Raw genomic sequence first — 135569 nt, 5'->3', positions numbered from 1 at the left:
TGCGCCATTTCCACTCTCCAGGTACTGCTCTCTCTCTCTCTCTCTCTCCAGTTTTGCAACTTTGTGTGTATTTCTGGGTTTATGACGTTTACGATTTGGCTTCTGTGTTTCTGCATTTCTCTAAAACTCAAAAAATGGGGTTTTCTGGATTTCTTGTATGAATATCTTTGATCGTGGATATATGGTGATTAAGTTGCACTTGATGTATGCATTTGATTTTGGTTTATTACGCAGAACCCAGAATTTTCTTTTTTGTTTTTGGTTTAATTTAATTGAAAATGATGGAAATTTAGGAATTAAATGCTCGGATCCTTAATCTTTGCCAAATTGAGACTCAGAAACTAGAATTCCATATTTTTGGAAAATGAATAATTGACCCATTGCAGCAGAGAGTGTTAAGACCCACAATTTTCCTTCATTTTCTTGGTAACCAAACAGGGGTCTTACTAACACACTAGTGTTGTTGTTTGTGATGTTTTAGATCTCGAACTAGTAAATAAGAACAATCCCTTTGTTATTGTCTTTGAATTTTGATTCGGATCTGTGAATTGAGTGCCTTGGTGGCAGCTTATGTCGATTGGAATAATCTTTTCCTTGTTCAGCAATTAATCGACTAGTTAAACTCGGTATTTGTATGATCGGCCATTTCCCTGCTTGGATTTTAGAGAAATTGTCTTATAATCCATGGTTTATTCCATGTCATGAAAATTTCTCTATCGGCCAACGATTTTCATTGCTTATTTGTAAACTCATTGTCTGAATAATCATCTGCATGTTGTTTGGATTCTGAACAGTGAGGTACCATCTTATCAGCTAAGATGAGTTCGAGTGATGGGAAGATTCATCCAGTGAGTTCTAATGGCAACATTAAGGAAAAACCCTTTAAGATCTTTGTGGGTTATGATCCGCGTGAAGATCTTGCATATGAGGTCTGTTGCCACTCAATTTTGAAGCGGTCTTCAATCCCTGTTGAGATCACACCAATCAAACAATCAGATCTGCGAAAGGATGGCCTGTACTGGCGTGAACGAGGGCAGTTTGAAAGCACTGAGTTTTCATTTTCTCGGTTCTTGACTCCACGTTTGGCGAATTATGAAGGTTGGGCAATGTTTGTGGATTGTGATTTTCTTTACCTTGCTGACATTAAGGAGCTGCGGGACTTGATTGACGATAAGTACGCTATAATGTGTGTTCAACATGATTATACTCCAAAAGAGACAACAAAAATGGATGGAGCCGTTCAAACTGTGTATCCGAGGAAGAACTGGTCTTCCATGGTATTGTACAACTGTGGGCATCCCAAGAACAAGGTCTTGACACCCGAGGTTGTGAACAAGGAAACGGGTGCTTTTCTTCACAGGTTTCAGTGGCTCGAGGATAATGAAATAGGGTCGATCCCCTTTGTATGGAATTTTCTTGAGGGACATAACAAGGTTGTTGAAAATGATCCCCAAACACAACCCAAGGCTGTACACTACACTCGTGGAGGACCGTGGTTTGAAGCTTGGAAGCATTGCGAGTTTGCAGACCTGTGGTTGAACGAGAAGGAGGAGTACGTGAAGGAATCAAGCGAAGAAAACAGAGAAATAGAAAGAATCGGTAGCTGGCAATTGGCGTAACTTTATTTGAAGTTTGCGATTCGTTATTGAAGTTCATTTTGATCCTGCTGCTCGTCCATTCTTTATGTGAAATGTGTTGAATGAATCCCAGAAGAAGTTAGGAAGATTTAGAAATTCCATCTACAAATTGACCTTAGTTTGTTCAAAAGGATTTACATTCTTTGTAATTCTATTTTTTACCCCGTCGATTGGAAATGTGTTGTATAATTTGGAATTTTCGTTGTATTATTTTTAACTATTTTCTTCCAAAAGCCTTGTATTTAAGTTTGTTTGTCCAGGAAATAAAGGTATTTATGAAATTTGATCAGAAAGGTATTTTATGAAATTAAAATTTGCATACTTTATTGGCCTCTAACCGCGACTGGGTCACTCATCAGCCTCTGGGTTCCGAACCAGTCGGTGAAAATTTTCAGTATGTTGAAAACTACTGCTCGGCATGTCAAATATTATCATACAATTGGACGAAATAATTTTTTTTAAATTTTTAATTAATTATATTATTACATTTGATGTATCAGACCAGACATGCTTAAAAATCTTTGAACCAGTCAAGCTTGGCACTGGCTCATTGAAAATTCTCTCAACCGGTGGGGCTTTAACCTTTTGACATGTGAAACGTTCTCACTCTTCATCTCACTGTTAAAACGAGAATTATTTCATTGTGTCAGTAACACGAGCACGTAAACTTACGTTATATGTCATTGGGGAAAAGGAAACTTTTTAAAAAATCCGTACAAATAACGCGGGCACATTAAAATCTCTCTAGGGAAGAACCCGATGGAGCCTCCATATAAAATGATCCGCCTCATTCCTCAGGATTAAAATTGTCACCGAAAATTATAAATTGAAAATTCCGCAAAGCCTTGTAGAAAACCTAGCACTAGCAAGCAATGGAGTTTTGGGGTATTCCTCTGTCTCTCTCTGTAATTTTGAAAACTTCTCTCGCTCCCTGATCGTTTGATTTGTTAGGGTTTTGTTTTCTCATTACGAATTTTGCGTTTTTATTTGTAACGTTTTTGCTGTATGGTTGCCGAGAAAACTCTGGAAAATGACGGTACTAGTCTGGTTAAAATTTTATGCTGTGGGTCGGAAGTTTGTAGCGCTTGAGTCTAGGTTTTTTTTAGCCCTTTTTTTGTTTTTAAAATTATTTTTGCTGTTAGTATTTTTCTGGCTCCATGTTCTTCGTTTAGAACTTAATCCACTCTGTTTGTTTGCTGAGAAAATAAATGGAAAGTATATTTAAGTTTGATTGTTGATTTTTTAGGGTTTTGTTTACTTATGTATGGGTTTTGCGCTTTTAATTCATACATTCTTTTGCTGTTTTTTTTTTTTGATGAAGCATTCTTTTGCTGTTTGGTTGCTGAGAAAACTAGGGAAAATGGCAGGACCAGTGTGGTTAATTTTCGTAGCGCTTGACTTAGGTTTTTTAGCTTCTGTTTCTTTCTAAAATGTTTTGACAAGTATTTTTGTGGCTTCTTGTTGCTTATTTAGAACTTAATTCACTCTGTTTGTTTGCCGAGAAAATAAATGGAAAATATATTTAGTCTGAGTTTGTAAATGTTTTTTTCAGTTGCTGACATGTTTAACTCGGATTTTTGGCATGCGTTGCGTTTCTGCTCTAGCATAAGTTTTAATTTTCTTTTGTTGAGATGGTTAACGTTTAAGATTCCATGTTATTTTTCTTCATGTGGCTTCCTACTTCTTAGTTACAGTAATGCACGTGTTAATTCTTTGTACATGTTGAAGGTGCTATGGTGCTATGGTAACAAAATTATAATCATTGTATTTCGTTTTGAACCGATGCAATGTGCTTCTGGTGAATACAATTGTATGTGATATATGTTAAGGATGATTTGTTATCTGTTTCAAGTTATTGAATAGAATGTGATATCTATTCCATAATTGTTTTTGCATCGGGTTGATGTGATTCAGGAATCTCGTTTGCGTTTTTTCCCTCCCATGTTTAATTTTTATTGCAAAATAGGCATCTCTTACGTTTTTTCCCTCAATGTCCTTTTTTTCTCTTTACTTTCAAATTTGCAGTTATTAATTACTACTTAATGCGACTCAATGTCCAGGTGCTGAGGTAAAAAGTGGTCAGTCACTTGTTGTTGATCCTGGTGAAAAGCTCCTGCATCTTTCGCAGGTACTCAGCTAGCTGTAAAATTTTGTGACCGTTATTTTTTCTTTTTCTGTTTCTTTTGCCTTTAATAGGTAGCGCAAGTTTGTGTAAAAATTATTTTTATAATGCAGGCTTGTCTGGATGACCTTAAGAAAGCGAAGGGAAGCGATCCTATTTCACTCTTTGCAAAAGTTGGCGATCTGAAACTTGTTCTTGGGTTTCTTTCTGCTGAGAAATCCCCTCAATTAATGTTTGATATTGTGTTTGATGAGAAATTTGAGCTATCCCATAACTGGAAAAATGGGAGCGTCCACTTCACTGGATATAAGTCTTTGTGATATCCTTTTTTTTAATGATGTTTCATGTTAACTGGTGTGTCTTACATGTTACTTGTTCTCAGATTACTTTCTTGATCATTGAATTTTTTGTTAAATCCTTGACTGCTATGTTTTGTCTTCACTATTGTGGAGTCTGGTGAGTCACCATTCTGATATTTGGTTTTATCATAGTTCTAACTTCCAAACGCATTTGATTCTTAAGCTGTTGATCTGTTTTTTCTTCTAGATTCTGAAGAGGAGGATGCACCACCTATTAGGGCACCCACTCTGGTTGATAAGGGTAAAAGATAATGCTGCTTCATTTTTTATTACTGGGATTTGAGGCTTTTCTTCTTCTTTTTAATAACTTTATTTTGTGATTTGGAACGAGTTGGCTTGCAGGAAAAGCAAAGGTTAATGGTACTGAGGTAGCTAAGAAACCTATTAAATCTAAGCAGAAGGAAGCTAGTAGCGATGATGATGATGAATCTGATGATGAAGAGTTTGTTGGTCATCAGGTATTCACATCTTTCAATTCTGTTTGAATATCCTTTTCGATAACTGAAATATTTTACCAGATGTGAATGTCTAACGGTAATTTACCTACTGTGGTTAACTGAGAAAAGTACATCTGAAACAAACATGTTCATTGCCCAAGTTATATATAATATTGGACTTGTGTTCTGGGACGTATTATACATGTGATTTCTATGTAATTGTTTAGAAAGGTTCCCATAATCTCTGTTCTTTAGGTATATTTAGTCGCGGTATTAATCCATAACAAATATGAACACAAAAAGCTTTATTTAGGTAGAAATATAGATTCTGGGTATCGGAAACAATTATTGGGCTCTAGAGCATTCGTACTTGTGTACAGAAATTTCCCAGATGTGACTACTAGAAGTTTGGCATTTATGTCTACAACACTCTGGAGTAATCGACTTCTTGCATTTGAAACTGATTACTGAATTTTTAGAACTTTTTCTGGCTTATTACAAATTATTGTTTTAACTTTGTTGATGTGATTTTGCATGGTATTATCCAGAGACAATGTATACTGAATATATCTTCTTGCTGAGTTGTTTTATAGGCCTTGGCTGAGGGAGATAGCAGTAAAGATTTTGACAAAAGTGATGATGATTCTGACAGTGACGATGACAGTGATGACAGTGAAGAGGATGAAGAGACTCCGAAGAAGGTAATAAAGCTCCTATTATGAAGGCCTTTACTTTTTGATGTCTGACAGTGCTTATATCCCTTCTGTGTTGTTTTTGTTATCAAATTATCACTGCTAAGTAAATATATTCGTCTGTTTTGTTGTCAAGGCTGATGTTGGCAAGAAGCGACCTGCTGAGTCTTCTAAAACACCTGCTAATGACAAGAAGCCAAAGTTTGTTACTCCTGAAAAGATTGGTAAAGTTCTCTGTCTTCCGATGCTATTTTTCATTCTGTTACCATTTTAAACATTTTGGTGTATGCTGTGGATGACGCATATTACAAAGTTTTAATAAATTTAAACATGTACTTTGCCAAATTTTAACTTATAAACATTTTGTGTTGGGTGCTGTCTGTAGTATCATTTCAATTGGATATGTTATATGTTCCCTGTCACACAACGGCGATTTGAAATGGAGATGATCGTCTGACCATTATATAAGCGGAGATGTTTAATTGCCTGCTACTTGTCGGTGCAGGTAGCAAGAAAGGCAGCGTCCACACAGCAACTCCACACCCTTCAAAGCAGACTGGGAAAAAACCAGCTACGTCCGACCAGTCAAAGCAGCAGGCTCCTAAATCAGGCGGTGCATTCCATTGCCAACCCTGCAACAGGTAATTCTATTTCATTTTTTGAATAAGTTTCAGTTCTTGCTCGTGTCTGTTTATTCGTAAACGGAATTGTAATTTCTTGCCTGTTCTTCACGCAGGTCGTTTAACTCGGATGGTGCATTGCAAAGCCATACAAAGGCAAAGCACAGTGCTGCAAAGTGAAAGGCAGATTATTATCCGCCCTCTACATGGTGATTTTTTGGGATTTTGATCAGAAGAAAGAAGTTCGGTTTAGCAAGATAAACGGAGATTATTGGTTACTAACTGGTTCCGTTTTAACCAGCATGGATGAGAATTTAAGACGTTTTGATGCTTTATTTTACGTAGCTGTTGGTTGCTTTCGTTTCTTACCAAGATCTGGTCGTCTCGTGTGTAGAATTGCGGAAAACGAAATTGCAGTTCATTGAGAAAAGTACTTAAAAAAGACCCCACCTAGGCTCTAGTGCTCCCCGCTCCATTTCTTCATATTGTTGAGGTAAGAGTATTTTGCTCGTCGAATGTGACAAGAACGTCCAACTTCTTGCGTCATGTTGCATATTTTCTGAATCATGTCGAAAAATTTTGCCAATGGTTCTTCTGAATCCGCAGACAGAACACTCTAACCAGCGCGGCCCGTTTGTGGCTCCTGCGGATTCAGAAGTACACTCCAACCAGCGCAGCCGGCAACCAAGGAACGAGAACGGTATTTTCTCGTATATCATGTGTTCAAATGTCATGGTGTCTAGGTGTTCTTAACTTTCCATTAACTGAAATCCGTTTTCGGAAATTCTAAACACGAGAATAACCAATTCTTGGTAAGAAACGAAAGCAACGAACACCTATGTAAAATAACGCAACGGTTACTCATAACATCTCAAATTCGAAAACCATATAATTCAGAACAATTTTATAAGAAAATGCCTCCCATATCAACTGCAGTCAATTCTCATCCAAGCTGGTTAAAACAGAACCAGTTATTAATTACTTTTGAGACTTGATGAGACGGCGATTTTTCGATAAAAACAATAAACTGCTATTTGATTTCTTCCGAAGCAAGAATTACAATTGCACTAAAGGCCTACAGACACGCAGGGAAAAAAACTACTAGGGAGCCATATGCTACAGAAACTGGAATAAAGGAAGTAGCAGGAATAATAATATAATCACCGTCAGTCACCCGAATTAGGAAAAGCAGCAACAAAAGATCACGCTAACACTTCTAACAGCATAGGTTTGAAGAACTTAATCAAGACATCTCAGAAAATATCTTGTAATTCCAGTAAAAACATTCATGTCTCTTCACGTACACTAGGATCTTTCCTATAATAAAAACTCACCATTGTAGGCGGCAGACTCCTGCACCAAGATCGCGAAATTACCTTACCGCCTCCAAAATCCATCACATTAGAGATAATGGACATAGTTCCTGGACAACAGCCATCTTGTATACAAGTAGCACAGTAAGCTGCTTGAAATAACTGAGGCTTGATCTTGGAAGCAGGAAGATTAATTTTGTATCTAACGTGCTACTGCTGCTGCTGATGAGGATCGTCGTAGTACTGATCATTGTTCTCTGCAGAACCATTCCATTGATCATCCTGATTGTTGCTGTTATTATTGTCATCATACTTATTTCCAGAGTCCACCTGTTCCCGCTCCTTGTTCCATTGTTCGATCTTAGCCCTTCTTTCGGCACTACTTTCCCTGGCTGGAGGACTCCTCCTCCTTCCCCCAGCACCCACAGGGCTTCTACTTCTTCCTCTACGCCCAGGACTGCGGCTTCTAGGCCTCCTGCTCTTATCATTGAAACGATGATCTCTGTCATCTTCTCCTCTTCTACCGAAACCACGACCTCCATGTGGGCGCTCCTGATAACCACCACGATGATGCCTTTGAGGACTGCGGCTTCTGCTTCGACTGCGACTATGCCTTCGCTTGTTTCTCCCAAATAACCGCCTCCTCAACTCCCTAACAATTGACACAAGTATGTGCATAAACAAACAAGTCATTATGAAAATCATGCTGTTTGCAAAACAAGAGAAAAGTACCATCTCACCTGCTAATTTTCTTCAAGTGCATGAAGTTGCAGTAGCCACCTCGATTGCATACATTTTCTTCATACTGCCTACAAGTAGCTTCACGAAAATCCGTCACGGGGGAAAAGTCGACGATGATGGGACGCCCTAGAATGTTTAACATTCATCATATTACCAAAACGTTAGTAACTGCATGATAGCAGTAGTTCCACTAATACTAATAGTACTATCATTGTAATGAAAGAAAAACAATGAAAAAGATCAGAGAACAATAAGAGTGCCACCACCACCGGCCGACAAGAAAATTTAAAACTCTCCAGATTCATACATATACAATTCAAAATAACTCAAATTGAATGGAATCCTACCAATATATTCAATGCTGAAGGATAAAGCTTCATTACCTTAACTTGCAAATGGTTGTAATGATTAACAGTTTTAGAAGTTACTGAGGAATTAAATACGTTTGCTTTCATTTAATGGTCCAACAACTACACGACAACCATGCAGTCATTTCTACAACCATTATGTAACAACGACATTTTTATCCTTTATTTCTTCTTTAAAGTAATTTTGTGATCTACTAATAGGTAAACATTATGGTCAATGGAACGAAACTCCCCCTTTCGGCCTAGATATAAATATGAATAAAGTATGTTTGGACGAGTAGAACTAGACACATGTAAACATATAAGAACTAATCCGTCTCTATAATAGATAAGCATCAATTCAAGGTTTGTCCAATTAAAGGAAAAACAAGAGTACATCCAATATACACATATCCTTGAACAACTATGAGTTACCTGAACAAATGTAGTTCATCAAATCATAATCTAAGATGATTAAAAGACGGACCAAAGTACAATGCTTGTAGCTCAGAAAACCTAATTCGGCCGTTCCAACCCACTTGGGCTAAATTGGACATGGTCTGAAACTTTGAATCTCAATACCTAAAGACCTGAAACCAGATTTATTATTTAATCTTATCCATGGAATTGTCATACTTTATGATAATGCCAAGCCAGGAAATAATTATGCAACACCATCACATATTAAAATTTGAGCAACTCACTCAAATGATTGAAAATCTGTTACATACGTATGGTCTTCTAACAATATACAAAGAAGTTTCTTATGTGCGATTGTGTGAATGCACAATTTGCTTTCATCCTAAATCCAACAGTCTCAAGGCCAGCCCTGATAGACAGCATGCTTAAAAATTCAATCAATCGAAAATTCAAAATAAACCCAGTCCTCATTAATAGCTCGGCTCTAAGTTGGAAGTTCAGCAATAATGAGCAATAAACACTGAACTGTCATGTAGCACAATACATCCAACAGATCACAAATCAATCAAAAGGACTTTGGCAAAACATATTACAGCGGCAGAAAAAACCACCATGTTCGTAACATACCAAGATAAGAAAAAGAAGGGGAACTAACCCGCATAGAACCTCCCAGTGAGATTCTGAAGCGCAGCTTGAGCATGTTCTTCCTCCCTGAACTGAACGTACACATTACCAACCTATACACGCAAAACACAATCAATTAGTCAAACAAAAAAAAAAAACTAAAAAATTACACACAAAAAAAAAACCCTAGAAATTGAAAATTATACCATGTGGTCAGCCAAATTGTCACAGATATTCAAGCTCTCGATCTGTCCGTACTTGCTCAGCTCCTCGAACAGATCCTCATAAAAATCCTGCACTCAAAAACAAAATCCCAATTCAAGATAAAAATCCTGCACCCAAAAACAAAATCCCAATTCGAGAGAGAGAGAGAGAGAGGGAGAGAGAGAAACTGACGGACCTCGAAGTTGTCCTGGATCTTGCGGGGGTCGAGGGCTTGGCCCTGGGGGTCGACGCCCGGGTTGGTGAGCATATCGGGGCGCTGGTACATGTTGGAGAGAAGAAGGGTGGGGCTGATGCTGGGCTTGGTGTGGAGGCGGGAGCAGCGGTCTCCGTGCCGGCAAGCTCCGATCTTGAAGTAGAAGGGGCAGTTGACGCGGTCCTTCTCTGTGCCGAAGATGGATGCCAAGTGCTCCGCCATGGCTGTGAAACCTCCGAATTGTGAAGATGTCGAATTCTGCTTTGTTTTAGGGTTTTAAGTTTCACGAAACGCGCAGCGGCAGCAGTGCTATTATTGTATCTTGCATAATTGTATTCAATGTGAAGTTACATAAATTGAAGCCTTTAGCCAATTATAAACGTGAAGCAGGTTTGCCCGAGAGGTTAAGGGGGCAGACTTAAGATCTGCTGTACATAAGTACGCGTGGGTTCGAACCCCACAGCCTGCATTCTTTTTATTTTATTTTTTTTCTTTATAACTTTAAAAACCTTCTAATAAAAATTAATTTTTTTTTTTAAATGTCATATGAACTTGTACTCATTTTTCAATTTGTCATATCAACTACAATTTTAAACAATTTATAATACCAACTTTCTGAAATCATCAATTTGTCTTCTCACCTGAACTCCGTTGAGTTTTCCATCCAAAATAAGTCATGTGTGAGGCACATAGCTTGTGTTCAGGGTTATTTCTGTCATTTTAACACCCCACGTTCTTCTATTAAGTTGCATTAGATCAAAACAATTCTAGGGTGTTCATTTTAGTATGTCATGAAATCAATTTTATATGGACCTTGTAATATGAGAAACGAGTTGAGGTTTGGTGTTAGAAATGGAGTTGTAGATGCATATACGTTGCTCAAACAAAATGATCCACATGAATACCCTTGGAAGTCGAAACACAAAATTTAAGAGTTTTGCTAAAGAAAAGTAAAGAACTTGTGAAATCTTAAATGACAGAAATAATCTTGAACATAAGTCATGTGCCTCGAACATGATTTATTTTGAATGAAAAACTTAAATAAGTTAGGATGCGATGACAAATTAATGATTTCGAAAAGTTAGTATGACAAATTACTTAAAATTCTAGTTTATATAACAAATTGAAAAAAGCGTACAAGTTTATATGACGTTTCAAATCGAACTTCCAAAACATTCAAGCGTTTCGTATCAATCTCCGTCCAGATCAAACTTAAAACCATTGAAGCATATTGAACATGATGCACACACCAAACTCGAAAAACAGGAAACGATGATTTAATGCGAACGCTAAAAGAGAAGACGATCAAGTTGTACTTAAAACACAGAAATTTACTTGTAGCAAACATTAAGAAAGCAACTCAAAACAGATTACATAGTCGAACACGCTTACTCGAAAATTTCCAGTAGAGCACTGTTTTCAAGCTCTCAGAACAAAACTTACTCTGAAAGTTATTGGAAAAGGGTTTCAAGTTTTCCACATAACTAAGCCATTCTACATAAAAACTTATTCCCTAACATTGTCAAACTCCGATCTCTCATATCCCGCAAAAGCCTTGGAAGCACCTCATAATCTAATAGGGCTCAACGGGCACGCGGAACTTGGCTCCGGCATACACTGCCTCAGCACCGAGCTCCTCCTCAATTCGCAAGAGCTACATTTACAAAACATGAGATGTTCAGAAACTAAGTTGAAGAATTCAACGAACAAAGAACTAAGAACTAAGAAATTTTACGAAATCATACGAGCACAAAAGAAAAATGGTGCTAGTACAGACCTGGTTGTACTTGGCAAGACGCTCTGACCTGCAGGGAGCTCCTGTCTTGATTTGTCCCTGAAAAAAATATAAAAACTTGTGAGAAATCGAATGGAGGTTTGGAGAAAACTGAGGGATAACACAGATTTCAGATCAAATAATTACCGTAGCCAAACCAACAGCAAGATCAGCAATGAAGGTGTCCTCGGTTTCTCCACTGCGGTGGCTGGTCATCACACCCCATCCAGCTTTCTTGGACATTCTTACAGCCTCGATACTCTCGGTTACTGATCCAATTTGATTCACCTGTATTCCAAACAAGATTAAAAAGGGTTATTATTTTCATGATGGTAAAAAACACAAGCTCCAGTATTTTCGACTAAGGAGTGAGATTCCTGTTGTACCTTGAGAAGAAGAGCATTGCAAGATTTCTCCTTGATTGCCTTCTCAACTCTCTGAAAATACGAGTAGGAAGAGTAGAGATGTCAATAAAATGAGGCCATCAGAAAGAAACTTTAAACTGAATCCCCATTCTCTAGGGAGAAAGCAACAGAAGGGACAAACATCGCTTCCAAGAGATCAACCGACCTTGGGGTTGGTGACCAACAGATCATCTCCCACAATTTGTATTTTTTCTCCAACTTCAGCTGTCATCTTGGCATAGTGTTCCCAGTCATCTTGGTCAAATGGATCTTCAATTGAAACAATTGGGTACTCACTTGCAAATGACTTGTAGAGGTCCTTGAGAGCATTTCCTGAGATCTTTTGGGAACCATCATTTTTCTGTACAGACAAAAAAGAAAGTAGAAGATTAAGTTATAATTAATTCTTAATAAACTTTTTTAGAGGTCGGATAAACAAAAAGCGGCAACCCAGATTGAGAGGAGGGAATTGTAAAAAGGCGAACCTCTTCCTTGAAGTTCAGGTCATAGGTTTTATCTGATCCATAAAACTCAGATGCAGCAACATCCATTCCAATGACAACCTGAAGAGAAAACAAAAAGAAATTCCGTTAATAACTATTGCAGGGTCATAAATTTTCTTTGTTATGGAACATTAGGATTAGAAACAAACTTACTTTGCCGGTGTATCCAGCCTTCTCGATGGCTGTCTTGAGCAATTCAAGACCTTCCTTGTTCTCCTGAATTCATGTAAAAATGATGATAATTTCAGTACACAAATGTGAAAGAAATAAAAAGTAACGAGAAAACACTTCAATTGAATGATTAGGTTACATAAAACTATGGTTAACCTGGATGTTAGGAGCAAAGCCACCTTCGTCACCAACATTGGTTGCATCCTGACCGTACTTCTTTTTAATCACAGACTAGAGAACAAAAGACAGTGGTCAGTGAGAAAGTAAGATGCATAACTGAATCATACAAGCATGCTCAACAATACCAAGGACATGGATCCTGAAAATATCAGGGGAAAGTACTGGCATGATTTAGCAGATAATTCCAAAAAGAGGATTACTAAAATCATCCTCATCGCAAGGACCCTATGATGATTTTATGAATATAGAATAAGAAACAATACGTTCCCAAAAATTTCTAAACCCCTTCCCTCAAGGAAAGTTAACCCACCTTAAGGTTGTGATATACTTCCACGCCCATTTTCATGGCTTCCTTGAATGAGGAAGCTCCAATAGGAAGAATCATGAACTCCTGCATTGCAAGCTTGTTTCCTGCATGTGATCCACCGTTGATGACATTGAAAGCAGGAACGGGCAACACTAGGTTCTTGTTGCCAGCAAGATTGGCGATATGCTGCAATGAAAAGACAGCAACATTAAAATCAGATTCGTGTAACATGAAAAAGAAACAGATAAAAAAGGAAAAAGCAATTCATCCGGTCCTTTAAAACCTACATCACAACAGTGAACACTAAAATGAAAAGAAGCACAATAGATATTATTTGATCTTAAACCCTAAACCCTATACCTTGTAGAGAGGAACTTTCTTGACGCTAGCACCAGCCTTGGCGACTGCAAGAGACACGGCCAAGATGGCATTTGCACCAAGCTGAAAAACAAATTATATCCCAGTTAATTTGATTGACAACGCCTACAACCAACGATTTACACATATAGACCAAATGTAACAAGCAGAAATATATTATACCTTTTGCTTGCACCAACCCCACTCGTTGACAGTTCCATCGAGTTGTTGAACCATGAAGTTGTCAATAGCAGTCTGTTCGCTTGGGTCCTGCGCAATGCAACAAGAAACATTAGTTTACAATTATATCCGCCTGAAACAGCAATCTTAAGGTTCCAAATATTAAATTGACAAAAACAGAACACATAATCTAATAGAATGCAAGCAGATTCAACCAACCTTGCCGATCAAAGCAGGGCCAATGATTGTGTTGACATTGTTGACAGCCTACACACAACAAAAAAAGGTAATAAACCAATCACAAAAAGATCAACACTATGTTCAATCTGGGTGGTACACAAAATCAACTAACAACGAAGCGATTCCTCACCTTCGATACACCCTTTCCGAGGTAGTCTTTGCCTCCATCGCGCAACTCAAGGGCCTCGTAAACTCCTGCAAGTTATTGACAAACGATAAATTACACTTGTTTGATAAGACTATCAAGATGTATACTAGACAATAAACACGAGCCATCGGACAAGTTCCAAACATCGAAATCTTTCGAATAACACGAAAAAAGTGAGAAATCGATCAGAGAAATATACCAGTGGATGCACCACTTGGAACAGCGGCTCTAGCCAAAGTTCCATCTGACAGAATGATATCGACCTGCAACAAACACACATCCATTTTTTTTTTTTAATTTTCAATCAAATATTTATTGATCTATTTGAATATTAATTTCAACAAAATTACAGATCGCAAAATTAAATTCGAAAAAATAAAAACAAATGTTCGTATATAATCAAGCAACCATCAATCTAATCAGCTAACGCTCTTGCCTGTCGTAATCACAACCGAAACGCTTCGTTTTAACCGAATCGAATTCAAATCGATGAAAAACAAAAAGTAGAAAAGAGGATTGCGATCAGTGATTGAACAAGTAGATCGGCGACCTAGAAAGTATCGAAGAGAGAGCGAGAGAGAGAGAGGAACCTCGACGGTGGGATTGCCACGGCTGTCGAAGATCTGCCTAGCCTTGATGCTCTGGATCGTCGCCATGGATGGATGCACAGGGAGAGAGGGAGAGAGAGAGAGAGAGAGACGTGAGAGTGTGTGTGGAGAAAGTGAGATGGGAGAGAGTTTGGTGAGAGCTTTACTTGGGAGAGTAGAGGAACTTTAGTTAATTACAGCCGTCCGATTTAGGTTTAGCTGACTCATTAAGCAACTATTTATAATTGAGAAGTGTTATTAGCACTTTAAAAATCTCATTATACATTCATGTATTTTTTTCTTTTTAAATATAGAAAGTTTGAAATGTAGAATGAGATTTTTGGAGTGCCAATAACAATTCCCTTATAATTTTGTTTAGAAAAAAAAATAATTTGTAGCAAAAGGAGAATATTTTTATTTACCTCCTGGCTTGAGAGTAATATTTTATTTATGATTGTTAGATGAGTTTATTTTTTATTATATTTTAAAAAAAATGTGTTGTGGATAAAAATAAAATAAAAATTTAAATTCATTCAATATATAAAGTGATTAGTATTTTGAGGTTGGTGGGCAAAAATACACTAGTACCAAGAGTCCAGACCCCTCAAACAAAATAAATTATAAATCAGTTGAAAAAGAATGGTGGTCGGCACACTTATTTTTACATCTTACATACTTTCTCAATTTCCAGCTTTCTTCGAACAAATTGATAATGATCAACAGATAAAATTAATAAATATGTGTGAAAAGTAAAAGGAAGGGTGACACTCTAAAAATAAATTTATTTTTTGATAGAACTAAAATTAAATATATTGTCCAAAACGAATATAATAATAAAACAGAAAAATAAAAATGGGTAGGTCAGATCTGACTTTCTAGTTTCACGTGATATGGTACGTATGATTTTTATTTCTGGAATTGGTGGTATAATTTCAAACATTTTATTTTTAAAAAAAAAAAAAAATTATGGTCACGAAGTTTTGCAAACATTTTCTTTTTCAAACATTTTCTTCTTGTAAATAAGGGGTTTAATTGTTGTGCAAGGAATTTGATTGCTGAGCAAGAACGAAGATTGCTCATTATTCTCCTCAAATATTTGTTCATGATTGATGGTAAACATCCTGTTTTATCCTTTTATTTGTTGTGCAATGCAAGGCTTTTAATTGTTGGGCAAGAATATAAAATCTCGTTGCTATTATTACTCTACCCATCTTGTATATCACGTGTTATAAATACAAAAAATAATTCAGATTCTTAATGATTGATACAGTCATTTACAATTAATAGTGTTGGAATGAGAGCGTCGCTCAATTAGTTAAAAACATTTATTTTGCTTGTTCAGTAATTTTCCACTTGGAGACTCATTCATTTTGTTCCTATAGATGTTGTCTCAAGTTTCAACTTAAACCTTTTTTCTTATGTTCTTACATGAATCATTCATGACTTATATTTATATTTTTTTCATTCAATTATGTGTTGATTTACAGGGAGCGAATTCAAATATGAGAATAAGGAAACATTCACATTGTCCTGGTGAAATGGATTGAATCTACTCCAAATTTCTATATCCCGAGCCCACGAACAGATAGATCTAGACCATACAATTTCAATCTTACATCCCTATTAGTCAATTTCACTAATTTATCTCACAAAACCCATCTCTTTCCCTCTGTATTGAACGACCCAAATCTCCTTGTCCGTAGATTTATAGTGAAATAGTGTAACCCACACATATGCTCGTGTTGTATCAAATTGATTTTTCAAAACATATGTTTTTTTAATAATATTTTTTTGGTCAAGCATATATTTGTGTAATTAAGAAATGAAAATGACAACATGATTTCAGGTGGTTAATAATTTATTGGATTTCGATGAGGATGCTCAGCTGCCAAGGCATATTCTCTCTTGCGGCATGTTACGGGTTGACTCGCAACACAAAACTGCAACATCTCTCTTATCAGCTTTTGGATTCCACGTACACACACACACACATATATATATGTGTGTGTATGTATACGTATACATACATGTGTAGTGATCGTAGATTACATGACCAGGTAAATGTGTGGTTATACATTACATTGTTCGATTTTAATTTAATGGTATGTAGTTGTTTATAGCTTTTATTGTTGTGCTTTCTCTTGTATTGTTAAATTAACTTAAAACGGTACGTGACCAAAATTTTCTTAGATCATAAAGTCTTGAAGAACGGAACTCGCATAAATGAACATAAATAAAAATAATTATGCGATTGCAAAATATATATGGTTATATAGAATTATGGATAAATGGGTTAATTCCATCCAATAGAGTCCATTTCTAAGTTATTGGCCTTATTTATTTCAATTAATTATCGTTACTTTAAAAATACAAAACTGTACACTTCATCTTTGATTTGACCCATAAGTCCAATCCGGTTGGCATTCCACGGGAGCATTTTTGTTCACCATTCTTAAATAATAGTAATGCTAATCACTATATTTGCATTAATGGATGTGTAAAAATTTTAAAATTTGTATTTATTCACTACACATGTCTCTAAATCAAATCCATTTAACTGTAATAAATAGAATAATGAACAAAAATATTCTCAAATGTCACACAAAAAGGACATGATTTTTTCTTCTCTCTCTAAAAATATTTTAGTCTTTTTACTCTTTTTGCAGATATTTTGTGATTCGAAAATTGGTGGCTAAATGGTCAATGCGCATGGGATTGCATGCTTGTATTTATTTAAGACTTTTTGGCGTAAACTATGAACTAAGACAATGGGAAAAAAAAAGGTTTTTATGTTTTTTGGCCAGGTTAAAACCTTGCACATGCTGTGTCAAATACTCACTTAGGCAAATTGTCGACCAGTTTACATGCATTAGGTTACTATCTAGTCGATTAAGGGATTATCATAGGCACTATCCATCCACTTTTTTCGACCTTCATGGATCAACTGACCACTCTTGAACTTTGGAGAATTTTTATGTTTGAAGCTTTTTTATTCATAAGCGCTTATGTTAAAGGTGCTTTCACTAGCAGCACATTAAAATTTCTATTAAAAACCCAAGCGAAACACTTGAAAGTACTTATTGAAGAAGCATCTGAGATTCAATTCTCTAGAAAGCAGTTATATGATCAAAAAACACTTTTCACCTTTTTAAGTCAAACGCAGTTACAAACGCTTTTGATTATCATACGTCGCCTTTAGTCATTCCACAAGCAATCTCAAACAAATCCTCAATATCAAACTCAAAAGTAACATATATTGAATGACAAATCCTAAATCAAAAGCTAGTTGAAGCTTCAAATTGTAGTTGAGTGTTACAGGCTGGCACCCTATCCATTCACTCCAGCCTAGCAACTTGCCTGGCACCCAGCCCAAGCTGGTCTCTGGGCCAGCCCAAAATTGACTGACCAAGGAGCCGGCCTATTTGCTTGGCGCGTGTAGCTTATTTGCAAGTGGGTGCAAGTAGAGGACAAGGGTGCAGGCGGCGGGGCCCGCTATCAGCCCACTTGTGCTTCACCCGGAAGGAGGCGACGTGGCCCTCTCAATGCCGTTGGATTTCCAACGGCTAGTTTTTGTAGACCGTTGGATTTCCAACTGTAAAAAAAATTTAAATTTGACTTTTAAAATGGACCGTCCGATCACATATCAACGGTCCATGTTTTTTTTCATCAAAAATAAAAATAAAAAAAGGCACAACGGTTAGAATTATGGCCACTGGCCACGTGGCAGCGCCTTGGCTCTTGGATTTGAATATTTTTCAAATCCAACGGTACATATTAATTAACTATATTAAAATTTATTAAAAATTATGAAAAAATACAGAAAAATTATTTAAAAAATACATAAAATTTTTAAAAATTTTGTTTTTTTTTTTCTATAAATACCTAACCCTCATCTTCCACCTTACATCACATTTCAATATTTTCTACACTTTCTACCAAAGCTTTCATATACTTTTTGTGTGAAAAAAATACCAAAAAGCTCATCCTTAATTTTTTTTTTTTGTCCAAATAAACCATACATCCCTAATCCATCTTCATCGTTTTCAAATCTTGAGTTTTTTTTACAATGTCTTCTTCAAGGAGAGTGCATAAACAATTTGTGGAGCAATAGAAAAGATTGTTGGCACAACAAGAAGAATAAAGTGTGTTTGATGAGTTTATGTAATTTTATTTTAGTGTGTTTTTTTTTTTCAGTTTATTTGATGAGTTTATGTAATTTTATTTTAGTGTGTTTTTGTTTAAGTTTATTTGATGAGTATGTAATTTTATTTTAGTGTGTTTTTTTTAAGTTTATTTGAAAATTTATCCGAAATTGGTTAAATATCTTATCTGAAAATAAAACTATTTTTTTATTTATTCTTTTAAAAAAAATATAAAATATTTTAAATGGGCTGGGTGCCAACGCATTTTGTAAGGGTGGAGATCGTTTGTGCCATCGCATTTTTAGACTGGGTGCCAACCCATTTTTTTAGGGATGGAGATGCTTTGGCCTATTACTGTTCACTGAGGTCTATTATTATTCACTTGAGTGAATAAATGCGCTGGGTGCTGGCGCAAAGTCTTTAGGGGTAGAACTGCTCTTAAGTTCGGTAGATTCGCAACTCTTGCAAGCATATCAACAACAGGAAATTTTCATTGTGACGGAACATGGGTGGTACACTACGTGTTTTTATGTAAATAGTAGAAATTTTTATTTTTTAAGTTATTAACTTTTTTACACACATATCTCACTATTTGTATAATGACACGTGATGTAACATCCCGTGTACCGATCACACTGAAAAATCTCTCATTAGGTGTCAAGAACAACACGTGATCTCACATGACACATGCCGACATAAACCTACTAGGCTACCACGTGTGGCTCGATACTATATGACAAATTCTTCATTTGACTACCATAATTTGAAAGTTTTTATTGATAAAAGGTGAATAAATGACTCGTTTGTATGTATTTTTAAAATAACTAAAAGTATTTTTGGTAAAAATATTTTGTGAAATCAATCCTTAGTAAAAATACAAGTGAATTCTCAAAAGTAGTTGAAGTACTTTTTGGAAGAAGCACATAATTGGTGTTTATTGTAGAAAACATTTTCTTCAAAAACGCTTTCAGTCATTTTAAAAATATATTCAAACGAGGCTTTTTATTTTTCAAAGGTAGAGAAAACATCTATTCTGTCACATCCCGGCCTGGGGGGACCACTTCCCGGGCCCACTCCACCACCGTAGCACGATATTGTCCGCTTTGGGCCCCGACCACGCCCTCACGGTTTTGTTTCTGGGAACTCACACGAGAACTTCCCGATGGGTCACCCATCCTGGGAGTGACCTCGTGCGCTACCCGCTTAACTTCGGAGTTCCTATGGAACCCGAAGCCAGTGAGCTCCCAAAAGGCCTCGTGCTAGGTAGAGATGGGAATATACATTTAAGGATCACTCCCCTGGGCGATGTGAGATGTCACATATTCTACGCTGTTTTACTCTGATTTTTTAAAACATTGTTTTCACAATTTGAATTCGTGACCTTTATAACATCAAGAAGTAATATTTTCATTACACTAAGACCCTCATTTTGCCCTCATTTTGTGAAGTTAAACACAGAAATATGGTTAAAGCCTATCAACTTACTATTTTCTATTTTAGCGCTATAAATCACCATTCGTTAGACTACATCAAGATTAAACAGTTGAGTTCTAATTTATGGCTTTAGTGTAATAATTTTTGAAGTGCTTGTGCTTCTTATAGGAAACACTTTAAGTATTTTTCAAAATTCAATTGCATTTTACTAAGGATTGGTTTCAAAAGCACTCTCATCAAAAGTATTTTCAGTCATTTTAAAAGTACATTCAAAACTAACCATAAAGACAAGTTATAGAACTCAACTACTTTATGACATGTTTATTAATATGTAATAGGGCGATATCCTTTAAACTGAAATGAATTTTACTGAGGAGGAATAGAATTCAAATTTTTATATAATTTTTTTACTAAATTATATAATTTTTTTAATACAACGATATTCTACTTTAGCTGTTCTAATTATCAAGTTTCTTTGTGGAGAGAAGGACATATCCGAGTGAACGTAATCAAGAACATGTCATATATAGGTTGATAATTTTTATGGTGGCAAAGTTGGAGGTATATGGAAACTCATATGCTCACACAACAGAAGGTCCAATAAATCCTCTATCTATCCGACCCTCTTCACAACCACCTCTCATTGTTCCCTCCGCTAAAAACCCTTAAACCCAACAAACCCAGCGTACCCAGCAAACCCTGCATGCCAAAGCATACCGGTCTCTCTCTCCTCTCTCACTCTCACTCTCACTCTCTCTCTCTCTAAAACTCAAACCACCAAAAATGGCAGCCTCCCTCACAGTCTCAAGGCTCCTGACCGCCCCCAAGTCCCTCTCTTTCTCCACCACCACCGCCGCCGTACCACCCAAAACGTCTCTCTTCTCACCCAAATCCTTCTCCTCGAAAAGCTCCTACACCCCTCTCCCCCTCAAACACTCCCCACACCCAAAACCCCTCCTCCGCTTCTCCACCACCGCTGCCAAACCTATATCCGCCACCATCGCAGTCGGCGACAAGCTCCCCGAAGCCACCCTCGCGTACCTCGACGCCGCCGGCGACGTCCAAACCGTGACTGTCTCCGAGCTCACCAAATCCAAGAAGGCCGTCCTCTTTGCCGTCCCCGGCGCCTTCACCCCGACCTGCTCCCAGAAGCACGTCCCGGGATTCGTGGAGAAGTCGGGGGAGCTCAAGGCGAAGGGCGTCGAGACCATCGCCTGCATTGCGGTCAACGACGTCTTCGTGATCAAGGCGTGGAAGGAGAATCTCAACATCGGCGACGAGGTGCTGCTGCTGTCCGATGGGAACGGCGATTTCACGAGGGCGATTGGGGCGGAGCTCGATTTGAGCGATAAGCCGGTGGGGCTGGGCGTCAGGTCCAGAAGGTACTCGCTTTTGGCGGAGGATGGCGTTGTTAAGGTCTTGAATTTGGAGGAAGGCGGTGCCTTTACTTCCAGTGGAGCTGAGGACATTCTCAAAGTGCTCTGAATTTGCCTCTCGCGGCGGTGCTGACGGTGGTGGTTTGCTTCGTAAGGTTATGGTTTTTTGTTTTTAATTTATGAGTAGAATACTTTGTTGCGAGCTTGTAGCTCATATGGTTAAGAGTAGCTTTGCAACCGAGGTACTGAGTTCGATTTTCCACCCCTCTAATCTAATAAAATCAGTTGGGTTTTTTTTCTTTCTGATTTGATGGTTGTAGAAAGTTCTGGTTTTCGAATTTTCGTGATGAATTGTTTGTGTTTTGGCATGGTAATATTTAGTATCATGGCCTGTTTGGAATTGCATTTCCAGAAAGCACTTATGCTAGAAGCGCGTCCATGAGTCAAAATCACCTTTTAAGTTTTTCTACAAAACGCAAGCAGAAGCGCTTTGGCTATCATATAGCGGTTTTTGCCCTTGCAGAAGCAGTCACAAACATGGCAGAAATGAAAGCAAACCATCAAAATTTCATGTCCTTGCAGCCAGGAACTTCTAATGATCCAGAGAGAACACTTCCAATGCAATGGCCCTTGAAAAACCGTCTTCAGCCCGATGTATTGCTTTCCCTCCCGGAGAGCATAAAACTTGAAGAGAAATGAAGGTTCGTTGCCGGGCTACTGGTTTAGCAACATTTCTATATGGCTATCGATCTTGGCCAGTTCTCGCGCTGTGAACTTCACGAACACTAAACATCCGATCCCTACGTCTTGGCAACGGAAAACACATCCCCACTAGAGTTGCGAACATCCATTCCGTTGACCGTCATTTCTGAGCAGATGATCCCGAGCTCTGGTAAGACGTAACCTCACTTCCTCTTGAAGGCCATATGCAAGTTCATTGCACGCGGAGACGGTTAGGAGAAAACCATGCTCAAATTAGATGCATCAACGTTCGACAACATATATTCCATTTTCCAGTAAAAAGAAGAGCTTTGAAACAGCTTTGAAGATTTGCAACTTTTCAGAACCCCAATCCAAAAGCATATTCACATTGAAGACGAATAGGATAAACAAGATATACATCACTAAAATTCACCATAAACTTATACGGACACCATACATTTTAGGGTTTTTATGGAGAAGATATGGGATGCTTGAAGCTTATTCACATAGATAACACTCTCCCAAGTCCACGAAACAACGAAAAGTTCCTTGCTCGCTTCCACCGGCCAATGTTTGCCGGATTACTTCTGAACTTATCTGACCAACTCCTTTTTGGAGTTTACTGTGCTCTTCTTCAAGGATATGCCAGGCTGCCAGCAGAGAAATATGCCATGGGATACTTACTTGGCTACTAGTTTTGCAATATACTTGTATCTTGGCCAATTCTTGCACGGAGAACTTCAAGGACGGCAAACATCTGTTCCCTGGACATTGGCAACAGAAAACACATCCTCATTAGAGCTGCAGTTATTCATTCCTTTGGCGCTCATTTCTGAACAGACAATCTCGGCCTCTCGCAACCTCCCCTCCTTTTGAAGGCCAGATGTAAGTTCATGGCACGTCGAGGCATTTAGAAGAAAACCATTCTCAAACAGTTCTCTGTACCAACAATAGGCACCACTGAAGTCCTTCAGTCCACAGTGTCCCTTAACAAGTAAGCTATACGTATCAGCTTTAGGAGTCAATCCTTGAGCCTTCATATCATTTACTAGGTCCTTTACCTCTGAAATTTGTCCTTGCTTGAAGTGCCCCAGAATCAAGCTATTATATGTCATCCTGTCAACATAAACATTCTGGTTTACCATCTCAGAGTGCAAAGCAAGTCCCTTTTGAGTGTCTCCGTGCTCTGCGTAACCATGAATGAGTGCATTATATACAACCCGGTCAGGAACCAAGCCCATCTGTAGCATTTCACTATATAGCTTCTCTGCTAATGCCATATCTTCCCTGATACACCCACTAATTAGAGGATGATATGTATGCAAAGTAGGTTTCATGCCCAGACTCTTGATAGTTTCAAACAATTCCAGACATTTCTGGGTGTTTCCAGCATCAGAATAACCTGAAATTAGGGAGTTGTATGAGATCACATTCGGGCTATAACCGCTACTTGTAATTTGAGATACATAGTCTTCAGCTTCCATCAACCGTCCTTTCTTGCAGAGTCCATGAATGAGTGCATTGTAGGTTACAAGTGTTGGACTTATCCCAGTTTTCGCCATCTCATCAAGGAATCTGTAAGCATCTTTCAGATTCCCCACCGTACAGCAACCACCAATGAGCATATTATATATTTGTGCATTTGGCAAAACCCCTCTGCTTAGCATGTCCCTCAGTACTATTTCAGCTTCAAGAAGCCTCCCGTCCTTGCATAAACCATTTACAAGAGAACCATAGCTCACAATATTTGGCTTAATCCCCTTATTTTCCATCTCTTCAACAATCTGGAAACACTTATCAAATGCACACATCTGCCCGTAGCCATTAATAAGGATGTTATACGTCTCCAAATTTGGACAAACTCCCTTCTTTGCCATGTTCTTCACCCATTCCTCAGCCATATCCATATCCTTTGTCTCACGGATCTTGTCAATCAAAGAATTGAAGGTGATGCAGTTCGGCTTCAACCCGCGTACTTCCATTTGTTCAATGGCCAAAATGGCTTTGTCTATCTCACCCCTTTGACAATAACCACTGACAATAGTATTATATACTACTACATCTGGAATAAAACCAGTTTCCATTAGTTTCTTCAAAACCTTCTCTGCCTTCTCAATGTTTCCTTCCTTGCACAAGCCATTCAACAAAATGCTACAAGTATAACCATTAATCCTCACACCTTTCCTCATTGCTTCTTCAAATAAAGCCAGTGACCCCTCACCATCCCCACACCTGAAATGCCCATCAAAGAGTATGCTATAAGTAAAACCATCAGGTACAAAGCTGTGAGCATCCATCTCTTCCAAAATCCTTTTTGCGTCCTCCATTCTCTTCGCCCGACAAAGTCCACTGAGCATTGTATTATATGTGACCATATTAGCTTCCACATTCTCATCCTTCATCCTCTCTCTCAATTCAAAGGCCTTCTCCAACTCACCCTGCCTTAGAATACCCATCAATCATCGTATTGTATGTAACCAAATTCGGGGTCACCTTTCCCTCAATCATTTCATCAAACACCTTCTGTGCGTCCATTGCTTTCTTCTCTTTACACAACCCACCGAGTAAAACATTATACACAAACACACCTGGATTCATCTGCTTCATCTTCATTGAATTCACTAGTTGACCAGCCCTTTCCAGGTCCCCTAACTTTACAGAAGCTTGTATTGCCTTCCCATAAGTGAACTTATCAGGTCGAATGCCCTGACCCAACTCGAAAATCTCCGAAAACAATTCAAGGGTCTTACCAAACTGTTTTGAAGTCACCAAAGATTCAAGCATCACATTGACAGAAGCTAAGCAAGGGCGTTTACCACTTTTCCTCATCAAACTGTACAATTCTACAGCTTCATTTGGCATCTTAGACTCTGAACAAGCTGCTAAAAGCATGTCGCAGAATGTGGGTTTCATGGAGGGTGCAGAGAGAGAAAACAGGGTGTAGAGTTCAGTGGGGGAAGAGAAGGGTGAACCGGGGAGAATGAGAGACTTGATGAGCCTCCGTGCTGTTTCAGAGCGACCCTGCTGGAGAAGGACTCGGAGTTTTCGGACTTGCTCATGGCGTTGTTGGTCATGGATGTTGGTGGGGTTGTGGTTCTCTGTTGGGCCTTCAATCTGTGGTTGATGAGCTTGGTTGCCAGCAGAGTCTGTGCAGAGATTGAAAGATAGAGGGACTGAGATTGGATTTTGAGGTTTGTTGATGGCATTCAATACGGATTTGGGAAGGAGATAGACACGTCTTGCCATTTTCAACTTTTCAGAGCCTGTAACCAGTCAAGGACCCAGGTATTAAAACTGCAAAGGGCTGAACTTCAAATCCAAATTCATTAGCAGAAGGAGTTTGTCAAACTTTCAACAGAGTCTCCTTTGTTTCTACGACATTCCCCCAAGTTCACACCTGTTGATGACAAAAAAAAATTGTAGATGTATTACAAAGGCTGTGAGAATGATTTGCAAATCCGTACGTAGAAGTCAATATATGTTGCATTTCTAATCGCTCCTGTCTAACATTTTATTACAAACTTGGCATCCATCCCTTGGGACTTGGAAATCCCTCACCCAAACATAGCCTACAACTATTGCAATGAGGGGATAGAATCCAAATATACAAATTGGAACGTCACGAATGAGAGCTACACAACACCTAAATTCGACTCATCCAACACGCATTCTCAAGAAAAACAACATACTTGAAATTTTTTTAACTCGAATTCAATAATCGTTCCTTCAAACCTCATAAAATTCGGTCAACCTGTTATTTATTTGTTACTTTCAATATAATTCATCATTTAATTTTGTCAATTTTCCGACTTTGAGGCAGCTAGAGAGAGGAAGACTACTGAATTCAGTGATTCAGGTTCAAAATTCCAGTCCCTAATTTCCCCAATTCCACAAATCGCTAAACCCTGAAATTCAAGAACAAAAGGAAAAAGAAACACACTTACATGAGGAAGGAGTTAGCAGCAGTCCAGAGTAGCCACCGCCTGGAGGTGGAGGAGAGGTGTAGTCACGGCAGAGCGCAGAGGAAGAGGAGTCAGGGATTTTGATTGACCCTTCAAAAACCTAAATCCCTATTTTTTTGTTGCTCTTAATTTGATCGTAAAACCCTTCTAAAACCCTCTTTGTAATTAAAACCCAAAAGAAAAATGGAGATTTCTTTTTGGATTTTGAACTTTGAAGGCTCTTTAATGGGCTTTTTCATTGGGCCAATAATTTCTTTTTTTGTCCCTGTTTCTTTGGATTCATAAATTAAGAGGGTGTATTTAATTAAGATTTTGATATCAATCTTGTGAGATTTCCGCTAAATTTAAGCACGTGATAAGCACGTTCTTTCTCCAGTTTGTTTCCTAAAAGGGGGATTACCTGCTTTTCAAGTGCTTAATTTTGATGGAAATTCTCAAAGTTAGCATAGGAACTAATGCTCTATATTTTTTTTTCAAATGCAAATTGATTTTAAATTCAAAGACTAAAACTTAAATTCGGTTACTGTTCAGGGACCAATACTCCAATTTCTCTTAAAGAAATCCATTACCCATAATACAAAATGTGTCAATGGTAATTGGCAAGGCATATAGAATAACAAGATCTTCCTCCAAAGACCAATACAAATGTTTCTAACACCCTTGGTTAGGACGGTGCTATCTACACACCCCGTTTTATCTTTCACACATACCTCTTAATTTTTCAGACCATCGAATCAAATAAATTAAAAATAATCAATAAATAGAAATTTACAAGAGATATATGGATAGCACCAGCCCCTTCACCAACCAACACCAACCAACCAAACATTTTAGTAGGTTGTGGGTACCATAAAACCATTTTCCAGCATTAATTCAAGGACTTATATGCTTGCATCTGACAGCAGTTATGGCTGGACCAACAAAAAATTGGTAAAAGTGAAGCCTCTGAAGCTTGCATAATTGAGAAAAATACTTGTCTCTGTCATTAGTCGCCTTGGTGGATCTTCATAATTACAACCAAAAATGTTCTTTAGCTAATTGGTCCGAATATTATGCAGGCTAGGCATCCAACATAATAAATTTGTATCATGCTCCCAAGTATCTTATATTGATTTATTTCGTTATAACTTAGTCGTTGTATCAAGAATTTAACGGTTAAAAACTACATAGTATAGAATACTTCGGAACATACTTAAAAATCTCATAGGCGAGAAGACCATACATTTTGTAATTCAATGTCTGGTCCACTTTTGTGGGGCTACAGAAATGTGTCATTTTCTACTATTTTTGTATTTTCTCTGAAAGATAATAAGATTGCTATGATCATATCCAGAAATGGAAGAATGGGTGTTGAACTGTTTGGAATTATCAATCTTCTTTGTTTTCTGCAATGGATAGAGGATAGTGAATCATTTTTTTTTATATCTGAATACAATGAAAAAATTTCAAACCGAGTATATGATCACATCATTCATAAGACATCTCTCGTAACAGAAAAAACTTTGTATTTTAATCTCGTTTGTCTTCACGTTAGGGCAGATGCCCTAGTCATGCAGCCATACCGAGCAACAAATTTTCTTGTATATATTTTGAGAGAGAGAGAGAGAGAGAACAATTGTGACATATTCCATTCCCATGGAGTTTATTCATTTGAGCAAAATCAAACCAAAAAATGAAAACAAAAAGGATCAAAGAAAAATCTCACAATTACAACCTAAAAGCCATTTCCCCTTTTGTGTTGCATTCCCATAACAACAATCTGTAAAACGTAATTTCCTTACTTTTCTTGACAATTCACAAGAGAACTAATTTTTCGAGTAGTCTCGATATCTTATGCTGTACGTAAAAAATTTGGCCGTCATTTTTCCTTTTGTTGTTGGTCTCCCTCTTTACAATCGCGCTGGTGTTCTTCGCAGAAGAGAATGATTTCGTAGCGTTTCTGCAGATTAAGAGTTGGGAACGAATGTCCCAACATACCCGAAACCAATGATGAAGAAGGCAGTTGCTTGGATGTAAAGGAACATGAAGAAGTAGTTCTTCCCAAAGACAAAATCGTAGCAGCCACAGAAGAAGAGGTACAATCCAACAGCTAGCTCTAACACATGAAGTCTGTTAACATGTAAAAAGCACGCACAAATGGCAAATTGCGGTCAGGCAGTATCGAACATCAAATCCTCATTTTACGGAAGTAGCATATGCGAGAATGTGTACCTTTCTCCGATCCTGAATCGAGATTTTCTGGGTAATTTCGTGGCTGCCTTCAAAGTCCTGAGAGCATCTCCAAGTTTCTCAGTGACGATCCACTCATTCACTCGACTAGCCTCTAGCAGACCAATGATTGTAGCCTTCGTACGGTGTAGTGACATGACGTTCTCAAATAGGATCCAGAACACCAGCAAATGGATTGACCTGCAAATTGTAGAATATGAATATCAGATGCGAACCGAATACAAGACAAATACAAATTGAAATGGAAAAAAAAAAAAGAAAAAAGCGAAGTTCAAAGGAAATCAGACCTTGGCGTGCCAACTGCATTGAGAATGGTAATCATGGAAGGAATATAAATCCCTCCCCACTTTGGCACCTCAACCTCAGGAACCATGACAGTTGAGGGCAAGACAATGCAGTAAAATACAAAGGCATTGATATGCGCTATGATCTTCCTGACAAAGAAGAAGCTGTAAATCACATGCACCTTCTTCCAGAACGTTACTTTCTGCAGTCAACATATCAAGGTAGAGGGTTAGCTATTCACTCGTTTCCACTTCACCTCCCACCATTGGTTAAATTTGATACGATTTATGAAAAACGCTTACCTTGTTTCTTACAATTTCCATGACCATTTTCCTGAAAAGATTAGCTGGACCGCAAGACCATCTGTGCTGTTGGTATCGGTAGGCCTTGAAAGTGCTTGGCAATTCATTCTTCACCTATAGAGCAAACGAAACGAGGATATGATGTTTCACTCAAAATCCGTCATGAATCCAAAGTTTACGGTACATTTGGAGTTGAAATCTACCAATTTTAGAAACAAAGTGGAGGCATAATCAAAAGTTGATGAAATGTAACTTAAAAATGCATTCAAAACGATTGGTTTTATACGTCCAAAGGTCAGATGAGACTTGCATCTCACGTACTACAAATGCTAAGAGATCTGTCCCTCTCTACAAGTTGGGTTTCATGTCGGAACATCGTTGAGTCAAAAGAATTAACTTTTTTTTGGCTTCCCTAAACCCTAAACCCTACTAGTGAGCAAAACACAACATTTGGATCGATCGGTTAAACACTCAAAAATACGTTAATGCAGAAAAAGATACAAGCACAGGACAGTAATGGTACCTGTATAGTACCAAGATATACGAATTTCCAGCCTTTGAGACTCGCTCGAACGGCCAGATCCATATCTTCCACTGTCGTCCGGTCCTTCCATCCTCCGGCTTCATTGATTGCAGTAATTCTCCATACACCAGCAGTCCCTAAATCATTATAACAACAAAACTGAGCATATTCATACTAATAATACTACCTCAACCCATTTAGCTTATGGTAATGCAATTTTCTTCCACTTCAAAACAAAATGACTGTTAAAGTACATATATTAAGAAGAGTAATACTATTTAGACGCACTCTTTAATACAAATGAGTTTTGCATACAACGATAGGGTCCACCACTGTTAGGGAGTGTGCTGGTTTTTTTCATTCTGTAACTAAATGACTACCGAAGAGCAATTCTACTTAGTTGACAAACTGACACACTTGCTGACATACACCCTTTCTAATACAAATGAATCCCACGTACAATTATCCTATAGTGGAGCCACTTTTATTAGACAATATGTCAATTTTATGCGCCTAAATATAATTATTGTATTTGGAAACAGAATTAGCCGTCAATTCAAACACTTGACCGCTCAAAATTTGCAGAAATTACCATTGAATCCAAAGAAGGCGTGAGTGGAGGAGCCCACTTCTTGTTCGACAGTGAAATGATAATCCAGAGACATTTCTTGCATTCTTGTCATCAAGCACTCATTTGAATTCACTGCCAAAATAAATATGTAAAAAAAGAAGTCTGAAAACAGCTGCTGCAAATTCTGCTGGAGTTTTCAAAAAGTAATGAGCTAGCAGAAAGTTAGGTCAAATATGTATAAAAGTTAGAGGGTAGAGTGTGACTAGGGTATATAAGGAATTGAGGTCCACCATTAAAGATGGCCACATGCTGCTGCCTGGTTAACAAGGAAGAAGAATCCCATGCTACAATGCTTGCCTTTGCAAATTTTTATGTTCAAACATAAAATGATTTTTCAATGTACCCGACGTACAAGAAGCAATATAAGTGAAGAGAAATATTTTTTTAAGTATTATTCCATTTGTAGAATGATATATGCTTTTCTGATTAGATTTGAGAGACAAAGGTAAAGGTGTTCATACAATATGCTTTTCAGAAAATCCCAATACTTTTTTGGAAAGGGAAGAGATCCCTTCCGGATATTTTCTATCAAAGACTACCAATTAATTAATTCAGACTTTTAAAATTTGATTTGACGATTACAAACAGAGAGTCTTTTAAAAAATTATAATAATTTTAATCGTTGAATCAAATTTTAAATATCCAGATTAATTGATTAGTAGATTTTGATGGAAAATATCTGAAAGGAATCTCTTTCTTTTTGGAAAAACCCCTAAACACTATTCAGAAGCACTGTTTATTATTCTGCCAAACAGACCTCGAATTCCAAGTACATTCCCAAAAAGACCTAGAATTTAATCTCCATAGACTATAGGTTACCCTTCATCATAGTCCATCCAATGCTTCAGCTACAAAGCTGATATGTTTTGGATTATCACTAACAAACCTCTGTAAAAGTTGCTTTGCTTTAAATGATTTCAAACTTAATTACTGTCAACCTATCAATATCTAATTAACTGGCGCCAAAACGTGTCAAATAATTTAATATAAATCAAAAGTTTAGTGAATCACACGATGATTGTTAGGAGAAAGCTGAAATACCATTTTAAGTATTTTCAGTTTCTAAAAAAATTGAACTGTCTAGCTGATCTTAGCCTCCAAAAAAAATAGGCTGTCGTGGTATCTTTCAAAAAAAAAGGTTGGGGGATTATGCATCCAGCTAAGAGCTTGTGCCATTTCTCCATTTGTGACCACAGATGCGCACAACCCACCAACAACCAATATATTAATTGTTAATAGCAACACAAATGTATTAGACGGATTAAAACAGACAAAGTGCTGAAAATAACATCTAGGTTTTCTGGTCCTCAAAATTGCATGCATTGATGGAAATAGCACCAATGCCATTGATTTTGATTTTCCACACCGATTTTTTCATGTGGGTTGGTTTGGACAGTGGGTCCCAAGTAACATAAATGCTCTGTTACGAGTGATATTTTTTCACATGTTATAATATATGTGAACAATAAGATCAAACTGTTCTGTTTTTATAATTTATCAGCTATATATAAATTATACGTGTTATAGTTTTAGTAAAATGATCATGTCACGTAATTGTGTTTCGAAAACATCAAAGATAGGCTCTAAAGCAAAGAGAAGAGACAGAAGGTTCGGACACGTGGCAAACAAAACCAGCGACAAGACAAACACAGCAATTGGAAAAAGGACAACCCAAGGAGGGGCCCACCTACTTCCGAGAAATCTTCTCAAACAAGCATAGAGGCACCGACAGTTTTAAGGTCAAGACAGTCCCTGATTTTAGGAATTCGGATCCTCAATTCTCAGAATTTATGAATCGTTTTCGTTTACCGTAATTTTCATTAAATATTATTTGTATTTTAAATAATAAAATTTAAAATTATTTCTGATCGTACAATGGATAATAAATGAATAAAATATGTAAATCTCTAAAATCCTTTCAAAGAAGATAAAAAAATAATCCTTATTTTGATTTTAATACCCAACTAAAATAAACCAAAATCAAATTAAACACTACATTAAAAAACTTACTTCTGAAATAATTAAAAACTTGTTTGGTTATAAAAGCGATTTTGATTAATTTCGGCAAAAGAACCTTAAATTGCTGAGGTCGTAAAAATGCTTTTCAAATAAGCACTTTCAATCAGATGTTTTTCTAGAACGCACTTGAAATTTATAATTTCAACGTGCTTTTACACAAACACTTATATTAAAAGTGTTTGCTTTTACACAAACATTTATATTAAAAGGAAAACTAATGAAAAAAGTTTGAAAACTTTGAGTTTTAATGATAAGGACAAATTAAAGAGTAAAATGAATAGTATCAGGATTGACTTTTTAGTGTAAAAATATGATTTTTCGTTAAAATAAACCGTACCAGAATCTTTTTATTAAAGTTTTCATTATTAAAAGTGTGTATGAACGTAAGTGTTTTATCCAAAAGCAATTCCAAAACGGCCAAACGAATCAAAGAATTGAGATTAATGGGGGATTAAAGAACTAACCGAACTTCCAGCGAGTCTGGACGAGGGCGAGCTCAGGGTTGTGGAGGAGGAAGGGGATCGTCCGCCAGAGAAAGTCGGGCTCCGGCTGGAAATCGGCGTCAAAAATGGCGACGAAATCGCAGCTTTTGACGTAACTGCGCTTCATGCCTTCTTTGAGCGCCCCAGCTTTGTAGCCATTTCTATTGTCTCTTATTTCGTACTTTATGTTTATCCCCTTGCTTGCCCATCTTTGGCACTCCAGCTCCACCATCTCCTGCATTTTAATATAACAATTAGTACAACCCAAATTTCCAAAATTTAACTTGGTAATTAAAATTTGAGCATTTGGGTTGTTTTTACAGGGAAGTTGACTAAAATGATTTTACAAATTTCGATTGCTGAACTGATCAAAATCAAATGCAGATGACATATCAATCGAATGTTTACGATATATCCATCAATTCTAAAAAAATAATTATATCAACTCTTAAGATTTGTAGGCTGATCATTTCCGTCAATTTGTATTGCGAGAAATATTCTAAACTACTCAAATACTTTAATTTATGAAAAAGTGACTCAAATTTGGATTCAAAGGACCAACACACTCACTTAGCCAACTAAATTTTCTTTGAGAATTATTCCAAAACATAGGAAAATATAAATTTGGTATAAATTTATGAAATGTTTGAGTTTTTGTAAGCGTAGTTTGAGTCGGTTGGTTAGGTGGCCGAATAAACCCGAGCTCGAATTCCCTTTCCAAATAGTTAGGTTGTTTAGACGTATAAAAGAAAAGATTTTTGCTAGTGACCTTGATGGTTGTGTCAGTTGAATCATCAAGTACTTGGACGATGATCCTATCCGACGGCCATGAAAGGCCACAGGCAGCTCCGATTGAAATCTGATAAACCTGCAACAACAATGAAATCACCAAAACACAAACTTAATCAATGTAATTAACTCAAAAACTAAAACCGCATATAAAACCGTTATCGTTTCGCCTCAAAAAATAATTAAGGAAAAGACTAGGGATAAGGACCTCTCTCTCATTGTACATTGGGATTTGGACCAGAACCATTGGATAGGCCGAGTTCCCGAGCTCCACGTCATCTTTCATGGGCTCCCATTTGTACCGCTTCTCCGGCTTCCGCCCGAAGAACTTGATCAGAACGATGACGACCGCCATGTACAGCCGCTCGACGAAGAGCATCACCGACATGATCAGACACAGAACGACGGCGAGTCGCAGCATAGGAACGATCAATGGGGCCTTGATCTGGTCCCAAATCAACCCCATTTGCATGGAAATGTCGTCTCTGGCGCCGAAAAATGAATCCGGGAGCATCGACGCCGTCGGCAGTCGCTCCATTTGGGAGTTTTTCTTTGATTTTTCGTCGCAGAAAACAGAGGAGGAGCAAATGGGAGAGAAAAAAAGTGCAAAGACAAAAACTTTTTGGATTTTGAGACAAACCCAGAAGATAAAAGTGGATTTTTAGGAAAAAAATCACGAGAACTTACTTGTTTGATCGGAAAAACGATGGAAATGGAAGAAGAGCTGAAGTTTCAGTGGTTCAACCTCCACCACATTTGATATTTCAAGCTCAAATGCACGGAAAACACACAGAAACAATCGACCACCTGAATATTTGTTTGTGTTGGAAAAAAAAAAAAGGCTCCTCTTCTTTTCTTTTCCCCCTTTTTTCTAAAAATACAGAGGCTTTTCTGCTTCAGAAAACAAGGAAAAAACAGAGGAAGAACAGCGCATATATGCGCGCGCGCGTGTGTATACACACACAATGTGGCAACAGAAAAATCAGAAACAGAAAGGCAAGGTAGTTGCAAAATGTAATGGAAATAAAAAGCTCTCTAATTTCCTTGGGGTTTTAGGGTGTTTTGGCAGTTTTGAGCTCTCTCTCTCTCTCTCTCTCTCTCTCTCTCTCTCTCTCTCTACCTCTTTTATAAGCCTCCAGTTCAGTCCTCTCAAATATGGTTTTTGTTTTTAAACATTAAAGAAAAGCCTTTGTTACGGTTCATTTTAATGAAAAATCATATTTTTACAATAAAAAGTCAATTCTAGTACTATTTACTTTATCTTTTATTTTATCCTTATCATTAAAATTTAAAATTTTCAATCTATTTTTATTAGTCTTTTTCTTTTTTTTTTAGCATTTTTCGAAGTAGAAAAGAGAAAAATGCAAATGTGCCGGTGGCGCGTACTACCGGCGGCTGACGTCATATGACAGCAGTAGCCGTTTACCAAATTTGTCACCTAACACTCATGATCGTCAGTCTTTTTGGAGAAATTCCAATAAAAATGACTAAAAAAGTTAATTTTGAGTAATCATTTTTTAAGGTGGGATATTTCCAACTATATTTCCATAATTACAATCTAATATTGATGGGGAATGGGGATTTTGTTTTTAGATAAAGAGAAAATATAGCCAAACACACAATACAGTGGGGTTTTTCTACCATTTTTTAGGCGAGTTAATAGAAAATTTTCAAATTACTTGGTATTTGAGCAAGTACTTTATAGTGGAGGGACACAGAAAAATATATAATTTTCTCCACTTGTATTTTAACATGTATAGTACCGCCTAATGTCCGATACTTGAAAAAATCTCTCTAGTCAAAGCCGCAATGCTGTTACATAATACACAGAGCAATTTCAGGGGTCGGTAGATCTTGTTTCGTTGCTCGGGTGCTCTATTTTTAGGAAAGAGCTAAATGACTGGCAACGAGATCTCCGAATTGCACTGCATCATGTAGTTTCTAAGTTGCGTGCAAGTATATAGGGTGGCAGTTCTCATAGCCAATTATACATTTAGACTGATTATTTCTGGCTTTTATTTTTTGAGAAATGAATAAGTAAATCATAAACATAAGTAAAACAACGTAAAAAAATAAAACGAAAATGTGAAAATTACTGTCTAGTATGTGTTGTTACTATAAGGGGCCACACACTTTGGAACGTGGTCTCATGATTATTCAAAGTCAGAAAAATATACATGAGAAGATCTTCCGAAAATCTTCCAAATATTTTGTACAAGTCCCTTTGTACCTTTTAAGTGTTTGAAGTAATACCTGTGTGAAATCCTGTTTTCGGATTTTACTGTTATAATCTACGTATTTGTATTATTGAGATTTTATATTATTTTTCAAAAATTTATATTACTTTATTTGAAATTAGATTTCAATTAAATTAGTTACGAAGAGTGAAGTTTGGAAAATTATTATTTACTTGTTGACCTTTTGAGGTCACAAGTAATGTTTTCGAATAGGTCTCGAAGCCACGAGTGCATAGGCAAAAACCGTTTGCGAGTCCAGCTTATAACGGTATTTTTACGGAAGTTTGAATTTGTGAAACTATAGATTGTGGAAATTATTTTAATTTCCACTTAGGGATAAAAAAGGCCCAAACACTTTTTGGGATTAAAGGAACGGCCATTTTAAGTGGAAAAGGGGGATCAATTAGAAAGAGGAAAAGAAAGGAAGGACCAATGGGGGAAAAAGGATTTTTTTTTCCCTCTATTCCTGTGAACCCATTTACACGCGCCAACCCGGAGTGGTTTCCGGCCACTTCCACCATTTTTTCAGGTAAAATTCAACTATCCATCACCTGCAACCTTTTCCACCATCTCCCATCTTCCATTTCCACCCCAAGTTGAGGGTTTTTAGGTCCAAAACCGTGAAAAAACCGTGCGGGTGACCCATAGAGCTTTGACGGCGATTCCGCCGTTCCGGTGAGTTTCACCACCCACCACCACCCTTAGTCAACTTTCCTTGGACCCAAGAACAAGATCCAACAAGTTGTAGGGGCGTTGGGACACCAAGGAAGTCGAATTAAAGAACACCCACCTTAGGGTTCCGGCGGTTCGTGGCCAGTTTGGTATGGCCGCAGGTATAAAGTTTACTCTACTTGTTGAGATCTTCATTCTTGTGAAATTTGAGAATTTTTAGAAAAAATCGAATTTTTCGATATGTAACATTTGATTTATGAAATGTTGTCGGTTGAGTATATTTTCGATAAGATCTGCCACTTGAATATTCTAACAATTGACGATCTTACCTTTGAATTGACACCAAATTTTAGTATGCTATTGTCGATATGATTTACAGACCTTAGGGTATTACTAGTGAAAATCTAGTGGGCTTATATTGGTTTGTTAGCGACTTGAATATATAAGATATGTTTATTATCTTAATTTTTTTTATTGGTACCAATTGTGAATAAGAATTGGTCTTATGAATATGATTTCTATTGAAATGTGATTTTATATATTTAGCCATAGACCTATGTTTATTAAACATGATTTGGCTTATGTACTGATGAGGATTGTGATATGTGATTTGACTTGCATATTTGAATGGTGGTTGATGTGCTTAGATGGTATGATATGATAAGATGTGGGTGACTTTAATATATGTGATATTGGTAATTACCCATGTTTGCATAATTATGATCCGGTGTGGATATGAATTGGTTTTATGAATATGTTTCTATTGAATTGTTATTTCCAATACTGAGACATTGATTTAAGTTTATGACATGAGATTTAACGTGTATATATTGAAATATGGTTTGATTGGTTTGCTTGCATGTTGTAATGAAATGTGAGGACTAGTGGTAGACCGTTAACCCGTGGTGATGGGGATTTGTTGCTTCAATATGGTTTTATCTCCCGTTTTGTTGATTCGTTCTAAATTTAGTATTTGTGCCTTATTTTCTTTGGTTGAACTTTTGTAAATTAAGTAACTTGTGCTTGTCTTATTTCTTTGAGTCGTTGTATATATGGTTGTTGGCCATCCGCGATTCCGTTGAGTGATGGTCCGGAATTGTATCCACTCGGATTCCATTGAGAGATGGTCCGGAATCCTTCCTACTCCGCGATTCCGTTGAGTGATGGTCCGGAATCGTATCCACTCGGATTCCGTGGAGAGATGGTCTGGAATCCCTCCTACTCCCCGATTCCGTTGAGTGATGGTCCGGGATCGTATCCACCTTGGGTTTCATTGAGTTTGGATTGAGATTGAAGATGTAGGCTTCGGCCGAACTGCATCCCTCTAGCCCTAGTTTTTAATGTACATATGAACGATCGATTTTGAGAATCTTGTGCTTTGAATTAGAAAAGTCGTTGGATGTCTAGGTGACTCATTTGAAGTTGTCAGTGACTTGATTATGATTTCATAAAGCATGATTCTATATTTGATGTTTATAGATTGTGATCGATGACACTAATTTTACATGTGAGAAATTGATTGATAGTTTTGGATTCCGTTGAGTGGTCCGGAATCCCTACTCTTACTCATTTCCATAAGTTAGACTTGTACCCTGGATTCGAGTGAATGAGAATTACCCACAATAAATCTTCTGAATATAAACTAGAATTATCAAGTTATTACTTGAAATCCAGGGAGGGAATTATACAGAAGTCCTTTATTAATTATGAGCATTGAGATGTGATCTGATTGACTGATTAACATAATTAAATGTTAATATCGTGCCTCCTTGATATCTTGGAATGGGTTACTTGAGATGATTGTGGAAGGATATTGAATATGATTGTTGTTAAAATGTTTAGATTTGTGATCAATGCGACTAGAGGATACTATTGTGCTTTATTGATTCGTTGATATATTACATGATATGAATAACGATTTTATGTTGAAACATAATGATTTATATGATGGATGAAATAGAAACCTTGACTGTCTTGCGGGTTGTTATGTAGTTTGAATCGAATAATTCATACTTGTCAAGTCCAAATGTTTGATTAAGGAATGTTATGCATTTTGGCTTAAACAGACTGTGTTATATGTCGAGTTATAGCAATGGTGAACTACGAATGGCTTGATCCCTAATGAGGGTACGTAGGCAGTCTAACGAGGAGGTTAGATGCAACCATAAAGTATACAAAAAATTACTATGAGATTTGACTCTCGAGTTGTGATTTGCCATATCCCGAAGATCGGTATGTTGGATATACGAGTATTTGGTGACGTCGCGTGTCGATCCGGGACGTATGTCGGGATTGGGGCGTGACAACCTACTAGGCATATCTCAACATATTGCGTTGACAACACTCGACGAATTCTCTCGATATCACTTATCAGATTGCTTTGACATATGTTGATATTTGTTTATATGTGCATTATATGGTTTGCTGACGACAACAAGCCCAATAGGTGTTCAATGAAATGTTTTAGTGAATAAACTGAATTTTTTTGTGTGCTTCGCTCAGCTTCTATCTAAAAACTTGACCTTTAACACCAAAACGCCCAATATTTGAATCCTAAATCTGCTACCGATTACTACAACTACTCAAAAGACGATAGGTGTAATTCTCTTTATGTTATTTGTTTTTTTCTTTTTTTTCTTTGTCCTTCTGAAAGGATCCAAATCTTGAGCCTAGAGATCAATTGATCCGGCCGGTTGAAATTTGATCCAACGGCTACAATTATTATAATTTTTAGTGAGACGACATGTTTGTAGCCGTTTGATCAAATTTTAACGGATCGGATCAATTGATCCCTAGGCTCAGGATCCATAGATCCGGAGAGGATCTGGATCCCTTTTGAAATAGTATTGACTATTGAGGCATTTACAAAAAGGCAAATAAAAAGTAAAAAGAAGCAAAAAAGGGAAGAAATGTAGTCGGTCCAAAAATAATGTAAAAGCATCGGTGTTGGTGTTGGCGTTGTCCGTGTGATGGAAGGAACAGCTCAGAAGGTTGAAGGTTCTCGTGTGGCAAAACCTTTTGGGGAACAAAAACAAATTAAAAAGAATAAAAAAAAAAGATGATTATGTTTGAGAGTATGGTCTTTGTTTTGTTTACTGATCTCAAAACCCTACTTCTAAGCTTAAATATTTTGTATTAAACATAACAATTATTGGATGTATGGTTATTATTGTTGAAATATTTCACATTGATTGTATTTATTAGAAAAAAATTTAAATATCTCCACCCACTTCAATTTATACTGAGGTCTTTTGTGATAAAACTTCATACATGATAGGTTGTACATAAGGTAATTAACAAGTTGAGGGTACTATCAGATGGTTGGAAATGGAACTTTAGCCTGTCGCTCTGATAATTTGACAATCATGTATAATTTGATATAATTAATTAGACCAACAATTTATCAATCTGGGCATTTTGATAATGAGCTAATTATGAATTCGTCTAAGCAAAAGAATTAGGGGTGGGCGCGGGTTGGTTTGTATCGGTTTTGGGCCAAAATCGAAATCAAACCGACCTATTCGGTTAGGCCAAAATTGCAAACCGAAACCAATAAAGTTGGGTCTAAAACCGATAAAGCCGGTAAACCGACAGTGGAGGGTTGGGTTGGATCGGTTTTCGGTTTGTGTGAAGACGAAAAATACATAACAAATTATTTTTCCAAAAGCTACATAACGTAGCACCAATATGAGTGATTGCTAAAAACACAAATGATGAAGCTCAAGGAGAGCACCAAAGAGCAACTACTACCTTCTCCAAATGGTGGCCCTGTTTCATTCCTCTCAGCTTTTATAGGCACATAAAGGTTACCTTTTCTTTTTGCTGTTTGCCTTTTGAAAGAAAGGAAAATGGACTCTTAAACTAATTATGTTTTATTTTTATGTGGTGGATACAGAGTAACTCATAAATAACTATTTATTTATATTACTACACACGTATTAATTATGGTTATAAAAATAAAATAAGTATATGCGGGTCAGTTCGGTTAACCACATTCGAATAATTTGGAAAATCACTTGTCAAACTGATTAAGATCAATGCGATTCGATTTAATGATCGAAAATTAAAAAAAAAAAAAAAAAACCAAACTAAATCAACCCATCGGTGTAGTTCAGGCGGTTCAATCGATTTTTTTTATAAATGCCCAACCCTAAAAAGGTTGATACACATAAATTGAGAAGTTGTTTAAATTTTTTTACAACCAAAAAATTTAGAGGTAAAGGTATTCACCACTTAATTCAACCATACACTAATGTGAGACTACTCTTTGCGGTCTTCGTAGATTTATATCGAACCAACGTACACCAATAGAGTGTACATAATTTAGGTAGAGATATTGGCCTTAAAAACGACAGAGAACGTAACAAACTTGGAGGAATATGAAATTCAAAAACCAAATTGAATAATAAATGACAACTCGCCGTTCACAAACACTAAACCTAACGACTACCACTTACCCTTATTTGTGTATGACTGAAAATTTGCGTCCAATTTACAATTAATTAATAGTTATCTCTCTGAAAATAAACTCTTAATTAATAGTCACCTATCTATCTTTTTCATCACCTAAAACTAGTATGTCGTTCAAAGCATATCCAATTTACAATTATTTGCATTAGCATTTTAAATTTTTAATGTCACCAATGAACAAATTTTTTCAATTTTGGAATGATCCCCTTTCACATTTCAGTCTGCAGTGAGTTCATCCGTATTAGAAAAATAATCAATAATGTAATTAACTCTGTGTGTCTAGATTTATTATGTCAATTATATCAATGAAAACTATTGATATTTTTCTTAATTTAGAGGAGATGATACAAAAAACTAGTTAAGATTTCTTTTAATAATTGTTTTTAAATCAAAGGGTAACGTCTGACCAACTATTTAGACTAAATTTTGTAAACCATATGGCATGAATGTTGATTATTGGAGTATTACTTAAGTGTTGATTAACATGTTTATTTATTATTGAAGACGCATCACATGATTAACCTGTTTCTTTCTTTTTTTATTTATTTACTTTTATTTTGGAACTCACACGAGAACTTCCCGATGGGTCACCCATCCTGGGAATGCTCTCGCGCGCTACTCGCTTAACTTCGGAGTTCCCATGGAACCCGAAGCCAGTGAGCTCCCAAAAGGCCTCGTGCTAGGTAGAGATGGGATATACATTTAAGGATCACCCCTGGGCGATGTGGGATGTCACAATCCACCCCCCTTAGGGGCCCGACGTCCTCGTCGACACACACGCGGCCAGGGTTAGGCTCTGATACCAATGTCACATCCCGGCCCGGGCCCCCATCACAACCCGGGCCCGCTCCACTACCGTAGCACGATATTGTCCGCTTTGGGCCCCGACCATTCCCTCACGGTTTTGTTTTTGGGAACTCACACGAGAACTTCCCGATGGGTCACCCATCCTGGGAATGCTCTCGCGCGCTACTCGCTTAACTTCGGAGTTCCCATGGAACCCGAAGCCAGTGAGCTCCCAAAAGGCCTCGTGCTAGGTAGAGATGGGATATACATTTAAGGATCACCCCTGGGCGATGTGGGATGTCACATAAATAAATAAATAAAAAGTTAGTATACTTAACATTACTCTAAAGGAAAACCAATCAAGTGAAGTATTTGATTTTGCTATGTTTTGTACATATTTTTTTTTAAGATAGTGCTATTTACACACTTATTTTTACTTCCCACACATGCTTGTTAATTTTTTGTTATTAATCTTCTTCCAATTCATGACTGTTGGAAATTAAGAGAGGTGTGTAGGAGGTAGAAGTGGGTGTTGGATAGCACTACCCTTTTTTTTTTGTTTTTTTATTGTGGTTAGTGCACTTAACTTTTTTTCTTTTCAAATAGATATATAGCTCGTTTGGACTTTTAAAATGGTTAAATACGTTTTTGGTAAAAATGTTTTTTAAACTAATATTTAGTGAAAATACAAGTAAATCCTAAAAAAGTACTTGAAGTGCTTCCCAGAATAAACACATAACTAAAATAAGCACATAATAAACGTTTCTTGCATGAAGCACATCAAGTGCTTATGAAGCCCAAAAACATTTTGTTAAAAAGTGGTTTCACATTTTAGTCACGTATTATTTATTCTTTAATTATTTTATATATATATATTTTTTTTTGGGGTCTGAGAACTTTTTGGTGGGCTTGAAGCCCATATGGAATATTATAGAAATGATATCCCATCTACCATGTTTTAACAAACTTGTTATTTAATTCTCTTTGATGTTGTTCACTCCATGTTATCTATTGTGGAATATGTCTTTGTTTAACTAGACACCTTACCATATTCCACTCATCTCACACCCATTTTGAATTTGACTTGTGTTCATAAGTCCCTTTCACCGTATTGTATAAATAGAAAAAAATGAGAATAAACGAAAGGCGGAAAAAAAAAAAAAAAATCAGCGTTCGGACTTTTAAAAATTGTATTTTGGCCTAAAATGAAATTATAAATAATTTGCCTTGGAGTTAGGCTAAATGTTGAGAAAGGATTAGGTTAGGTGAATGATTCGATTCTTATTTTTTCCTCTTAATCACAACAAACTTTGTGAAAAACTTGAAGCTAGTGCACAAAATGTAGCAATCTCAACAAGTTAAGTTTTATCTTTTTCATGGCTAATTACTTGTTTTGTATGAAACTAAGAAAATTGTTGAACTTTGAAATTAAGTAACCTAAATGCGTACATTTACAAGCAAAATTCTACAGTATGGAAAGGGAGAAGGTTTGAACCTGGTAACTAGTGGGTTGAAGTCTTGAAGAGGAAAACTCTAACCAACAGAGTAATCCACCACTTGCAGCAAATTTCATATTTTTTTTCTTGTACAAAACTTGTTATTTAAGTTGCATTTTGACTTTCCGTTTCATTAAAGAAATAATTTCAACAAACATTATTTTTACACTTCGTAATTTTTGTCTTCTAATTTCGAAAATGTAAAGATTTGTACAAGTTATCCCTTTCGTCACCATTATGTGGAAAATCGTTAGATATGAATATGTTAGACACCTGTAACTTATATATTCTATCCAAATATCATAAATAAATAACGATGTGAAGGGTAGAAATTGAGTACGCAATTCATTTCTCTTATAGATTCTAAATAGTGAGCTTCAATCTAGATGATTAACCATAAGAAATTGGCCGAAGAAGATGGTGGCTTAATATATTAAATTTGTGATAACTTTTTGAGTTGATTAAATTTGAGATCTTCACTTGGGATCCCTTTAACAACTTTTTTTTACATTTTTATGGCTAATCATTTCAAAGATCATTTCCAAGCCAGCTGAGACTCCATTGACGAATGGAATGCATGCTAATCATTTCTGCCATATTAGGAGATAAAGGGAAATAGATCCCATTGCTTAATACAAATCATTCTACACGCACATTCTTGAAAAAACTTCCCCGTATCATATCTAGTAACTGATCCAGGAAATATCATTGCGGGCGTCAATATGAATAGTGTGCGCTACGCGGATTTTTTTTGAATGTAATAGCATGTTAATTGGCATGTCATCGAGTTTTGGTAGATCTGATGTTATTTGCTAAATTATATTGCACGCCTATCGATAGATGCCAACAACTTTTGAGCGAGTATGTCGACAGATGGCAACATAAGTCGAGTGAGCCTATCGAAAAATGCCCATAATAATGCGTACAAGGTATAAGGCTAACAACTACCCTGTCCAATGCCCGCATAAGCAATTTGTTGAACACTTGGAGGACAACTTTCAAGAGCATCCTATATTTTCAAAGACCATCACCCAGCTCTCGTGTGGAGGATTTATAAGCTTGTGGGGTCAGCTAATCCACCTAGTTCCAAATTGTATCTGCCCTTAATTATATCTAAATTGCCAGTTTCATAGCATAACATATCATACCTTTTTTTTTTTTTCTTTTAATGAAGAAAGATTAGGCGATATTAGTTATTAAACAATATTCGCGTGCGAAACACCTAATCTCCCCCACGATTAGTTCCAAGTGAGGACCATTACACCTACATACCCCCATTCTCCACCAATTTTATCATATTGTTTAAAAAACAACAATACTTTATCGTATGATTAAAAATTGACTTGGCGACTCGAGATACATAATCTCAAGTAATACGCCATTAGACGAATACAAACACATAATTAACAAACTTAACGTAATTGTTAGTTTGTCAATTATCTTTTGCTTCAGATATGCAGAGAGCCAGAGACATGATTCGTTTCAGCAACCAGCCATCAAATCATTCTCTCTTTAACTTAAGACTCCTTGTGCCGTCATCCATTTTGTTCTTCTCTGGAATAAAACCTTGCATATGGCTTTCTTTATCTTCAAATAATAAATTCAAATGATTGGACAATTCTGGTGAGAGATCCACAACATGTCTAACACGTGTCACTCGAGCGGTCAAAATATCCTTATACTACTTGAAAATTCAAGAGCACAACAATATCACGTGCATTGCTGAATTTAACAGCTAGGTATTTATTGTAGAATTCCAAAAAATTTAACAAGTGAAACCGCACCACATAAAAGACAATGCATGCTATACATCGATGTTTCGTAAAAATCTTGTACTTGTTTAATTGAAAGACAAAAATTCAAGATTAGAAAAACACTTTCAAATAAACGTGCAAAAAATTTTGGATTTTCAACGAAATTTGGTGTTTTGAACAAGGTGGTCAATGACTAATGTTAGCTTCATATAGGGAGTCCAGATATCACGAAAACAAGATGAGTCAGAGCACTTAATCCATAAGATTTTTTTTTGGGGGTGAAATAATCCATAAGTTCAGAATATGGAAGGGGATATAAAAAAGACGATAGTGTGGCATCAATTAGCCTACTTTTTGCATGTGGTTCAATATTTTAGTGAATGAATTTCGAGTTAGAAACTCTTTCTCTCTCTTTAATTATTATCATAATTTTGAACTTTCTATCCTCTTTAACGATAAAAAAAAAAAAAAAAAAAAAAAAAAGAGTGTGGCATCACTCTTGAACTTCCATGTTGAACAAGTTAATGCTTCACCACGAAACTGTTGCATGGGAGTGATGTGATGAGCTGGGTCACCATTTGGGCTTTATCAATTAAATACTAGGAGATCGCTTCATTTGATTAAGGCCTTGGCTATTGAATATGATCTTTGTTATAGAGTATGATTCTCTATTCTTCAAAATTTTCTTTTCTTTGGTCTTCACCTATTTGAACTGTCACAATTAAATCACGTAAACATCTTGTATTGAATTTTTTATAGAGAGAAAAAAAAAAGTGAGGAGAGAGGAGAGAAGGGGACGAGAGGGCAATAGGAGGGGAGGAGATTGGTAACCCGACAATAAATGACATGAAAATAACAAATTTCAAGTCAACTAATAAGGAGTCGGGTCCTTATCATTAAGAACTCGTTAACGTGTTGGGTTGCTATCGTGTCACCCATTAAGAGCCGAATAAGATATCCTTTGTCATATTTAAACACCAAACATGATAATTTCTCACACGACCTGTTAATCCGATACAAAATAACACGACCCGTTAAATAAGGTCCTTATTGAATCACATGTTAAAAACATGTTATACCTGTTACGATAACAATTATTACACAAACAAAACAAACACAACTCGTTTACCAAACCTAAAAGAAGGGCAGCTAGACAAGCATAAAATCAACAAAGGGCTTGAGCATGAATTCTAAGGTCCACATGGTATGTATAAAGACCCGTTGCTTTGCCCTTCCTTGAGAGAAACATATGGGTGCTTTAGGCCGAATTTCGTTGTTTACAAGCCCAAAGCAGCATATTTTAAGTTTTAAGTTTTCCACTTAAACTATATTTAATAATATTTACGTGAAAAATTTTAAATTCTAGGTTTTGTAAAACACAAATTTCTTTTTAGTGTAAATGATATTGTTTGTTAAAAAAATAAAAAAATTGGAGGTGGATGTGCAACACAAACCCGAAGGCGCAGAACATGCTTTATATAAGCCACATAATTTGATCTCCCACAAGATTAGGTACCAAAATTTAGAAAGTGAAATGTTATCATAAAATTCAATACAAAATTAAAGCATATTTATTGAAAGAAAGCATACATAATTTTTCATGCAAAACCAAATAATTACACACAAGACATGTCACAACATTTTAATTTTAGTAAGCTCTTCTAGTACACCGTTACGTTACAAAGATCAGCAACTTAAGTCTTGAGGTGACGAGGACCAACCACCTCAACTCTAGCAACCCCCTCCCTGTCCTCCGCCGCCTTCGCCACCTCCACCTCCCCCACAACCAACCCCGCCGCATCAGCGTCCTCCCCCTTCACAATATTCTTCTCCGTCTCCTCATCCACGTAGTTCGGATCCCTCTCGTCGATCGCCAGCGGGACCGGGTCCATCTCAGCTTCCACCTCGTCGCCAGGTCCCTCCCACGTGTACTTGCCGCCGTGGCCCGACTTAGGCGGCGGCCTCCCGATCCCAGTCCCGTCTCTCGGGTGGCGTTCGAGTCGCTGCACGCCTTTGTCTATGAGCTTCTTCTCGACGTACTTGATGCTGTCGATGTTGTGGGTGGGGAGCTCCATCTTCTCCACCCTCTTACGGCCCTCCTCGTCGTGGGTCACCGCCCGGATCGTCACCTTGTCTTTCTTGTCGTCGATTGGCTTCATTTTGTTATGCTCTTCAAGTTTTGATGTTATGGCTCAGTAAACAAAAACCCAGGTCTCCGTCTTCACTCTTGGGTGTGTATATAAGAGAGAGAGAGAGAGAGAGAGAGAGAGAGAGTACTAGAAGGTGCTGGAAAGGTGGGCTGTTACTACAACCTTCTGCCCTGTGGAGGTATGGGAGACTCCCACGTTTTGTTGTAGGAATTATTATGCTTTTTGTGGTAACTTTGAGAAGCTTCTGCACAAAATTTGAAGAAGAATTTTGGACCATGGTGCATGAATTCTGTCTTTACAAGCCCAATTGTTAGAAATCTTTGTTGTTATAATGGGCTAGAAAGAAAACTGCAATTCGCGCCTCTTTACTCTTGGGTCGGTTAAAAGAAGTGGATATCCTATTGGAGTTGTTGGTTGACATTGCTTCAATATGTATCACGCGACGAGAAAGAAAAAAACATATGACTCCATATGACAATTATGCAAGGACCCCGAACTTGAATCACACATTATCCTCAAGATGTGGAAAATAAATGAAATCAAAGAAACAACCTTAAAAAGAAAATTAAATATTAAAATGAAACCTAACCAAACCTAACAATAATTAAAAGAAAATAAAGAAGAACAACAAAAACGAAATGAAAAGTGACAAAATAATTAAAGAAAGAAAAGAAAAGAATTTTGGACCACGGTGCATGAATTCTGTCCTTACAAGCCCAATTGTTAGATATCTTTGTTGTTGTAATGGGCTAGAAAGAAAACTGCAATTTGGGACTCATTAATCTTGGGTCGGTTAAAAGAAGTGGATACCTATTATAGTTGTTGATTGACATTGCTTCAATACGTGTCACATGACGAGAAAGAAAAAAACATGTGACTCCATATGACGTTTGTGTGAGTAGTAACGCAAGGACAACTGGTCCAGATTGTTGAATGTTGGAGGATTTTAACTAGTTATGGGATAATGTTCTAGTTTAAAAGCTGGAGGATTTGGATTGAGATGATCAGTCACTACAATTAGGTATTAAATTCGTCGTCTAAATGAGTAAGACTTGAGAGCCTTTCTTTATAAATGAATAGTAATATCATTAGATCACGATTAATTTTTTAGTCAAATATGCCACGTCACAAAAAATGAGTGGCATTTTTCAAGTCATTCTTCGTCTTTCTACTCTACTAAGGTATCCAAAGCCATTTGCCAGATCATTTTTCTCTTGACTCTTTGGTTTTTGCCACCATTTACTCGATAGACATATACAGAAGATGGAAAGCCAACAGTCTCTTCTTCCTCTATAAATTGACTGACAAACATTTTGCTTTGGTTTTTGCCACCATTTACTCGATAAACATATACAGAAGATGGAAAGCCAACAGTTTCTTCTTCCTCTATAAATTGACCGACAAACATTTAAAGAAGATGAAGGGCCAGCAGTCTCTTCTTCCTATATAAACCGACGACCCCATATGTTACTCGGCAAAATTGCTACTTGGTACATCATTGCTTTGAACAATGGCTGATGAAAAGATCTGTAAAAACAAGCATCAATATGACAGCGATGACGACAACGATGATGGCAACGAAGACACCGGAAGCGATTGCGGCCTTTCTCTGGAGAAGCTAAACATAGGATCAAGGAAGAAGCTTGTAATCTTTAGCCTCAATGGGTTGATAGTCCACAGAGTTTACATCCACAACAAGACAGAAATTCCGAGCAATCGTACTCCTGATGGCACATATGGAAGCTATCTAGGTACGTACCACAATCTTTGAATTAGAGTGTTGTTCATAGCATTTAAAGGTAATTTAAATTATATTTTGTAAACCTAAGGTGGTTGATGATGGTTCGATTATTATTTAAGTGTTATTAGACAGAGGAGAGTGGAATTTCATGTAGGAGGACATCTGAAGATCTACTAACATGCATATTTTTTATTGCTGATACATCACATGATTTGTAAATGTAGTTAAAAAGTTTGTCTACCTAATATTACACCTTTAAAAAGATTTATCAACGACACATGGATAACTATAAGTTTCTCTTGTCTGCTAGAGCTTGTTGTATGATGTCTACCAAGTTCAAATTGTCATTTTCTTAGTGTGAATTATAATAGTAATATCGCTTGTACAAAAAAACATCAGATAAAAAACAATACTTTGAATACTCCATGTTACATTCGCAATTTACAATGTACATTCGTTTTAGGTTTGACCACCCTCTTCTTTGACGTTGCAGTTTTTAAGAGACCATTTTGTGAGGAATTCATGCAATTTTGTTTTGAAAGATTTGAAGTTGGAATATGGAGTTCTGCCCAAGAGTAAGTGCACACACAATGTTTTAGATTCTAATTAACTTTGATGGCATGTTTACTATCAATTATGACTTTTGGAACTTATAGTAGGGTAACTTAGACTGGCGAACTGAATCAATTTTTGTCTAGTTGATCCAATTTTTGGCACCGAAAGTATTTAATTCCTGATTTTTAGATGAAATCTACATATTATTTTTTTAGTTCTTTTTTGTTTTTGACTGTAAACATGAAGAAGTTAGGAATTAGCACAATATTATTTAGTCTTGGTTCTCGTTTTTGGTAAGTAAACATGCTATTAATGTTCTTGTCTATCAATTATCATGTCTAGTTATACTTCTGTTTCTTCATGATTCATTTGTTATATACTAACTATTCACTTTGTTTATTGTGCTATGAATGACTGATTAACAGAAAAAATGTGGATGGTGTTTTGGATTGGGTAATGGGAAAGCTGAGAAGACGACTGTCATTTGTTTGGGTAAGAACTGTAAAATATATAAAGCTATACACACATATACGTATATTATTGGGATATATATATATATATATAGTTAAATGTTTGGTGACAAGATTTACTGATATGTATTTCTTCAATAGGATCAACATGAATGTACTGACTCCGGGTTGAAGTCGCTAGAGAATAAAAACAAGCCTCTATTTTTAAAAGAACTGGACAAAGTGTGGAGCTATTTTTGCGGGAAATATTCAGAATCTGATACACTTTTCATTGATGATAAACCATACAAGGCTCTATTGAATCCTGTATGGTCATCACAACTCTGCCTTTCTCCCTTTTTTGGGACTCCCGTTTTCTCCCTCTGCACTCCATTTTTTCCTATGTTTTGGATTGAATTTTGATGGAGAATCAAATGACAGAAATGGAAGGAGTGGAGAAGGGGAAAATGAGAGTGTGACAATGGCTATCCTTATCATTCTAAAGTTGCTTTCTTTATTTCATATCACAGCCTAACACAGGTATCTTCTTGGAGTCATATGATGCTGAGAATGACAACGACAAAGAATTAGGTATGGCGAGAATTTGATACATTTATTATTTTGGAAGTGATTTTTGCATTCTTATTTTCTTCTTCTGCACTGTATATTTTTAGCATATAACTGGCTTATTCGGATATCATCTTCCTTGATCATTAACATTTGAAATTCTACACCTGCTTAACCTAAAAGCCGATTTTTCTTTTTCTTGGACTGTTGGAAATAGATCCAAAGGGAGAACTTGGGAAGTATTTGGATGGCCTTGCAGATGCAAAAGATGTGCAAATTTATGTGAAGGGAAACCCTTTTGGAATGCCTGCAATTTCACCTACTCATCCGGATTGGAAATTCTACTCGAATGTTCTTCGTAGACTCGGAAAGATGTACAAGCGTTGAGAGACTCGGCTTTCATGCTTTAACATGAACTGTTATCAACTTTAAATTTCAACATATGCTTTTTGTTTGCAGCACCTGAACTGAACATGTTGTCTTCCGGTTCTTTCTGTGTTTGTCTAGCTGTTACTCTTGTTGCAATACTTTCTGTTGGATCGTGACGGAATCTTTCTTTGATAATTTTGTTCAAGTTGTTTCTAAGTCATAAATGTATTTCGTACAAAATCGCCAATTTATATTAACAACTCCGATCGAAGGGATATATCTCTTTTTAAATTTCAGAATAAATAAATTAAGAAATTACAACGAATGGCGACTTGTAGAGAAAATGTAGCCATTGCCAAGCAGTATGGGCGTGGCACAAGCAGATGACGGACCTAGTTTCTGGGTTTTTGAATGGAAACGACGCACTAGTTACAATGTTAGCTTCTCTAAAGATGTGTCGAAAGAGTATATTAAAGAATTGGCAAGAAAGACATTTTTTGTAGTTGTGGGAGTGCTTTTCTATCCCTCCTAGAGTAGGGAATTGGCTGAGCCGAGTCTAGAATTTCAAAATTAGGTTATTTTATGACAAAGATAGTTGAGATTTTATTATAACACGAAATATGTGTGGCTATTGAAAGAGTTGAGATTCTATAATTATATCATCCGCAATAAATAAAATAATTTAAATCTTTATACAAACACGTACTTTATGAGATATTTCTTCACCACCACTTAGATTTTTAAATTCTAGGCCCTAGCTTTCGTGCTTATTATTTTAGTTTTTTTTTTTTTGGAAACTATTATTTTATTTTTATTTGAAGAAAAAAATTGATCAATATTAAAAAATAAAAATAAAAAATCTCCAACCCAATAAAAAGTAAATGTGAAAAAATTGGCAGTAAAAACAAAAGATAAAATAAAAATACATGTACTTGCTGATATGATTTTTACCACCTCCACAAAAGGGTTAAAAACACCTAAAATACTTGCAAGAAAAACAAGGTTATTGTAGTATAATTGGCTCAAGTAAGGTCGTTTTTCACAAGGATTAATTTCAAGAGATCAAAGTGAAATCAATTCTCAAGTAATTAATTAAAACAAAGTTTTTGGAAGAGGTGATTTAATGACCTAAATTAAGAAAAACGAATTTAATTAAAAATATTACTTAAAAACGACAACTTTAAAGAAGATAAAGGAAACAATTTTTAGAATTCAAAATGAGAAAGTACTAGCGTTCCGTACCAGGGGAGTGATCCTTAAATGAATATTCCCATCCCTACTTAACACGAGGCCTTTTGGGAGCTCACTGGCTTCGGGTTCCGTAGGAACTCCGAAGTTAAGCGAGAAGAGGGCTAGAGCAATCCCATGATGGGTGACCCACTGGGAAGTTGCTCGTGAGTTCCCAAAAAACAAAACCGTGAGGGAATGGTAAGCCCAAAGCGGACAATATCGTGCTACGGTGGTGGAGCGGGCCCGGGAAGTGGTCCGCCCCAGGTTGGGATGTGACAATTTGGTATCAGAGCCTAACCCTGGTCGTGGTGTGCCGACGAGGACGTCGGGCCCCTAAGGGGGGTGGATTGTGACATCCCACATCGCCCAGGGGAGTGATCCTTAAATGAATATTCCCATCCCTACTTAACACGAGGCCTTTTGGGAGCTCACTGGCTTCGGGTTCCGTAGGAACTCCGAAGTTAAGCGAGAAGAGGGCTAGAGCAATCCCATGATGGGTGACCCACTGGGATAACAATCCTATGTAGCTCTTCTAAATTACTTACGAACCATACATGCATATTTTGAAGGTTAGGTTTTCCTAGAGTATATCCTACTTGGAACCTCCAACATAGAATGTATATATAACATGCAACCCGTCCATGGTGTTTAGATCGAATGTGGACATGCAAGACTCATTAAGTTTTTTGAAAACCCTTTGAAAACCATATAACCCTTAAAATGTGTCGTCCATCCTAAGAGGTTACACATATTAACCACAAAAAATGTTAGTCGATTTTAGGAACAACCCTCCGCCAAAATTGCATCAAATTACTTTTCTAAATATTTTAATGGTCGCAAATCACTAAGACAAATAGATAGTTTAAAGCATAGTGATTAACAATCCAAAACTTGCATGCATAAATTCATAAGCAAATTAAAAAGAAACTACATATTTTTGCTCAGGATCATGACCTCACCCTAACAAAAGAAAATTAATTACGCATATTCATACTAAAAATCATAGTCTTTATTGAAATAGAAAAATAAAATAAAAATCATAGTCTTTGCCCCAAATGTTCTCTCTAAAAATTGGATGCGTTCTCTCCTCTCTAGAAACCCTAGGTTTGCCAAAAGGCTTATGTATCCTACCCTCATTAAAACCCTCCTAATAAAATGGTCTTAGAATAATACTAGAGAACTAAATAAATTAAAATAAAATAGGAAATATAATTCTAAATTGACTTGGTAAATTCATTCAGAAATCTGCACAATCACATTTTGGATCCATATCAGCTTCAAAACTGGCTCAAAATAGCTGGATTTAAAGCTTTGACTAATCTGAACACTTATCTAGAAAGTCACAAACTCATCTGAGGTCATCTTGGGCTCAAAAAATGCAGTTTAAACCCAGAAACGTCACTTTTCAGCAACGCATATTGCTCATTCATTTAATCTCTGAAAAATAACCGCTTGGTAGAAATTGCTGAGATTTTGACACGAACAAGCTAAGGAACACATCAACGTCCTCCAATTTGAATCACTCCAAAATTTATTCGTTTGGTCACGTTTTGCTCCAAATGAAGTCTAAGGTCCTATGTTGAAAATATAAAGTAAAAGAGGTATTCATCAATTTCCCCCCTGAACTTATGACCATTGGCCAATTTTCCCCCTCAACTTTAATTTTGGCCAATTTCCCCCCTCAACTCTCATAATTAGTCAATTTCCCCCTTCAACTTTAATTTGGCCAATTTCCCTCCTCAACTCTCAAAATTAGTCAATTTGCACCATACTGTTAATTTTTTTTGTTTTTAATTTTCCATCTATTCTTTTCTTAATTTTCAATCTTTCTAATAACTTCCACCAAAGTACTAAAATTAACATAAACTCACATGCATAATATAGGGTAAAATGTACAAAAACATAATACAATTAGTATGTGATATGGGTTGATTATAAGAAAAAGTTATGAATCGGGTTTAAAGCATGTAGAAGAAGAAATAATAACAAAAAGAAATAACAATCCTAAACTCATGGATCATACCTATTTCAATAAAATGGGTTATTCTTAATAAGGAGTCAAAAATTATGAATAGACTAGCCATTTTTTCACTAAAGCTCGATTCTCTGCAATTTACTTGAACTTAGCTATCACTTTTATAAAGAAAATTGTATTCACATACAAAAATTTACACATCAATCATTTTCGTTATCAATTTTGTATAGTAAAAAATCAAATAAAATTACTTCATACTGATTTATCATGACTAATAATACTATCTATGATAAATTGTAAAATTCTAAATTTTAATCTATTTGTAATAGGATAAAGATATAGGAACATGATTAACATACATCTTATTTAGTTTCTTACACACACTTGTTTAATTATGATCAAATTAAAAATTAACAGTATGGTGTAAATTGACTAATTATAAGAGTTGAGGGGGGGGAATTGGCTAAATTAAAGTTGAGGGGGGAAATTGACTAAGTATGAGAGTTGAGAGGGGAAATTGGCCAAAATTAAAGTTGAGGGGGAAATTGGCTAATGGTCACAAGTTCAGGAGGGAAATTGATGAATACCTCAAAGTAAAATATCAAAATTCTACTATAATAATTATCAAATTATACTAAGAATAAGATGAAATATATAATATAATATTGACTCATTGCTTGCCGCCGTGGCCCGACTCAGGTGGCGGCCTCCTGATCCCGGTCCCGTCTCTCGGGTGGCGTTCGAGTCGCTGCACGCCTTTGTCTATGAGCTTCTTCTCGACGTACTTGATGCTGTCGATGTTGTGGGTGGGGAGCTCCATCTTCTCCACCCTCTTACGGCCCTCCTCGTCGTGGGTCACCATCCTGATCGTCAACTTGTATTTCTTGTCGTCGACTTCATTTTGTTATGCACTCCAAGTTTTGATGTTAAGTGAACAAAAACCCAGGTCTCTGTCTTCACTAGAAGGTGCTGGAAAGGTTGGGTGTTACCACAAACTTCTGCCCTGTGGAGGTATGGGAGACTCCTACGTTTTGTTGTAGGAATTATTATCCTTTTTGTGGTAACTTTGCGAAGTTTCTGCACAAAATTTGAAGAAGAATTTTGGACCATGGTGCAGGAATTCTGTCTTTACAAGCCCAATTGGCAGAATTGTTTGTTGTTATAATGGGCTAGAAAGAAAACTACAATTTGGGCCTCATTAATCTTGAGTCGGTTAAAAGAAGTGAATATCCTAGTGTAGTTGTTGGTTGACATTGTTTCAATACGTGCCATATGCTGAGAAGAAAAAAAAAACATACGACTGCATATGACGATTGTGTGAGTGGTGACGCAGGGACAACTGGTCCAGACTGTTGAATGTTGGACTGACATGATCAGGGAAATCTGAAAATCAGTCACTACATTTAGGTATTGAAGTTGTTGTGCTTTTTAGGATGTGCTTTTAAAATGACAGAATGTTTTTTTAGTAAAAATATTTTTAGAATCAATTCTTAGTAAAAATGCAAGTAAATACTATAAAAACATTTAAAGTGTTTCCTGGAATAAGCACATAACGGATGCTTTTTACATAAAGCACTTTTAAGTGCTTCTGAACCAAAAAACACTTTCTCTAAAAATACTTTTAACCATTTTAAAAGCATATCCAAACGAATCCTAAACGAGTAGAAGATGAAAAGTAATCACTTATTAACTTTTTAGTCTAAAATGCCACGTCCCAAAAAATGAGTGGCATTTTTCAAGTCATTCTCGTCTTTTTCCTCGACTAGGGTATCCAAAGCCATTTGCAAGACCATTTTTCACTTTACTCTTTGGTTTTTGCCACCATTTGTTCGATAAACGTATACAGAAGATGAAAAGCCAGCAGTCTCTTCTTCCTCTATAAACCGACGACACCATATGTTAATCGGCAAAATTGCTACTTGTTACATCATTGCTTTGAACAATGGCTGATGAAAAGATCTGTAAAAACAAGCAACAATATGACAGCGAAGACGGCGACGATGATGTCAACAAAGACACCGGAAGCGATTGCGGCCTTTCTCTGGAGAAGCTAAACCTAGGATCAAGGAAGAAGCTTGTAATCTTTAGCCTCAATGGCTTGATAGTCCACAGAGTTTCCCTCCACTACGGGACAAAAATTCCAAGCAATCGTATTCCCGATGGCACATATGGAAGCTATCTAGGTACGTACACCAATCTTTGAATTAGAGAGTTGTTCATAGCATTTAAAGGTGATTTAAATTATATTTTGTAAACCTAAAGTGGTTGATGGCGGTCGGATTATTAGGATTATTACTTAAGTGTTGTAAGACAGAGGAGTGTGGAACTTCGTGTAGGGAAACCTGAAGATCTACTAACATGCATATTGTTTATGGCTGACAAGTCACATGATTTGCAAATATAATTTAAAAGTTTGTCTACGTAGTATTACATTTTCAAAAAAGTTTACCAACGACTCATGGATAACGATTAGTTTCTCATTTCTACTAGAGCTTGTAGCATGATGTCTACCTAGTGTGAATTATAATAGTAATATGGCTTGTATTAAAAAACAATAAATAAAAAAAATACTTAGAATTAATACTACATGTTACATTCGCTTTAGGTTTGACCACCCTCTTCTTTGACGTTGCAGTTTTTAGGAGACCATTTTGTGAGGAATTCATGCAATTTTGTTTTGAAAGATTTGAAGTTGGAATATGGAGTTCTGCCCAAGAGTAAGAGCACACACAATGTTTTTTATTTTCTAATTAACTTTTATGGCATGTTTACTGTCAATTATGAATTTGGGAACTTATAGCATGGTTACTCAAACTGACGAATTGAATCAACTTTCGTCTAGTTGATCCAATTTTTGGTTCCGAGAGTATCTAATTCCTGATTTTAAGATGAAAACCACATTTTTTTTTTTTCCTTTTTCATTTTTGACTGTAAACGTGAAGAAGTTAGGAATTAGAACGATATCATTTAGTCTTGTTCTCGTTTTTGGTAAGTAAACATGCTATTAATGCTCTTGTCTACCGATTATCATGTTGAGTTATACTTCTGTTTCTTCATGATTTTCATTTGTTATATACTTGCTAGTCACTCTGATTATTGTGCTATGAATGACTGATTAACAGAAAAAATGTGGATGGTGTGTTGGATTGTATAATGGGAAAGCTGAGAAGACGACTGGCATTTGTTTGGGTAAGAACTGTAAGATACATAAAGCTATACATTCATATACGTATATTATTAAGATATATATATATGTATGTATATATATGTATTTGGTAAATGTTTGGGGACAAGATTTACTGATATGTATTTCTTCAATAGGATCAACATGAATGTACCGACTCTGGGTTGAAGTCGCTGGAGAATAAAAACAAGCCTCTATTTTTCAAAGAACTGGACAAAGTGTGGAGCTATTTTAGTGGGAAATATTCAGAATCTGATACTCTTTCCATTGATGACAAACCTTACAAGGCTCTATTGAATCCTGTATGGTCATCACAACTCTGCCTTCCTCCTTTTTTTTTCAGATTCCCGTTTTCTCCCTTGGCACTCCATTTTTTCCAAGGGTTCGGATTGAATTTTGAAGGAGAATAAGACTGAAATGGAAGGAGTGCAGAAGGGGAAAACGAGAGTGCGACAATGGCTGTCCTTGATCATTCTAAAGTTGCTTTCTTTATTTCATATCACAGCCTAACACAGGTATCTTCTTGGAGTCATATGATGCTGAGAATGACAACGACAAAGAATTAGGTATGGCGAGAATTTGATACATTTATTATTTTGGAAGTGATTACCGCATGCTCATTTTCACCTCCTACACTGTATATTTTTAGCACACAATGAACTTGCATGTTCGGATATCGTCTCCCTTGAGAATTAACATTTGAAATTCTACCACTTGCCTAACCCAAAAGCCGATTTTTCTTTTTTCTTGAACTGTTGGAAATAGATCCAAAGGGAGAACTTGGGAAGTATTTGGATGGCCTTGCAGATGCAAAAGACGTGCAAATTTATGTGAAGGGAAACCCCTTTGGAATGCCTGCAATTTCACCTACTCATCCGGATTGGAAATTCTACTCGAATGTTCTTCGTAGACTCGGAAAGCGGTACAAGCGTTGAGAGACTCGGCTTTCATGTTTTAACATGAACTGTTATCAACTTTAAATTTCAACATATGCTTTTTGTTTGCAGCACCTGAACTGAACATGTTGTCTTCTGCTTCTTTCTGTGTGTTTGTCTAGCTGTTACTCTTGTTGCAATACATTCTGTTGGATCGTGACGGAATCCTTCTTCGATAATTTTGTTCAAGTTATTTTTAATTCATCAATGTATGTCGTACAAAATCGCCAATTTATTTTAACTACGATACGAAGGGATGTACCTCTTCTAAATTTCAGAAGAAATAAATTGAGAAATTACAACGGAAGGCAACCTGAAGAGAAGAATGTAGCCCACTGCCAAGCAGAATGGGCGTGGCACAAGCAGATGATGGACCTAGGTTCTAGGTTTATGAATGGAAAAGACGCATCAGTTACGAAGTTAGATTCTCTATAGATGTGTCGAAAGAATATATTGAAGAACTGGCAAGAAAAATCTTTTTAGTAGTTGTGGGAGTGCTTTTTCATCCCCGCTAGCGTAGGCAATTGGGCGAGCCGAGTCAATTCTAGAATTTCAAAAGTAGGTCATTTTATGGCGAAGATGGTTAATATTTTATTATAACTTCTTATGAGCATATGAAAAATTTAGTAAACTTTATATTTTAGAACACCTCTCACAAACTATATGACGTGAAATATGTGTGGTCGTTGAAAGAGTTAAGATTTTATTATAATATCATTTACAATAAATATTATAGTTCAAATACTTATAAACACGTACTTTTCGTGCGAGATATTTCTTCACCGCCACTTATACTTTTAAACTCTAGGCCCTAGCCAGCTGTGTTCGTACTTATTATTTTAGTTTTAGTTGAAGAAAAAAGATTGACAAATATAAAATAAAAAAAAATAAAAAAATCTCCAACCCAATAAAAAGCAAATGTGAAAAAATTGGCAGTAAAAACAAAAGATAAAATAAAAATACGTGTACATGGTGCGGGCGGGGGCGGTCGAATAATCCGAGGGTCGGCCGGCAAAAGAAGACACACTTCCCAAAAAAAAAAAAAAAAAAACGATCCCAAAAATAAAATGCCTTGATATTCGGATACCCGATTAAACAAAAAAACAAAACCAAAAAATAAAGAAAAGAAAAAGAGAAAATTACCAGCAGCGAGCGTTTGATCGGCGCAGGAGGAGGAGGCGCAGACATGGTCGGTCAATGAGCTGCTGCGTTGGACTGGATTGAGTTGGATTGGACTGTTAGCCCTAACCGCAATGGAAGGTCAGCCTTTCATCTCCTCCACTCTCTTTCTCTCTCTCTACTCGGAAATTTTGGTTGTTTCCTTTAGTCTTTGTCATCTCTAGGGTTTCTGTGTTAGGCAATTTCTTATTGTTTCAGTGTTTTTTGTGCTCAATTTTGAATTTTGAGTAAATTCAAGAGCTCGATTTTGTATTTTTAAAGTGAATTCAAGAGCTTCTTCCTCAACAGGAAGTAACATTAATGTGGCCAGCTGAGTGTTTGGTGGATGAATTATGGGTTTCATTGCACAATGACCCCAATTGTGTGACTGTAAAATTTAAGAGATGAATTGAATGTCCAAAGGCAATGGTGATGGGTTCACAATGTCATTGTTGCAAATAAATAAAAAAAATGATCCAAATGATACGTGGATCCAATGTACATGGCACCTTGTTGCAGAAGAGACAATAGCTATGATGTATGATAGAGAGACAATTATTTATCGGGGAGATTTGGAACCATGTAGGTCTGTTGTTGGAGGAGGAGGAGGAGGACATGGTAAGTGAGGAAAGGTATTTCTTTTGGTAGAACTTGGGGATAGAATAGTGGATGAAGATTAAATGTAAAACTAGTTGGAAATTGAAATACAGCATACTCGAGAAAGTCAGCGAGGATAAAAATTAGGAGAGTGGTGTGAGAGTAGGAGTAGGGCCCAAGGAATCACAACCATGAGATAATGCTTTACGTATGTCATATAAGGATGACCAAGAGCGAAAAAAAAGAAACAAATATTAAGAGCTAACGCGGGTTTTAGTAGGGTACGAAAAGTCTTATGAGTCTTTGATTTTTTGGATTTATGATCAATTTTATTTCTATTGTTCTCCGCTCTTCATAATAAAACTTGTGGTTCTTATAAAAGTGAATAGAAAAAGGTACAGATGGACTGATGGTCAAATTTTGGTAACTGCACAGCATTTCTATAACTTTTGAAGTCAATCAGTAACAATTGTTTCTGTCATTGGTATATATCAACTGTGTGGATGCACTTGTTAAGAAATAGTACACAAACACACACGTAGATTCATGTGCATTTTCTTGTTTCGAACCCCATTTAGCTGATCTACATTATTATACTTTCTTTGGCAGCTGTGTCGCCAGACCAGGAATCAGTTGGGTCTGGGACAAAGAGGTCTAGTGCATCATCTGGCAGTAGGTCTCGTAACTGCAAGGAGTTTCTTCATAGATTTGTAGACAGTGGCATGCTTACTGCACAATTAGAAGACTGGTTTGAATCTATATCCAACACATCGGAACCAATGAAACCGGCCTTTGATGTGCCTTTTGAGTTGATAGAACTTCAAAAGTTTGACTATGCATTGGAAGGGATTTCATTTCAGCAGGTGATTAGAATGCCCAATTCCGTTTATGCTTCAACATCGGATGCTGTTGAAGAAACTGCTTACCTTGCCATTGAAGATTTTTTACATGCCGGTGCGAAGGGATTGTGGGAAGCATTCTGGAGTCAAGATGAGCCTATGCCTTTCTCTGTTGCTTGTCTATACAATGAAAACTTGAAATTCTACCAGGCTGAGAAGGCAATTGCAGATGGTAAACTTGGAGGTCTTTGTGCTACTGGTTTATTGCTTACAAACTCTAGACATCCCCGTGGGAAGTGGGATCATATTCTTGAACTGTCTCTTTTAAGGCCTGATATCAGAAACTTTTCCATGGATAGTGACAGGCAGCTTTCTCTATCTGTTTTAGGCGAGGCCCTTTTCTATGCTCTACGTGTATTATTATCAAGAAGCTTGAGCAGAATGAACTACTCTCAGAGTTCAAACTCTGTGTTTATTCTTCTTGTTGATTCTCAGTATGGTGGGGTAGTAAAGGTTGAAGGAGATGTAAATAAGATGGTGTTTGATGTCAATAATGTTTATGAATGTGCTGCTGAATGGATTACAAACCATTCTAGGATTGCAGTCTCGCCCATTGATAGGATCTGGAACAAACTTGGAAATGCCAACTGGGGAGACATTGGTGCTTTACAGGTACTCTTTGCTACCTTCCATTGTATCGTGCAATTTGCTGGATTTCCCAAGCACTCGATAGAGGACTTGGCTGCTGACCATGGTCCTCGCCTCCAAGCAAGAAGGACTGAGAGGCAGTTGGGGAATTCCCGGGCGAATGGAAATGGTCTGTATCGGTTCCAGCAGCGCAGTGTATCCCCAGAAATCGTTGAAGTTGAGGATGATTCTGCTAAAATTGAGACCGAACAGTTAATGAAGCTAGAAGCAGGATCTGTATTATGGTTGGAGGATTCTAACTGGCAAAAAGGTTACCAGATCAATCAAGTCTTGAATAACAGTGAACATCCATATTACATTGCTTCTCCGGTTGAAGAACCTCAGAAAAGTTTGTTTCTATATGTTGGTTCTCATCCTTCCCAGCTGGAGCCCGCGTGGGAGGATATGAATCTGTGGTATCAAGTTCAGAGGCAGACGAAAATATTGACTATTATGAAACAGAGAGGTCTATCTAGCAAGTATCTACCTCAGTTAAGTGCTTCTGGCAGGATTATTCACCCTGGTCATTGTCAGAAACCCAGCTCGGGTGGAAACTGTGATCACCCCTGGTGTGGCACCCCGATTCTTGTGACCAGCCCAGTTGGTGAAACAGTGGCTCATATGACAAGTGAGGCCAGATTTGGTATGGAGGACGCGATCAGGTGTTGCCATGATTGCTTATCTGCACTTTCAACTGCTGCTTCCGCAGGAATTCGCCACGGAGACATCAGGCCTGAGAATGTGATTTGTGTCAGGTCTGCCGAGAAGCAACCATATTTTGTTCTTATTGGTTGGGGACGTGCTATTCTTGAAGATAGGGACCGCCCTGCAATGAACCTTCATTTCTCTTCTACTTATGCTCTCCAGGAGGGAAAGCTATGCTCAGCTTCAGATGCAGAGAGCCTTGTTTACATGCTTTATATTTCGTGTGGTGGGGTTCTACCTGATCTGGATTCCGTTGAGGGGGCACTGCAGTGGAGAGAGACTTCTTGGTCCAGGAGATTAATTCAACAGAAGTTAGGTGAGGCCTCAACAGTGTTGAAAGCATTTGCCGATTATGTTGATAGTCTATGTGGGACACCATATCCCATGGACTATGATATATGGCTAAGAAGGTTGAGGAGAAACATTAATGAGGATGATTCTGGGAAGGAAATTGATACATCGGGGTAAGACCTTTTTTCAAGGGCCACTGTATTATAATTGATCCCTTGTGGATCATCTGGATCATAAACGGTTCCTGGCTGCAATAACATGAAATTTTGTAATAAGTTTTTGATACCTGATGTCGGTTGTCCAATGTGATGGTCATCTGAAGTCTTTTGCTTGGAAGTTGGAACAGAATATTTGTGTAAAAGGACGGAGACATACGTTGGAACAGAATGTGATGTTTGTGCTGTTCCTTGCTCTGGAAACTATTTTGGGACTGCTTCACAGAATCTGCGCAGGTGAGCATCATTTTCGCGAAATTTCTGAGCTTTTAGGGTTAGAGTGTGTTCGTGGCGGACCTGAGGATTTAAAATTATATGGATATGTTTGCATACAGCTCCCTAGTAACAGTAGGGGATCGAAAAAAATCATTGATTTCTGGACTCGGGAAGAGTTTTGGTTAAAAGAATATTTGCTGTATCTATTTATTACCATTCCTTTGTAAAGATAGATTCAAAGTTGGCCGGAATATTTTCAAATGCTACGGCGCGAGTGGACTGAAGTATTCCATTGTGTCCAGGGAATCACCCTTTTGTGTAAATGTATGAGCCTTTTTAAGTGTGTATTGAAAAGTCATTTTAATGCAATTATCTGGCATCTTGGTCTTCCTCTAATTTCCACTAGTGGCTTTGGTCTTTCTTCTTCTCACATCAACTAAACCGCTACCAAAACGACCAAAATTATTGATTGAGTGGTACTTTTGTTCTCAATGTTGGAAGAAGTTCCAAATTGACTCGTTCCGGTTGATTAAAAATGGCTGGGTGGGGATTCTCCCAAAATATGCTTGACAGAGATCTCAAAGGAGTTAGCCAAATGGTGGATGTCTCAAATAACTGCGCGGGTTTAGGCGCCTTGCAAATTATGGTTGCCTGACAGTGTTTCCTCTCAACTTGGGTGGTTTAAAACATGCCGGAAGTAACGAAGGGTATTCGTTCGACAACATGTTGCTGAACTTTACATCAAGCGTTAAATCCTGGTGTGTGGGGATCAAGTTGGCTAGGACAGTGTGTCTTCCTTCTCGGCGCTTAAGTTGGAATCACACTTCCCGCAATTTATAAGAGTTGGCAATTCGTGCTTCACTAAGTATTGAAAATTTGTTTACCACTTAGTATTACGTTCTAGTGGTATTCCTCTTCACTTGTAAGTGAGAGATCTTTGGTGAGAACGATTCTCACCAAAGATAAATTTGAACCAAATTATTGTTAGCCTATTGTGAGGCTAAGCTCCTCCCTTCTCTTTAGTGTAGATAATATCGCTTGTTCATTAAAAATAAAAATAAAAAGTACCAAAATTTGTAGTTTTTTTTTTCTTTATTGGCTTATTAATTGAATTGCCCCTTACACTACCATTTAGTTTCAATTTATTCTATGATACTGGTTTTGTCTCACTTTGCCACTTGAAGCTACCATTTTCAACTCATTAAATTTCTTTCTCTTCTTTCGTGAACCCTAATTTGTTTCACCAATAAGATTAGTTGATTGAACTAAAAGGCAGGACAGAGGCAAGATAAAGAGGTGTGTAAAAAGTGAAATTGTCCAAAATACCCTTGAATTTAAGCTTTCTTAAACGGATGAGGTGAAGTGAGACCAAAAAAGTTGAAAACGGTAGTTTCAGGAGGTAAATTGAAACTAAACGGCAGTTTCATGGAACAATTCAATTAATAATTAGTTTTATTTTAAAGAAAAAAAGAAGTTATGTTCTTTGTTGTCAATTCACACTTTGGTAAAACTGGAAAGTCTGAAGGTAAGTAGCAACAAAAATACTACTGTATCTTAACAACCCAAAATTGCAGAGACCGATATCGTATGCGAATGTAAGGGTGCAAAATCGAAGCACAAAAATGGCATGTTGGCTGCTGAATACTTCATGACTGGATTACATTAGTTCGGATGAAATCCCAAAAAGGCAGCGACGAAGATTCATTTACATACATGGCTCCCTGGAAATTTCTGAATCCTGATTCAGAGAAAGTGAAGTAAATTAGATTATAGCATTAGCATATGAACAGCAACGAGATGAATACTATTCATATCATAGGGAATTCGTGAAAAACGGAGTGCCGGCTGTCGTTTCTATCCAAGATCCTTTCCAGCATGCATGTGGATGATTCAAAGTTTCTAACTTGTATGGCAAGCAACATAAGAATTTAGGACAGACGGTTTTGTTTCCGTGAACTGCAGAGGTTTCGCTGTCTAAGCGTACTGCAAACCTAGATCCTCTCATGAATGTCAGGTTCAAATCTCTGTCTGCTCCTACAAGAACTATGTAACACAACATAATGATTTGTAGAATATCTAATTCGACCGCTAATGACCAACGTTTCGAGAAGAAAATAAAATCTTCGTTTACGGTTTCTAGCATTCTCTATACGAACCCAACAAAGTTTAAGCGAAATGATGCAACTCGAAACTGATAACACCATATGCCACAACAGAACATCTTAAATCCAACAAGCCACCCCAACACGAGGAGGAGGGGGGGGGGGAAGAGAGAGAGAGAGAGAGAGAGAGAGAGAGAGAGAGAGTAGATGATACCTTGAATTTTTATGGTATTCCTTCATTCACTAAGCTACATTGGAGTGTCTATCCATAGCCTCTACGTCTTGGCGTCTCCAGTATCGGAAGAACTGAAGTAGTATCTAAATGACATTAAGGTTCAAGAGTTTCATATTGTTCAAGATATTGCACTTGTTCTGCAAGAAAAAAAGTTCGACGTTCGAAGGAAACTATAAGAACAAATCTTTGCAGTAAGTGAATGCACTTGTACTATTTAACAAAGTATACTATACATGTTCGAAGAAACATATGAAACAGCGACGATAAAATAAGGATACAAAAATATCCAGAAGCATGCATCCTCCAGCATCCACCAGCCATGCGAGGTTCGGTCTGATATTCGACCACTCCATGCTGTTCACCAAAATGCTGCACAACAAGGAACCACAATCGTTCGTGAAACGGACTAAAACTAACACTTGAAATATTCCACATTGGTAAGAAAATATATCAGTAACTTTCGAGCTTACGCTAAAGTAAATGGCTGTAAACCAAAAGGATAAACAGTAGAAAAAGAACCATGAAGGATTAAGCAATATTCACCTTGCGATGTAAGTGGTATTGCCAACAATAGCAATGATGAACATGAAAGGATTAAGTCCCTGCAAATTATAAAGGAAAATTATATCCCTCAACGGTACTCATAACCCCTATACTCGAGCTTATGCCTAACACAAACACAGATTAATTATTTTTCCACCCATTACTGACTCCGAAAAAAGAAGGTGAAAATGCTTACGTCAACATTGCCCTTCCGGATCTGCAAAAAAATGATCTAGAACCAGAAGTTAACATTGTTCAAACAACTGAGACAGAAGACAAATGACATACGTAAAGACACGTAAGAAATTAACGACTGTTAAGGGTACTACTCACATTTAAGTAAATTTGAGGAAGCCGTCCGCCAATGTAAATAGCTGTCATTCCCCAGCCAAGGAAACTTCCTATCTCACTGCTATCTTTAGTACCCGTTTCTCGCAGCAGCCCACTACTCACCTGAAATTCAAATAGCAGTTCACCAGAAAAGAATAGAGCTTAATTTTTCAGTCTTCCACGTTGGAAAGGTTTCTACATAAAAACTATCATAAAACTGAAAAAATATGTATAATGAGCAAGACAGTGACCCAAGCTTAAACCTTTTGTCCAAACTCGAAAGTTGAGAAAAATAATGATGACGATGATGATGAGAAAAGATAAAGAGGCAACCGAGAGCGAAAACTGCTTAACAATAAACTGTCTAATGGGAAACACTAGTGCTCTGTGCAACAAGAACAATGCTGCTTGACCTGTTCTCTATAGAATCTTAAGAGTAATAAAATTGAAGTAAATTAATACTTTGGAATGTCAACTACCTGCAACAGCCATCTTCCTACTTGCATCACTACTCCTCGATTTGGATTCTCAACACTTAAATCAACTGATTGGTGATTAAAAGTGCCAAATAAGGTCATCAGCGAGACCTAAAGTCAAAGAGACAAAAGTTTACATCGTAAGATCAATATTAGAACGATAGAATATAAATTTTACGATCAGCAGTATAGAGCTCACCACACATAGCGTAGTCTTGACATTATTAGATGGTGCAGATTGTGTAGATGCAAGGGCTCTTCATTGGGATTTCGATTATGATTCAATGTACGAGTTGTTCTTTGTGCCGCATGAAATTCTTCTGTAGAGGCGTGACTCCTTGATAAAGATCTTGCCGATCTGATGAACTCATAAGAAAAAAGATATCCAATTACATGATCATGATTGTCAACAATGAAAAGTTGATAGATCACTACACTGCAAATTTAAAATTTCATGTCAGAATGCATCTGATTATTGTTTCAGACGTTCTTTAAAAATGTTGCCAACTATTTCAGCTAGCAACATTTTGTTTCAAATTTTTAAGCTTGTATATGTAGCAAGGGTGAGCAATTGACCAAAAGCTCCATCATGAAAATCAGAGAGGCTTGAGTATCAACAAGTCTCGAGCATCTGTAGACGCACTTGAGAAAATGCACATTTTGCTTTAGTGAGCCAAATCGAATTCTCCATCAGTTAAATTATTAAAAGCAAGACTATAAGAGAATAATTTATGACTCTGATGGGAAAAATCAGTTACATGTAGTATGATTCTCGTCCGGGAGAAATATTGGGACAAAGAATGGGTGAACTTGAAACATTTCCTGCAGAGGGGGTGTCAATCACAATAATCCTGCCACTAGCTTTTCCTGGAACCTCAGCCGGATTAGACTTGGAACCCTAAATTACAGATTAGTGCATCAGAGGTATTCGCTTGCTTTCTGATATAACGATTGTAGGTAAAGGGAAAAAGGAAATTAACAAGCAGAAAGTAGTTTAATAAGCAAATATACCGGTCATAAGTAAATTACTGTGCACCAGTTATATACTACTGTTGTATACTTCAGGGATTAGGATATTCAAGTCTCTCTGAGATGAACTCGAACACCTCTCTAAACCCAAAGTTATAAACTTGAAATGAACATAAAAGAAAACATGCAGGAGTGTCTAAAGATATACAAGAGGAGACGAGGACGCCAGATGCTAACCTTTTTCAAATTGTACTTAAGACGAGGATATATATAACGATAGTATATGGTCTGTGCAGAAAGAACTGATGTGGTTGCTGTATAAAACTGCATACCAAGAAAACAGTGCACATCAACTTATTTGTTAATGACATTAAGTAAATGTTAATAAAAAACCTATGTGGTTAGTTATCAAAGTGCAGCTTGAGTCGACATTCCTACCATTGCTGTATAGTATTGTGTTGGAAGCTGCACAAGCAAGTATACAAAGGCAGTTAGTCACCAAACGAATATAAACTGCACAAATGAGCGCGCATTACACAACGCCGAGATAGACCAACACAAACTTGTCCCTGAGTTAATCGTGACCATAAAGAAAAACCACGACGCTACCACACCAACGGAAAGGAAAACACGACGCTACCACACCAACGGAAAGGAAAACAAAATGTCGTCTTCTTTGAAGCCATGTCACAAGTATTGGTCTTCCCATCAGCAATTAACGAAACTAATAGTGTCTAAAGGAGACATGTCTACCGCATAAGTCCTAACGAGCACTGGAGACATGTCTACTGCATATGTGCTTTCGTTGTAAAGTTGACACAAAATCATCAAGAATAATACATTTCCATACCAACGTTAATTAAAAGCTAAAAACCTTAAACAAAGTTTCGAAAGCTATGAAAACAATGAAACATTAAACACTCACAGTAGCTGGTTCCAACAGGCAGCCAAAAAGGTTAAACAGGTCTCTGCAAAAGAATTTGATATAAAATTAGTTACTGGTCCAAATAAGAAATTGAAATTCCGGTTTGATAATGTAACGAATGATCCAAACACATTCAAAAATTCAAAAAGTATACAAAATCATCAAGAACAAATGGATTGGTGAGAGTGAGATACTCTTGGACTATTACAAAGCAATTAATCTTACATCAATATCAAAAGTGCAAGGACGTACGAAAGCGAAAATCGTAGAAAAACACAATCCCAGTTTGTCATTTGGCCAAAAGATAAACTACAAGAACTTCAAGGTTGCATTTGGATGATATAGTTTGATAAAAACACTTGTAACTCAAGTGGTAAATAATATTTATGCATGCACCGAGGTTTTGTGTTCGAAAGTATTTGAAATGACATTGACGTAACCACTAAATAGACGTGCGTTAAACTAGCTGGTTAGTACACTGTACTCCGCCTCTTAAACCCTACACCCTAAACCCATTAGAATATTACCAGAGAATCCAAGTCATCAAGAAAGCAAGAGAGAGGCCGTGAGTGGATTTGGCTTTGTAGTTAGTGATGATTTGGGGAATCTCAGCGACGCCCCAAGTGAGGACGCTGATTACACCCAGCGCCAACGACATGAAGTCCTTCACGCTGCAGAGTTTGTACCCCAAGTACTTCCTCCCCCATTCCCAGCAATGCTCGCCCACTACTCTTCCCATTCCCAGTCCCAATGGGATCGTTGAACTCCCAAGAAATCCCATTCCCGTTCCTTCTCTCTCCCCTCTTTGCTTCTCTCTCACTTCCCTGCTGTGTTCGAGTTTTTCTATATGTTTTGAGTGGGAGAGAGAGCTTTTTTATATTAGGGGGAGAGAGATTTATTAGAAGGAAATTCTAAGGTTTTAAAAGATTTATAAATTTATGGTGTTTAATGGAGTTTTATAGATTTCATGTGGTGTAAATTTTAAGTGAAATATTTCGAATTTTAGGAGAGACCTCATTTCTTAAAGTCTAAAAAACACTATAAAACCTTTAACAAAAAAACAATAAATAAAAAAAATAATAAAAAACACTATAAAACCACTCCAAATTCATTAAAATCCTTCACCTTATAAAATACTCGAAAATCATATTTTATTGAATATAGAGTTTTATGAAATACTTTAAAATCTTATAAACTCTACACTCGGAAATTTATAAACTCTTTTACAAAAAAGGATAATCACACACAAAAAAGGGTTGTTACTCATAAAGTTTATGCCAATCTTTGTTTGCTTAAGAAAAACATATCTTTGAATATCTTTTTATTTATTGAACAGAATATCTTTTTTATTTAAAGAATGATTGGAACTGAAAGTTACTGGCAATTTTTGCCGGTTTTGCGAAACGTTGAATCGCTCGAAAATAAAGGGAGGATATTCTTTTCACTCTTAAATTGCAAATTTGCAAAAATTGGTTAAATCGTCCTTGTAATTATTAAAAATTATTATTTATTTTCCTTTTTGGCTTTTATTTGCCGCCACTCCAAAATTGTCTTCATAGGCAATACAAACACCAGCTGTGTTACACTACATTCTCGTTTGGAAGTAATTTTAAAATGACTAAAAACGTTTTTGGTAAAAATATTATTGAAACTAATTCTTAGTGAAAATATAAGTAAATCTAAAGGAAAAAAAAAACATTTCAATTAGTGCTTCTTGAAAGAAGCACTTTCAATCATTTCAACAACACGTAGATGTCTCACCTTTAGTCGTTAGATAAGGATAGACAAGGTTCAATTTGAAATCAGTTTTAACATCAAAATATGACCCAACCAATCAACCGTTAAGTGGTGCAGTTCAGTTTGATTCGAGCTGAAATCGAACGAAAGAACATGAAATATTGAAACACAAACACCGAAAAAGCACTGTTGTTCATTCCATAATATTCATCCTGCAATTCATAACGGAAGGTAGCATAGGTTCCGGGTTGAAGCACAAACAGCGAAAAAAGTACATCGTGCTGATAACGTAAAAAATCAACCCTGGTACAGACCAAAGAAGTTAAGGGAAAATAAAAAATAAATCATGTAAGGCTTCAATAACATTACCCACTGAAGGGCACAAAGAAGGTTGTATAACCTAAACCAAATGCTGATCCTACAGGAGTATTAAAATTGTGGTTTACTTTTGGAGACCTGGTTCCATTGTCTGGACTGGTGGGGCTGTAACTACAGCCAGACTCAGGTCAGGAGCGCCGGAATCAGACTTTTCACGGATCTCCCGGTACTCTTGACAAAGTGCACACAGATGGCAGAAAAAATGAGTGACGAAGTCTCCACATGGTGCTTCCTACAAAATTCAAGGACAAGAAATGATAAGCACTAGTGAAGTAAAAAAATTAAGAACAAGCAGTTGTCCCACAAAAAGTTTCGAGTAGTTCATGACCTCCCGCAAACAAATATTTCAAAGTAATCAAATACATTATTTTCCACCAATGAGCACAATATAAAGTCACATTCCCTACCACATGAATGATAATTACATCTTCCCTTAATGATATTATAATCCTGCATCAGCAACCTGAAGCCTTTCATTACTATATATGAAGAACCTTTTTTTTCAAATCTTAAGAGTGGTAAGCCTTATATATGGTGTCAAGCACAGGCATGAATTGCGGTTGGAAGCTCAAACTTTAACATTGTATGAGAGCACTCAATCAACGTGTCAAACCCAACTTCTACACCAATAATCAATCACATTTTTGGTAATCATTTCTATTTCTCAAACAGTCGAAATGCAGATTGAAACTCAGATGAAAAGTAAAACAAAATTCAAGATAGAACTGAGAGAATAAAAGCACAAAATCAAAACTTTTCTACTCTTAAAAAGTTAACAGACTTTGAGGCTGTAAATTGAAAAACGATGTTATACCTGAAGATTATACTTTGTTCTTAGGGCACTGCGGTAGCCACAAGCATAACATGCAACAAAGCATCCCGGTATGCCAAAAAACAGGCCCTCAGTCAATAAGCAGCAGGCAGTATTAACAAGTGCCCACAAAATAAAATGAGTCATGCATGATCCTAATAATGTCCCAGAACCCAGAAATTCTGCATTCTTTCCAAACAGAAAGCAAGGGCAAAATAGACCTACACAACCTGTAAAATAAAAAATCAGCAATCAGATGGTCGTTATTGGTTTGAAAGTCATTATCTGGAGACATGATGGATGAAGCTCCTGCTACTGTTACGAACATATTTGGCAATGGTTGTGTACCTAACAAGCAAATGTTACAACTTATTGTGATAAACCAAAAAAAAAAAAAAAAAAAAAGTCAGATTACCCTCTCCCCATGTACATCCTCTAACGTATTCAAAACATTATCATCTATTTATTCACCACTAACAACACAGAGTATATACCAACAACCAATGCTTTACCTCACATCAAACTGGATATCACGTCGTTAAAATGAGGTTTAAAGTACTCAATATATGGATCTTATTAATAATCTTTATCCAAATTTTGTCCATGAAAAATTCAAGGTGTTAGTTTATCAATGTACACTTCGTAAGTTCTGTTATTCTAACCTACTGTTCTCTTCATGTTCTTGTCAAGTTTGATGAGATAGTATATACTGTTTGATCTATAAAAAAAATCCGCACATGGTTACTCGCCTGAAATCTAGATATTGCAATGGCTTTTAACTAACACAGAATGAATACCAATCACAAATTTAGACGTAAAAGAGGTCCCCCATATATTGAAGAGTACTCAGAGAACATTAATGCATAAAAAATAAGAGGCGAGCACATAGTAACATATAGGGTTAGTTAAATAATTCAAGTCCTCTCCTAGCCTTGCTTAAAGAATCCTCGTAAAATTCATGTATAACGGCAACAGGCTAATTTTTGTTGTCCCTACTCAAGAAGGCACCTTCATAATTTTTCCTTCTGATAAATCAAGGTCACAAGGCAGAAAGTAGCGTACAGCTCTGCATATCGTCACAGCATGCGCAGATTCCAGAAGACCATTGTTTGGGCCCATCAATGCTGTTCTGCTGATTGGGCGGGTCTTCATTTCGCAAAACAATCGCTGAATCAGAATCTGACATTCCCAACGGAATGTAAGCAGGTGGAGCGTAACTGCTTTGGCCTTTCATCTTCTTTCTGGTTACACAAATGATCTGTACCAGTACCCAAAAGCACTAGAAACGGATAAAAAAGAAAATGTAACAGAGTCAATGAATGTGCAATCCTGTAGATCTCAACCAGTCACAAAAACAATTCTAATAAGAATTACCCAACAAACATGAAAGCGAAACAAACACAATGTGAGAGGGAGAGAAATCATCAGTGGGGGCAGCGACGCTTTTGTCAAGATTTCAAAGAGTCAGACGAGCGGCCCACTACTAATCACACAGATACCATTCCCAACTACCAACTTATGGGGTTTCATCACAAAAAAGCCCCGGTATCATTAGGATCGGAAGCATTCGTTACATACTGTAATTTATTTTGTCAATTTTCGATGTGGGATTCTTGTATTCTTCAACACATACAAATGCTAAGATTGTAACTCTTGAGTAACAAATTCAACGAATTCGAACACAAAATAAAGCATCAAATCAAAAGTTGGGATTTTGGACACAAAATTTGAGATTCAGAGCTAGGATTTAGATAAGAAATCAAGCTATGCCATGCCCAACATAATCACAAATGAATTAGGAAAATAAATAATAAAGAAAATTGAAAGCGAAGAACAATGAAAAAATGGGTAGAAATCGGTAAATAAGATTCTTACCGGGCCGGCTGAGTCGGTGGTGGAGGAAGGAATAGTAGCGCCGACGATCCGCCTGTTCTGTTCGGTGGTTGAGAGAGTGGAAATGACGGGAGCTAACCGGGTCCGAGTCGATTGGAGGAGAACCTGGAGTTGATTCCGTTGCTTAAATTACCTTTTTGGGCTTTTGACTAAACTAAACTTTTTTCTTGATTGAAATTTAGATATACGGCCATATTATTTACTGTCACTTGATATTACCATGTGGTTGTGTTTGTTGAAATATTTTTATTATGTAGTTGTATCGTCAATTATAACATCTTTCTAATAGAGATAGAATCCACATGCGTTGACGGATTCTATCTCTATTAGAAAGATGATACATTTAAAAAAAAAAAAAAAGATAGTATTTACACTAAGGGGATGGGGGAGTGAGGTGGTTCAAATTCGTTTTTAATGAGTATCGAACCCAAAGATACAATTAAATGGTAAATATAGCATTACTCTTTTTTTCAATTAAAAATAATGCACGGTTGAAAAGTTTGGAGGGCTAGCTTTGTGGGAGAGTTAAATGTGGGAACCCGGAGGATCTTAGGGATCTATCAATCGTGTTTGTTTATCGTACATCGTACGGTTATAAATTATTTTAAGTATTTTTATTTAAAATTAAACACAAATAGTACTTGATAAAAACTGACCACACGTTGTATAATAAATAGACACAATTCACGAATCCCCAGGATCCTTAGAGCAGTTCCACCCCAGCCTAATAGGCTAGTACACAGCTTGAAAAATGGACTGGCCTCCCCTTTTTTTGCTTCACCTGAGCCTAAGCTAGGCCATAGACCGTGTCACTATCCCGACCCGGGTGGGACGACTTCCCGGGCCCGATCCACCACCGTAGCACGATATTGTCCGCTTTGGGCTTACCATTCCCTCACGGTTTTGTTTTTGGGAACTCACGAGCAACTTCCCAGTAGGTCACCCATCCTGGGATTGCTCTAGCCTCCTACTCGCTTAACTTCGGAGTTCCTACGGAACCCGAAGCCAGTGAGCTCCCAAAAGGCCTCGTGCTAGGTAGGGATGGGAATATACATATAAGGATCACTCCCCTGGGCGATGTGGGATGTCACAATCCACCCCCCTTAGGGGCCCGACGTCCTCGTCGGCACACCACGGCCAGGGTTAGGCTCTGATACCAATGTCACATCCCGACCTGGGTGGGACGACTTCCCGGGCCCGATCCACCACCGTAGCACGATATTGTCCGCTTTGGGCTTACCATTCCCTCACGGTTTTGTTTTTGGGAACTCACGAGCAACTTCCCAGTAGGTCACCCATCCTGGGATTGCTCTAGCCTCCTACTCGCTTAACTTCGGAGTTCCTACGGAACCCGAAGCCAGTGAGCTCCCAAAAGGCCTCGTGCTAGGTAGGGATGGGAATATACATATAAGGATCACTCCCCTGGGCGATGTGGGATGTCACAGACCGACCCAGAATTGACAATCCTGTGAGACGGGCTATCTGACGCTGCTGATGCTAGCGAGGCGTCGAAGGGAGAAGGACGGGAGGACGAAGTGGACGACGTGACCCTGGGCGCACTTGATGCCCTGCCATTGAGAGTAGTTGAAGAGCTCGTTGAGGGTGTAGAGGAGCTTGATGTTAAGGTCGGCTTGGGATTTGAAGGACAGGAGGGTGACGACGTCGGAGGATGAGATGAGGAGGTTTGGAGGCAGTGGTGGGAATGGAAGGGAAGTGGAGGGGTGGACGGCAGTAGTAACGAGGAAGAAGGGTGGAGCTGCAAAAATTAAAAATATTTTAATAATAATATTATTATTTTATTAAAAAGTCAGAAATTAAAAGTCAAATTATTATTTTATAATAAAAATTGATAATATTTTAATAAAATTAACTAGGATATTTTTTTTAGGGGTAGAGATGCATTTGGCCTATTACTGTTCATTATGGTCTATCGCTGTTCACTGAGTGGATTAAATAGGCTGGGTGCTGACACATTTTTTTAGGAGTGGACTTGCTCTTAGTAACAAAGATAACCTTCATGTTCAAGATAGGTTTTGACACATTTTCACATATACCGTCAAGTAAGTCAAACGAAAACAACACACTTTTTAGGAAAACGGAACAATAAACACAAAAAAACATGAATATATAAAAAGAAAAAAAAAAGGTATTTAATCATCATTTCTCATGCATTCTTTTATGATCACTATAGTAATTAAACCCTGTTTTTTTTTTCTTTTCTTTTTTAATTTTTTTAATCAAAATAACCTTTTATTTTTCCTTCTTTACATATAAACGAGATTTCTTAGGTCCAATTCTCGTCAAAACGATTTTCAACTACATTATTGCAAACAAAGACTTAGGATGGTGTATTCAATTGGGAATTTGAGAGATTTTAATGGATTTATAAATTCATAGATTTTTATATAGTTTAACTAATTTGTAGAGATTCCATGTAAAATTTTGATTCAATTCCCTCGAAATCTCATGGGGAGATGTGAGATTTGTGGATGCTTAAAATACACTACAAAATCTCTCAAATTCCATCTAATTCCTCAACTTTTCCAAATTCTAATTAAATACAGCTGAATGTTATAAACTTCTTAAAATTCTAATTGAATACATCCGGATTTCTAAAGATTAAATGGAATAATCTTCAAATCCTGATTGAATACACATTGAATTTCAGAAATTCACTTAAAATCCAGATTGAACACTCTGGATTCATTAAAAGAATCAAAATCCTTCAAAATCACAATTTAATACACCCCGTTAATATATTTTGTTAAAAAAAAAAAAAACAGAAAATTCGGGAGGGTATAATGGGGAAAGGGGAATTTTCTCCTGAAAATGAACCGCGAACCGCGAAGCATGAAGAGAAAGGAAGCGGCCATGGCGATGCCACGACGTTGAATAACCCAACCCTTCATTCACCAAGACGAAACAAATTTATAAACCCTAATTCCTCAATCCCCAATTCCCAACTGAAAAATCGAATCCTAATTACAAAGAAACCGAATTTGATCGATCGAGAAAAATTATCAAAAACGAAATCATGGATCACTACAAGGTATTGGGGCTGGCGAGGAACGCGAGCAAAGCCGAAATCAAGGAAGCGTTCAGGAGGCTGGCGGTGAAGCTGCACCCAGACAAGCACTCCGCATCCCCCAAGGCGGAGAGAGACAGAGCCACCGTCCGATTCAAGCAGGTCTCCGAGGCCTACCAGGTCCTCATCGACGATCGCAAGCGCGCCGACTACAATTTCCAGAGCTCGCACCGCCCCCACAACAATTACAATACCTACACTCGCACTTACAATTACGGTTACGGATATAGTGGTGGTAATAGTTACAGAAGAGGCGGTGGCTCCGGAGCCGCCAGTGGAGCTTCCTCTGCCTTTGAGAATTTTCTCCGATATGTCACAACGCGCGCTTTCCTTCTCAATGTCTCCGTCGCAGGGTAGGGTAATCCTTTTTTCCTATTCACTTGTCTGTAAATTTCCGCGATTGATTTTACAGTTTTACCATTGAATTGCTTATTTAAGTCCATTTGAAGCAAATATAACGGCTGTGAAAACAGAGGGACGGCTGTCCATTACCTGACTGCCTCTTTTTTTTTTATATCCGGTTTGGGATTGGCAGCGTAAGATTATACAGGTGGAGTTTATTTGTAATATTCTATGCTATAAAAATAAAAATAAAAAACTAAAAATAATTTGAAAATTTTGAGTTTTAATCAAAATGACAAAGATGTGTTGTAAGTGAATAGTACCAAGAGTGATTTTTTAGAGTAAAAATATTTTTTTCGTTAAAATAAACAGTACCAGAAGTGTTTCGTTAAAACTCCCTGACAAAAACTCATACATTTGCCCGATGAGGTGAACATGAAATTACATTTAACCGTGCCCAATTCGGCATTTGGTTAATCAGTGTAATATGTTGGGTAAATTTCTCTTTGGAAATGCTTCATTGGAAGATGAATTTTGTGCAGGGCTTTCTTAGGTGGTATAGCAGTTGTTAATTTGGGCTGGGATTCCTTATGGAAGATGCATAATCATGAGGTACGTTGCTCCTTATAATGCTGTTGGTATCCGTCGATTGCATGTTTATAGAAATTGAGCCTAAAATCGTCGAACGAATCATTCCAACATTGTGACACTGACATGCTTTTCATTTGCATTCAGAAATCATTTGAAGAAGCCATGAAATCCGTTCGAAAAGCCAAAGCACGTACAGAGAAGCCGTAGGAGCCGTTTGCTGAAACCACACAATTACATGCAGATAAAAGCAGTGTTCTCATTAGTTTTTGAGGCCAGAGTATGTCTCATTCAAAGTATTTGTATGATCTGTCTATGCTTGATTCGTTATTTTTCTTGTTCTTCTCCGCGATAATGTACTATTCATGTCGATAGAAGATAGATTACAATAATTGGAACGCTTTGGTTATGTATTCGGGTTATGTATCATATATTGGAAATTTTCCTGAGGTATCATTGTATGCATAAACCGAAGTGCTCTTGTAAGTAGTAATACAGTACTAGTACAAATAAAAGCAAAGTTCTTGTTAGTTTCTGAAGATCAAGTATGTCGCTTTTAAGGTAGTTACATAATCGATTGACGCTTAATATATTGTTTCCTTTGATTTTCATTTTTACTCTTCGGTGTTGAATTTCTTTCCGTTCATCTTTAGTTTATACCCATCTTTTATTTGGTTGTACTGGTGTAATTAGCTTGTTATGTTATTACAATCGTATGAGGATTGGTGGACCAGTGATGCCCGCTGGCGGCCTTGCACTCTTGGTTTCTTGGGGTACAAGAGTCACTGATGTCACTGGTATCCAGTAGATCTGATTTGATGCATTCTCAAGGTTAGTGTTTTAAAGTTTATATCGTCCTTTTTCTTTCTTATTATTTTCCCAGCCAACCTGAGAAGGATGAATATGTAAGGATCGAGGCAGCAGGAGCCGAATGGACACTGATTCAGGAGACAAGGTCTTTACTTACCATGTACTGTTATCATTTCTTGTGCTTGTACAGAAGATGGGAATGGGATACATATTTGTGCTCGGCTAGAAGGAAACCCTAGCCCGAGCACGTGCAGTATCTTGACAGATTATGCTCTCCTCTCCTCTCCTCTATTCTGCTTGTCCAATCGTCCTTTTTCTTTCTCCGTAGTCCTAATCCTCCCTTTTCTTTCTTGTTACTTTCCCAGCGAACCCGAGAAGGATGAATAAGCAAGGGTCAAGGCAGCAGGAGCCGAACGGACACTGATTCAGGAGACAAGGTCTGTACTTAAATTTAAAATTTACTGTTACCATTTCTTGTGTTTATACAAAATACGGAAATGAGATACATATTTGTGCTCGGGTAGAAGGAAACCCTAGCCCGAGCGCGTGCAATGTCTTGACAGATTATTCTCTCCTCTCCTCTATTCTGCTTGTCCAACTGCTTGCAGTTGAGCGTCATCTGCAGCGACCTCAGTTTTCTCATCGGTATGTGTAGTTGTTTGCTCTGCTACAAGCTGCCCGACCTTGTCATATTTTTCGATGAATTTATCTTCCCAATCCTGCAATATGCCAAGTTCTTCAGGCCCCAGACCTTCGAGATTGCCGTTTATGTCTTGGGGTTTAAAAGACAGAAGAGCCAGCGCTCTGCTTGCTTCCCTTCCAGCAAACATGGCGTACGGTCCTCCTGGTCCGTAAAAGTTCCTGCATTGTATGTTGTAATTTGCTTCAAATTATGATCTTCTTTTGCACTGAAATTGCCAGTTTGTGTTCGCTTTTATAAAATCTGAACAACCAATTAGAGGATAAATAATAACAATATCTCCATAAAATTTGAATACTCGGATTAAAAATCCGTAAAATTTGTTCGAATTTGACGAAGGAAGTGATTTTTGCACTCTCTTTTATCTTCATGCAGAGGAAATTGGCGAAGTGTGACAATCAGTTTCCTTTGACTAAGTGTGTAGCTTTGGTCATTGACGTTAATAAGAATTTCCGTCAAATTAAACACAAGTTGTCACGTGATTAAACAAACGTACACAGTTAGAAGATTTACTAAAAGACCGCCTAATAACCTTTTAATTTTTAGTTTTTGTTAGCTTTGTTTATTGACTATAATAAGAATTTCCGTCAAAATTGAGTGCTGTGTCACATGCCTAAAAAACACATGTAAGTATAAAATTTGACGCTTGATAACTATTTCGTTTTCAATTTTTATGTTTACTATTAAACGCCGAGTTACTGTCCTCATTTTTTACAAAAATTCTAACGGAATTGGCATGAAAGACCAAATGGTCCCAGTGTGTTTTTTGTAAATTTCAAGTAAGTGCAAAATGAAAGAAGGGAGGAGAAGCAGGGAAGGTACCTGGAGGAAGAGACGTCGTATATCTGAGCCCTGATAGCCATAAGCAGCGGCTTATTGGGGTCAGACCCGTCGTACTCTCTCAGCTGCTCCTCCGTCATGTCTCCCATTTGGACCGACGAGCCTCTCGCCGCCCCCGAGGAATTGAAGTATTTATTCACAAAATTGGATTTGGAATCAGAATCGACGGTGTCGATGGTCGCCGCCACCGGAGGCTTGTTGTAATCTTCGGGACCCACAAACATGCCGGTGACTATTCTGTAAACCACGACCATCATCCCGGCGATTGTGAAGAAGGCCGCCGGTGATAGTCCGGTGTACCGCCCTATCTCCTCCATCACTGCTCCGTATAATCCTTCCATTTCTCTCCCCCTCTCCTCTCTCTCTCTCTGTCTCTCTGTCTCTCTCTCTCTCCCCTTCTTCTACTTGGAATTTGTGTATGGGTTTATTGCTGCTCCAACTTCTTATATTTGGTCAATTTACTACCACAACTTCACCTACCAATTTCAGGCTCACCTACCTACTCGGCTACTCCTGTACTTTTTCTTTAGTTCCACTTTTCTACTGTAGGCTCACAACGAGGTAAAACTGTAGAAGGTTTTTTTTTTGGGTGAAGTGTTCAAATCATTTTTCTTTTTGAAACTTGAAATAAAAGAAGTCGGATTCTACTACTTAGTACTACCGCATAATAGTATTCTTTTTTATTTATAAGTGAAATATTTTATATTCAATTCTCGATAAAAACTGAATTTGAACCACATTATTGCTAATTCATTGTGAAACTTGCACATCTCATATACTTTAATGTAGATAATATCACTTATTTAAAAAAAAAAAAAAGTCGGATTCTCTACTAATCTTGACCACAAGCTACATTATATATTAATTTAACGGAAATTGATTTCAACTTAGAAAATAGTGGGTTGAACAATAAAATTCTAACTAGTAGGGCAATACATTGCTGCTAACTTTATTACCCAACAAACCGAATTAAATTAGAAATTCTTACACTTGGTTGATTACTAAAAGTTTTCTTTTAGTAAATGAATTATGCATTGAAATTAGTTATAACGTATCAAGTTTTAACAAGTATCATTTTAGATGGTTGTATTCTATACTATAAAGCATGAACGGTGATACGATACGATGGTATAACCTTGATATGTATCTATCAAATCAAAATCATATGACCATGATATGTATCCAACTAGTGTTGTATCTAATAAAATATCAAATACTAAATATACGACCAAACTAAAGTATCTATTCTTCATATGCCTAATCAACTAGCATTTTTACGAACCAAGATCTAAAAATATGAGCTTAAGGATCAAACGATCTGGACCGTTAAAATTTGATCTAACGGTTACAAATATGGGGCCTTCTAAAGTTATAATAATAATAGTCGTTGGATCAAATTTTAATGATCCGGATCATTTAATCCTTAGGTTCAAATTTTTTTAATTCAGAAAGGATCTGGGTTCCATTTTTACCAAACCTATTCCATGCTTCATAAATTCTATGGAGTAAACTACGAAATTTCCGTCAAATTGACTTTGAAAAAAAAAAAAAACAAAATTAGTTTTCTAAAAGAAAAGTCTAGGGAATAATTAATAGTATACAAGTACATGGGTGTTTCCACTGTCTACTCTAAATCGAATGCAGAGAAAGAGGGACAAGCTCACAGATTGACTTGGCTCGGAAGAACAACTACTTCCTTGCTGCTGCGTAGGGCTGGGACGACGATCTGAAGTGAAAGGCCTCAAATTTACAGAGCATGGTGTGGTGTGAAAAGGGGCTGTGATATGTGAAAACTGAAATTTTACCTACTTACCATTTTTTCTAGGGTTTATGAAAAATGGGTTTGATGGAAGGGAATCTGATTGCTCTGCAATTGGTTGCGCCTCTGATTGTTTGGTTTTTGCTGGGTGCATGCGATTCACAAAGGGTAAGAAAAGTTTGGTAATTTAAATTTTTTTAAAATATCTTTCTCTTTAATTTCAACTGTATGCTTTACATTGTGGATTCACTTATTGAAAGCTACACTCTCGTTGTTTAGGTGTATAACGAGCCGATTCGCAGGTATTTGGTTGCTTCTGGAACAGAAGAAAGTAAAGGTGTGAGTAACCCTTTTCAGCTCGAGTTCTAAATTTTACTTTAGAAATCCTAATTGTTTATAGAAATTTCACTTTTTCGCTTTGCGGAAATGGGTATTTTGAGTAGATAGTAGACAATAGTTGAACAAAAACCAGTCTTCATTTGTGTATATTGTGGTACCTTTCGAAGGATGGAATATTGTTTATCACCGTTAATGTTAAGAGTTGTCCCATATCGGTGAGGGACAAGGTTTGCTATGTGCTTATATGGTTTTGGGTTACTCTCCATATTGCCAATTGGTTCTATGGTGGAACCCTAATTTCATTATGGTATCAGAGCGGGTCGTCCTCGTGTGAAGTCAAACGGCTACTCGCGCTCCACATCACCCAGTTGTTGTCCATGTGTAGGTTTGAAAATCCGCCACACATGTAGGGGCGTGTTGAGAGCTGTCCCATATCGGTGATGGACAAGGTTTGCTATATGCTTATATGGTCTTGGGCTACTCCCCATATTGCCAATTGGTTCTATGGTTATATGGTCTTGCGGGGGAGTGTTATAATTCCTCTGTCCCACATTGGTCAGAAGGCTTGAGAACAAGCCCTTTAAATAGAATTACCCCACTCTAACTATCACCAAGGCCTTTTGTGATAAAACCCCACACCTGACAAATTGAGCAGGCGGCCAAGTGGGGACAGTATCGATGTTGTCTCTAGAAACTAATAATCTTAATGCTCCTAAAACCGACAGCGTACTGTTATACCATGGAAATTAAAGGTGTTGGATATATTGTTACCGTATAAGCTGCGTTCATGAGCATTCTATTTGACAGCATGCTGGTAGTGAGCATTTTGATCCTGTTTCGTTGTGTCAAATATAGAAAGGTGTTATTGTTAAAATAGATTGCATTATAGTCTATATCCGTTTATAATCAATATATTATGTTCAATTGCTTGTGAACAGAACCATGCCCTGCTGGTTGGATTCTTGGACCTAATAGGAGGAAGTGCTTTGGTTATATGAGAAGCCCCCAACCATGGAATGAGTCAGAAACCCATTGTAAAAGTTATAATGGCAACTTAGCAGCATTCAAAACATCTCAAGAACTTACGTTTGCTCAAACTATATGTGCTGAAACCAGTGGCTGCTGGGTTGGAGGCAGAGGTGTGAACTCTACCATTGGTCTTGGCTGGAATTGGTCTGATAATACTTCGTATTGGAATGGGTCTCTCTTTCATGTGGAACCTCTTCGGTCAATTTGCAGTAACATCTCTTGCCACACCAATAGGTCGGTCGATGTATGCATATTGGTGACTAACAGATCCATGTCTCTCTTGGCTGAAAGATGCAATACGTCTCATGCTTTTATATGCATGGTTGATTTAGGTATATTTTGGAATTTTTTATTACGAACTCCAATCTTGAATTATCTGTCCTGCTAATTTAATTTTGCTCCTGTTTCTTTCAGGGAACAGATGTTACCACATGCATTGCCACAGAGAATATCTTATTATCCTTGGAGTAGTAAGTGGGTTGATTCTCTTCACAACATTAGCTGTAGTGATTTGGCTTCTTGCATACAAGCGTAGCAAGAAGCGCAGACGTTCCCGCAAACTATCTAATCCAGCAGAAACTGCATTAGTCGCTCCATCATGGAAAGTCTTCATGAGAGAGGAACTAAGGTTAATTACAAAGAACTTTAGTGAAGGAAACCGTCTTCTGGGAGATGCCAAGACAGGAGGCACCTACAGTGGAATTCTTCCTGATGGCTCAAGGGTGGCTGTTAAGAGGTTGAAGAGATCTAGTTTTCAAAGGAAAAAAGAGTTCTACTCTGAAATTGGAAGGGTTGCAAGGCTTCACCACCCAAATTTGGTGGCTGTGAAAGGCTGCTGTTATGATCATGGTGATCGCTTCATAGTTTATGAGTTCATAGTTAATGGGCCTTTGGATAAATGGCTGCACCACATACCTAGGGGTGGTCGAAGCTTAGATTGGGCCATGAGAATGAAAATTGCCACAACTCTTGCTCAAGGAATTGCGTAAGTTATACATCAATTTTCCTCTTGGTCTTCGGTCAAACAAAGATCTAAAATCTGAGACTGATTTGTTCACTTAGATCTTTTATCTCTGTTGCATCTATTGCAAGGCATCTTATGATCGTGATAGTTCTCATTTCTCCGAGAGGTCACTATCATTGTTCACGTAAATTAGAAATCATAATATTGTGTAGATTTAAATCAAATGGGAAATTCTCAAATTACCTCCTCAACTTTTGATCGAGTTGCAATTTTTCACCTGGAAAGGAGATCTGTTAAAAATATATAAAAATTTGGCATAGGTTAATTGTTTATTAGGGATTTTTCATGGTTAGATTAGAATATATCTCGACTCTCGCATCTATTTTTTCGGAAACATTTGTTTCTGATATGGCTTTCCCATGGCTGCTTTCATACATTAGTGTTAGCTTGGATGTTTGCCATACATTTCCGATATGGATTTCCCTTGCTTGTTTACTTGGGTGCCTTTAGTGTTGGTGGTTATGCCGTCATTGTCAATCCTCATTTTTGTTTCTTGTTTCGCTGAAAATTGTCAATCCTTATTTCATTAGTACATTTCTACCTTCGAATGCAATGGGAAGGATTTGAATGATGCAGAATGAATTGTGTTTAATTGGTGGTTCACCTGTTCATATGTCAAACAGGTTCTTGCATGACAAGGTAAAACCGCATGTCGTGCATCGTGATATCCGTGCCAGTAATGTACTGCTTGATGAAGATTTTGGAGCACATCTAATGGGGGTTGGTCTGTCAAAGTTTGTGCCGTATGAAGTGATGCACGAAAGGACAGTGATGGCTGGTGGCACGTACGGGTACCTTGCTCCAGAATTTGTCTACAGAAATGAGCTTACAGCAAAGAGTGATGTTTATAGCTTTGGTGTGCTGCTGCTTGAGATTGTGAGCGGACGTAGACCTGCACAGGCCGTTGATTCGGTGGGTTGGCAGAGCATTTTTGAGTGGGCAACACCTCTGGTGCAGGCTCATCGCTACCCGGATCTCCTGGACCCTCATATAACTGTTTCTTCTCCTGAGATTCCGGAGGCTGGTGTCATTCAAAAGGTGGTCGACCTCGTCTATGCCTGTACACAGCATGTCCCATCAATGCGCCCCAGGATGTCTCACATTGTTCATCAACTTCAACAGTTAGCCCAGACTCCTGTTCCAAAGTAGTTTAATTTAGCTTCGGGCTAGTATTTATCCGTAATTCTATGCAATAATGAGAGTTTGTAATTTGTAATTTTTATTCTCCAGTTGGTTAGGAGCCATAACCGGAATATAAGGTTTAGGGTTTAGCACTCTAGAGGCCATAAGTTCTATGTATTCAGTATTTAATCATAATATTTGTCTCTAGCAAGTTTTGTCGATATTTAACCAATGTCGGAAATACCGACAAAATCTGTTGATTTTAGTTGAAATTTAAGAGTCTCTCTGACATAGAGCTTAAGTCCCTTTTCATATCTTTCTCTGATTTTTCTAAAATTTCCTTAGAAATGTTGACCGTTTTGAAGAAATTTCAAACATTGCTTGCAACAAAACAAGAACTAAGCTTATTCTTGTATTGTAGTAGCGGAAACCCCTAACGTCAATCCATGAGGAAATTCTACAAATCAAAATAAATATGTAAATGAATGTTTCCACTCCTATAAACACCGAGGCTTTTTGCATAAAATCTCATGCTTGACTAGGGAAGCAATTCAGTTTGGGACAATGTTGGTGTTGGACTAATTAGCGGTTGGTCACTGGATAATCTATGTGAATGTAACCGTATTTCAAGCTTATGTTGTCACATGCTTAATTACTCACATGACACCGCAAAATAAACCATCATTTTGACATCCCAGTTGCGTGTACGTACTTACGAGCTCACAGTCACTAAATTTTGGATTATCAAAATCTGGCCACTGGTGAAAAAGAGCCGTTAAAAAAAAAGAGAAGAAATTGTAATATTGAGTTTGCTTGAGGAAAAATTCAACTAACGGTCCTAAACCTGCTCTCCGTCCACCATTGTACATCCCAAACGGTCGTCTCCAATTCCTCCACGTACTCACCTTTCTTCTCACCTGACACCTGCTGGTTAATTTATAATAATTCAGGCCAAAATAATTCTTTAGAAATAAAATAAAAAAATAATTTGAAAAAAAAAAAAAAGAAGAAGAAGAAAAGATTAGAAGGGATAATGCAATACGTTTTTGTTCGTTTTTTCCCTTATTTATCGAATCCAAAATCTGTTACTTTCCCATCATTCTATAAATAATAATATTATTATTAAATAAGGAAAAAAAAGAGTGATAGGAATTTTCAGATGGGGGAAATATTAAATGGATATTGATTTCGATATTTGCAACGAGCTCTGAGTTTTGAATGGCAAAACAGGTATTAATTCTTTTATTTCTGTTTCAATCTTTACACAGATTTTCTTGCAATTTTATCGATCAATTTCTCGTCCTCATTGTTTTTCTTCTTTTTTTTTTTCTTAAAATTTTTCTTATTTGTTTTGAATTTTGCAGTTGCTTTTTGGTGATCGATTGCGTTAAGATTTAGTTCCATTGAAATTTTTTGAAAGATGTCGTTCAAAAAAGGGGAAAGCACAACAGATAAAGCATTGTCACATGAAGAGCAGCTGGCCAAGGTATAGATTAGGTTATAAGATTTTGTTTCGTGGGAAGTGATTTTCGCACGTCCCTGTTTGTGTATGTCATATGGATTGAAATCTATGAAGTATGGACACAAACACGGTAATACGACACGATAAGGGGATACGTCAAATTAACAAGGAGAATTGATGTATGACGATAAGAGAATACGGCATGATACAGAGACACGACACAGGGATACAAGGGGATACCACCGTGTCCATGCATTGTAGATTGAAACGAGAATCAATGGAAAATCAAGGGGCAAAAATAAACAGGATGATGTGAAAATCATTTTCTCTTTGTTAGTTGTACGTAGTGGAGATTGAGAACGTCAATGAAGTAGTAAAGTTCTAGTATTTTTGTTTACTTTGAATCTTTTATCATAGGAAATAATTTGGCCCTTCTGTTCTTTAGATTTATGAAGTGAGGAAGATGATGGGTCCTATTGTGGATAGGCTACCAGCCATTTGTTCAGAAGCTTCAATCTCAAGGTACCTAAGAGCGCGGAACTGGAATACGAAGAAGGCGGGAAAGATGCTGAAAGAAACCATAAAATGGAGGTTGGAGTTCAAGCCCGAGAAAATCCGATGGGTAAGCAATGTGCATGCATCTTTCAAAAATCTGAACCGTTTATTTCTGAAAGCTTTGATGCATAAATTGTTCTTGCAAAAAAAAAAAAAAAAATCCAAATTAATAGTCGAATGTAGTGTTTCCATGAATATGAAAATGCCGTGGTGATAATCATACGGATCTTAAAAATATCGGTTCCTTCTCCTAGAGTTGCATGTTGTTTGCAGTTCAAATGTCTAATTAAACCGTCTATTTTTCAAAACTTCATGGAGTAATCCCATTTGAAAGTGATTTATTCTTATCTTATATAGGAAAACATTACTCAAGAAGCGAAGACAGGAAAAATTTACAGAGCCAATTACCATGACAAGTGCGGAAGGACAGTTCTCATCCTGAGGCCTGGTTTTCAGGTAGTTAAATCACACGAAAAGCGTCTACGTTAATGTTAGTAGTTGTTAGCATTTTTCTGTTTGATTTGTGAAATTCTTTCGTCGTGTCAGAACACGAATGCGGTAAACGAGCAGATGATGTATTTGGTATACTGCCTGGAGAATGCCATACTGAATACGAATCCAGATCAGGAACAAATGGTGTGGCTAATCGACTTTCAACGGTGGAACACGTCGAGCATATCGTTGAAGGCGACTAGGGAAACAGCTAAGATCCTGCAAAATCATTACCCTGAGAGATTGGGAATTGGCATCCTCTATAATCCACCAAAAATATTTGAGTCCTTTTGGACGGTATGTTATTACGCATCTATCTGCAATTGTTATTGTTTTCTTGTCTAAACCTAATAATTCTTCAAGTTTTATGATATTACTCTTTGCATTTGATATTAGGGTTAGTGTAGTGAGGTATGTTGGAAACTTGGAACGTAAGCAAGAGCTTCACGATTAACGTTTTGTTCAATATATATGGTATGAAGACAATAGTAGGTCAGGGTTTCCTTATGGATTTTCTGGGACTAGAGCTGATACCGGGGCCCGTTGGATGACGAAGAACATGGACGGGAAGGTAGAAAACTATAGAGAAAAACCGGGGCGCGGATAATCTGGCCACAGAACTAGTTTCTGTAACCAGATTTATCTGCCAGCAGACTCTAAAGACGAAAATAAACAACTCAAACTAGGTTTTTAAAGACGAAAATCTCTTGCCAACTGTTTTATGGCATACTTGGTTTGTTAGAATTGTCTGTCATTAGTCACCAGTTTTGGGATTTAAGCAGATCACATCGACTTTAAGTACTCGTATACTTTCCCTTGTGTTTTCTGCGTAAAAACTGACCACAATGCTCCTCCTAATTTGGTTTGAAATCTTTATTAAAATGATCGCTTGCTTAGTTAAAGATCTATATTGGTTTTTAAGTATTATCGAAACGTCTTTGTAGTAAGTTCGAAAAATCTGGTGAAACTTTCTTTAAATTGCAGTTGGTAAAACCATTTCTTGAGCCGAAAACACACAAGAAGATGAAGTTTGTGTACTCGGACAACCCGCAGAGCCAGAAGATAATGGAAGATCTTTTCAACATGGACAAGTTGGAATCCACATTTGGCGGGAGAAGTTCAGTTGGTTTCGACTATGAAGCTTACGGACAAAGAATGCGAGAAGATGACAAGAAAATGTCTAGTTTTATCGATTCAGGTTGTTCGCCAGCCTATTCGCCAGCTTATTCGCCAGCTTATTCGCCATCAATCATGTCTGAGTTGCAGCAATTGGCTTCTGACCATTGTTCTGAGGTCTCTGATGAAGGCGGATGCTCGTCGTGCGATGAAGCAGCCTCGTCGAACTTGGAGGTCGTCGATGAGAAGGTACAAGGACAACCGCACGACAGCAAAGATGTTGCAAATGACTGCACAAAAGTGGCTGCATGATGAGCAATAGGTTTTAGGGTTTGGTTTTATGATATTTCACCTTATGTAATGAAACATTTAACACAGTTACTTTTACAGCTCCTTTTTTTTTTACCCTCTTTGGCTGAAAAGGTTTTCTTTTGTTTCCTGACATGTTGTTTAAAGATCAATACTTCTACTGAGATTGGAATTTCGAGAATGTGATGCCTTGAATCCCACATCAGCAATGCACTGTGAAAATCTTGATAAGATATTCATACGAATATTGTCTTCAGCGTCGGAGTACCTTTCACGAATTCTCTTATTTTACTAATCCTTGGGGAAGTTTTGCAACCACATATATTTTGTTATCAAACAATCTAAAGAGAATTGCAGCCACTTATGTTTTGTAATTTTTGATTCACACGTCAATACATTATTGAATTAGGATGTTATGGTGGAACTTGTTGCCATGTAAGTCTTCCTCGACATGGAAAATCAAATTGGGTGTGGACTAGAGTACATCATCTTATTCGAGAATTTATATTACGGGATGAAGAATTTAAACTAAAAACAATGACCAACTATAATAATTTGAAATCGAATTTCCCACCCACAAAAATCGAATTCAAAACCTTCTTACTCACGAATCAATGAATAAAGATAAATATTACTAGATTAGCAATAAGCTGGATATCAAATTGATCATATGGATCAAATTCAAACTCGAGAGGTATGAACCTCAAAAAAAGAAGATTGTGCAAATAAACTAGTAAGCTCTCCCTCCAACCACAAACCCTAATTTTCAAACCTTCAACCGCCGGTCCCTTACTTAGGCTTGGGCCGGCGGCAGCCCCTCCCTCCTCCTTCTAGCATCCCCCTCCTCCTAGTTTCTCCACCCTTTGCTTCCTACCCCCTGTCCTCTTGTTGCGACCCACACATTTTTTCCTTTCTTTTCACGCCCCTCCCCCATCCCCTCGTTGCTTTCTCTTTTTTCTCTGTTCCTTGGTCTGCCCAGCACCTTCTCCCCTTACTCTTCTATGCGCAACCTGTTTTCTTGGCTTTGTTGCAAGCCTTCGACCCACTTCCCCGATTTTATTGCCGTACAGGGCTCCTCCCTTGTTTGGGGCTTAGATATGCAGTTTTGGGTTGGTCTTTGGGTTGTTTTTGTAGGTATTTGACTTGTTTTTTTTTTTTTTGTTTTTTGCTCTTCTTGCTTGGTTGGTGGCAGTCATGCCTAAGGTTTCATTTATTCGGATTCGTGTAGCTTTTGGTTCCTGGGTAGGGTTACACATTGAGCATTCCCGGCGGCGGCTTCCTGGGCACCAGCAGTGATGGTGTGCATATTTGCCAGCAGAATTTTCTCTCGGTTGTTTGGACTTTTCGAGGGCTCTACCCTTGGAACTATTGTTTTGTCCTCTTTGGGTTCGTGGTGGTGGTGGGGATGGCGGTGCAGGATGTGGGTGGTCTTGGCTTGGCAACCCCTCTACCATCCATGTCGTTGCTGCTATTTCTTGCCATAACTGTGACCAACACCAGTCAGAGAAATTTCTGGTGGCTCTTGGTGCTACCATGTTTTATGCAGGTTTTTGGATTATGGTGGCGTTCCGACGACTTTGGTGGCTCTGTCTGGATCTCCTTCCGCCCCACCCCTCTGAGTTTGTCCCAACTACAGTTGGCCTCGCACACCTCCTGACATTTCTGCACGTGCCTCTGCCTCCACTACCCATGCCTACTGCCAAATTGCATCTACATCTCCATTGTGGACACGTCACCTTTTCTTTTATTTTTTTTATTTTAGTTTTTTTGATTGTTCTATGTTGCTTCTGCAAGTGATTTGGGTCGCTTCTGTGATTTGGAGCCTCGCTGTCTCGCGATGGCTTTGGTGAGGGTTTTGGTGCTTGATATGTCACGGTTTATTTATGTGACATATTAATCTCGGGATTCTTCTTTCTAAGTGGTGTGATTTATGTGATGATCGTATAGGGATTTAAAATTATTTATAATTTGTGCTTGTTATCTTCATATCAAAAAATTAATCATTGGAGTATATGTACCAATTTAGCATCATTCTAAGTAGTTAGTTATGGACCTATGTAATGAAATTCTATCATTTCTGTTAAAAATAAAAAATAAAAAATAAAAAAATAAAAACCCGAGAGGGGCGAACTGCGAAGTGAGTGCCAAGCGCGACCCGGGTTGCACCTTTGAATCTCTCGACCCACCCCGATCAGACCTCCCTACTCCTGCCTCTCCTTCTCTCTCGCTCTCCTCCGCCAATCTTCGCTGCCTCCCTCCCGATCTACCCTCGGTTTCAAAGGTTTCAAATACCTTCTTTGAATCAAGAGCCTCTTCCTCTTCCTTCTTTTTCGTTTTCCGAAATAGTCCTCTGAAATGGCAGCAATTTACAGCCTCTACATCATTAACAAATCAGGCGGCTTGATCTTCTACAAGGTAACAAAAACCCCAAATCTTGCAATTCACTTTCTGTTTGTTTCTCAAGAAAATTCAAGGATTTCTTTCAAAAGCTTCGATTTTGCTTCTATTTTCCTCCGTTTTCTCGGCAACCAAACAGGAAATTAACCGATTTTGATGGGTCTCTTTGTTTGCTTGGACAATCTTAGGACTATGGGTCGGCGGGACGAATGGACACGAATGATAGCTTGAGGGTTGCAAGCTTGTGGCACTCAATGCACGCCATTTCTCAGCAGCTGTCGCCAGTATCAGGCTGTTTCGGCATCGAGCTCCTCCAAGCTGACACTTTCGATCTTCATTGCTTTCAATCACTCACCGGTACGATTCGAACTTTGATCTTTTCAATTTTCAAAGAATTTGTACTTTAGTTTAATCGGTATCAATAAAAAATTCGACAATGCAGTGGTGTATAGGATGCAATACTTCAGTGGATGACTGGATTTGCGTGCTTTAACCTATATATTCCAATCTAACTGTTGATAAAACTAGTGCATCACATACACCGGTGTATTGTAGGACTCGGGTTTCAGTAACATTCGTAGAATTTGGAAAAAGCGGGTGTAGAACAAGCTGCAAAGATGATGTAGGTGATTTTGTAACTCAAATAGTTGTCGTGTGTTAAATATTGTTAGATATCCATATGAACTATTGCAGCCAGCATTTTAATTGTAAACTGTAAATTTGGTGAAGTTCTGAGGAGGTTTGTCAGATTAACACAACTCTGTAGCTTTTCAATCTGGTGAGATTAATTTGTGTTCCGAAGAGATAAATTGGGGATCGATCTGTTGCTAACCTCGTAAGCCTCATCTACTTGGTTTAAACTTTGAAGCGAGTCTTGTGAATTGCATTAGTTTAGGCTGTAATGTAGTGAATGACAGATAGTTATTACGGAGGGATAAAATGATATCTGAGGTGAGTGCTAAAGATTTTCATTGAGCGAGTTGATGTTTGAGACTAGTATTAAGGGTGGCGTTCTTAACATATAAGCAGTTTCTGTACGATTTAGGCAAGAACTGTCTCACTCTCACCTCACAGTTCTATGTTTTTTTGTATGCCTCAATGCTTGAGACAGGGTGGTGTCTGTAAAGTTTTAGGCAAAAGCTGTCTCGGGGTTACGTATTTTTGAAGATGGATTACACAATGAGAGTTTCGGTCCACGTGATTTGGTGTCATGTTAATGATTTCCATACAATTAGGATCTTGTTTGTTCTGGTTAAACAATGTATGAACAGTTTGTTTCCTCAGTCTAGTCATTAGGCAAAAACTGTCTCACTCTCACCTCACAGTTCTATGTTTTTTTGTATGCCTCAATGTTTGAGACAGGGTGGTGTCTGTAAAGTTTTAGGCAACAGCTGTCTCGGGGTTACGTATTTTTGAAGATGGATTACACAATGAGAATTTTGGTCCACGTGATTTGGTGTCATGTTAATGATTTCCATACAATTAGGATCTTGTTTGTTCTGGTTAAACAATGTATGAACAGTTTGTTTCCTCAATCTAGTCATCATATGTAGCAATCCCCTTGTTCCCCGCATCACATTCTTGCAGTAAATGTAGGAATTTTTAAGTTCTTTACTTTCTTCCAGCGAAGAAAATATGCTAGATTTTAGCAAATGGCTCAAATAGTACAAGGAATACGATATGCTAGATTCAACACTGTACATAGTAGTAGGCGTTTTGACAATTGTTATTACTTGAGTTGCATCACTCGGATGCGTTTTTATAACCTGGATGGCAAGTCAGATCCATTTGCCGGTCTGAGATTTCCCCAGCACGAAGTTAATGTTTGTTTCAGCGTTAATATCTTTTGCTTTTCATTTTCACAGAGTAATTGTGTCTGCTTTTTCTGGTTTGGCCTTTTTTCCTTCCGAATTGAACCATTATTTTAGAGTTCGACGTTGGTTGCACTTCCCCCCTCCCATGACAGTTCAAGAAGCGAACCCTGTACTTGAAATTTTCAATAATGCATGGGATTGCAAAAATAGTGCTTTTTGATAAGATAGTTTCGGTTTTGCAGGGACAAAGTTCTTTGTAGTGTGTGAGCCTGGGACACAGCACATGGAAGGTCTCTTGAAACATATCTATGAATTGTACACCGATTACGTCTTGAAGAACCCCTTTTATGAGATGGAGATGCCAATACGATGCGAGCTCTTCGAAATCAACCTAACGCAGGCAATACAGAAGGATCGTGTTGCCTTGTTGGCCAGATGATCAATTTTCTTCCATTCATACATACGTGATACTTTCTGTTTGATTTGAGCTGAGCTGGAGTTAATCGTTCATTCCCCAATCATTATTAACCTTAAAGAGTATGATGTATACCTAATACGTGTGATAATTTGAGAAGATTTACACTTATAGATCGAATGTCGTGTGGTTTTACACTTTTATTGTCGCCGGAATTAACCATACGAGTAGCCAAATGTCGATCGAAATTACAAAGATTACTCCGATTCCGAATTTAAAATAATAAACGTTGTTTCTAATCCAGTCCCTTTTAAAAAGATGTAACAAACGGGGTCCCATGTCCAAACAAGAACTCTATATGCTCCTCTCATCACTCGTCCATTCCACTTCCTACTCCCATCATTACGAACCCTCCTAGAGCCACCAAATACCCCATCCAATCGAGAAGGTTTCCGTTTGATGGTGGGTCGTGAATGTTATGTGAAAAGAGTAAGAAGCAAATAAGACGAATGAATCTTGCAAAATCAAAAAGATAAGTTAGGGGAAATTTTTGTGTGTCTGGTTTTGTAGGAACATCTGATTTGGTATCTGGACCAAAGAATTTCTCCATCAGGCCGTTCGTAACTTATGTCCGCCCGAGGATGTAATGATCATCCAAACACGCGCTTTACCATCAACATTCTCTTTTTGTTGAAAAGTCTAATGGGCAATGAATGCCCACAGTTCATTAGCAGAATTCTTCAGCATAGGCAGAAGTTTTCAATGCCCATGCAAAGTGAAAGTTGAATATGAAAATACATAGAAATTGTATTGTCAAAGGAAGTGTCGTAAGTTTCAAAATGCATTAACTGCATTAGTTTGGAGTTGCTCTATAAATAGAGCACTCCGTATGTTTTCAAGTTACAGAAAATATAAGAAGAAGAGAACGAGAGAAAAATATCAGTAACATCATCTATTTCTGCTTGTGCTATAGTTTTAGTGTGGCATTTTACATCTACCTTGCACCTATCATTAAAAAGGTTATCTCTCAAACTTTGACCTTTTTATAACACTTTTTTAATAATTTGTTTTTTTATTCGAATTTTTAATAAAATAATTTGTTAAACAGAGACTATGAGCTCCCACGACATGTGAATATGATAAAGAGATCAACGGTAGGGATACGGGTATCACAAATGTCAAATGAGCGGTCAAGATGTAATAAATTTTGGGATGTGATATATACGCATTTTTTTTACTTTTCATACATATTTTATAATTTTTTATTGTTAAATTAGATGAATAAAAATTAACAAAAAATATGTGAAAAGTAAAAATGAATATGTGGATAACACACCCTTAAAATTTTAATATAAAATTTTCAACATGCTTATGCCGCTGTAAAATAGAAACTCCAAGAAATGAGAATATCATAATACGAATTACTTACTATTATAATTTGGTAGCATATATTCTTTATTTACAAATGAGCGGATTTTTTACGTTCGAATTCATAAATAATAAGTTTGACACAAAATTAAGTCTTCTAATTTAATTTGAAATATAGAGGGAATTAAATTATGGTGTTGTTTGGACCCAAAATAGTATTTTGGGCCGAGTTTAGAGTCGTTCTCGGCCTAGTAACATTCATCCAGAATCTTATCATGGGTCGTCTAGTCAAGGTCAGCCAAGTTCTTGTTGTGAGGAGGATTGGTTCAGATAAAGGTGAGGTACTTGAACCCTAGTGCAACAAGGAGTCTTAAAGTTGAAGATGCTTAGAACTAGGGAATGAATCTAGTTCGTTATGGAGCCTAGTTCAAAGTCCTATAGGGTTAGGATTGGGTGAAACCTGATTAGTTTGGGTTGAGGAGTTCTAATCCGAGTATATTTCTAGTTCGGCCATGAAGGGGGTTCGCTGCTATAAATAAAGAGGGAGTGCATCATTCAAATCATCTTCAAATCAACACATAAATTGCCCTACGCAAAACTTCTCAACAACCCTAAGATTTTTTCCTCTCCCCTTTCTTCTCACCAACACATATTCAGTTTGGATAGATAGCACTGTGAAGGCAACTGGCGACATCTTCAGTTGGATAAATAGCACTAGAGCCGTATAATCAACTGACCGAGGAGCACCTTCAGTTTGGATAAACAGCACTGGTTCGAGGCCGATTGGTTATTTATCCAAGTTTCGATCAACAAGGATTTCCGAGTCCTTGTGGGTAGAGGTTATTTCATCAGCCTTATAGGCGAAGTGAAGTGTTACCAAGTTATTACATTCAACACATTGAAAACCGAATTTGAAATTGAACTTCGTAGAACTAGCAGCCTTGTTTTCAGGTTCTAGAACTCGAAGGCTGAGACATGTTCCTTCCTCCCGCAATCGCAAGATCAAGAAGTCAGCAATGCGCCCAACGCCACATTGACATATTTACTCCCTGGCTGAACTCGGCCGACAAGTTGGCACATCCCGCACACAACTAAAGGACGTAGTTAGCTTATTAATTACTCGGCCTCCGCACCACGTAGGCTTGGTAGTTTTTAGGGTCAACAGGTGCACAAGAGAACTTTGAGCATGGTAATTTGACTAGCTTCAAAGAATGACTTCTTTGGTTCTTCCAAACCCACTTTATGATTGTCATCCCTTGATTACTTTTTATTGTCACCAAGTAATTGTTATAATGGACGATCAGGATAAATGGAGAAAATTTTAAGTATGACAGCCTAACTCTAACAATAAATTGAATATGTGCATTAAAAGTTATACTTATGTGAAGTTAAACGTTAGTTTACTTACAGCAAGATTCATTTCTTTGCGAGAGTAACAAATGATATTAAAAAATCCGAGTATATTACTTTGTGGGAGTACGGTGAGTACTTGACTATCTAACTAGTCAAACTACCTTACATAAATTTCTCTAAAGCCTAAGAAGAATTTATTAAATAGCACGGATATACCTGTACGAAAGAGTTGCTTTACGTACTTCTATTTTTGGAAGTTTTAACGAAACACTTATGGTACTGTTCACTTTTAACGAAAAATCATATTTTTATCTTTCTCTGATACTATTCACTACACCTTTATTTATCATTTTTTATTAGAATTAATTTTTTTTAAAAACTTTCATTACTTTTCTTTTAATTTTTATTGATACAAACCCTCACGTACTTTAGTCGTTCACCCCATGTAGAGGAGCCAGACCGTTATGTGCTATGTATTTTATTTCACAGACAAAGAAGTTGGTGTCGTGATTGCGTTTGACTTTATTGACTGGGCAGGCTTCTTTTCTTCTGCTCTTTCTGTGCCGCCCCATTTTCCTCTCTGTCAACACAAAAAAATCAAATCAAACATACCAAAAAGCACAGACATGGGGATATAGAATTCTAGGTACATACATACATACATACAGCTTTTCTTAGCTGCTTTCCTTCAAAAGAAAAAGCTCAAGAGATTCCCATTGCCCTTTACTTTCTATGGTTTTTCATCTGCCCTCTCAGTCTCCATTTCTCTTTCCCTTCCAAAAAAAATCTCAACTTTTGCCATTTTTTTCTCCAATTTCTGCTTTCAGGTTTTGGATTGATCTTCATCTGATCGCGTTGAATTCCCATTTGGTTCTCTGAGGTGGGTTTTTCTTTTCTCTGATTATTTCCTACTTAATTTACAAGTTTTATGCTTTTGCTTTTAGTATGTTGATTGATTGGTTTAATTTTCTGTTCATACAGATTGGAACTGCAATTAGTATTTATACCCATAATCCACTGAGAAAGTTAAAAAAAATGGGGTTGGTGTTGGAAATTCTTGTTAATTTCCGGAAAATTGTGATGATTTCACACAGAGCATGTTACAGATCAGTTTGCAATCATCCGTTTCTTGCTGGGTTGCTTCTTTTCCTGCTATTTCTGTACAGATCGTTTCCTTTTGTGTTTGCCCTTTTGGTTTCGGCGTCCCCGGTTTTAATCTGCACTGCTGTTCTTCTAGGAACCCTTTTGAGTTTTGGCCAAACCAACATACCCGAAATTGAAAGGGAAGAGAAGATTACCTGTGATGATGTTGCTTCTCTTAGGACTAGGAGTTTAGGGGATAACACTGTTGTGCTTGAGAGAGATGGGAGCTTTTCCGCAGAAAGGTTCATGGGAGAGGCCAGGGATGTTGTTGATGCATCCGTGGAGAAAAGTAGCGATGTTGAGGATCGTGATGGTTTGGGTGTTTATATGCCACTTATTAGTGAGGGTTTGCAAAACACTGATAGTAAGAAGAGAGTGAATGAGGATCGCGATGGTTCGGTTGTTTATATGCCACTGATTGATGAGGATTTGCTAAACACTGGTGGTGAGAAGAGAGAGATTGAGGATGCGGAGAGAGAATTAGAAAGTTTGGACTTAGGAGAGCGGAGAAAGATTGATAACGATCACTTGGGGATTGAAGGCATTGACTGGGATGTGGGAACTGTTAATCAGCAGTACAATTTTTTTCAAAAGATTCGAGATGAGATTCGTCGAGTGGAAGGTGATCATATATCTCCTCGAGGGTCAGGCTATGCTCATGAGGGTGATCACTTGTATTCTTCACTGCTTGGCAGTGGTGGTGGTGATGGTGAGGCTGTTGAGCAGCAATATACTTCTTTTCAAAAGGTGCGAGGTGAGATTCATCGAGTCGAAGGTGAAGATATATGTCCCCGAGAGGCAGGCTATGCTCACGAGGGTGATCACTTGTATTCTTCGCTTCTTGGAAATGTTGGTGATGATGGGGCTGGTGAGGATGTGGATGACGATGCTTCAGAGTCTGAGTCAGATCAAGCAGAGAGTTCCTCACCAGACGCTTCAATGGCTGACATCCTTCCGATGCTTGATGAGCTGCACCCTCTTTTATACTCTGAAGCTCCACAGCCAGCTCGTGTGTCCCATGATCATGAGCCCGATGCTGCTTCAGACCAGTCTAAAAGGAACAATGCTGGCAGTGTTGAGTCTGATGTGGAAAGTGAAAACCAAGGCGGAGAAGTAGCAGAGGACGGGAATGATTATAATGATGGTGATGAGGAAGAAGCACCGGGTGGGAAGGATGATGAAAGCAAATCTGCGATCAAGTGGACAGAGGATGACCAAAAGAATCTCATGGATTTGGGGAATCTGGAGCTTGAAAGGAACCGACGGTTGGAGAACCTTATTGCAAGGAGAAGAGCGAGAAAAAGCTTCAAAATAACTGCAGAGAAGAATCTTATAGATTTTGATATAGTTGATCTTCCGTTTAATGTTACACCAATCTCTACGGCAAGACACAACCCATTTGATCTGTATGATCCCTTTGACAACTTGGGGTTACCCATTCCCGGGTCTGCTCCGTCAGTAATGTTGCCAAGGCGAAACCCCTTTGATCTTCCGTACGAGTCAAATGAAGAAAAACCTGATCTAAAGGGAGACCCTTTCGAGCAAGAGTTTGTGCCATTTCACGCCAAGGATGCAATCTTCCGAAGGCATGAAAGCTTCAGTTTGGGACCGTCAACCTTAGGGCAGGCCAGGCAAGAGAGGCAAGATTTTAAATGGAGACCTGTTTTTGTACCAGAACGGTTGGCTTCTGAAGGACCAAGCAGTTCCTTATTTCAAAGACAATTAAGCGAAGTTAGTGAATCAAAGTTGAGTTCTGTTCCCGATACCGAGTCAGTGAGTTCTGCAGCAGATCTGGATGAAAGGAAGTTCAATGAGCAAGACTTTACTAAAGAAACAGAAGTGATATCCAACATTTACCATGCTACTGATGATCTTGTTGTTGAGCACGGAAGTCAATCCTCTGAAGACGTAGATTCTCTGGAAATGGAACAGGCCGGAAAAAGAGATGTTCAACATGATGAGCTTGAAGTAAAATTGCTTGAATCGCAAGACCTGGAACCGAGCTTGTCTGGTGCAACGGGTACTCATGTGGAACATATTACTAATGAAGTTCATGTCAAACCAGATCCTATTGAAGAGGACAACAGCAGTACGTCAAGCTTGTCATCATTGACAGAAGAGGATGAAAATATTGCAGATGCAGTGGAAGGTGGATCAACCCGTTTGGAGGCAAGAGGTGATATTGCCAAGGAGTTTGTAATTTCGCCACAACCTTCACTGAAGGAGTCAGAAGTTCAGTTTATGAGCAGGACAGTGAATGAAGAGAAACATGATGAGCCAGTCTATGACTCAACCCCCCTACCAACTGAAAAAATCCTTTCCTTCAGCTCTATTTCTTCTGATATACAAGCAGATATATCTGAAATGGTTACACCTCCAGGATTAGCTGAAGTGCAAGTTCCGTCTGTAGACCGGGATTCTGAAGTGTATGGTGAGAGCAGAGACAAAAATACTCCCGGTTTTATAGAGATAAGTGGTGCCACCTCAAAAGTACATGCATCAGATGAAACTGAAAGAAGCTTGGGGACAAGCAACCAAGTCGGTTTAGTGGGTTCTCATTCAGAGGAGGATATCTATCTCCCTAAGATTTTTGACGCGAAGATGGCAGATTGTAGTCATCAATCCGTTCTTTCTGAAGAACAGCCACCATCAGAGCACGGAAAAGTCCTTTCCTGGTCGGATAAATCCATGGTTGAACCATATGTTGATCATGTCGAAGCACTTATTATTAAAGAAGAAGTAGGTGAAGTAAAGGAGATTGATGCAGGGTTGCTGCTGGAGTTGGATGCAGTTGGGGACTTCAGTGTGAATGAAGTTATCGGTGAGCCATTCCATACAGATGAGCTGATACCAGAGGAAGCAAATGTTTCAAGCACTGAATTTGGTGATTTAAACCCGTCAGAATTGAACCAGGAGCTACCAGTTCTTGAAGCAAGATCAATTAAAGATATTAAGCAAATTCATATGGGACTAGCTGGTGAGGAAGTCGTTCTTCCCAGTGTGGTTGACGATCAGCCAGAGGTGGAAGCGTCCGAAAATACTGTCCAGACCAGTTCAGAGTTGCCAATTGTTGAAGCAAGATGCTTGGAAGATTCCGAGTTGCCAACTGTTGAAGAGAGATGCTTGGAAGCAGCCGAAAATACTGTCCAGACCAGTTCAGAGTTGCCAATTGTTGAAGCAAGCTACTTGGAAGATAATGTCACCGGTTTAAAGCAAGATTCAAATGGGAATGTTAATGAGCTGCCACAAGTGTCGGAACCAGAGGATGGATCAACAGAATTACCGTTGGAATTTAATCATACTCTCTTGAAGCAAGTCTCGGAACATAATAATGTTGGTGAGCTTTCCAATGGGTCGGAAGAAGTAGGAACTACTGCCGTGGATTCTACAGAGGAGATTGCATCAAGCAATACAGTATCAAGTGTTCAAGAAGATATCAATGCAGATACTGCTTTGGAGCAAGTCTTAGAAAGTCATGTTGATGAGTTGCCAAAAGCGACATCAATTTTAAATGATGGGTTGGTAGAAGTACAATCTAATGCCATGGGTTTTGCAAAGGAGATGGCATCAAGCAATATACTATCAAGCTTTCAACAAGAAAATATCATTACTCCGGAGCAAGTCTCAGACAATCATGTTAATGATGCATCGGAAGAAGTAGGAACTGGTGCGGTAAGTTCTACGGAGGAGATTGCATCAAGCAATACAGTACCAAGTATTCAAGAAGATATCAATGCAGATACTGCGTTGGAGCAAGTCTCAAAAAGTCATGTTGATGAGTTGCCAAAAGCGGCGTCAGTTTCAGATGATGGGTTGGAAGAAGTAGGAATTGGTGCAATAAGTTCTACGGAGGAGATTGCATCAAGCAATACAGTATCAAGTGATCAAGAAGATACCAATGCAGATACTGCTTTGGAGCAAGTCTCAGAAAGTCATGTTGATGAGTTGCCAAAGGCGATGTCAATTTCAATTGATGGGTTGGAAGGAGGAACTGATGCAATGGGTACTGCGGAGGAGATTGCATCAAGCAATATGCTATCGAGTGGGTTGGAAGGAGGAACTGATGCAATGGGTACTGCGGAGGAGATTGCATCAAGCAATATGCTATCGAGTGTTCATGAAGATATCACTCCTCTGAAGCAAGTATCAGAAATTCATGTTCATGATGGGTCGGAAGAAGTAGAAACTGGTGCAAAGGTGGAGGAGATTGCATCAAGCAACATACCATCGAATGTTCAAGGAAATATCACTGCTCCAAAGAAAATCTCAGAAAGCCATGTTAATGATGGAGCTGAAGAAATAGGAACTAATTCAATGATTTCAACGGAGGAGAATGCATCAAGTGATATACTATCAAGTGTTCAAGAGAATAGTACTTTGGAGCAAGTCTCAGAAAGTCATGTCGACGAGCTTTTAAAACCAACATCACATTTGAAGGAGGGATTGGCAGAAGTAGGAATTACTGCAATGTCGTCGACTGTGGAGAAGATTGCATCAAGTACTACAGAACATGGTGTTCAAGAAACTATAACTAGTCCTATTGCTTTCGAGCAAGTCTCAGGAAGTAATGTTGATGGTGAGCCGCCAAAACCATCTGATACACAGGACAGATTGGCAGAGGTTGAGAATATAAAACGCGAAAACTGAAGAATGTGTTTGGTGGATTGCGACTTCAAGCTCTTTGTTTTCTCCGGTGTGGTGTGGTTATAATCATATTTTGGTAAGTGCTAGTTTCGTTCGCTGATTTTTTATGGATTGGTTTCTTCAAGAATGAGTTTTTGGTTTGATTTCTTGAAGTGTGAATTTTTCGTGTTTTATCCTACATTTTGTGAGAGTTGGGTGAAAGATTGGCTTTGATCATCAGTATTGTACATTAAGTTTTGGATGTAAAAGTTGAGGTTCTCGTATTGTTTTAGCTATGAATCCGGGTAGTTTATTCTGTCCCGTTTTCTTTTGACATTTCTCATCAGATATCGCCATCGATTCAAAATATTTCAACCACTAGGCTGCCTTATGCATTCTGCAAGTATCCAAAAGGGAGCCGTTTTGCGTTTGACACTCCAAAAAACTCGTCATGCGCTTCTTTCTCGCGAAAAAAAAAACAAGGGGGAAAAAGTGCATGATGACTATTTGTAGCGTTAATAACAAATCCCGTTTGAAGTGGTAAATCAACTTTATTGAAACCGACCAACCTGTCACTAGCAAACGCATCCGAAAAAATGCACAAGAGTTGAAGAGTTGTTGGTCTCTTTTCAAGTTGTCTGCCGACTTTGCTACTTTTTGGATCAGCTGACGTTGGTCGGTTCCTTAAAGAATAAGAATAATGAATACACGCGAGCGAGCGTATGAACGATTGTCAATTGTAGATGTGTGTGAGACTTACACGCATCGAATGAATGCATTTAATGGTTTCATTTCACTCGAAACTTCTAAATAACGGAAATGTTAGCTACCTTCGCGTTTGTGAATGGAGACGGCAAATGTGTCCATCTTACTAATGTTTCTAAAGGACCAAAAAATAAATAGAACAAAATAAAATCTTATACACGATATCAAACCAAATGATCCGATTGCTTTTGCTTCACTGGTCACAGTGAAGAAAAAAATCTATTTCGCTCAGTATCCAAACATATCGGGATGTTAGACGTGTTCGCTATACATTTAACGATATCAAACCAAATGATCCGATTGCTTTTGCTTCTTCTGTGATGGCCCCGAAGTACCTCCAACCTGCAATACATTTTCCACAACAGAAGCTCAGATATATCGTTCTGCAACAAGGTAAAGAAGCGCGACACCTAAAATTCTCACATCAATGTTGATGTACAAGTATGTGCTGAACTGTTAATCTGTTACAATCTTTCGTTTGTTTAGCAGAAAATGTCTTCTCAAAGAAAAAATATACATCTTCGAAAATAGATGCGTTTTCTCGGCATTTCTAATGTTTCCGGTATAAAGAAACTTTCGTAATTTCCATAAATTTTGGAAACTAAAGTTTGCCGGCAACCAGCGGAGGGTAGTCAGTTCTTGGCAGCACCAACCAAAAGGCGACCACTTATAGGAGTATTTGGGAGTTTTATTTGAAGCCCAAATATGGCTCTCTTATAAAAGCAAATCAGGTCATCGATGTTTTTTGACGCTTGTTGCTTATGTCCTTTACCTTCTTGTCTCTTTTCTCTTCCGCATTCTTCTCCATCTATCTAATTCCTCAAAAATCAAACGAATCCTAAAACTTCTGTTCTATATACATGTCCTGTTTGCTAAACATTCTACCATCTAAAGCTGCCTGCGATCCTAAGGGAACAAGGACCTTGTGAAATCTTTCATCATCCCTATATCTCTATGGTTCAGATGAAAATTTTGGATAGAACGAAGGCCAAATGCTCAAATAAGTTGGAAGAAGGCATGCCTACCATGCTTGAGAGCTGTTCCTTAATGTATGTCAGTGATCTCAGCATAGCTTCCAGAGTGTCCCTAGTCAGTTGAAACTTCACCTCGGTTTCATCCAATGGAGATTTGGTATAATCTTGCAACTGCAAAAGTAATAGTAAAAATAATTAAATAGAATAAAATCATGTGGCCGAACAAAGCCGATTGAACAAATTAATGAGACTGTGAAAGGGATGAGAAATAGATATGCACTCACTGACGAGTGCGCGCGCGCACACAGATGTTAACATACGTCTTGCAGTTGATCAGATTTCATAAGTCTTATCAAACATGAGATTTTGAAGGCTTAAATTTTTACGTGTACCTTACGTCTGGCATATATTTATACGTATACACACAACACAATTGAAACCTTCATAATGTATTTCAATTGATTTGTTTGAAACTCTTTCAGGAAGAATCCTTCTCAGAATTTGCCTACCTTTAGAGTGATGACGGCCACTTTATTAGCCGGCCCTGAGTTACAGTTCTCCATGGTCCAAGTCATTGACTTTAGGCGAGGTAGAATTCCCTATATATCGAGGAAATCCATTAGTTATATCGTTTCCAAGCTTAATACCCCTAAAGGGAAGGGGAGGAAGAAAATGAAAATAATGTTCCGCGGTTTGCAAGTTCAGTGAAATATTTGAAAGATAAAACAGGTGCATACTTTCCACAACAAAAAACATCTTTGGTTTGGAATCTGTTGAGAAACCAAGATCATATAGAAAACAAGAAACTTCCCAAATCCTACGAAATATCATTAGAACAAAAGGTTCCAAGCATAAGTAATTAGTTATAACCAATGAACGCCAAAGTATACCCACCACCAGGTTTGCAGGAGGCATGGAAGTGAGTTGAGATGCATCAGTAGCAGAAACAAGCGGCGTTGTTGAAGCTCCAAAATCATTTAATGAGCCAGAGGAACCCAAAGATGTGAAGGTCGGCGGCACATTTGCCTTGACCTGATATGCAACACTAGGCCTTGGCAATGAACGCTGGAAAACATTCAGATATATGAATCAAAACACCAAAGAGAACCCGGAAAAAATATGCAGTAAGCGATCAAATTGCAATGGTTTTGAGATTGACAGACATTTCAGGGCCAAAGTAAGGGCTCGGGATATGCTTATGGAAGAAGCTCTTCTGCTCGTAAGTGCTTCTACTAGAAGTGCTTTTACTATAAACATGTAGAAAGCAGTTCTACTCGTAAGGGATTCCAAAAGAAAGTCCATTGTCAAAGTAAGGGCTCGGAATGCTTATGGATGAAGCACTTTGCACGTAAGCACTTAAACTAAAAGTGCTTTTACGACCCATGGGCGCTTTTAAGGTTTTTCTAAGCGCTTTTGGTTGTTAGAAAGCACGTTTAGCCCTTCTAAGCAAACCCAAACAGTCCCTGAGTGTGTTACCTGTTCTGTAGCTACTTCGTCCTTCCACTGAACCTGATACTTCTGGAGCAACAACACCAAACTGCTCTGCAAATCGAGCGGCAAATCGGGCGGAAACAGCTTCAAAACGTCGTCGGTGGTGAAGTTCTCGTGTACCCATTTTCTGATAAGCGATCGAAGGCATGCCAAAACCTGTAATTTTTCAATTTATCACTAAAAACAACAAATTGGTATGCAAATTTGATAGCTTTGGTTGCAGAAATTTAGAGAGAGAGAGACGAACGGGGTCGAGTTCGGAGAGAGAAGGGAGATGGAGGAGAGATTGGAAGTGGGATTTTTTGTGGGGAGAGTGGAGGCCCGTTTTCCTGGTTTGCCATAGAGTGGAGAGCAACTGGTCGAGTGCCGCTTCCTCTGCGGCGGAGAGCTTGTGCAGCTGCAGGTACAGTGTGTCTTCCACCGTCGTCTCCATTTGCATTTGCTCTGAGATGGTTCACATGCTGATGCTAATAGCACATGAGCATTCCGGCGGCAATGAATCTTTAGGGGCTTGGGCCTTATTAGTATTGGATCTTGAGGTGTCATACACGGCCCAAGCACGTCACCGGCACGACTAATTATGTTTGTCGTATTCATTTGATTTACGGTAATTTATTTTCACTGATTTTCTTCAACTTATTCAAATTCGATAACCGAAAATTGAGATAAGAGCAAGAAAAAAAAAAAAAAAAAGGTTTGTAAGTAGCATCATTCAACTCCATTGATTTAATACTCGTTGGGTGAAAATAACCTTCTTTAAATGATACTTTTTACTCAATTTTGTTCTTAAGACATGCTCTAATGAGTAATGAGACTCAAACACAACATATCTAAAAGTGGTCACAAAACAAGAGACTTATAAACACACGTTCTTTTTTAACCTTCACATATTTCTGTTTAATTATATTCGTTGGTTCTATTTAATTTATTCAATCTGGTGACAAAAGGTTATAACAATTTTTGACGAATTTTAGTCAGTAGGTCCGGAGGCTGATCAAGGGGTCCTGTATTCGTCGCTGATGGTATCATAGTACTAAAAGTTAAGTGGCCAAGTCCAAGACAAAAGGCCCTAAATGCCGAGTGTTTAGATTAAAGTATTAAATGTTTTGTGAGGTAAATTGGTTGATAAGAAATGGTTTTAAGAGAGTTATAGACTTGCCATTTAGTATTACAGTGTAGTTGTATTCTTTTTTGTTTGTACTTAAGAGATTTTAGATTCGATTCTCGCCAAATGCGAATTTGAACCACATTATTGTTAACTATTATGAACTAAGCTCACTCATTCCCTTTTTAGTGTAAATAACAGAAACAAAACCTAACCTTTTTTTACCAAAGGTACTTAAAAGCGCATATGCGATTGAAAAATACATTTTGGTATCAATTCGAGTTTTATGTACTCATTCATAACATATTAAAAGGTAGTGGTTAAATTTAAAAAAATGGGCAAAGTTTGGGGCTAACCCATATTTTTATTTATTTTTTGCTTGAGGACTCTAGTTGAAGGTTTTGGGAAAGGGAAGAGTAAAACAAATATCGTATATAGCCCGGCGTCGTTTCAGCCCACATAAGGAGGAGAGGGACCGAGCGCACTCGGGCCTTGGCAAAAGTTGCCGGAAGAAGAGAGAGAGAGAGCGACGTCCATCCGCTGCTGCTCCGGTAAGTCCCCGAACCATGCCATCCCTCCTCCTTCTTCATTTCCGTCCTTCTCTCCGATTCGATTCCCTAACGGCGTTTCGGTTCGAAGCTGTGCGTGGACGTTTTTTTGTCTAAACCCTAGAATTTGGTTAATTTCAAATTTTTATCTAGGAAATGGGTTATCTTTTTTATTTATTTTTAGCTCTGATTGAATTGAAATATGTTGCAGGATCAGTGTAAAGATTGTTGATTCTGTAGATTGAATCCCATACTTGAATGGGTCGAAGAAAGTTAAAAACTTTACAAATTGTACGTAAATTTTAAATTTTTTACATTTATTTAATTTGAAAATTTTAGTTTAGGAAATGGGGGATTTTTTATTTATTTAGTGTTTATCTCACTGTGATAGCATGTAAATATGTAGCAAGACGGGACGATATTGAGTACCAGGATTTGTGTAAATAATTGTTTATTCTGTTAATGCAATCGTGTACTTAAATGGGTGAAAATAAAGTTAAAAACTTTACAAGTTCGAAATGCATTCTCAGCATTTATTTTTAGTTTTTTTGGCATACAAATACAGTTATTGTGGCAGGGGATGTAAAAAACTGAGCAACAGCATAATGAGTAACGTTGAAGCATTTGACGGACAGAAATTGGCTGACAAGCTTTCGAAACTCAACAGTTCACAACAATGCATTCAATGTATCCTCTTAAGAAATCCCCTCTGTATAGTACTACATGGTTTAGCTAATTTATGTTATGATAGTCATGTTTACAATGAGGGAATCATATTTGTTTCTGTGTGGCTGTATTACGCATCTACTCATTAACATACTTTTTTATAAGAATTTTTTGTTAGAATAACATACTATATGTACATTTTATATTACTTGGATCTTGCTAAATCTAATTCAATACAAATTTAAACTTTTCCCTAATTTTAGATTTGTGAAAAAACTTGTAATGTTAAAGTTTTTGCCTTTTCTGTATGCTCTTGTTTTCGGCTGTATCAACATTGCATTAGTTGGTGACATTTCAACTCTATCTATGTTCTTGTTGTGCTATAGTTTACTAGCAACTGTCACACATATATTGCATGTTAGAATGACTGTTATTGTAGGAGGAAAAAAAGAGATAAAGAGAGAGTGGTGGTTTTTACTGTAGGGGAAGAGAGAGTGCTGAAAAGATTGTGTAGAGATTTTTGTATTTTTATTTTATTGGATGAATTTTAGTTTCTAGTTATCGATATTATATATTTTATTTTCTTTTATTAAGGGTAAAATTTGTGAAAAAAAAGCATGTAGGAGGTCCATTTTATATTGTAGTGCATATATTTTTTCTTTTTTGTAAAGTTGGTCCTTTTTATGTCTATACTTCCCTTAGTAATAGTATAGATTATGTAAATAACTTCTGTAATTCACTTTTCGATAGATACTATTTTCGTGTCATAGAATATGATTCTTATTAAGTTTGACTGTACTGTGATGTATGTTCTAGGGTGATATCTTGTCCACTTTGTTTGCACTTTGTTGACTAGCAGTAACGTTTCTTTCTTATAAAAGGAAACATAACTTTTAAATTATATGGAGGACTATTTTTGTGCATATATATGCTCCCACCTTTTCCTCCCCTTAAGGATATATTGTTTCTCGTTCTACACTATAATATTTTGTTTATAAAACTGAAGTGTTGCAGTGATGATGTCAATTACTGTTAATTCATTATTTTTATGATCTCGATATGTTATAATAGGATTTTTATTTTTTATTTTTGGTTCTTATTCATCGTGAAGTTATATTGTATGCTATAGAAAATGGTATTTCTTTGGTAAATCTTTTGGTAAACATATTTGATGGGCACATATATTGATTTCTGGATGTATCGACAATGCTTGTAGTTCTTATTTTATGAGATTTGTTCATAGATATAATGTACTACCTGATCACTTTGCTCCAACTTTGATGTTATATTATGTGCTTCTTTAATCATTTAAACAGCTCTGTCTTGTTGGTGTATTTCTCACCGAAAGAAAGCAAGGCAAATTGTTGAAACATGGGATAAATGTTTTAATTCTGCCCAGAAAGATCAGCGTGTGGCTTGTCTATATTTGGCTAATGACATATTGCAAAACAGTAGGCGAAAGGGCAGTGAATTTGTGAATGAATTCTGGAAGGTCCTTCCTGCAGCTCTCAAGTATGTTTATGAAAATGGTGATCAACATGGAAAGAAAGCTGCCACAAGACTGGTGAGCATTTATGAATGTTCTCTTTTGTTTTTCAATTAACAGTAGTAAATAGCTGTATGATTACCATAGATAGATATTTGGATGTGTGCATGCATGCATTTGCGTGACCTTAGACTACAATGTTAAGTGATTTAAGTCTATAGCATGGGCCTGAGAAATTTTAAAGATTCTGCAGTGTTTGTAATTTCATCGAAGTGGAATCTGAACCTAAGTCCTTTTTAGACCTCAAAGGATTTCACTACCTAACTGAGTTAGCACCTCCTATTAATCCAAAAAAATCTTAGTTTGCTCCCACTCTTCAGAAGACAATCTCCTTTCTTTCCATGTAATGGACTAGGGGGAACCGTTTTAGTGTCTACTCTTATTTATGCTTCCTTTTGATCATGTGTGCCTAGCAATCTAGTCTCATTATTTCATCTGTAAGCTATCTCGTTTGTTCAGGTTGACATATGGGAAGAAAGGAAGGTTTTTGGGTCTCGAGGGCAGAGTCTTAAAGATGACATGATGGGAAACAATCATCCTGCTCCACCTGTAAGCAATGGAAAGGGTTCAAATCCTATCAAGATAGTGAAGAGGGATGCACACTCGGTTAGACTTGTAAGCACTTTGGGCAGTCTTTAATGTTGATTTATATTCAATGCCTATAATTGTATTCTTATTTATTGTGAGCTTGTACATGCCTTATTATTCTTCTAAACCTCAGAAATTGGCTGTTGGAGGTCTGCCAGAAAAAATACTTACCGCATTTCAACCTGTTCTTGATGAACATCTTACCGAAGAAGCTGCTTTAAACAAGTGTAGTGCTGCTGTACTTTATGTGGGTAAAATTGATGAAGATGTTGAAAACACCTTGATTCATGGTAAGAGTTAGGACGTGTGGTTAAGTTCACAAATTTTGTTTATATGTGACTTTGTTCGATGAGTCATAGGATTAGATGACAAAACAGAGGACTCTTATGGTGTGAAAACCAGGTTCTGTTTATTTTGACTTTGTTTCAATGCCCTAGGAAATACGTTTCTCAGGGCTATTTCTAGTCTCCTAGTTCAAAATTTGTGGTTTGTAATTGGACTAGAATCCAGTTCTGGAGGATACTAGGGTAGGTGATTCATCCCGTCAATTTTCTTTCCTTTGATTATAGATATTATGTGATCATAATCCGGTTTTGTCCACCTTAGATCCATATTTTCCTTCTTAGCCTTGTCTTGGAACTTAAATCATCCCAAGAAACCCAAATGACTGGGTGTTCGTGGATGTTTCAAATTTGTTGTCTTGTACCAATAATATATCTTTGGGTTAAGCTTAGCCTGATAGAAAGCATTGTTCTATTCATGTGTCTGGGTACTTGTGCTACACTTTAAAAAGATCCTATGTTTCCTTATCTCATTGCTGTGGCCGTTTAAATTAGCTGGTGAATCAATACGGCACATCTTTTTACATTGCTCCTGCAGTTCACAAATATGTTGTAACTTGTTGCATGATTTTTCTAAGAATAGCTATGCATTATTGACAGGGGTCTTTCTGTGGGTGGGGGCCGGTAAGAGATCCTTTAAACTCTGGCCACTAGGAGAGAATTTAAACTCTGCCCACTAAGAGAGCTTTTAAACTCTGGCCAATAGGAGAACCTGCTACATGGTCATAATGGAAGAGAATAATTTTCGAAGACAGTAGTTGACTTTTATGCCGGACGAATTAGATTTTCTGCTTCCTCTTTTTAGCATTTTATGGATGCTGTATTTAGTGTACTGTGTAACCCATCTGGATTGGTTGCATTTATAGTTGATGTGATCTAGGTGGAATGTATTGAGTGTGGTTTTGCGTGATTCTTATCTGAAAGAAAAAAAATAGTATATTTTTACTAAGATGGTCATTATATTTTGATCTGTTTGAATGAACTCTCATGTGGCTTTATTAAGATGGTCATTTTATTTTGATAATATGAGTGTCCTTTCAAAAAAAAAAAAATTTGATAATATGAGAGTGAAAGATATTTTTGGTCTTATTTTCTTTTGATAGTTTAGGACCCTATTCCTCATTGTATAGTTGTATTATGTGGTGTTTGTGAGGGAGAGGAATGCTAGAAGTTTTGAACCTTTGAGGATACTTTGCAGCAGTTTTTGGCCATTTTTGTTTCGTCTGTTCTTCAAATGGATGTTAGTGCATACTTTAGAGTTGTACATTAAACGAAGCAAACAGGAGCAAAGCTTTTAAATATAGCTAGACAATACAAAGGATCAAAGAAGGAATAGCATCATTTCCCGTTCTTTGTATAGAATTTAGATCTTAGTTTGCCCCCTTCATCACCTTCTCCCTTCTTCCTTCTTGATGCTCATCTCTTCCCTTCTTCCTTCTTGATGCTCACCCCTCCCTTCTTCCTTCTTGATGCTCACCTCCTCCTTAGACCTCTCTTTCTTTGACCTGTTTGTCCTCTCTTTACTTGACCTGTTTGTCCGTTCAGCCAGTTTCTAGTTAAATTAAAATTAGCAACTTATCTCATTTCCAAGTCTTAGAGAGGTTGAATTAATCTTTGCCAAGTGATTGAAAAGTCTCACATCAGTATGACAGGCTATCTGTCTCTTTTTTTAATCACATTATTTCGTTCTTAATAACTTGAGAACTATGAATAGGCTTTGTATTGTACCATTGGTTCATGGTCAAGAATGTTGTCCAAGTTATTTTGTGTGAATTTTCATTTTTTTTTCATGAGTTGTATCTCAAAAGGCTCTGTGACTTGTCTATTTTTTGGCTCAGATGCAAATATGCATCATTAATAGACTGCTAGGGGAAAATTGAATTGGTTTATATGATTGCTCAAATGGTCTCATCTTTGTCTTTTACAATGTCTGTCTCAAGTGTAGTTCTAGGAGTAACAATTGCAAGTTTCAGACTGAGAAAAAAAGGAAAATCCTAAAATAAGTATTATTTGAAATGAGTATCCGTTTCTGGGTGTTACTATTTAGGAATGACCATATAAATAGAATACGAAGTTGCTAGCCATTGAATCTACACCTATCTTTGTGTATGTTTTGTTTCCCTTCTGTGATTTAAGTTAATTGAGGAACTTTAAAACCATTAGTTGCTATGACCTTATGATTGTGATATCTAAAAGGTATTATTTGATAACATCAATGTATTATTTAAACAGTAAGTCACAAGCCATACCCAGGGATATCAGCAACCTGGATACTGAAAATCATTATACAAGCTATACTTAAGGGGAGAGAGTGCAAGTTTACCTTCACTCTTTTGTCTTTATCACAAGCCATACCCAAGGATGGCAGCAACCTAGATATCACTGGTTCAAGTTTCTATTACTAGTGGTGAAATACGACTTGCAATGTAAGTTACAGGTTGCAAGTTGTGTTTCATCAGTTACAGTAACTGACAAGCAATACCCCACAGATAATGAGCTACAGTCATGGGCCATGGTTCACTGTTCTTGGGTTGTGTGGGTCATGAGCAATAATTTTTAAATTAATTGAACTGCTTATTTGAAATCCTATGTCAAGTTAACCAAATGGATCTGAAAATCTAAATCCATCCAGACACTTAAGATCAATGAAAAATCTTCCTTTGATAGGTATGTTGATATATACAATGTTTTGATTTTCATGTGTGTAATTTAGCGAAGATGGTTGAACTCTTTGATGCTTTCAGTAAAAAATAATTCTGTCTCCTGAGGTATATTGTTTTAGTGCCGTGTAGAATGGTTTTATTGATTTTTCCCTGTTATAAACTGTAATCAGGAACTCAGCTGGGATCCACATTGTTGGATGATTTGAAAGAGCAGGAAGATGTACTTAATCAATCTGTTGGGCAGCTTGAAAGTTCGGAGGCAACAAGATCTACCTTGGTTTTGCAGCTTAAAGAAGCACTCCAGGATCAAGTACAATTCTTTTTTCTATTCCACTTATGTTATCACTTCTGCTTCTGCTATTTTGTTTAAGATTTCAGATACTGATGTTTACTTGCTAATATAACTGTTACAGGAATCAAAGCTGGAAGTTGTTCGCACTCAATTGCAGGTAAGAGTACCTAACTAATCTCTATTTAGCCCTCTTAAAATTAACAAGTCTGTTTATTGGAAATGGTGTGCATTTACAAAGCCTTTATAATTTCATTTACGAGAGTTTTTATCTCTGAATGTTATCGAGATCAGCTAGTCGTCAACATCAGTTCCTCATAATCTTTTCTAGCTAACAGAAATTGTCGTATTATAAGCCCAGCGCCATGATTCTGTTGATAATGAAATCTTGAGTTTGATTCCTGCATCCCTCAAATGTCGAGATCTATTGATTGAAAAGGCTAGATGATGTTTGTAGTTAGAATAAGAATTAATTTGGTTGTGTTTTGTAGGAAAAAGTTAGCTTGAAGGTAAACTAAACTGTGGGAAAACTGAATCTTGATGTGACTCCCTTCTGTGCGTGTGTATATATTGTGGCTGAGAATGGAATATGATACATTTGTATCAACTTTAGGTCTTAATTACCATATGCATTTAGATGTGCATATATCCAAGACAATTAATTATGATGAGCTGTCAAGAGTGTTTAGTTCGTTAGTGATGCTAGTTTGTATTTTGATGCATACGCTCTCTCTTTTTCTTTACTTTTGTTTGCTTTAAAATGTCAATTCTAATTTCTAATTTTAACCCAAGTCAGTTTGGTTCAAATCTGTCCTGTATCAGTTCTAGGTCTCTCTTCGATGCATCTGATCTATTGAGCGGTTCTGTTTTAGTATGTGTATTGTCTTTTGTCCTTTAGCAGATGGGTTTTTGCGTCAGCAAGTTTTAGAAGTCATAATCTTATTCTTGAGAAGGGTTGAGAAAACAAACTTATTTAGAAGCATATGAAGTCCCAGAATAGAAGTAATATTGAATTGAAAGACAATTTTAAATTTTGATTAAAAAGTTCAACGATTTTAAATTTGCCTGGAAAATTTTAGTTGAATTTGGGTCTGCAATAATGTCATCAACATGCATCAATTTTGGCTGACTCTCAGATTGACTCTGTAAAAGAAAATAAACAAGTAAAATGTTGAAGGCATATAAATTTCTAAGATCTTTGATTAATAAGCTTTTCCCATCCTACTGTATCTTCATTTTTTACGACTTTAAATAGAAATATTATTTCGTTGAGTGTTTAGGTTGATATAAAATGATCTCTAAACTTTTTTTTAACTGTACATTAAAATACGGGCAATACCTTTCCTCATAATTTACAATTTGGTTTTTTTTTTTCTTATGGCCTATCAGGCGTTGGCAGTGATAAAGATGTAAGAGTTTTCCACTCTAAGTTGAAAGAGATTTTTGAGTGTACCTGGAATACGAGGCGGTACACCACATGTCATAATATATGTGGAGGGACATGAGAAATATACCCTAAAAGTGTGACATATCAACCATGTCGTCCACTTATATTATGACATGTGGTGCACCACTTTGTGTTCTGGGTACACATAAAAATCTCTCCTAAGTTGGGACTTAGCTGGGGTTGGGCGGTAATTATTTTGCTGGAGCGTTTAATTTCTATGTGTGTTGGAGCTTTTAGGCCTGGTTTGGTACTGATGTGATTTTGAAAAAAGCTGGTATCAAAAAAAGTTGGGAGCTGTTTTTGTGTTTGGTAAACATTCAGCTTCAGCTTTTTTTCATAGTTTTGGGTGAAAAAAAGCCAAAAACAAGAAGCTACAAAACCCAGCTTTGAAAAACCGGTTTTTTTTCACATCTGTTTTACATAAAAGTTTACCAAACACTATAATATTGTTTTTTTTTTTCAAAAGCACTTTTACAAAAAAGTTTACCAAACATTCTACTGCTTTATTTCACAGCTGCTTATTCTCATAGCACAGCAGAAGCAGCTTTTTTTCAAAGCACAGCAATACCAAACCAGCCCTTAATTTGTATGCGTTGGGCGGTAATCACTCCAAGGTGTTTGTGCCTCACAACACAAGCAGGAAACCCAAAGTTCTTTTCATTAACACTTATTTTCAAAAGCTTACAAAGTAGCCCTTTTTATAGGCTAGTTGGTACATGGATATGGAAAGATCCACATTAATATACACAAGTATTTTAAAGACTGAATTTGTGACACCTAATAATTAATATTGTAACATAAAGAGACACAAACTCAAAGAACTTGCAGACTAACTGCATTTATTACAAAAGAAAGTAGAAAGACTTTAACCTATTGAATTTATAACTTGGCTCCTCCATCGTATTGGTTCTTGTCTTATACTTAAACCTCACCTTGCTTAGATGCTGTCTTGGTTCTTGGCTTGATTTACTTGAGGATCTATGGTAATAAAACTGACAGAAATAACTCCCTCGTCTTCGGCTTTGTGACTAGCTGTGACTAACACAAAATTGAATAACTGTAAGTGCTTTTAGTAGGCTCAAGTTGCTCAAGTTTTTCTGAAATCTCGTAGCATGTTCTTGATTTTGTTGGGTTTTTTCCAGCCCATGATAAGTTGTCCTAAGTCTATTGGGAATTAATAGTCTTAGAGGGTTAAATTGTTTTCCCAATTGGAGCTGTTTTCCCAATTGGAGTTAGTTTCTCAATTGGAGAAGGATTCATAACTAGATTTCAATTAGGATTAGTAATCCTTATTGAAGAAGACCTTTATTATGTCTATATAAAGGGGCTATTGTACTAGTTTTGAGGAAGGAGCAAAACAATAAATTGTATACCACTCAAGGGATTAGAGTGAGAGAATATTGTAAAGTGTGTGCGAAAGAAAAGAAAAGAAAATGTATTTCTTGTTCTTGTTCTTTCAGGTTTATCGTCAAGTCTTAGTTCTAGAGATTTGGCAAGATTATTGGTTGTACTCATTATTGATATAGGGAAAGATTGTTGTTGCTGTCCCTTGGACGTAGGCACATATTGCCGAACCACGTAAATTCTTGGTGTTATTTATCTTGGTTATTTGTTTTTCGATTTCTGGAGTTTGTTCTTGTTTTTCCCATTCTTAAACGCGATATTCTCATCAAATTTCATTTGCAGCAAGCTGGGAGTGAGATCCTTCTGTTTTAGGGATGATTGAGCTAATTTGGTTTAGCTAATTTGGGGGTGCTGATTGAGCTAATTTGGTTGCTTTGATTGAGCTCATTTGGATGATCTCTGAATTTTCATTCATTTTTCATTTTATTTGTGGAACCAGTAGGCTGTATCTTATTACTCAGTTGAATCAATGAAAAATATGATCCTTCCCCCTACCCCCTTCTTTATTATCCATCAAATATAAAAGAAGTCCTCAGGGGTGATGTTAGAATCACAGAAATTTAGTGTTCCTGCCCTGTCAATGTTCTAATAGTCCTTTTTCTTGAGAAGCATTATGGAAGCTATATAGTGAAGCTCTTGGACATCCAAGTAGTTCCAGTGCCTTGGCTTCTAGAACTGGCCATCAAGGATGTCAAATGGAGACACTGATTTAGGTAGCCCTCATTTAACTCCAAATAGCAAGCATAAAGTCCCAAGGTTCCCAGGAGACGGATGAGGCAATAAGAATAAGCTGATTACTCTTGGACGCTAACACTTGCAACATCAGTTAAAGTGATGTGTCCTCCCCTAATTAAATCTTCTAGTTCCAATGTTACGAATTTGAGCTAATTTTACATGGAGAAATCTTCGCTTTGCTTTTTACAGTGAGGTTGATCATTTATTGTTTCCAAGTTATAAATCCACTCATCGGGTTTGAATATCTGCTGAAAGGTGTAACAATATCAACAATTTCTTTTCCTTTTCCTTTGTGGTGATGCACTTATTAGGAGACGCAAATGGTTTGTCTGTTTATAAAGTTGGTCCAGAAGCAAAGCGTATCAAACCATGTCTTATAATGCAATTCCTTTACGTGCTAGCTACTCCCTGTGATTAATAGGAACTATTTGTTTCCATGCAGGTTGCTCGACATCAGATTGAGAGGGTAGGTAATATTAAAAAGAGACTGAACCCCGAAAGCAATATCGTTAACATGACACCTGAATCTACCAGGGATTTAGAACCAAATATACCATTACGTCAACAAACTGGCATCCCACCTCATCCTCCAACGCAGGCCGTGGTTTCTTTTGCCCCTGTCAAAATTACTGATGAAGAGAACAAGAAAGCAGCTGCAGCTGCTGTTGCTGCTAAGCTTGCTGCGTCTACATCTTCTGCACAGATGTTAACGTCTGTTCTTTCATCTCTTGTTGCTGAAGAAGCTGCCTCGATGACCAGTAGCCTAACATCAGCTGTATTTACATCAGGATTATCCATGTTTCCTCCAGAAAAACGGCCCAAGCTTGAGAAACAAATGTCTGATGTTAACAATCCTGATGGCGGCAATGCTGCCTATTTTACGTCTCTCCAGCAGGCAATGACCAGTGTTCCAATTGCATCCTCAGCAACGATGCAGCCCATGTCCCAAAGTAACCAGATGCAAAATCCTTTTGGTCCGCCACCACCACCTCCAGCGCCATCACTGTCTACTGCAACTCCACCAGCGAATCAATACGTCCAATCCACTGGTCTTATGGTGGGTGGAGTTCCTTACGGATATGGATCAAATACTTTACCGCCTCCACCCCCCATACCTCCACATATTTCAATGAGCATGTCGAGGCCCAGTCAACAGCAACAGCAGTCGCAGCCTCAGCAGCAGCAACAACAGCAGCAGTTGCAGCCGGCCACTGGGGGTTATTATCGGCCACTGGGTATGGGGTTCTACGGGCAAAGTAATCAGTCAAATACACAGCCAGTACCTCGACAGTAAGTTCTGTTTATTTTACCTAGTCAGAATTTCCTATCCTGGATCTCCGGCAAAACCAGCGAAGGTACCCAAAACTTTTGGTGACAATATCGTCATGGAAATCTATGGACCCGGTGGAATTTCTCAGAGGCGTTGTGTTATTATGTAAATTAGTAGAGAGTAGCGTCTGGTCTTTTTACACACCTAGGTCCACCTCCCCCTTGCCAATTTATGCACAGAGTCCTTTGATGTGTGTAGAACGTAAATTTTCGCGGTAGCTATATTTCATATTGACATGAAGTGCTTAACTTGAAGGTACCTGTGCAAACTTCATTGGCGTTGTAAACAGCGTTTGGGGCATATTACTAAATGTGTACTTTAAATCTTGGACATGCCTTTACCTTGTTAGTGTTTCTCCAGCTGCTTCCGGGAGGCTGCGTCCCGATCGACATTCAGACGATGAATAGTATTGCGAGATGCATTTCGTCGACTCCCCTCTCGAGTGGGATGATGCTGCTTTCTTGGCTACAATTGTGCTTTATACACTAGTTATAAATTTGTAGCGGGTTGCTATTTACACGCTTTTTTATTTAATCTTTTATACACCGTGTTAATTTTAGGAGGGGTGTGGATAGCATCTCTCATAAAAATTGTGCTGGGCCGGCCCTAAATTTTTTTGGGCTCGGGTCTGGCCTTAGTGTCAATCAAGAGGCCTTGAATTTTTTTAGAAAAAGAAAATTGTAGCAATGTTCCTCAACTTTAACCGAATTGAAATAATGGTTATTCAACTAAAGTCCATGATTATTAGTTTCTTAACTTATCAAAATGTGCAGTTATGGTTCTTTTCGTCAACTCCGTTAGAATTTTCGTCCAAATAAGTTACATGCCACGCAGGCTGAATAAATGGGCGAATATGGAAAACCAAATGTAAAAAAAATTGTAGCAATAGTCCGTTAACTTTAACCTAATTGGAGAAATTGTCCCTTAACTTTAACCCAATTGAAGCAATGATCTCTCAATTTTAACCCAATTGTAACAATGGTCCTTCCAACATAAGTTATTTTGACGGAATTGACGAAAATGACCATATTTGCACGTGTTTATGAGTTAAGGGACTAATGGTCATGAATTTGTAGTTAAGAGATATTTAATTAAAGTTGAAGGACTGATGCTATAATTTTTTCTTTTAGAAATATAAAGAAATTAAGGACTTGTGGTATCCAATCTGAAAACATATCACATTTGTAAGATAAATTAGGTAGTAAGAGTGCATCACTATAAGATGTGTACATCCCAACTAGGTTGGCCATTGGCACCCACACACTTCATTTTGTTGGGAAATCGTCTTGCTATTGATTTTCTTTGAACAAAACATAATGGAGTAATATGGGAGACCAGGTGATTGGAGCTCGTTTACAAGTGCTTTTAAAATGACTGAAAACGTTTTTGGTAAAAATATTTTTGAAACTAATCATCAGTAAAAATCCAAGTGGATCATAGAAAAACACTTTTAACTGCTTCCTGCAAGAAACATATATTTGGTACTTCTTCCAAAAAGCACTTAAATTGTTTTTCGAACCCAATGTCAATTTCACCAAAAGCGTTTTCAGATATTTTAAACAGTACTTCCAAACGAACTATTCTATGTGTTATGTATACGTAGGCGACAATGTTATACACTCCATTTTTAAATACTCATACGTTATAATATAAGTGGAATAATAACACTAAGGGTGATGCTATCCACACTAAAACTAATTACTTTTCGTGTATAGCGAAAGATTGTCCGAATGCATGGGCATGTAAACAAGAATAAAATTTAAAATTAGTCTACCGAAGATGAGCAAATGAAAGGCTTTCTTACAAATTGTCGTAGAATCGAAAATGAGTTTTCGTTCTATGCATGCTAGATCATGAATTAGTAACTGCATCCAATTTCTAAAAAAATTCAATTCTTTCAAACTTTCAACATTTGAAATTGAATACAATACTAACATGTATTTAATACAATCATCATTTCAGACAATCATAAGCTAAATCCTTAACCTTCACTTAATTTATCGAGAAATTAAATAGTTGAGATTAAAATCAAATAATCTAATCTAAGATAAACACGATTACTTCTGAACATTAAAATAAGAGTTCTGAAAATCAAATCTAAGATAAACACGATTACTTATGAACAAGTAAGAACAAAAAAAGAAAGAACAAAAAAAAAAAAAAAAAAAAAAGCTGCAAGCTTTAAAACGTTATGGGCACGTCACCTCGGCTGTGCTCGCATTGAATTGGCGTCAAACTCCGGATTCAGAAAGTCGTCTTCACCAATACGATACTCTGAATAAACGCACACATACGCAGAATCGATAGATATACAATTTTTCGATTTTTCAGAATTTTGGTTGAAGAATAAAGTCACATACAGAAGAGCAAGCTATTCGATTTGATTGTCAGCACAAAAATCACTGAAGAACGAAAGGCTATTCAGTTTTGGGTCGTCTGCGGAAGCCATAGGTAACGTAAGGTGAGGCGTCAGCAATCCTCTGTCTTCTCCTTCTTCTTCAACTTTTGATTTGTTGGTCTTTCTTCCTTTTTGCTAATGTAAACTTGATTTATGGCGCTGAATTGGAAGATGACACAAACCCATTTGATATTCCGAACTGAGTCCGAGTTTTTTCAGTGTTAGGGTTTATGGAATTGAAATTGTGGGTGTATCTCAGACTCTCAGTAGCTCTGGGACTGTATGCAGTAGTGGATTAGTCTGAAATTGCACTTATTTAGTGGTTGGGATGTATGTGCTTACGGGTTTGTGATTTGGTTTTCGATTGGGTGGAAAGTTGTTAGCTTTAATGGAAGTTTGGAGAGAATCTGGTATTGGGTTGTTTGCCAGTGTGTGAAAGATGCTGCATTTGGCTTGTAACAACGCGACTGATGAGATGATTTGTTTGGAAATGCAGTCTGATTATATACGAAGTGCAATGGCGTCGGCAACTTTGAGGAAAAGGCTTCATCATGGGGATGTTGATGGGAAAAAGATAGAGCATTTGGAGACCTCGGAGTCAGATGAACTTAATGTGCCTCTACTGGGAAATTATTCAGATAGGCGTGCAGTGGTGAGGCTTTTATTTGTTCATTTAAATGGAGGATAGGATTTTTAATTTTTTTCCGTAATAGTTATTTTTGGCCTTTTGTGATTGATATCTTTCTGGGATGCACCACAGGAAACGACGCTTGAAGAGATCTGGGATGACGAGCGGAGAAAGGAACACCTCCATTGGACCCTTCTGTTTTCTCAGTTGATTGCGCAGTGGGCACGGTGGTTAGGTATTCATGATTTTTGTTGTCAATAAGACTTTACCGTTTTACTGGAAAGCTTTTCTCAACTTTGCCCATAAGTGATGGGGCATTATACAGCTAGATTTTTAGAACATGATCTAACCAAATAAACAGCAACTATGAAGTTTCAAAATATGGAATCATTCTTAGAAAGGTACCCACGTGATAAGCAACCATTTAATTAAGTGATATGATTCCTGGTCAGTCATTCTATGATTTCATTGAATTTCAAGTGTTAAGTTACTGAAATGTCCTAAAGGTTGGCAATATTTTCATTGGACGAGTTAAAGTACCCTGAGGATCATTCAAAATTCTGTTGAGGAGTTCGATATAGTTAAACTTGATAAGACACAGCTGATTCTGCATATTTCAGATCGTGATCATTTTACAGTTCATACTATGTGAATTTTGTTCTGTATTTTATACAGTGGAAATATATTTTTTGTTTTGGAACTTAATTTTTCTGGTTTTCTCTTTTGTAGCAAATATTGTTCTTGGATCTGGATCACTTATTGGTCGGCTTTTGACCTTCTCTTCAACTACACAAAATGGAGAAAGCGCTAAGTTGTTTGCTCCTCCCCTTAGTCCTCTGCAAGTATGTCCAATGAAATGATATGATCTTTATAACCTTTGAGAAATGAAATGTCTTTACCTTTATTATATTTTTTTTCTTTCTCTTGGGTTATAGTCAAGGGGTGTGGTCTCATTTAAAAGATCTCTATCATCTTATATTTTCAAGGAGTGTGAGGTGGTTTAAAATTTAAGTTTATGAATTTGGAACTGTGAAAGATAACTTTGGCTTACTAACTCTTGGGGGTCAGAGTAAGGACTGTAGAATACTTCATCGCTAATGGGTGGGTTTGTGATGAAAATTACAATCTGTTGTTAGAAGCCGGTTTCCAATTGCTTTGCAAGCTGGTAGTTTCTTATTTGGCTTTTCATTTTGTTTTGATTCTGGGCTTGGAGGATGGTGTAATTCCTTCTAGTAGATCTCTTCTTTGATCTTGACCCTCCAATTTGATTTTTAGTTGTTGCGGGAACATGTCCTTTATATTGATGTTTGAAACAATGGAATGACAATGATTTATACTGTTTTTGCATCACGGAAGTGTATATATTGTATAATATATATTTTTTGAATATGAGGTTCACTTGTATGGGTGTTTGTGCCCTCTAGGAAGCAAGACTCAGATATCTACGACAAAGGCTTCAAGTACCCTTTGATGGTTCTCGTGTGGAGCATCAAGTATGTCTTTTTTTTCCCATTTCACAGCATTTTGATCATTTTTCTGTTTTGTGTTACTAGTACTACTGTATCACACTTACTGTGGGTTATTATTATCATTATTTTCTTTTATTTTGGTTGACTTCATGGCCAAAATGTCTTAACTTGTGCTCTTTGTTCAGACAAATGTAAGTATTTACAGTAAGATGGTTTGTTTAACTTTAGTCCTGTCCCAAGATGTGCATGCATCCCGGGTATTCTTTTCATACAAATTCTGGATGCAGTCGCCATGAAGAAATTGGGAAAATAATGAACATTGTTTTTGTAATGATACTATTCTATATATTCTTTATATTGTACCTTAGGATAACCTCCTCCTGTGAGTTTAATGGAAATTTTGGATGCAGCCATGCAGGTTTTAAAACTTTACAAACTTCTCATAGTTGATTTTTCTGGACTGAAAATTGATTATGGTGATAAACAATGTCCAAGTTATTTAAAAAAAAAAAATAGAAGAGTTGTTTGTACTATTACTGGACATTGAATTAATCAATTTAGTTTTGTTGTTTCAATTTTAAACACAAATTGAGTTTGTTAATTGCAGGATGCACTCTTACAGTTATGGAGGCTGGCTTATCCGGATAAGGAGCTCCCACCTCTTAAATCAGAGCTTTGGAAACAGATGGGCTGGCAAGGTTCAGACCCTTCAACAGATTTTAGGTGTGTAGTTTAAACGAGATGAAAGTATCGTGATGTCACATATTTTTGTTTCATATTTCCTTTGTGAAAGAAAATGATAATGAGAAATTTCAAACTTTATTTGCAGAGGTGGGGGATTTATATCATTGGAGAATCTTATCTTTTTTGCTCAGCAGTATCCGGTTTGTCTCCTTCTAACTTAATTTATTTTTTCAATTATAATAGGCTGGTAGGTTCTATTTCATTTTAGCAAATAAATCTCTCAATAGTAGATAAAAAAATTGTATGCCCTTGATATATTTTCCTGTTACTTCAAGATTTATCCCGTGTTTTCTTTTTAAACCTTTAATTTATTAAGCTTGAGCCATCAAAATTTTTATGATTTACAATGAACACTGATTACTACACAAATAAACTTTCATTGCAAGGCTGAGTGGAGAATCCTTGCTGCATTTGAAATTTTGGGTTTCACAAATATTAATGGTTCAGAAGTTGGAAATTTTCCTCAGTGCTTTGACTTTTAGAGAAAGTCTCTGTGATAAGGATGAAAGTATCGGCCTTGTCTGAGATATCAGTAGATTCAGTGCTCAAAGTTACAAAATATCGACAAATGTTGTAGCAAGGGTAGAGTTTCAGTGTCCCACATTTGTAGCAGTGTTATCAATGCAGATATTGGTGCTATTTTGGATGCCAGCCCTTTGATAAACTGGAAGTCTTGCACTTTTTTATATTTTGGTGAATTAGTACCCTTCATTATCTTCGCGTCAAAGAAAAGAAGGGTTTGAGTTCATTCTATTACATGAGAGGAATGCTTTTGGTTTTTGATGCTGGGATTGTTGGGTTAAGTGCTCAAAGGAGATGCTGATTTTTCTTATTGTTATACCTTATAACTGAAATAATACCACTCCCTTCAGATTTACTTTCTTAGTCTGGCTGCCTATCTTCTTTGTTTCCCAGCATCATGCTTGCAAGACATTCTGTCTTACATTTCTCTCGTATGTTCAAAACTTGTAGGTTATTGCCTACATGATGCATATACATAGAAAGATTGTTCTTTCAATGCTTTAATGCGTATGGGTGTCAAAATATTGCTTTCTTTTGAATGTAGCGTGCAAGACTTTCTATTTTAATTAAGTTTATCATTTTGTTCCATGTTTCCGCAGAAGTCATGAAAGGGTTAATGAGTTTCTGATTTGATCCTGTTACAGGAATCATTCCAGAGATTGTTGCACAAACAAGATGGAACTAGAGCTGACTGGGAATATCCCTTTGCTGTAGCTGGCATCAATATTTCTTTTGTCTTGGCACAAATGTTGGATCTTCAATCAGGTACCGTTAAATTTTTAAGCGAGAGGATGGACGATCTTAACCATTTGACAAGAATGCATCAGCTTAGCATGTTTATCTGAAGAGTTCTTTGTTTCCTCCATCAAATTCTGAATGCTGATGCTGTGTTTATAAATAAATAATCAGATATACTTTCTTGCAGCAAGGCCAACTACTCTGGCTGGAATCCGTTTTCTCGAACTGCTTGAAGAAGATGAGATGGCATTTGACAACCTTTATTGTGTAGCCTTCCAGATGATGGATGCTCAATGGCTCGCAAAGCGTGCTTCTTATATGGACTTCAATGTAAATGATTGTCACTCCGCTCACGAATTTAAGATGCAAAGCACTGTATTCTTCTTATTCTGATTCTGTTTTTAATTTTTTCCAGGATGTTATGAAGTCTACGACAATTCAGTTGGAACGCGAGCTTGCACTCGAGGATGTCTCCAGTGTAAAGGATTTACCAGCATACAATCTGTTGAGAAGATGATCCCTCTCTCTTTTGTAAACTTCTAACTATAGTGCTCTCACCATCTGTATTTCTATCTGAAAAGTAAAGTTACATATGTAATTTTCTTTCGTCCAAGTGCCATATCATCATCAAGGTTATGACATTAATATTTCCCTTCTCATTGATGAAGGGGTCGGTAAATTTCGGGTTCCCCGCCCTGTTCGGTTAAAGTCTTGTCTCGTGATGGTTTGCCCTGTCCTCCGGCACAACTGGGTCGGAGGATGGGCCATTTTTTTCTCCCCCTTTCTTTCGGAAGCCATTTTTGGCTATGATGGAGCTTCGAGCCATCTGGGAGGATTGAACCTCTTTGTTTTGGTCCAAGTTTCATGTGTTTCTTTCTATGCCTCACCTTTGTGGGATTTTATTGTTCCGCCTTACTGCTTCCCGCTTTTTAAATAAATTTAGTGTAATTATCCTATTGCTTGTGACAAAAAAATGCCAATGGCCATTTTTTTTACCACCAAAAAAGGGGCCAATGACTATTCGGCTGAGCGGTACCTAGAGTCCATGACTCTACTTTGTTGAGAATGCTCTAACGTCCAGTTTCATAAATGAAACTTGTTTGAATCAAAGAAAAATTTAGTGTAATTATCTATCGTTTGTCGACAAAAAAACGCCAATGGCCGCTTTATTACCCACCGAAAAATGCCAATGACTATTTGGCTTAGCGGTATCTAGAGTCCTTGACTCCACTTCGTTAAGAATGCTCTAATGTCCTTCAATTTCATAACGAAAGTCGATTGAATCAAAGAAAAACGAAAGGCAAAATGGATAACACAATTAATCCTCAAAAGATCCTCTGCTCGCAAGAAGTGTTACTTCTGTGCGTCTTTCTCGTGGTGGGCCTAGAACAACTGAAGAACGACAAAAATCAGACATTTCTTCATGTGTCGGGGTTCGATTCTCCGTTATTTGTTTGACCCCACCTGCTAACGCGGTCACGAGCTATTTCTACCTGTAGATGTTGATACATGTTTTAGATTCTTGGTTCTGAAGAAAGGTTCTTCAGTATGTCATGTTAATTTTAGTGAAGGATGCATACAAAACAATCAAATATTAATTCTACCTGTTTATCCCAATCAGTCTTGTAGGTGAGTATCATTAGCACAATAGTTTGGACAAGTGTTCCAAACAACATTCCAATCCAAACACCCTGCAGAAGAGGAATGATAAAATGAGTTATTGCAAAGAGCAAATCGAAGAGAAAACACGACTATTGAAGTGATTTGGTAGGGGGCTCGTTCGATAACCATTTCAACGTCACAAAACATGCGTCGGACTGCAGTCTCAAAACCCAGTATCGGGGACCCCAAACAAACCCTAACAAAAATTAGATTGAGTGAGAAGAAGATAGAGAGAGTAGCTTACTTTGACTTGCATTTTTAGAGGCCAACCAAGCACAACTCCAACAGGAATCCCGATAATGTAATAGCAGCCTAGGTTCACATATGCTACGTATTTCTGCCATCCAGCTCCCAGAGCAACTCCTGTCGATGAAAGATTCGTTACGTTATGAACTCTTCAAGATTTATAAGACGTTCCTTCGGAAACAAGAAATGTTCTTGATAATTAAAATATACTTAGTTAACTAATCAACTGGTACTTGAAGACACAGAAGGAAATTGTTTTCTTCATGGTATCGACCTACCTAATCTAGGCGAAATAATATGATTGCGTATTTTAGAGAAACGGAAACAGTACCAGAGAGCACGGGTTGAACGCTGTTCAACAGTATGGAGAAGGCCAACAAGGGAGACAATTCAGCAACCATGTCAGCTACTTCCTCATCGTTGGTGAAAATGTATGCAAGTTGTTTCCTCAAGAACAAGAAAAGCACGAAAAGCACCAATCCAATGGCGAGTGATACCGACACAACAACTACAATCGAGAACTTTGCCGCCTTTGAGCTACCTCTTCCAAGCTCGTTCGACACTCGTACACTAGTGAAAGATATCAAGCACACTTCAGTACAACAGTACATTACATAAAAACATACCAAGTTCTAAGAATGTGTCAAAGAAAACAAAGCGTATATTCAAAAGTGAGGCACTGCTCCGATGAAGATCTTATATAATTTTCAGCGCGTTTGCAGAGAACAATTTTCTGAAGAACGAGAATAAGTACCTTGCTGCAGCCATGAAACCGAGAGATATCATCATTTCCCACCCCACGACGTTGAGGCTGCAATTATGTCGGAAAATTTAGCATTGGAAACAGTTGGATGATCACAGACTAAGATTCACAAGGAAGAGGAAGGCTCTAAAACTTACCAAATAGATAGGGCATCGATAGAAACTTCAGCGTTTTCCATGTTTCCCGTTAAAAGGACCAAGATTGTGTTGTACCAAAGCTCAAGACTGTAAATGAATATCAGTTATGTGATTTGTGTCTATGTGAAAGCTCCTAGTTCATAAGGCCTCCATGCAGATACTATCAATGACCGAAACCAGTAAATTTATAACTTATACGTGCGCACTTAAAGAAACCTAAGGAATAAGGGACAAAATAAAAGCTGAAACAAATAGAAATTCTTACCAAAGCATAACGCCGGATGACATAGAAAGCTTGACGACATCCCAGAGATCAGTAAAAGCTAACATCGAGAAGCCTGTCCATGTTTCGGGGCATCCTCCACACAGAATAAACAAAAGCTGACCCATGTTGGGTAACCAATATGATATAATCGTCGACACCATTACACCGGGAACCCCAAACTTAAATTTCACACTCAAAAGCCAGCAAAGAAAGATGTGGATTCCAATTGAAATTGCTGACACGTATGCAACGATCATATTTTTGCTCTGCGCTTGTAAGTACATTTGGCAGGTAAATGATACAACAAAGGCAAAAAGCACAGGGATTACCCATAGAGAAATATATCCTGCAACTTTTGAAATATAGTCTGCTTGGCCCAAAGCCTCAAAAATGGGGGTTGTAAAGACGCAAAGAGGAATGAGGAATAATGTGCCTACACACAGTACTACCCATGACCTCTGAAGATGTATCCCGAGCATGTTGTACTGTTTTGCACCATACGATTGACCACAGAGAGTTTCCAGCGCACTTGCCATGCCAAGCTGTAGAGTAACAGATTCAGAAACATCGATCAGTCAGATCACACGGAAAAGCCTAGCTGTTATGGTTAAGTTTTCGTAGAGCAGATAACTTCGTGAACTAATTGGTACAGTAGCCATTAGAAAATAACGCTTATTTCACATTTGCCTCTAAAATTTGGAAAACAGATGACAAACCAGAATGTAGTTGGGGTAATACATTTTTCAGCTACAAGTTGGGGTACATAGATCATATGCAAGTCATAAAGTAAAGAAAACTTGACGAATACTCAATCGCTGATCTTCGAAGCCATTATTATGAATTCGTTCATTTGAAGTACATCAACAACACAACTAAAAACAGTAAGTGAACACGATCTTGAACTAGTCTTTGAGACAAGCACGAACTTTAAAACTTTATCTGCTATAAACTGAAGATTTTAGCACTAAACAAAACTTTATGTGCTTTAAATGCAACTTCTTTCAAACTAATTCACTGTGGAGTTCAAAAACAGCGAAAAGAAATTGAGAGTGGTATGCCGATTGCAATTTGTCCCCAAGAACATGTGAAAAACAAGATCAAATAAAAGAAATAGTAAAGGGAGCCAAAATAAACATACCAAGATGCCGTTTGCGAACCTGACAAGTACTGTGAACACGAGTGAAAAAGCCGCTAACTCCAGAGAGCCAATGTGACCGATAAACGCTTGACTGATGACATTTGTTCCGAAAGACGCAACTCTGGTGAATATAGCAGGGCCAGCCACCACCCACATCGTCTTGATTTCAATCCACACCCTTCTTTTCAGTGACAATTCCTCTTCGCCATCAATAACTCTGGTCTCTTCTTCCCCGACACTTGTCTCTTTTACCAAGAGACTCCTTCTAATGTCTTCTCCCATGTGATGTGATCGAGTCTGGTTACTTGATCTGCAAGGCAAGTGCCAAATATAAATACAATTGCCTTCAGAAAAAAGATTGGATATTATTCTGATGGAAATTATTTTAATTCATTTTTGCACTACAAGGAGAAAATTTTGGAGACTGGGTTTCTAGTCTCTAATATTCAAGTCTCCAAATTTGGAGGCTCACAGCCGGTTAACAACGGTGAGAGTGTCAATTCCACATCGGGGAATTACAAACATTTAAAGGTCTTATAAGGAGTTGGATTACTCATTTACAGCCTATTAATTTTAGAGTGAAATCTCAACTTCTGTTTTAGTATTAAAGGAGGTTAACAGACATGTTGAGCTTAATGGCCCACATGATTTCACATTTTTTCCGTACAAATGATAAATACAACAACCACCACTACTCCATGCATGTTTCGTGACATAGAGGGTGAAGTACACTACCTTAACTAACTTGACTAAACTAAGATTTGCGCTCCCACATGTTATTGAATAAGATGATTATATTAATATATTTACTCATTAGTAAGTGAGATGTGAGATGTCTTATACTTTATTGAAAGACATTTGATATATACTTTTTTTTCGCGCTATTACGGATACGAAACTTGAATTCACTTGGCAACTGTTCTATCAGAATCGGAAAATAGGATTGATGACCAACAATAAAAAAAAAACAAATGTAAAGCTAAACGATTATGAGCTATATCAGTTAGAGAGATAGAGAGAGAAAAGGTAGAATGGTCAATTAAATGCAAATTATCGTGAAGCTAGATATGCCACGTAACAACTAGTCAACAGCAACGACAGCCGTACATTGCTTGTCAAGATTGAACCCACCTAACTCCTCCATTCACAGCAATGTTCCTCAAGTTAGTGAACGTTTACTTGTAATTAATCGACTAGCTACCCTTCTGAAATGGTAATAAGTTTTTTAATCACCATACTAAGCAGTTGCTAAAATAACTAGACATCCGCCCAGAACTCGGGTTTTACGTCGAGCTCTGTTCAACTCTTAACAAAATGCAGATCGACAGAAAACCAACTATATATCTATACATACATATGTATAGAAAAACTAAAGTGCTAACTTATCAGTAGCTTAATACGACATCAATCACTCATCAGTCCATGGTTATGAATCATTTCATATTCCTGGTATCCTATCTATACCATCCAACCAACCAATTATGTTTAGAAAATCATACCCAAAAACTTTGCAGCATGGTAAGAGAGAGAGAGAGAGAGAGACTAACATACCGGAGTTGCTTGCAAATTAACCCAATGACACTCCCCAAGCGATGGATGAGTTGGAAGACTAACAGTCAGAGAGAGAGAGAGAGAGATGGAGAGTGTGGAGGAGATGTTTACAGAGAGTATGGAGCTGATGAATGAATAAAATAATTGGCTATCAACTCTATTTTGTTGGAATTATGGGCTCTCATTAATATGGTCTATTTTTTTTTCTGGGAAGTCCAAAATTAGAAGGAAAAAAAAGAAGATTGGAGCGACGTCGATGGGGGTTGAGGAGTAGAACGGCGGGAGATGTTTTGAATGGTTTGAAACCTACCACGTCCGATTAAACCTCATGGGCTATCTACTTTATATAAAAGCAATTATACTTTTCAACTAACTTGATTTTTTGGACAGTTTGGACTCTGGAGTTTGAATATGGGATGGGTTCACCAATTTTGGAAGAATGGTTGTTGGAAACTTTGATGTTTAATTAGGAAGTTGAGTCGAACTCAACACAATAGTGCAAAAGACGATACTTCTTTTCATTATTCTGATAGAATGTCACTTGTAAAAAGATTTCAACTTTACTCGTTTAATCTAATACGTCTGTGAGGACTTTTTTTTTTTTTTTAATAAATAAAAGGTCTCGATGTAGCAATTAGCTTATAATTCAATATGAGCTGTCATTAATTAGATAGGCTTTTTACACTTTTTTAGACCACCTGTGAAATTATTATTATTAAAGAAAGAGAAGAGTGTTGGAAATTATTACATAAATTTAAGGTTTAGATAGCTTCAAACCCACATTTAGATTGAATCCAAAATCAAGTGCGGTTTGATCTCTATGATTCCTCTCATCTCAAACAATTAATTATTTAACTTATTAACGCACTTATTTGTAGAAAAAACAATTTTTTTTCTACCTCGATGTTCTAACCATCGGTATTATTATATAGAAGATATCCTATTTTTGAAAATCTAGTAATAAAAAACATGCGTGGTTTTGTTTCGTCCAAGTTCATTGTCATGTTTTTGTTTTTATTTATTTTTTCCAACTCATTTGTCCTTTTTCTCTTCTGGTACAAGATCCCCTCTGAAATAGTGTATTTGTTGGTTACTTTTTGACCAAAAAATATAAAAGAATAACAAAAATAAAAGGAATTAATTTGAATGTTCACTTAAAATGTCAAAATGTCTTTTTAATGAAGTTAAACATATCCAAAAAATATTGGTAGGGCAGAATGTCAATGGGTTGCCAATTTTGAAAGAATGGTAGGTGGCATAAGCTTATTTGTTTGGCCGAAAGAGTCCTCCAATATTATGTTAAAATTTTATACACGTTTAGCCGTCTACTACTTGTCAACATTGTTACAAAAAATATATTTCAGACTATGAAATTCATGTACCATAATTTATTAAGAGGATTTTTTTAAAAGTGAGATTTTTTTATAGATTTTTTGTCAGCTCAGAATTTAACATCTATTTTTTATCCCAACATTATAAAATTTATATAAAAAATATGAGTTAATAAAAAATCCGTAGAGTGTTCTACTTTTGAAAAAATGACTTTAACATTTCTCTTTGTTAATAATTTTAGAGTTTGAAACGGGCTCCATCGAGCTCTTTAGAGAGTGCACCAAATAACTACAACTCTATTATTGTACTGCAATTGGTGCTCTTTGCCACCTTAACGCTCTTGGGGTGAGAAATTTCTTTCCTTCTTTTCTTCCTAAGTCGAGGTGAAAAAAAAATACCATTCTACTAATGTTAATCAGTATTGATGTTGTCTCCAATTTAATCATTAGTGCAATTCCGTAAGTGTGGGTTTTGTTTACAAAATGTTCGATACAATAAGTAGTGAAACCAATTAGCATAAACTATAGTTAATTAAACATGACATGAAACTTTACACTCTTCAACATATTGTGTCCTTAAATTAATGACGAATTTATTATCACTAAAGAATTTCTTTCTAATCTAGTTAAAAACTGTTGATCCACCGGTCGTCTAGGTCTCACCTGGTTGAAAGATTTCAGTCAGTAAACTCAATCATATATAAATAAACAGGCGAGTGAAACAGAAACCTAATTCTCCACCGATGGACTTTACCTTAAAATAACTTATTGAGACCTACTAACAAAGATTAAGCAGCTACTAAGGTCATCTCCAACCGAATGAGGCCAGCTGACTCTCTTTAGCCCTATAGTATTCTAAAAAATTATATATTTAATGAACAGTGTCAAACTATATTTCATATCATCTCCAACCGAAAGGGCCAAAGTGTCATAGGCCAAACATAGCCTTGTGACAGAAAACCATCTCCAACCGAGGGGACCAAAAGGTCATAGGCCAAACATAATTTATTATTTTAATTGAATTAATATAATTAATTAAATTAAACTACCATATTAAAATAAGATTTTCGGACATATTGGAAGATTATTGAAAGAGGTGGTGTCACATCCCGGCCCGGGGCGAATCACTTCCCGGGCCCGCTCCACCACCGTAGCACGATATTGTCCGCTTTGGGCTTACCATTCCCTCACGGTTTTGTTTTTGGGAACTCACACGAGAACTTCCCGATGGGTCACACATCCTGGGAATGCTCTCGCGCACTACTCGCTTAACTTCGGAGTTCCCATTGAACCCGAAGCCAGTGAGCTCACAAAAGGCCTCGTGTTAGGTAGGGATGGGAATATACATTTAAGGATCACTCCCCTGGGCGATGTGGGATGTCACAATCCACCCCCCTTAGGGGTCCGACGTCCTTGTCGGCACACTCGCGACCAGGGTTAGGCTCTGATACCAAATGTCACATCCCGGCCCGGGGCGGATCACTTCTCGGGCCCGCTCCACCACCGTAGCACGATATTGTCCGCTTTGGGCTTACCATTCCCTCACGGTTTTATTTTTGGGAATTCACACGAGAACTTCCCGATGGGTCACCCATCCTGGGAATGCTCTCGCGCGCTACTCGCTTAACTTTGGAGTTCCCATTGAACCCAAAGCCAGTGAGCTCCAAAAGGCCTCGTGTTAGGTAGGGATGAGAATATACATTTAAGGATCACTCCCCTAGGCGATGTGGGATGTCACAGGTGGCCATTTGAAAATTATTGAAAAAATTAAAGGAAATGTTATTGGAAGAGAATAGAATGTGAAGAATTGAAATAAAATGAGGTAAGATAGTATGGAATGATGAAAAGTATGTGAGAAATGGTGTTGGGAAAAAATTAGAATTAAAAAAAAAAAAATTCATCCAAAAGAACAAAAGAAAAAAAGTGGGTTGGGCTCATCGGGCTGGCTAGAGATCATTGGCCTAATTTGGTGGTTTTGGCCTGGTGAGGCCCACAAGTCCTTTGGCCTAGCCCTCGGTTGGAAACAATTTTCATATTATTTCGAGCTATTTTTAGTCTTATAGTTATCTGACCGGATCTGTTGGAGATGGCCTAAATCCTCATCTTGTCGAAGAATCAAATACTTCGTTCATGTGTAATTATGCACGTTGCTCTTTTCTTTTCCTTTCCAACTTATTTGTCCTCCCTTTGCAATGGGATTCCTATATCCTTGATTGGTAAAAAGACTAACTAGCTTCTAGCATTGTAATATTTTCCATTCTCACCGTGGAAATATGAACATAGAAATTTTCATTATCGTTGATAAAAAATAAAAATTGGGCACATTATGTGTCATAATACAAGTGGAGGGACACTAGAAAAAGTTAGTGAACTTTACATAGATAGGACATCATGAAAAAATTATTTAGTTAGAGTAGTACTACCAATTCACATGTACCAGATCTGATCAAAACTTTGAAATTAAGCAAGTTTGGATGACAATAATACTAAAATGAGTGACATCCTGAAAGTTACCATGTTGCATACCCCACCTCCCGCTGATCACCCAATAAAAAATAAAAAAATTAAAAATTTAGAATGGTGAAAGTCAGACGTTTCATGTGTTGGGAATCGATTCTCCAATATCTGTTACGTACAAACCACTTGTTAATACAGTCACGAGATAGCTACTGCTACCTGTAGATATACAGATAGTTAAATTTTATTAATTTTTTGGTGTGGAGAAAGTAGCTAGGTACTTGAGAATTTCTCATTTAATTTAATTATAGTGAAAGAGGCAAATAAATCAAACAATCAAATATTAATTCTACGTGTTTAGTGTTTATGATCTCAATCAGTTCGGAGGTGAGTATGATTTTATTTTATTCTTTTTCTAAAAAGGGATTAGCTAGTAGTTTCGTCACGACAATTCACTCTTTCAGGAGTATGAAAAACTCACAGAGGCATTTTAATTTCCTCCTAACCAATATCGTGCAATTCAGCAATGCCATAAATCGAACATAGAACGTATCGTGTGAAATACGGGTCTGAAATTCATCATCAACTACTATGCTACCTAGTGGTGGTTTGGAGGTGAGGATGATGAACTATAGTTTGGACTAAAATTCCAAACGTACATTCCAATCCAAACCTTGCAGAAGGGTGGATAAAATGAGTTGTTCAAAGAAAAACAAAAGAGAGGAGAGAAAGACGATTATGTCAAGGGTTATTATACAAAATGGTCCCTGAGATTTGCATGATCAATAGAAATGGTCCCTGAGATTGAAAATCAATAGAATTGGTCCCTGAGATTGTCCACCATCCATGATTTTGGTCATTCTATTAAAAACAATTTTGGGCAATTTTCAAAGCTTTGTAACTCAATCGTTTCTTAACAAAATTCGACCCATAATATATCAAAATGAAGATAGGAAAGTGTAGAATAAGATTATACTTATTTGGAAGCCCAATGGTTGCCGAAGATGGCCGGAAAATAGTCTGGAAGGTGACTAGTCTGGGGGAAAACTGGAAAACTCACCGGAAACTGGGTAAACTTTAAACGTTCATAACTTCTTCAATACTCAACCAAATTGAGTGATTCAAAAATAAAAATAATACTTCCTGATGAGACGAAGAGCATGGTACCTTTTTTGAAGGCTAACTTGCTGTGGTTTAGTCAGACAATGACTCGAAAATGGCTAACCATTTTCGAGTTAGCCACTTTCGAGCAGTTTTCCAAACAAACCATGGCTATTTAGCAGTAAATAAAGATACTATTCTCTTTGTCTTGTCTAGAAGTATGATTTTCGTTTTCGAATCACTCGATTTCGTTGAGTATTGAAGAAGTTATGAACGTTTAAATTTTACCCTAGTTTCAGGCAAGTTTTCCAGTTTTCCCTCGGACCAGTTACTTTTCAGGCTATTTTTCGGCCATCTCCGATAATCATTGGGCTTTCAAATATGTATAATCTTATTCTACACTTTCTTATCTTCATTTTGATATATTATGATCGAATTTGGTTAAGAATCGATTAAGTTACTAAACTTTGAAAATTGCCCAAAAAGTTTTTAACAGAAGGACCAAAATTATGGATGTTGGACAATCTCAGGGACCATTTCTATTGATTTTCAATTTCAAAGATCATTTCTATTGATCATACAAATCTCAGGGACTATTTTGTATAATAACCCTTATGTCAAGCCATACCCTCCACTTAACATTGATATTGATAGATTTTTTTATAGAATGATCAAAATAATTTATGGTAGACAAATTCAAGGACCCCT

General features: G+C 37.3%; 22 protein-coding genes, 1 non-coding gene and 1 pseudogene across 30 annotated transcripts in view; 14 read left to right on the top strand and 10 right to left on the bottom strand.

Moving 5' to 3' along the window:
- Positions 1-1958, top strand: part of LOC103944308 (protein CDI) — a 2375-nt gene extending 417 nt beyond the window's left edge. The window contains exons 1-2 of the mRNA XM_009354735.3: positions 1-21; positions 795-1958. The exon at positions 1-21 is cut by the window's left edge and continues 417 nt beyond it. Coding sequence (XP_009353010.2) covers positions 819-1619 — 801 coding nt within the window. The 5' untranslated portion in view covers positions 1-21; positions 795-818 and the 3' untranslated portion in view covers positions 1620-1958. The remainder of the gene's footprint in view (positions 22-794) is intronic.
- Positions 1959-2343: 385 nt separating this feature from the next.
- LOC103944309 (histone deacetylase HDT1) lies at positions 2344-6413 on the top strand. Its single transcript, XM_009354737.3, has 10 exons — positions 2344-2522; positions 3698-3765; positions 3873-4078; positions 4202-4215; positions 4306-4359; positions 4461-4576; positions 5149-5256; positions 5384-5471; positions 5753-5888; positions 5984-6413. Exons 1-10 carry the CDS (start codon positions 2510-2512, stop codon positions 6045-6047), a joined length of 867 nt encoding a protein of 288 aa, XP_009353012.2. The 5' UTR covers positions 2344-2509; the 3' UTR covers positions 6048-6413.
- A 585-nt stretch (positions 6414-6998) lies between these two features.
- LOC103944310 (splicing factor U2af small subunit B) lies at positions 6999-9967 on the bottom strand. The gene is made up of 5 exons (XM_009354738.3): positions 9713-9967; positions 9519-9605; positions 9344-9425; positions 7921-8047; positions 6999-7832 (listed from the first exon to the last, which is right to left on the bottom strand). Exons 1-5 carry the CDS (start codon positions 9950-9952, stop codon positions 7391-7393), a joined length of 978 nt encoding a protein of 325 aa, XP_009353013.1. The 5' UTR covers positions 9953-9967; the 3' UTR covers positions 6999-7390.
- Positions 9968-10116: 149 nt separating this feature from the next.
- TRNAL-UAA lies at positions 10117-10199 on the top strand. Its single transcript has one exon. It is a non-coding gene; the product is annotated as a tRNA-Leu (tRNA).
- Positions 10200-11020: 821 nt separating this feature from the next.
- On the bottom strand, positions 11021-14744 carry LOC103944315 (enolase). Its single transcript, XM_009354744.3, has 15 exons — positions 14585-14744; positions 14194-14257; positions 13977-14041; positions 13826-13873; positions 13610-13696; positions 13430-13510; positions 13073-13255; positions 12739-12813; positions 12565-12627; positions 12394-12471; positions 12075-12269; positions 11891-11941; positions 11652-11792; positions 11508-11564; positions 11021-11384 (listed from the first exon to the last, which is right to left on the bottom strand). The coding sequence occupies exons 1-15, from the start codon at positions 14648-14650 to the stop codon at positions 11304-11306; spliced, it is 1335 nt and encodes a 444-aa protein (XP_009353019.2). The 5' UTR covers positions 14651-14744; the 3' UTR covers positions 11021-11303.
- A 6006-nt stretch (positions 14745-20750) lies between these two features.
- Positions 20751-21839, top strand: LOC103944314 (peroxiredoxin-2E-2, chloroplastic-like). The gene has a single exon (XM_009354743.3). It carries the CDS (start codon positions 20941-20943, stop codon positions 21640-21642), a length of 702 nt encoding a protein of 233 aa, XP_009353018.2. The 5' UTR covers positions 20751-20940; the 3' UTR covers positions 21643-21839.
- Positions 21840-22590: 751 nt separating this feature from the next.
- Positions 22591-26363, bottom strand: LOC103944313 (pentatricopeptide repeat-containing protein At5g12100, mitochondrial-like). Its single transcript, XM_009354742.3, is given in 4 exon segments — positions 22591-24673; positions 24675-25582; positions 25625-25632; positions 26180-26363. Coding segments are annotated over 2 exon segments (2505 nt in total). The 5' UTR covers positions 25482-25582; positions 25625-25632; positions 26180-26363; the 3' UTR covers positions 22591-22975.
- Positions 26364-27812: 1449 nt separating this feature from the next.
- On the bottom strand, positions 27813-34564 carry LOC103944311 (glucomannan 4-beta-mannosyltransferase 9). Its single transcript, XM_009354739.3, has 9 exons — positions 33666-34564; positions 33438-33536; positions 32651-32903; positions 30129-30239; positions 29537-29673; positions 29014-29127; positions 28714-28913; positions 28409-28606; positions 27813-28306 (listed from the first exon to the last, which is right to left on the bottom strand). The coding sequence occupies exons 1-9, from the start codon at positions 33993-33995 to the stop codon at positions 28144-28146; spliced, it is 1605 nt and encodes a 534-aa protein (XP_009353014.2). The 5' UTR covers positions 33996-34564; the 3' UTR covers positions 27813-28143.
- An 11856-nt stretch (positions 34565-46420) lies between these two features.
- Positions 46421-47240, bottom strand: LOC103944436. Its single transcript, XM_048576614.1, has one exon. The coding sequence runs from the start codon at positions 47029-47031 to the stop codon at positions 46567-46569; it is 465 nt and encodes a 154-aa protein (XP_048432571.1). The 5' UTR covers positions 47032-47240; the 3' UTR covers positions 46421-46566.
- A 1132-nt stretch (positions 47241-48372) lies between these two features.
- Positions 48373-50869, top strand: LOC103944317 (probable C-terminal domain small phosphatase). The gene is made up of 6 exons (XM_009354745.3): positions 48373-48773; positions 49257-49338; positions 49744-49810; positions 49930-50094; positions 50298-50358; positions 50552-50869. Exons 1-6 carry the CDS (start codon positions 48533-48535, stop codon positions 50719-50721), a joined length of 786 nt encoding a protein of 261 aa, XP_009353020.2. The 5' UTR covers positions 48373-48532; the 3' UTR covers positions 50722-50869.
- Positions 50870-55676: 4807 nt separating this feature from the next.
- On the top strand, positions 55677-58231 carry LOC103944318 (probable C-terminal domain small phosphatase). Its single transcript, XM_009354746.3, has 6 exons — positions 55677-56091; positions 56544-56625; positions 57031-57097; positions 57230-57394; positions 57598-57658; positions 57858-58231. Exons 1-6 carry the CDS (start codon positions 55851-55853, stop codon positions 58025-58027), a joined length of 786 nt encoding a protein of 261 aa, XP_009353021.2. The 5' UTR covers positions 55677-55850; the 3' UTR covers positions 58028-58231.
- Positions 58232-59045: 814 nt separating this feature from the next.
- LOC103944319 lies at positions 59046-63131 on the top strand. The gene is made up of 2 exons (XM_009354747.3): positions 59046-59287; positions 60392-63131. The coding sequence occupies exons 1-2, from the start codon at positions 59281-59283 to the stop codon at positions 62479-62481; spliced, it is 2097 nt and encodes a 698-aa protein (XP_009353022.1). The 5' UTR covers positions 59046-59280; the 3' UTR covers positions 62482-63131.
- Positions 63132-65080: 1949 nt separating this feature from the next.
- LOC103944438 lies at positions 65081-69562 on the bottom strand (annotated as a pseudogene).
- A 667-nt stretch (positions 69563-70229) lies between these two features.
- Positions 70230-73288, bottom strand: LOC103944320 (protein PLANT CADMIUM RESISTANCE 10). The gene is made up of 4 exons (XM_009354749.3): positions 73117-73288; positions 72304-72520; positions 71245-71471; positions 70230-70662 (listed from the first exon to the last, which is right to left on the bottom strand). The coding sequence occupies exons 2-4, from the start codon at positions 72473-72475 to the stop codon at positions 70495-70497; spliced, it is 567 nt and encodes a 188-aa protein (XP_009353024.1). The 5' UTR covers positions 72476-72520; positions 73117-73288; the 3' UTR covers positions 70230-70494.
- Positions 73289-75945: 2657 nt separating this feature from the next.
- On the top strand, positions 75946-78456 carry LOC103944321 (chaperone protein dnaJ 72-like). 2 transcript variants are annotated; one of them, XR_007255393.1, is made up of 5 exons: positions 75946-76572; positions 77104-77173; positions 77297-77429; positions 78033-78104; positions 78325-78456. XR_007255393.1 is itself a non-coding variant. In XM_048576418.1 (3 exons), the coding sequence occupies exons 1-3, from the start codon at positions 76169-76171 to the stop codon at positions 77357-77359; spliced, it is 537 nt and encodes a 178-aa protein (XP_048432375.1). In that variant the 5' UTR covers positions 75947-76168; the 3' UTR covers positions 77360-77688. The 2 variants fall into 2 exon arrangements, 1 of the variants encoding a protein (XP_048432375.1); XM_048576418.1 differs by lacking the exons at positions 78033-78104; positions 78325-78456 and having other exon boundaries at positions 75947-76572; positions 77297-77688.
- LOC103944322 (membrane steroid-binding protein 1-like) lies at positions 78400-79970 on the bottom strand. Its single transcript, XM_009354751.3, has 2 exons — positions 79482-79970; positions 78400-78820 (listed from the first exon to the last, which is right to left on the bottom strand). Exons 1-2 carry the CDS (start codon positions 79838-79840, stop codon positions 78541-78543), a joined length of 639 nt encoding a protein of 212 aa, XP_009353026.2. The 5' UTR covers positions 79841-79970; the 3' UTR covers positions 78400-78540.
- A 1099-nt stretch (positions 79971-81069) lies between these two features.
- LOC103944323 (C-type lectin receptor-like tyrosine-protein kinase At1g52310) lies at positions 81070-85078 on the top strand. Its single transcript, XM_009354752.3, has 5 exons — positions 81070-81426; positions 81538-81595; positions 82536-82958; positions 83041-83611; positions 84274-85078. Exons 1-5 carry the CDS (start codon positions 81337-81339, stop codon positions 84797-84799), a joined length of 1668 nt encoding a protein of 555 aa, XP_009353027.2. The 5' UTR covers positions 81070-81336; the 3' UTR covers positions 84800-85078.
- Positions 85079-85462: 384 nt separating this feature from the next.
- Positions 85463-88906, top strand: LOC103944324 (phosphatidylinositol transfer protein 3-like). The gene is made up of 6 exons (XM_009354754.3): positions 85463-86002; positions 86137-86258; positions 86680-86856; positions 87147-87245; positions 87336-87578; positions 88266-88906. Exons 2-6 carry the CDS (start codon positions 86193-86195, stop codon positions 88707-88709), a joined length of 1029 nt encoding a protein of 342 aa, XP_009353029.1. The 5' UTR covers positions 85463-86002; positions 86137-86192; the 3' UTR covers positions 88710-88906.
- Positions 88907-90732: 1826 nt separating this feature from the next.
- LOC103944325 (trafficking protein particle complex subunit 4) lies at positions 90733-93505 on the top strand. The gene is made up of 3 exons (XM_009354755.3): positions 90733-91121; positions 91292-91460; positions 93160-93505. The coding sequence occupies exons 1-3, from the start codon at positions 91062-91064 to the stop codon at positions 93354-93356; spliced, it is 426 nt and encodes a 141-aa protein (XP_009353030.1). The 5' UTR covers positions 90733-91061; the 3' UTR covers positions 93357-93505.
- Positions 93506-96572: 3067 nt separating this feature from the next.
- On the top strand, positions 96573-102151 carry LOC103944327. The gene is made up of 4 exons (XM_048576645.1): positions 96573-96699; positions 96881-96933; positions 97035-101187; positions 101257-102151. Exons 3-4 carry the CDS (start codon positions 97089-97091, stop codon positions 101841-101843), a joined length of 4686 nt encoding a protein of 1561 aa, XP_048432602.1. The 5' UTR covers positions 96573-96699; positions 96881-96933; positions 97035-97088; the 3' UTR covers positions 101844-102151.
- A 543-nt stretch (positions 102152-102694) lies between these two features.
- LOC103944328 lies at positions 102695-105553 on the bottom strand. Its single transcript, XM_009354758.3, has 6 exons — positions 105297-105553; positions 105035-105205; positions 104453-104623; positions 104068-104157; positions 103610-103729; positions 102695-102926 (listed from the first exon to the last, which is right to left on the bottom strand). The coding sequence occupies exons 1-6, from the start codon at positions 105486-105488 to the stop codon at positions 102867-102869; spliced, it is 804 nt and encodes a 267-aa protein (XP_009353033.2). The 5' UTR covers positions 105489-105553; the 3' UTR covers positions 102695-102866.
- A 998-nt stretch (positions 105554-106551) lies between these two features.
- LOC103944330 (regulation of nuclear pre-mRNA domain-containing protein 1B) lies at positions 106552-118037 on the top strand. Of its 6 annotated transcripts, none has more exons than XM_009354761.3 (9): positions 106552-106705; positions 106914-106993; positions 107280-107389; positions 108685-108932; positions 109374-109529; positions 109636-109792; positions 112677-112816; positions 112920-112955; positions 116824-118037. In XM_009354761.3, exons 3-9 carry the CDS (start codon positions 107308-107310, stop codon positions 117673-117675), a joined length of 1671 nt encoding a protein of 556 aa, XP_009353036.2. In that variant the 5' UTR covers positions 106552-106705; positions 106914-106993; positions 107280-107307; the 3' UTR covers positions 117676-118037. The 6 variants fall into 6 exon arrangements, with proteins under 6 accessions (XP_009353036.2, XP_009353037.2, XP_048432356.1 ...); XM_009354762.3 differs by having other exon boundaries at positions 107268-107389; XM_048576399.1 differs by having other exon boundaries at positions 107246-107389.
- Positions 118038-119885: 1848 nt separating this feature from the next.
- LOC103944331 (ELMO domain-containing protein A) lies at positions 119886-124889 on the top strand. 2 transcript variants are annotated; one of them, XM_048576472.1, is made up of 10 exons: positions 119886-120162; positions 120606-120761; positions 120870-120972; positions 121467-121579; positions 122162-122230; positions 122814-122929; positions 123036-123090; positions 124117-124237; positions 124398-124540; positions 124626-124889. In XM_048576472.1, the coding sequence occupies exons 2-10, from the start codon at positions 120627-120629 to the stop codon at positions 124725-124727; spliced, it is 957 nt and encodes a 318-aa protein (XP_048432429.1). In that variant the 5' UTR covers positions 119886-120162; positions 120606-120626; the 3' UTR covers positions 124728-124889. The 2 variants fall into 2 exon arrangements, with proteins under 2 accessions (XP_048432429.1, XP_009353040.2); XM_009354765.3 differs by having other exon boundaries at positions 119888-120172.
- A 457-nt stretch (positions 124890-125346) lies between these two features.
- LOC103944332 (protein DETOXIFICATION 21) lies at positions 125347-130133 on the bottom strand. Its single transcript, XM_009354767.3, has 9 exons — positions 129973-130133; positions 128422-128731; positions 127284-127825; positions 127019-127105; positions 126873-126929; positions 126450-126688; positions 126117-126235; positions 125815-125901; positions 125347-125703 (listed from the first exon to the last, which is right to left on the bottom strand). Exons 2-9 carry the CDS (start codon positions 128701-128703, stop codon positions 125632-125634), a joined length of 1485 nt encoding a protein of 494 aa, XP_009353042.2. The 5' UTR covers positions 128704-128731; positions 129973-130133; the 3' UTR covers positions 125347-125631.
- Positions 130134-135569: the final 5436 nt, after the last annotated feature.

The sequence above is a fragment of a genome, unplaced genomic scaffold (genome assembly GCF_019419815.1).
Source record: "Pyrus x bretschneideri cultivar Hongxiangsu unplaced genomic scaffold, Pyrus_bretschneideri_v1 Contig9, whole genome shotgun sequence".
NCBI lineage: Eukaryota > Viridiplantae > Streptophyta > Magnoliopsida > Rosales > Rosaceae > Pyrus > Pyrus x bretschneideri.
Note: the sequence above shows the minus strand (reverse complement) of the source record. Positions and strands in the feature narration are given on the sequence as shown.

Excerpts from the sequence above, each read along its gene's own strand:
- LOC103944309 (XM_009354737.3), top strand. Across the intron at positions 4,360-4,460 it reads ACCCACTCTGGTTGATAAGG|GAAAAGCAAAGGTTAATGGT; the intron begins GTAAAAGATAAT and ends GTTGGCTTGCAG. Across the intron at positions 4,577-5,148 it reads AAGAGTTTGTTGGTCATCAG|GCCTTGGCTGAGGGAGATAG; the intron begins GTATTCACATCT and ends GTTGTTTTATAG.
- LOC103944310 (XM_009354738.3), bottom strand. The coding sequence starts at position 9,952 with ATGGCGGAGCACTTGGCATCCATCTTCGGCACAGAGAAGGACCGCGTC. Across the intron at positions 9,606-9,712 it reads AGATCCAGGACAACTTCGAG|GATTTTTATGAGGATCTGTT; the intron begins GTCCGTCAGTTT and ends TTTTGAGTGCAG. Across the intron at positions 7,833-7,920 it reads CACTTGAAGAAAATTAGCAG|GGAGTTGAGGAGGCGGTTAT; the intron begins GTGAGATGGTAC and ends GTCAATTGTTAG.
- LOC103944315 (XM_009354744.3), bottom strand. The coding sequence starts at position 14,650 with ATGGCGACGATCCAGAGCATCAAGGCTAGGCAGATCTTCGACAGCCGT. Across the intron at positions 12,270-12,393 it reads ACCTGAACTTCAAGGAAGAG|AAAAATGATGGTTCCCAAAA; the intron begins GTTCGCCTTTTT and ends TTGTCTGTACAG. Across the intron at positions 11,942-12,074 it reads TGTTGGTCACCAACCCCAAG|AGAGTTGAGAAGGCAATCAA; the intron begins GTCGGTTGATCT and ends TCGTATTTTCAG.
- LOC103944314 (XM_009354743.3), top strand. The coding sequence starts at position 20,941 with ATGGCAGCCTCCCTCACAGTCTCAAGGCTCCTGACCGCCCCCAAGTCC.
- LOC103944311 (XM_009354739.3), bottom strand. The coding sequence starts at position 33,995 with ATGGAGCGACTGCCGACGGCGTCGATGCTCCCGGATTCATTTTTCGGC. Across the intron at positions 28,914-29,013 it reads TGGAAATTGTAAGAAACAAG|AAAGTAACGTTCTGGAAGAA; the intron begins GTAAGCGTTTTT and ends TGTTGACTGCAG. Across the intron at positions 28,607-28,713 it reads AATGCAGTTGGCACGCCAAG|GTCAATCCATTTGCTGGTGT; the intron begins GTCTGATTTCCT and ends TACAATTTGCAG.
- LOC103944436 (XM_048576614.1), bottom strand. The coding sequence starts at position 47,031 with ATGAAGCCAATCGACGACAAGAAAGACAAGGTGACGATCCGGGCGGTG.
- LOC103944317 (XM_009354745.3), top strand. The coding sequence starts at position 48,533 with ATGGCTGATGAAAAGATCTGTAAAAACAAGCATCAATATGACAGCGAT. Across the intron at positions 49,339-49,743 it reads ATATGGAGTTCTGCCCAAGA|AAAAAATGTGGATGGTGTTT; the intron begins GTAAGTGCACAC and ends ACTGATTAACAG. Across the intron at positions 49,811-49,929 it reads GACGACTGTCATTTGTTTGG|GATCAACATGAATGTACTGA; the intron begins GTAAGAACTGTA and ends TTTCTTCAATAG.
- LOC103944318 (XM_009354746.3), top strand. The coding sequence starts at position 55,851 with ATGGCTGATGAAAAGATCTGTAAAAACAAGCAACAATATGACAGCGAA. Across the intron at positions 57,098-57,229 it reads GACGACTGGCATTTGTTTGG|GATCAACATGAATGTACCGA; the intron begins GTAAGAACTGTA and ends TTTCTTCAATAG. Across the intron at positions 57,395-57,597 it reads ACAAGGCTCTATTGAATCCT|CCTAACACAGGTATCTTCTT; the intron begins GTATGGTCATCA and ends TTCATATCACAG.
- LOC103944320 (XM_009354749.3), bottom strand. The coding sequence starts at position 72,475 with ATGAAAGGCCAAAGCAGTTACGCTCCACCTGCTTACATTCCGTTGGGA. Across the intron at positions 71,472-72,303 it reads CTGTGACGATATGCAGAGCT|GTTGTGTAGGTCTATTTTGC; the intron begins GTACGCTACTTT and ends TTTATTTTACAG. Across the intron at positions 70,663-71,244 it reads GAACAAAGTATAATCTTCAG|GAAGCACCATGTGGAGACTT; the intron begins GTATAACATCGT and ends TGAATTTTGTAG.
- LOC103944321 (XM_048576418.1), top strand. The coding sequence starts at position 76,169 with ATGGATCACTACAAGGTATTGGGGCTGGCGAGGAACGCGAGCAAAGCC. Across the intron at positions 76,573-77,103 it reads CTCAATGTCTCCGTCGCAGG|GGCTTTCTTAGGTGGTATAG; the intron begins GTAGGGTAATCC and ends AATTTTGTGCAG. Across the intron at positions 77,174-77,296 it reads GGAAGATGCATAATCATGAG|AAATCATTTGAAGAAGCCAT; the intron begins GTACGTTGCTCC and ends ATTTGCATTCAG.
- LOC103944322 (XM_009354751.3), bottom strand. The coding sequence starts at position 79,840 with ATGGAAGGATTATACGGAGCAGTGATGGAGGAGATAGGGCGGTACACC. Across the intron at positions 78,821-79,481 it reads TACGACGTCTCTTCCTCCAG|GAACTTTTACGGACCAGGAG; the intron begins GTACCTTCCCTG and ends CATACAATGCAG.
- LOC103944323 (XM_009354752.3), top strand. The coding sequence starts at position 81,337 with ATGGGTTTGATGGAAGGGAATCTGATTGCTCTGCAATTGGTTGCGCCT. Across the intron at positions 81,596-82,535 it reads TGGAACAGAAGAAAGTAAAG|AACCATGCCCTGCTGGTTGG; the intron begins GTGTGAGTAACC and ends GCTTGTGAACAG. Across the intron at positions 83,612-84,273 it reads ACTCTTGCTCAAGGAATTGC|GTTCTTGCATGACAAGGTAA; the intron begins GTAAGTTATACA and ends TATGTCAAACAG.
- LOC103944324 (XM_009354754.3), top strand. The coding sequence starts at position 86,193 with ATGTCGTTCAAAAAAGGGGAAAGCACAACAGATAAAGCATTGTCACAT. Across the intron at positions 86,259-86,679 it reads ATGAAGAGCAGCTGGCCAAG|ATTTATGAAGTGAGGAAGAT; the intron begins GTATAGATTAGG and ends TCTGTTCTTTAG. Across the intron at positions 87,246-87,335 it reads TCCTGAGGCCTGGTTTTCAG|AACACGAATGCGGTAAACGA; the intron begins GTAGTTAAATCA and ends TCGTCGTGTCAG.
- LOC103944325 (XM_009354755.3), top strand. The coding sequence starts at position 91,062 with ATGGCAGCAATTTACAGCCTCTACATCATTAACAAATCAGGCGGCTTG. Across the intron at positions 91,122-91,291 it reads GCGGCTTGATCTTCTACAAG|GACTATGGGTCGGCGGGACG; the intron begins GTAACAAAAACC and ends GGACAATCTTAG. Across the intron at positions 91,461-93,159 it reads TTGCTTTCAATCACTCACCG|GGACAAAGTTCTTTGTAGTG; the intron begins GTACGATTCGAA and ends TCGGTTTTGCAG.
- LOC103944327 (XM_048576645.1), top strand. The coding sequence starts at position 97,089 with ATGGGGTTGGTGTTGGAAATTCTTGTTAATTTCCGGAAAATTGTGATG. Across the intron at positions 101,188-101,256 it reads TGATGGGTTGGAAGGAGGAA|CTGATGCAATGGGTACTGCG; the intron begins CTGATGCAATGG and ends TGGAAGGAGGAA.
- LOC103944328 (XM_009354758.3), bottom strand. The coding sequence starts at position 105,488 with ATGCAAATGGAGACGACGGTGGAAGACACACTGTACCTGCAGCTGCAC. Across the intron at positions 104,624-105,034 it reads ACGAAGTAGCTACAGAACAG|CGTTCATTGCCAAGGCCTAG; the intron begins GTAACACACTCA and ends AATGTTTTCCAG. Across the intron at positions 102,927-103,609 it reads AGGAACAGCTCTCAAGCATG|GTTGGAGGTACTTCGGGGCC; the intron begins GTAGGCATGCCT and ends AATGTATTGCAG.
- LOC103944330 (XM_009354761.3), top strand. The coding sequence starts at position 107,308 with ATGAGTAACGTTGAAGCATTTGACGGACAGAAATTGGCTGACAAGCTT. Across the intron at positions 108,933-109,373 it reads AGAAAGCTGCCACAAGACTG|GTTGACATATGGGAAGAAAG; the intron begins GTGAGCATTTAT and ends TCGTTTGTTCAG. Across the intron at positions 112,956-116,823 it reads TTGTTCGCACTCAATTGCAG|GTTGCTCGACATCAGATTGA; the intron begins GTAAGAGTACCT and ends GTTTCCATGCAG.
- LOC103944331 (XM_048576472.1), top strand. The coding sequence starts at position 120,627 with ATGGCGTCGGCAACTTTGAGGAAAAGGCTTCATCATGGGGATGTTGAT. Across the intron at positions 120,973-121,466 it reads GCAGTGGGCACGGTGGTTAG|CAAATATTGTTCTTGGATCT; the intron begins GTATTCATGATT and ends TCTCTTTTGTAG. Across the intron at positions 122,231-122,813 it reads GTTCTCGTGTGGAGCATCAA|GATGCACTCTTACAGTTATG; the intron begins GTATGTCTTTTT and ends TGTTAATTGCAG.
- LOC103944332 (XM_009354767.3), bottom strand. The coding sequence starts at position 128,703 with ATGGGAGAAGACATTAGAAGGAGTCTCTTGGTAAAAGAGACAAGTGTC. Across the intron at positions 127,826-128,421 it reads GGTTCGCAAACGGCATCTTG|CTTGGCATGGCAAGTGCGCT; the intron begins GTATGTTTATTT and ends GTTACTCTACAG. Across the intron at positions 126,689-126,872 it reads GGTTTCATGGCTGCAGCAAG|TGTACGAGTGTCGAACGAGC; the intron begins GTACTTATTCTC and ends ATCTTTCACTAG.